This window comes from Panulirus ornatus, chromosome 3, assembly GCF_036320965.1.
Source record: "Panulirus ornatus isolate Po-2019 chromosome 3, ASM3632096v1, whole genome shotgun sequence".
NCBI lineage: Eukaryota > Metazoa > Arthropoda > Malacostraca > Decapoda > Palinuridae > Panulirus > Panulirus ornatus.
The window spans coordinates 4,320,553-4,443,052 of record NC_092226.1 but is presented as its reverse complement, the minus strand read 5'-3'; the positions used below and the strand labels follow the sequence as shown (position 1 = coordinate 4,443,052).

The 122,500-nt window shown below is 47.1% G+C and overlaps 2 long non-coding RNA genes across 2 annotated transcripts in view; both read left to right on the top strand.

Moving 5' to 3' along the window:
• The window catches only part of LOC139759644 (uncharacterized), a 204,354-nt gene extending 196,178 nt beyond the window's left edge, over window positions 1-8,176 (top strand). The window contains exon 3 of the long non-coding RNA XR_011715123.1: window positions 8,101-8,176. This is a non-coding gene — a long non-coding RNA (uncharacterized lncRNA). The remainder of the gene's footprint in view (window positions 1-8,100) is intronic.
• A 30,163-nt stretch (window positions 8,177-38,339) lies between these two features.
• Window positions 38,340-93,364, top strand: LOC139759641 (uncharacterized). The gene is made up of 3 exons (XR_011715122.1): window positions 38,340-38,562; window positions 44,081-44,190; window positions 93,293-93,364. It is a non-coding gene; the product is annotated as an uncharacterized lncRNA (long non-coding RNA).
• Window positions 93,365-122,500: the final 29,136 nt, after the last annotated feature.

Below are 122,500 nucleotides of genomic sequence, written 5' to 3'. Positions count from 1 at the left end.
GAGAAGCCCTCGATGTTGCTATCATCCAGCCGGATATAAGCTGCAGGAATCTGTGTGTGAGGAAGACATGGGAGTCGACATCGTCCCCAACCTGTCGCCAGAGTGCCACCCCAGGAGAACAGTTAAGGAAACCAGCTGTGTGATGACACATATATGAACTGCATTCATGTTCGTGGATCAAGATGTACTCAGAAAGCTGTTCACATCCTGCAGAAGGTTAAAACTACAATATACTTCTCGGGTTTGGTCTCCGCATCTGATAAAGCCCATAGAGATGATAGAGAAGGTCCAGAGGATGGCAACAGAGATGATAGCGGAATTAAGACAGCTTAGTTACAAGATAAGGGCTAGAGGTCTTAATTTTGCCCTCCTCGGAGCAGAAAAGAGTGAGGGGCGACCTGATCACAACCTTAAATTTTTGAATATTTTTAGACAATGAACAGTTCACTAAGAGATGCAGGCATAAAGCAACCAGAGGATTAAACATGAATTAAGCGAGACATGTTAATAAAGATGTGAGGCAGTGTGTTTATAGTATGAGGTCAGTGCGTTTATGATATGAGGTCAGTGCGTTTATAGTATGAGGTCAGTGCGTTTATAGTATGAGGTCAGTGCGTTTATAGTATGAGGTCAGTGGATGTATGGGATAGAATGACTGACGTCATAGGTAATGGAGGCAACGTACATGAAGGTAAGAAGTTGTGTGACAGTTGAGAATATTCAAGAGATGGGGCGCCACGGGTGTAGAACTCCCTCCACACACGGTACAAACAGGTGATTACACACACACACACACACACACACACCCATCCCTCCATACAGACACACAGACAAAGCCCTACACAGCCCCTCCCCCACCGGAGAAGACAGTTGAACGAGTACATAATGGGAACCACCTAACTTTTGGGTCATAGTTCAAAAAAGTTTTAAAAAGTAACATTTGATTGGCAGGAGGGAAGTTTTGACAATGGATCCCCGGCGGCCGTGGCACAAAGGCAGCCTCCGTCTTGTAAATGAAAATGTACCTTGTTGTTTATAAGGGCTAGTCTCCCAGGTTACCACACCCCCCCCTCACCCACCCCCTACTTGTGGGGGCAAACCCCCCCCCCCCTTCCTGAAGGGGGATAACCCCGTGTGGGGGGGAGGAGGGAGGTTGTGGGTACCTCCTCCTATGTGCTCTACCCCTCCTTTGGGCTTTCCCCTCCTCTGTGGGGGATAACCCTGTGTGTGAGGGGAGGAGGGGGGGCGGCTGTCGCTACGCGCAAGGTCTACCCCCTCCGGTGAGGTGTACCGTTTTGTGGGGGGGGGGGGGGTGAGTGTTGTGGCTACCCCTATAAAGTTGGGGGGGGGTATATGAGCTACCCCCTGCTGGTGGGGGGGGGGGGTTAATCCCTGGTGAGGTAAAGGGACTCAGATCTAAGCCCCCCTCCCCCCCCGTGTGGGGGTCCACCCCAGATAAGGGTAGGGGCTCAGAGCTACCCCCCCCTAGTGGGGGAAATCTCCCCCTTCCCCTCCCCCGCACCCCACTGTGGGTGGAGGGGAGGGCCCCGGGTCCTGGTATTGGAAAATGATGGCCAACCCGGAAGTAGTGAGTGTTTACCGTGTCGTGTGTGTGCGTGAGAGAGAGAGAGAGAGAGAGAGAGAGAGAGAGAGAGAGAGAGAGAGAGAGAGAGATCTAAGAAGTCGTGTTCGTGTCTGTTCCAAAGAATTAAGATACTGCTAGAAGGCTAGAAGGCTGAAGATTGACAAGTGGAAATATACACAATAATGACAGCGTTCCTGTAACACGGGGGGGGGGGAGAACCAGAGGGGGGGGGAATGTGACACAGACAGTCTGTACACAGACACTGTTGGTTACTGATCATGTTCACAGGGGTTAGTATGAGGCTGTTATACACGTCTGTATCAGTTCGGATAAGCTGGGTGCTGTTGTAGTGCTGAACCCATACCTCGGGGTTGAGGGACCTCTGGTGGAAGGAGTTGACGGTGGGGAGTTTGAGACAACAGCTTTCTTCTCGAGCTGTCAGATGAGGTCCAGGTGATGGTTGAGGTCCAGGTGATGGTTGAGGTCCAGGTGATGGTGATGGTTGAGGTCCAGGTGATGGTTGGGGAGAGTCTGGAGGACTAGTGTGTTGAGCCTCAGGATGGATGGTGTAGGAGGGACCCAGGAGGATCTGGTGTGGGGAGGAAGGAAGAGCAGGTGGGGGAGGCACACGTGGTGTGGGGAGGAAGGAAGAGCAGGTGGGGGAGGCACACGTGGTGTGGGGAGGAAGGAAGAGCAGGCAGGGGAGGCACACGTGGTGTGGGGAGGAAGGAAGAGCAGGCGGGGGAGGCACACGTGGTGTGAGGAGGAAGGAAGAGCAGGCGGGGGAGGCACACGTGGTGTGGGGAGGAAGGAAGAGCAGGTGGGGGAGGCACACGTGGTGTGGGGAGGAAGGAAGAGCAGGTGGGGGAGGTACACGTGGTGTGGGGAGGAAGGAAGAGCAGGTGGGGGAGGCACACGTGGTGTGGGGAGGAAGGAAGAGCAGGCAGGGGAGGCACACGTGGTGTGGGGAGGAAGGAAGAGCAGGCAGGGGAGGCACACGTGGTGTGGGGAGGGAGGGAGAGCAGGCGGGGGAGGCACACGTGGTGTGGGGAGGATGAGAGCTGGGCAGGAAGGCCAGGTATCTTGAATCTACAAAAATGTGGAGAGGACGACGCGGACGAGGACGACGACGAGGACGAGGACGACGAGGACGACGACGAGGACGACGATAGCTGGAGGATTTGATGATGGTGCTGACGCGTTCCTTCCAGCCTGATTGATCGTCCAGAGTGACACCCAGAAGTTTGGTGGACTGGACAACCTGGAGGGGACTGGGGACTAGTGAGACAGTAAAGGGGTGGGACAGGACTGGAAGCTTGGTGGACTGGACAACCTGGAGGGGACTGGGGTCTAGTGAGACAGTAGGGGATGGGACAGGACTGGAAGTTTGGTGGACTGGACAACCTGGAGGGGACTGGGGTCTATTGAGACAGTAGGGGGTGGGACAGGACTGGAAGCTTGGTGGACTGGACAACCTGGAGGGGACTGGGGACTAGTGAGACAGTATTAGGTGGGAGCAAGTGTGATGTACATAACTATGGTCTTTGCCTGGTTGATAGTGGTAGGGTCGGCGGGGTGGCCCACCTTCAGAGAATGTGAAAGGTGTTTGTGGAGGTTCATATCGTCGGTCGAACTCTTTTCGCTGCTGACACGAATGGTGGAGTCGTGGACGTGTTGCCATCGACCGGGGTTGATCTATCACGATATTGTTGAAGACGACGAGGAGGAAGAACAGGGACATCACCTCTGTCTCCCGTGGGACGCCACAGGTGAGGGAGTGGAAGGGGGGAGATGGTCCCTCAGAAGCGTCCGGCTTGACGACCCGTAGCGTGAGACTCCTCCTCAGTCCAAGGCCGAGGGCCTTACTGATGAATGTGTTATGGGTCACAAGGTAAAAAGCTTGGTTGAAGTTGACGGAAAGTGAGAGGCCAGAGAGGCCAAGCTTGCGTCTCGTAGGAGGCAATAGCTGATCAAGTCCAGAGAGCTAACGAGGCAGTAGGTGGTAGGGTAGGTCTTCGTATCAGGCGCAGGTGGGGAGGGTCTGTGCATCTTGCATGATCTGTGTAAAGCTAATTAGAGATGAGGCTGTCATAGGAGTAAGACAGGGATACGGGGGATGACCAGGTCGTAGTTCAGTGGGGCTTAATTGAAATATAGAGAAATATGAGTAGACAAGGGAGAGAATTTACGAATTTTGAGTGAGACACACAAAGCTTTCCAATCAGCGGAAGTTTTGATTGATGATTGGTGATGGATTGGAGGGTCTGGCTACCTCAAGCAGAACACCTTGTGCCTTACTATTGGTGGGTTGGTGGGTGTAGTGGACCATTTACCATGGGTGGGTTGGTGGGTGTAGTGGACCATTTACCATGGGTGGGTTGGTGGGTGTAGTGGACCATTTACCATGGGTGGGTTGGTGGGTGTAGTGGACCATTTACCATGGGTGGGTTGGTGGGTGTAGTGGACCATTTACCATGGGTGGGTTGGTGGGTGTACTGGACCATTTACCATGGGTGGGTTGGTGGGTGTAGTGGACCATTTACCATGGGTGGGTTGGTGGGTGTACTGGACCATTTACCATGGGTGGGTTGGTGGGTGTAGTGGACCATTTACCATGGGTGGGTTGGTGGGTGTAGTGGACCATTTACCATGGGTGGGTTGGTGGGTGTAGTGGACCATTTACCATGGGTGGGTTGGTGGGTGTAGTGGACCATTTACCATGGGTGGGTTGGTGGGTGTAGTGGACCATTTACCATGGGTGGGTTGGTGGGTGTAGTGGACCATTTACCATGGGTGGGTTGGTGGGTGTAGTGGACCATTTACCATGGGTGGGTTGGTGGGTGTAGTGGACCATTTACCATGGGTGGGTTGGTGGGTGTAGTGGACCATTTACCATGGGTGGGTTGGTGGGTGTAGTGGGCCTCTTACCACGAGGCTGTGGAAGTGTCTGGCGATTACCCTGGGAAGCAGGTGGTGTCCAGCTGGTGCATGGTCCAGAGCACGTCAGCTGGTGCATGGTCCAGAGCACGTCATCTGGTGCATGGTCCAGAGCTCGTCAGCTGGTGCATGGTCCAGAGCACGTCAGCTGGTGCATGGTCCAGAGCACGTCATCTGGTGCATGGTCCAGAGCACGTCAGCTGGTGCATGGTCCAGAGCACGTCATCTGGTGCATGGTCCAGAGCTCGTCAGCTGGTGCATGGTCCAGAGCACGTCAGCTGGTGCATGGTCCAAGGCACGTCAGCTGGGTGGGTTGTATGCCCATACATCGGCCAGCCACGAGGGATGGACGAAAAGAAGACATTGACTGTGGACCGACTGCCGCGCCCAGGATTCTAACCCGGGAGGGCCCATGCGCGAATCATGATCAGCAAGGCTAACCACTCGACCAAGGCGCGTTGTGCCTATGATGCGCTGCGTACATCTCCTCTCTACTTGCGTGTCAGTCAGTCAGAAATGTTACAGGCACACCCACGTGTCTGTCTGTCTGTGCACATCCTCCGGGATAGCAACATCTGGACACTTCTCCTCTCATCAAACATCAGAAAAAAACACGAGGAAGATTCGACCAATAGATTCCCACTTGTGCGGAACAAATCTCCGACAATATTGGTCTTCCCTTTGTTTAGTGACCCATTCATTATTCCCATTTTCTTTATGCGACCCATTCATTATTCCCGTTTTCTTTATGTTCCCCACTCGTAAACAGGACGAATGTCAGACGGCGATTTACGGAGGGATTTATGATGGCGTCCTGTGTCGTCAATCGCCAGCGTCGTCGCCTTCGTCAGCAGTCCTCATGTTCCCTCAGTAGTCCCTGGCCTGGGTCCTTCCCAGGAGCCCTGATATCAACAACGAATGTTTCCAAAAGACAGCACCAGTTATTTCCAAAAGTCAGAGCTAATCATTTGTGAGAGTTGGCACCAGTTATTTCTAAGAGTTGGCACCAATTATTTCTAAGAGTTGGCACCAATTATTTGTAAGTCACACCAATTATTTCCAAGAGCTTGCGCCCAGTTTTTACAAGCGTCAGCACTGAATTTCTTCAGCGTTAGTACCGATTATCGCCAAGAGTCAGCACAAATTATTTCCAAAAGTCTATACTGATTATTTCCAGGAGTCAGTAGTAAATTTTTCAGTCATTGCTTATTATTTCCAGGATTCATTACTTATTTTTTTCCATGAATCATTGCTTGTTATTTCCAAAAGTCATCATTTATTATTTCCAAGTGTCAACACGATTTATTTCCAAGAGTCATCACTGACTATTTCCTTGAGTCATCATCACTGACTGTTTCCTTGAGGCTGAGTGCACCATCCATTTGTATGAAAGAAAAAAGTGGTCTGGTATTTGTAAACACGCCAAGAGATTGTCAAGCGCAGGATGACTAACCCCCATATATCATACATTGTTTTCAATATTTTAACCATTTCCTTGGCAGGATAAAAATTGCTGGCTGCTGGGGTGAATCTGTTTTGGGGGAAAATATGTTAGTGTTGAAGGGGAAGGTTGTGTTAGCATTATGGGTAATACGAAGAGCAAATATGGTGGGAGTGAGTGATCATGCCACTGTACAATGTCATTCCACCATTCACCATCGAAACACAACCAGGATTTACATTATCAGATATCCAACTATGGTCTCTTATCATCGTTTCTGCTGGCTAACATAGAGAGGTGGAGGAAGAATCACTTGAAACTTGTAAATAGTACCCCATATTGGGGCAAAATAAAACCTATATGGATGTGAAACATCTGCTCAGTGGTAAAAGAAATTTCCCCACCTATACAACGCCCTCAGCTTTTGCAAAGCAGACATTGTAATGTGTGATTCATGTTAGTACAGAGTTGAATTGTGGTGTTTTTATATGAGACGAAATCTTTTTCTTGTTATGTTGAAGGTTCCAGTCACGGACAAAAGTCCACATCAAGGTCGGACCTTAACTGAAATATAGAGAGAATTATGAAAGGGAAAAAGAAAAGACAAGGGAAAGTATTTACGAATTTTTGAAAAAGTGAAAAACCTGTCTTTAGTTATTGGTAAAGTAGTTACTGGTAAAGACATGAGAAAGTAGAGAGTTCCAATGCTTCAACGTGTAGGGAAAGAAGCAGTTATCGAAACGGCCCACTCTTGAGTTGCTGATGGCGGCATGATAATCATCATGTGACGCAGCAGTATGCCGACTATTGCGTGGTCTAGTTAATGGTGGGGGCATACAAGAAGCCAGCTCTCGGGAGCAAAAACATGAGTGACATTTAAAAAGAGAAATGGAAATTTCGCCTTAGTATCATTGAATTACACCAGATCACTGGCTCCCCCTTCATAGGCACTGCACAGGTCTGCATCAAGATGTGTTCAGTGCGAGAAAGAGAACATGGTCTGCATCAAGATATGTTCAGTGCGAGAAAGAGAACATGGTCTGCATCAAGATGTGTTCAGTGCGAGAAAGAGAACATCAGAGTCAGAAGGTGAGGGAAGGCGAGCTGAAGTAACCAACGTGCAGTCATTAGCATAGGTGTGGATAGGGTTAGATGTTGAGATCATTTATGGAGAGAAGAGAGGGAGTAGGTGATGGGACGGAACCTTGGGGAACACCGCGAAATATGAGAACAAGGATCGGCGTTGGCTCAGAGGAACACGTGGTGGGAAGAACAGATGTTATCACGTGGCGAGAACATGCCGGAAAGAACAATCATGAGGGACAGACATTCCCTGAGGCAAAACGAATGAAAAAGATAACCCAAAATTAAGAGGACAATTATCATAATGTCTCGTACATCCTTATAGGATTATGCTTATTAGTTGGTCCAAATAGGAAACATTCTTCATAAGTGATTTCATATCTTTAGAGGTACAGGTGAAAGACTCGATCGACTCTCCACGGAGGCTGATGAGGCCTCCCACAACGTTTGTGCCCACGTTTCTCCATCTGACGTTTGCATGACGTCAGACGACAAAAGAATGTCACTGGATTTCCCGGGGTCGTTGTGTATCTTGCACCGTCTTACTACACTTCCCTCAGGAGACGTGCACCGTCAGGCATGGCTTAGCGAACCGTCTCAGACTCTCCTTCAGTATGGCCAGGTCTACAGAGACAGGGGTATGACAGCCTCCCTCTGGCCTCTAGATGTCCCGAGTGTCCTTGTCTCTGTGTGTCCTTGTCTCTGTCTGTCTCCTGTCCACACCCTCCTCGGGACGCGGGAGCCGACACTCCTGTTCTCCAGCTCTGATGATGGTGTTATTAATGTAATTATATACATAGGTTCCAGCTCCTGATGACGAGCCTCGCGTTTATCTTAGACCCTTTCATCCTCCGTGCTAGCAGCAGCACCTGCCTGGAACTCCCCCAACACACCTGCTCTACATCACTTCCAGGCCGTGTGTCCTGGAATATTCCTCAGAAACATTGAGGAAAACCAAATACTTTCGTGTATGTGAATCTCCCTATTTTCCCTTCCCTCCAGCGTCTTCATCAGTCATGTCTTAATTCTTACGTCATTCTTCTTCTTCTCTCAGATCATCTCGCATCCTGACCGTCACGTGTGCAACACGCGACACCTTCAACACTGGAGCTTGCTGGTGTGGAGCAGGGGTACGTATGTGTGAGTTTTGGAAGGGGGGAAGAGGGCCTTAACACTCCCTTTCCACCCCAACACCACTACCCCCACCACCCCCACCCCCACAACCCCCACCCCCACAACCCCCACCCCCACAACCCCCACCCCCACCCCCACAACCCCCACAACCCCCACCATTCTCTTGGAAATCGTTTATGACAGACCATAACAAAAATCAGTAACTGTTCTACAGTAAACTTGAATCGGAAAGTCAATTTGACACCTTCTCTTTGACCCCACTTCACCCCCTTCCCCTCGTCACTTGGCCTCTTGTAAAGTGTGATGTTAACTTACATATTTATAGTCACTTAAAACCCGTAGTACATGTTGTAGTGAGTAATCTATGATAATCATTCTATAGTTATGTACTTCTTTTCTAGTTTTTATATTGTTCATTTATATCTGAATATTTAGTGTTACAATAATTTCAGTATCTCGTGGTACTTTCTTTCCTCATCACTAATTGGTTGTACTACGATCCATTTGTTTTATAGTATCTCAATACCTTCGTGTTTGCTTAGATCACGTATATAATATTATTATTAATATATATTTATTATATATATTCTGTAAATATTTTAGTTATCCTAGATAATTTCAGTATCCTCCGTGGTTATTTTTTTTTTCCTCACACTAGATTACGTTGTACTTACGTTCCGTTTTCTTGTTTTATATGTATCTTAATAGACCTTCGTGAAGTTTCCATAACCACGCCTCGCAACCATATATATATATATATATATATATATATATATATATATATATATATATATATCGTTAGTGAGATGGCCTTGATGAAGAATTACCATACAATTTGACGCCACCGATTTTATGAAGATTGAAAGTCATGTGGGAGGCAAGATAGTGCCACACTTTTGGTACATGTACATATACTGCTGGCAGGCTTCCCCGTGCCGCTAGTGCAAGGAGAGAAGTGCGCCGTTGCCTGGATCTCGTGGTTCAGCTATAGGAGAGGTGGAATGCCAATGTCCCAGGATTGTGCATCAGAAGGGAAGGGAAGTTGCCGAGGTACCGGAGCTTTGCTTGTCAGTGCAACAGATGAGAGGCAGTTCAGGCTCTGTAGGTCATGAAATGTGTGATGATTGCAGGGGTTATGTTTTGCTGCAAAGGGAGAGACGTAACCGAGAATCTGTAAGAACTGCAATAGAAGGCGGGGCTCACGTCTGCAGAGAAAGGAAATTGAGTCACCCGAGTGGCTGCTACTGACGAAGGATAAGCCCACGGGCTCCAATGGGGATGATTAGCGTGGAGTCACACGGCGAAGACGTGTTCAGGAGACACTGCCATGATGCCCAGGTACATACGAGGAGGTAACATGAGGAGGACCACGCCGATAGTGTTGACTGTGTGGGAGTGACCGCCAAATCCATTACCATAGATCCCCTAGTGGATTGTCAGACTCTGGAGGAGCTCACGTTGAGAGGTTAAGTCTCGTCTGCTTGACTGATACTTGACCTGTGACCTAGTGTTAGTTGCTTGATGGGTTAATGACTGTGACTGAGGCGGAGGAGGTCAGCAGCGGGTATACCTACCGTGGTGAAGATTGAGGGTCACATAGTGTTAACGTCACTTGCTTCATGACGTAATGTTGCTGGACCTGACCTGACCTGACCTAGAGTAATTGCACCACGTCAGGTCGTCAGCAGAGGGACATGAAGGACGTGTATGTGATGCCGCTGGAGAATGAGACTACAGCCTGACCACAGTTCGCTGCGGCACAACTACTGTATTTAGCGATAAGCTGAGACCTGAGGAACCAGAGGAATAGGAACACCATAGTAAGAAGGACTAACAAGAAGAGCCTGATGCCAGAATTTATTCAGAAACTTTCGGGATGCTTAAGACAACGAAAAAATATCACCAAAGTTATCGAGAAACAGAGTCAGAAGTTGTGTGAGGCGAGATGGAGAGTCTGCAGCACAGAGCTGGGGCCAGCGCCACACTGGGCCCCTCGCACGCCAGACCATAGCCTTCCAGGGAAATGATTTGTTTCTTTACCCATGTCTCCATGACTGTGGGGATGACTGTGGGGATGACTGTGGGGATGACGGGGTATCTTTACGTCTGTAGTCTGACGGAGGAGGGAGGGATGCTCCTTCCTCCTGGGGATAGGCTGTGCGATGGCAGGTCCGACAAGCTCTCGAAAGCAGCAGGGGTCAGCAGGGTTACCCTCGATCAATCTGTCGAATATTTTTCCCCAGACGTGGAGGAGGAGGAGGACGAGCTGGGGTAGGGGTGGTTGTGGTCGTGTGAGGTGGATCGGGACTGAGTGGTATGAGGACACACACAACAATGCTCCCCACGTAAGATCTATCAAGTTTTACATACAGCACTCTATACACGTGATGCATACAAGGATACTCCGGCATGGTTTATTCCAGGACTGGTTTAGGAGGAGGGAGGAAGAAAACCATGGCTGGCCAAGTGGCGTTCGTCGGGGGATGTCTGAGTGGCCCTGGCCGGGGATGCGCCACACCCAGTTACAGGGGAAGGAAAACACGTTGGTAGAGACGTTCATGACTGTGTTGCCGGAGGATAACATTGCCACAGCGGTGGAGAGGAGGAGTGTGGGGAGGGGGAGGGAGGGAGGGATTCAAGCGTGGGGTACTGATACCCGGGTGGGGGGGGGGGGTATACACGGGACTTGAGGAGACGATATTGTTATACGAGATGATACACATATGACTTGGGTAGTGAGAATGTTGGTGTCCAGTCACGGTACTTGAAGATATTACCAGTATACGATATATATATATATATATATATATATATATATATATATATATATATATATATATATATATATATATATATATATATATATATATCACTACCCAAGAACTTCTGTCTAAAGGGTGCTCTACTTCCAGTGGTAGGGAAATGTAAACTCCTTTGGGACGCAAAGTTTTTTGACGAGAATATACTCCCAGTGGTAGAGGCTCGCTGTGCCACTGTGAATAAGCTGCTGGAGCTGTGTGGAAGGATTCCTTGGGTAGGAAGATAAGGAATATATATATATATATATATATATATATATATATATATATATATATATATATATATATATATATATATTGAATGTTGCATAGCAAAAGACTATATCTCCCGAAGTGCAACGACTTGAGAAGGAAAAGAAAAATCTTCCTTGTTTTTCTGAGGACAGAAATACAACATGAATCTTCCCCCAGGAATCTATGTCCTCTGTATGTCTCGTGTGGGTTGTGTAATCCCACCACACCTCACCACCTGACTGGTATACTCCTCCTCACTCCTACGTAAGGCAGTAGCTACCACACTCAGCCACAGTGATCTGGTGGTTTCCCTGATATAACCTCCCTTCGTCTCGGCTCTTGGTGTCTGCTACCATCATGCAGTCAGACCCCAGCACTGGTGTTGCCCCTCCCCACCCAACCACAACCACCACCACAACCACCACCACAACCACCACCACCACAACCACCACCACCACCACCACCACAACCACCACCACAACCACCACCACAACCACCACAACAACAACAACAACACTAGACACAACAGATCACTCATTTCTCTCGTGTTCAGACACACGGACACTTGGGTAAACAAACGTGTCGTTCTCTCGCAAGATATAGTGTGAGATGAGACACAGTATGGCTCTGGCTGTATCCTGGGGTACAGTATGGCGCTGGTTGTATCCTGGGGATACAGTATGGCTCTGGCTGTATCCTGGGGACACAGTATGGCTCTGGCTGTATCCTGGGGACACAGTATGGCTCTGGCTGTATCCTGGGGACACAGTATGGCTCTGGCTGTATCCTGGGGACACAGTATGGCTCTGGCTGTATCCTGGGACACAGTATGGCTCTGGCTGTATCCTGGGACACAGTATGGCTCTGGCTGTATCCTGGGACACAGTATGGCTCTGGCTGTATCCTGGGGATACAGTATGGCGCTGGCTGTATCCTGGGACACAGTATGGCTCTGGCTGTATCCTGGGACACAGTATGGCTCTGGCTGTATCCTGGGGATACAGTATGGCGCTGGTTGTATCCTGGGGACACAGTATGGCTCTGGCTGTATCCTGGGACACAGTATGGCTCTGGCTGTATCCTGGGACACAGTATGGCTCTGGCTGTATCCTGGGACACAGTATGGCTCTGGCTGTATCCTGGGGATACAGTATGGCGCTGGCTGTATCCTGGGGATACAGTATGGCGCTGGCTGTATCCTGGGGATACAGTATGGCGCTGGCTGTATCCTGGGGATACAGTATGGCGCTGGCTGTATCCTGGGACACAGTATGGCTCTGGCTGTATCCTGGGCACAGTATGGCGCTGGCTGTATCCTGGGACACAGTATGGCTCTGGCTGTATCCTGGGGATACAGTATGGCTCTGGCTGTATCCTGGGACACAGTATGGCTCTGGCTGTATCCTGGGGACACAGTATGGCTCTGGCTGTATCCTGTGGATACATTATGGCGCTGGCTGTATCCTGGGGATACAGTATGGCTCTGGCTGTATCCTGGGACACACTATGGCTCTGGCTGTATCCTGGGACACAGTATGGCTCTGGCTGTATCCTGGGACACAGTATGGCTCTGGCTGTATCCTGGGGATACAATATGGCTCTGGCTGTATCCTGGGGATACAGTATGGCTCTGGCTGTATCTTGGGGATACCCCCCCACCCCTACACGGCTTTTGACTTGCCTCCGTTGTTGATAACTTCCCCTGGTATTTTTATCGTTGTCTTAAACATCCACAAAAGTTTCCAAATAAATTCTGGCCCCGGGATCTTCTTATCAGCCTTGCCTTATTCTGGTTTCCCTATATAACCCCCTCCCCCCCTCCCTCCCTAGCACGGAACACCTCTCTCTCTCTCTCTCTCTCTCTCTCTCTCTCTCTCTCTCTCTCTCTCTCTCTCTCTCTCTCTCTCTCCTTCCCTCTTCTCCTTCCATTCCTATCCATCATCTGTCCATCTATCTCAGCGTATTTGTCCATCTACCCCCATCCATCTCTCTCTCTCTCTCTCTCTCTCTCTCTCTCTCTCTCTCTCTCTCTCTCTCTCTCTCTCTCTCTCTCTCAACAAGCACAGCACATGTCCCGCAGAGACAGACATTAATGGGGTTATAATGGTGTCTGATATAATGGTGTCCGTATCCTATCCTACTTCAAGAGCAGTGTGGTGCGTCAGCTTCCTCAGCCAATGTAGGAGGCGAATTATCCTCAGACTGATGAGACGGGAGGGAGAAACCTCCTCAGACTGATGAAGACGGAGTCTACACACACACACACACACACACACACACACACGAGGGTTGTATCCTCCCTCGTCCACCCCCGTTTTCTTTGCTGTGTCGTCAACCTTCTGCCAGCCACCACGAGGCATGACCACCCAGCAGCCCACATGCTGGTGACGCTGATCCGCACAACAACTTGTCTTGTTTGTAGCTGAGATGTTACGGACAGCTGAGGCCCTAATCAAGGCCATCCAATTAACGCTATATATATATATATATATATATATATATATATATATATATATATATATATATATACACACAAACCTCCAACAGCCAGGATCGAACCTGGGACCCTGTGCAAGAGGCAGGCATGCTAACCGCTAGGTTATGGGACTGTATAATTGGAAACAACTATTCGAAATACTGAGTACTCGAATACCCTTCGTCTCACAATGGTGAGCAACGGGGTCTATACTTGGTTGTTTCCTAACAGACGCACATAGCCAGCTGATAGCGTTTTACCGAACCTAGCTGTACAACGCGGAGGTATATGAATACGAATAAAGTGCATATGAAGGTGCGCGAGAGGTTGTATAGAGAGGGATGGACAGAAAGTGGGTCTTTGGATTTCCCGTCCAAGTTTGAGTGTATAGTGGAAGTTTCGTGAGGAGACAAGACACAGGTCGGGTGCAAGACGATGTGGCATATCTGGAAGAAGTGGAGGAATGCAGTGTTGTGTCATCAGCAGGTGAGTGGATTTGCTTATCTGCTGAAGGAGGGAAATCGTCGACAAAATGGAGGAAAATTGTAGGAGATAAGACAGAGCCTTGAGGAAGGCCGCTGTTGATAAGGGAAAAGAGTGAGAGGTTGATGCATGGAGTGACCAGAGATGGAGGGAAGCCTGGACACGCGACCATGACGCCGTACCTCGGTCAAAATAGGACGCTCCTGTCTGTCCGTACGTCCGACTGTCTGTGTATCTGTGATTCATAATGTGGCACATGATACACAACCTGGCCATCGTGTACCCTCCCCTCAACATACACACACACACACACACACACACACACACACACACACACACACACACACTACTGGCTCCTTGCATAATCCCACAAACTCCCTTACCCTCCTCTGAATTGAGGGTTTGGGTGTTGATCTACATATAGAACACATATTCCACTTAACACACAAACTCACACAACTCTCTCTAACTCCTAATGAAAAAGATACGCCACTCATTACCATATTAATAGAAATCTGTCATTAATGAGAGCTGTTAATTGGCGAGGCGGTATACGAGGCAGATGTGCAGAGTGATCGATGACGTGATGAAGTGGATGTTGGATTGTGTGGTCGTCCAGGATGTGGTGGCTATATGTAACCTGACAACATTATATGTGACAGTCACACGTATGGGCAATATGTGGCTACCCCCAACCCCGGTAGGGGGACCTCATTACCCCCTAGTGTCTGCCAGGGGGCCCACGCCCAGTGCCAACCAGAGGGCATTACATCCCCCTAATGCTAGTAAAAGGGCCCACACACACCCTACTGTGACCCAGAGGAACCCACACCCTCTAGTGCCAGCCGGAGGGGCCCACACCCCCTAGTGCCAGCCGGAGGGGCCCACACCCTCTAGTGCCAGCCAGAGGGGCCCACACCCTCTAGTGCCAGCCAGAGGGCCCCCACACCCCCTAGTGTCAGCCAGAGCACCCCACACCCCCAAGTGTCAGACAGGAGGCCTACGCTTCCTAAAACCAGCCATGGGGGGGAGGGGTGGTGCCTACCAGTGGGCCCATCACTCCCTAGTGCCACCCAGGGGAGGGGGGCCCACCGGGGGGGCCCACCCACACTAGTTAGGACCACCCGGGGGGAGAGGACACCCCCTCCCCTCCCAGGTATACAGCCATGACGAGACGAAGATTACCATAAATTTGAATATCAAGATATTTAATATTTGCATCTTAAATACTGGCCTGTTAAGCCTTAGAGAGCTGCCTTCCGCGGAGGGCTTGTTAATAGGCTCGCTTGTTGACTTTGGCAAATTAGAACTAGGGTTAAGGAAACCCCTTTAGGTTAGGTTAGGGAAGTTAAGGTCTCGTCATGTGTACATACACCGGGATGTGTTTAATTACAACCAGATATACTGCAGCAGACGTGTGTATAACCCTCTCCCTCTCTCTCTCTCTTCTTCCGGGTTATAGATGAGGTTATGATATTCCGGGTTGTAGATGAGGTTATGCTATCACAGGTTATAGATGAGGATATGATATTTCAAGTCATACATGAGGTTATGATATTCCGGGTTGTAGATGAGAATATAATATTCCAAGTTATAGATGAAGATATATTACTTGTTTTGGATAGATTATGAAATTAGAGTTCAGTTGTGTTAGAAGCTTGGTTATTTGTATCAAGTACAAGGGTGTCATATGTGTGCATGTGTGTGTGTGTGTGTGTGTGTGTGTGTGTGTGTGTGTGTGTGTGTGTGTGTGTCTGTGTGTGTTTGTATGTGTGTGTGTGTTCGTGTATGCAGCTACCTATTTTGCACTGTACGTCTCATCTTTTGAACATTCTCTATAACATTACATGATTCTAAACTTCTCTGTGGTGTCCACATTCATAAAGCCATAATTCATCTTATTCAAATCACTCACCACCTGTTTACAATTAAAGCACTTCTCTATATATTTTTTTATCAAGTTTCTTGTTTATGATCAAGTTACGTCTTCTGTTGAGTCTGTCCCATCGTCTTGAGAAGAACTGTTCACCATTTACGTCATCAGTCTGGTTCAAAATCATAAAGGCTGTGATCAGGTCACTCTTCAGTCTTCTCTCTTCCATGACTGATAAATCTAAAGGTCTTGGTCTGTGTTTGAACCTCGACTCTCTTATTTCTGGTGCCATCTTCGTTGCCCTCCTCTGGACCTTCTCTTTAGTTTCTATGTTCTTCTTTAGATGCCGTGACCAAACTTGAGAAGTATATTACAGTCCTGGCTTCATGAACATCCCTGCTGAATATCTTCTTATCCACGACTCTGAGAGTGGTTGTAATATTTGCCAGCAGACACTTGGTCTCCTTAACTCATCCCTGATGTGGGACTCTGGCTACAGGTCAGGGACAATGTCGACTCACAGTTCTCTCTTACATGCAGGTTCCAGCAGCTTGTTTCCTACTAGATGATGATGATCATAGCGAGGCCGTTTTTCACTGTGACTCATCCTCGTGACTTTACATTTATTCAAATAGAATTTCATCAACCAAGTATCAGACCAACTCTGGGGTTTGTCTTGGTCCCTTTGTAAACCGATGCAATCCCTCTCACTTTCCACTTCCCTTATGTCCTCTGCATCGTCCGCAAACGTATTCAGGTAAGAGTTCATACCTTCCGCCATGTTTATCACATAGATCAAGAATAGCAATGGTCCTAGAACAGAACCCTGTGGCACTCCACTGGTGACCTCAGCTCATTTCGAGGAGGCTCCTCTGTCTTGCGTCCTTTGCTTCCACGAAGGTAAACCTCTCTCCATCGAAGTGGTCTTGCTGTTCTTCCTGCCTGGTTATCCAGGTACTTTAAAACTTGTTGTATGGTTCAGTGTTAATTGTTCTGTAGCATTACAGATACAGACACTCTACCCAGCCTTTTCTTTTCTCTGAAATGGAGCTCACTCTCTCGTAGAAATCTATGAGATTTGTTACACACGACCTCATTTCCCTGAAAGCGTGTTGTTTATCACTGAGGTGGTATCATTTCTGCTGGAATTCATCCATTTCCTTCTGATTACATTTTCCAGTCCTTTACAGACCACACTGGTCAGGGAGGCCGGTCTGAAGTCCAGCGTCTCTTCCAGGTAATGGATGGGTGGGACGTCTGCCCTCTTTCGCCTCCATGGCTACTCCCTTTTCTCCAGCGACATCTTGAACATTTCCAGCGTGTTGTCTTGTGTTATCTGCACACATCAGCAGCACATACGGTGAAATTTCAACATTACCATGAGCCTCGTATATGTCATATTTCTAGTAGTCTGTTAATGTCTTTTATAGATATTTCCTTGTTGTTTTCGAAGGTCCATGTGACTGGTGTTATGGCTATGGCGTCTCCCAGTGTTGAAGTTAGAATTCAGTTCTTCGTTTGAGATCATCCACTACAAGTACTCCCTCTGAATCTCTCAGCCATAGTAGCTGTTCTTCACCATAGTAGCTGTTCTTCACCATAGTAGCTGTTCTTCACCATAGCAGCTGTTCTTCACCATAGTAGCTGTTCTTCACCATAGTAGCTGTTCTTCACCAGACAATCTACTCTTGGTGAACGTGTGGAAAGGTTATGGATTATCACCTGCCTTGTCTACGATATTCTTCTCTTAAGTGTCCTCATCCGTCGTCTCTCATCCTCTGATATACTCGTTCCTTCCTGAGGGATCCTGGCTGGTTCCAGCTCAGCCTACATCTATGTCACAGCATCTGTTTAACTGTACCACTCCTCTCTCTCTCTCTCTCTCTCTCTCTCTCTCTCTCTCTCTCTCTCTCTCTCTCTCTCTCTCTCTCTGTTGGAGACAAATGGTAACCCACCTTCCTCCTCCTCCTCCTCCTCCTCCTCCTCCTTCACTATAGATCCCACCCCCACAGCGGCCCGGGCTCCTGGCTGCTCAACTCCATTTCCCAATCTACGTCACCTAAAATATTGTTGAGGTCTGTGTAGCTCCCACGATTGTGCCTCCTCTCTGAATCCTGGCTTCATTCAGGTTCTTCCTCACTTCATTTACTTCAGAATCAAACTTCAGCATTGCACGATCACCTGTTCCAGGTGGTGTGTCGTGTGGTCAGTGTCCACGAGGGTTGTGTGTTGTCAAGATGACAGCCAGAGGTCATGGTGTTTCAGTCCGTCTCATCCTAGTGTGTTTACTGACGTGTTGGTACATGACATGCTCCTCTGTACACTCGGATTGGTGTGTGTGTGTGTGTGTGTGTGTGTGTGTGTGTGTGTGTGTGTGTGTGTGTTCTCCTAATACATATATTACCATTAGTACTATTACTAAAGATACAATGACTACTAATGATTCTTCTCCGACCACTGTTGCTATTACTGCTTCTACTATGACTACTATTGCTACTACTAGTACTACTGCTGCTACTACTACTGTTACTGCTAATACTACTACTACTACTACTACCACCACCACTACTACTACTACTACTACTGCTAATACTACTACTACTACTACTACTACTACCACTACTACTACCTCCGCTGCTGCTGCTGTCACTGGGAGGGTATGTCAGCTCTGGTGTATAAGGTCTACACCATTTTTTATATGGCTAAGCACCTCAAGTAAGTGGACCATAGATAATGTATTGTTTTTAAGCTAATTAGCTGTAATTAACTTAAGAGATTAATTAAGATACCTCTCTCTCTCTCTCTCTCTCTCTCTCTCTCTCTCTCTCTCTCTCTCTCTCTCTCTCTCTCTCTCTCTCTCTCTCTCTCTCTCTCTCTCTCTCTCTCTCTCTCTCTCCTCTTTAAAAGTTATACATCTCTCATCACATCTTGTTCTTCTTTTGTTCTAATGTTATGAACGTGTTTTCTGTTCGTCCTCTCCTTCGTCCGGTAATTCGTCCCCTCTTTCGTCCGATCATTTCCCTCTCCCCACACCCCACTTTTTCGTCCGACTGCTCTCCCCTTTCTTGGTGTCGGCCGTTCGTGAAGCTGCTGCCAGGCAGTTCGTCCTTTTTTCGTCCGGTAGTTCCTCCTTCTCTTCGTCTGTTCGCTCGTCCTGCTGCAACTTGGCAGTTCGTCCTCTTCATCCGAGTGTTCGTCCGATCGTTCGTCCTCCTCTTCGTCCCAGCATCCCTCCCCGCCCTCCGGGGCCATCATGCCTCCTCTTCATTCGTCCTCCCTTCGAACCAGCCGTTCGTCCCACTGCTCTCTGGTAGTTCGTCCCTCCCCTCCCCCCTCCCCCCACCCGCTGGTGTATTCAACAGTTCGTCCGGCCACAGCCCCCCCCCACCCCACCCCACCCCCGCCCCTCCAGGCAGTTAGTCCGACAGATGATCGTCCGGACGCACTGCTGGCAGGCAGTTCGTCCGGCCGTTCTTCACGCAGACCAATCTCGCCCCCCGACACACGCCTTCCGCCCGCCCGACCACCGAATTTATAATGTCCCCCTTCCCCCCCCACCTCCCCCACCCTTCCCCCTCTCCCCCTCCCCCTTCCCTCTCCCCCTCCCCCACCCCCAGCCACAACACCCCCCCCCAACCCAGTGGCCTCTTCCTCCTGCCTGTTCTCCAGCGTTGGTACTGTTGCCTGTTCTCCGGCGTTGGTACTGTTGCCTGTTCTCCAGCGTTGGTACTGTTGCTTGTTCTCCAGCGTTGGTACTGTTGCTTGCTCTCCAGCGTTGGTACCGTTGCCTGTTCTCCAGCGTTGGTACTGTTGCCTGTTCTCCAGCGTTGGTACTGTTGCTTGTTCTCCAGCGTTGGTACTGTTGCTTGTTCTCCAGCGTTGGTACTGTTGCCTGTTCTCCGGCGTTGGTACTGTTGTTCATGCTTGTTTTCCAGCGTATGTTCTGTGTGTGTGTGTGTGTGTGTGTGTGATCAGTCAGTTCTCATACCTACAGAATAGACAATTGGACTCCCAAGTCTCCAGCCAGGGGCATTCTTAGAGTGATGGAGCTGCGTGTTGCTCTATAGACAGGGCTGTCTAGTGTTCTGTGGCCCTCTATATACAGGGCTGTCTAGTGCTCCGTGGCCCTCTATATACAGGGCTATCTAGTGCTCCGTGGCCCTCTATATACAGGGCTATCTAGTGCTCCGTGGCCCTCTATACGCATGGCTGTCTAACCCCTCAACAAAGAGGGCTATCTAAGGGTGATATCAAGACAGCGATCCTGAGGGCAGAACTCACTCTCCCAGGGCCACACATCTCGCCAGCCTCATCTTCGTGGTCGCCTACGTTAGGAAGTGTGTCTCCTAACGTGTTTACCCGCGACGAGGCCCCTCACCCTGTACACACTTGGGATAGGACCCTGGACACACTTGGGATAGGACCCTGGACACACTTGGGATAGGACCCTGGACACATAGGACCCTGGATATACTTGGGATAGGACCCTGGACACATAGGACCCTGCACACACTTGGGATAGGACCCTGGACACACTTGGGATGGACTCGCCCTCCTCCCTGCCGTCCAGAACACACACTTTTCCTCTCCCGGATTCCTTTTCCGCTAAACCCCCTCGAGGATTGCTGATGATACTGGGGGTTGAGGGGGTGGGGGGGGGGGGTTTACTCTCTCAAGGTATGAAGTCTGTCCCGTCGTCCCAGGACAGTCCCAGCACACGCGCCCCAGAGAGCCTTTCATCATCCTACGGAGAGAAACACTATAACTCACAATATCGTCTCGCTACCCTCCCATCTATCACAGTCAGCCACCAGTAACCTCCCCGATCTATATATCATATTATTCACTCGACAAAAATCATAAAGAAACCCATAGCCAACTTTCTACTCGCCATAGACGTACTCTCTTTTCTTTTTTGTCGATTTCTTCATTTTCCTTTTTTTTTCCGGGAGGTGATTTTGAACTGGGGGTGTGTGGGAGGAGGTGGGGAGGAGAACCACCACTTGCTGATTTATCTCATGTCCTCAGTCTTCAGGCAGAGACGAATTGTACCATTACCATCCTTCATGGTTGTTTGCCCCTCCTGTTGGTTCACCTCGGCCGTATATTCATCCCCCTTCATGACAAACAAACACAAGGAGACAAAATATGACACCTGGAAAAGAAAAGGTTTGGGGTATTTTTGTCTTTGTTTTTGTAGGGGGTTGAATCACTTGTTCACCCCCTGCCATACGATGGTGTATGTCTGCCTCACCCCTGCCACACGATGGTTCACCCCTCCTCCTACGATGGCTCACCCCTGCCTTACGATGGCTCACCCCTGCTCCTACGATGGCCCACCCCTGCTCCTTCGATGGCTCACCCTTGCCCTACGATGGCTCACCCCTGCCCTACGATGGCTCACCCCTGCCCTATGATGGCTCACCCCTGCCATACGATGGCTCACCCCTGCCCTGCGATGACTCAACCCTGCCTTACGATGGTGTATGTCTTTCCCTGAAGAAAAGGGAAAGACGAGAAAACGAAGGGAATTTCCACAATCAAGTGTTCGAGGAAAGATGGACGCAGCATAACGGCGTAGCCTCGTGTGGTCAGATCTGTCATAAGCTTCCATGTTATCAATTCCTTTGATTACGCTGAAGACTCCATTATTAGGTGTTACCGGGCTACGCCTGCAGGAGGTTGCGCCGCGGATGGAAAGTCACCTTTGGCGAGGCTGGATCTTTGGGTGTTTAGTCTCGTCAAAGAACTTCTCACTCCAAAGGAGTCTACATTTCCGTGTAGCTGGAAGTAGTGCAGCCTTGGGCTGCAGGAGCCTTTAAGAAAAGGTTATGGACAACCCTTAGACTCCTTGGTAGAAACTGATGCTGGGGTAATTATAGATGAAATGGATAATTTCTTCATCGGAGTCTATACGATGCAAACACTGCTGTAGCCTAACATTATGGTGGTTTATTTCCGGCAGAGGACAACAAGCCAAGCGCTCTGCGCTCTCCAAGCGCAAAGCTTCCTTGCAGCTTTGATTGAGTATATGGTGACTAAAGCTGCGCTACTGAAATGATGCTTAACCGAACGTTTGAATTGAAGAAAGGAAGAGAGAGAGAGAGAGAGAGAGAGAGAGAGAGAGAGAGAGAGAGAGAGAGAGAGAGAGAGAGAGAGTTTTTCTCTAATCTGGTCATAAATAATCTTTTCCACAATGGCCATCTGGCTGTCAACCGCAACTTCTCGGCTGTCAATAAAAAGAAGTTCTTTCTTGTGCTGACATCCTGTCAAGGAATTGGGGAAGGGGGGGAGGGGGCCCCTAGCAGCTGGCCTGAGACGAGTAGCCAATCACTGCTTTACGTAAGCACCTGACGTATCCAAGATGAACTGATTCCTGACTTTCATGAACACATGTGGATAAAGATAGCAACGGGACGTGTGTATATAAAGATACTACTGATCTATAAGTTGTGTCAATAGATAACGTCATTCGTTTACTTCGTCAAGAAAGGTAAAATCAAGTTAGTCCATGATGGGGAGAGTTGGGCAGGAGGCAAGTACTAAAAGCCCTCTCTCAAGTTTACAAAGTTTCTTCAAAGTCGCGGAAAAATACGACAAAATGTGCGACTGTCTCCCCCGTACCGGCTAATTAATTAACACCTTGTGTACTCTCAGGTGGCTCAGTGTGGGAGGAAGGAAAAAAAAGAAAGAAAAAGAAACTGACTTTCTCCCACACTGAAAAGACCCAACACTGCGCTTTCCCACACTGCTCTTCCCACACTGCTCTTTCCCCACACCGCTCTTTCCCTACACTGCGCTTTCCCCACACTGCTCTATCCCCACTCTGCGCTTTCCCCACACTGCTATTTCCCCACACTGCTCTATCCCCACTCTGCTCTATCCCCACTCTGCTCTATCCCCACTCTGCGCTTTCCCCACACTGCTCTATCCCCACTCTGCTCTATCCCCACTCTGCTCTATCCCTACTCTGCGCTTTCCCCACACTGCTCTTTCCCCACTCTGCTCTATCCCCACTCTGCTCTATCCCCACTCTGCTCTATCCCCACTCTGCTCTATCCCTACTCTGCGCTTTCCCCACACTGCTCTATCCCCACTCTGCTCTATCCCCACTCTGCTCTATCCCCACTCTGCTCTATCCCTACTCTGCTCTTTCCCCACTCTGCTCTTTCCCCATCTAAGGTTATTATGATGCACTTCAAAAGGTAGTTCAGACGCAGAATTGATCTGTTAGTTAGCGGAGACAGACCGATATGTTACCTTAAAAACGTCTTGAAATTCGCAAAAAAAAACAAAAGGCGTAGAACTGAGAGAGAGAGAGAGAGAGAGAGAGAGAGAGAGAGAGAGAGAGAGAGAGAGAGAGAGAGAGAGAGAGAGAGAGAGAGAGAGGCCCAGGACAAAGCATGTGTTCCTGGGAACCTTGTTAGGCCTATCGCCTCCCCCCCCCCCCTCCCCACCACCACTACACCCCTCTCTCGTTTTCTCTGTGGCTCGAGAAATCTTGTCGTTTTCTCAAGAAAAGAAGAAGAGAAAAAAAAAGTCATCACGTGTGGTGAAGGGAACCATCGATCCTACGGTGAAGAAAGGATTCATTTTGATGATTTTACATGAAGCGACCCAGATTAACTCCAAGGGAAAGGGGGGGCGGGTGGGTCGTCTAAGGGAAGGGGTTGTGTGGCGTTTGAGGGAAGGGGGGGTGTGTGGCGTCTGAGGGAAGGGGGGGTGTGTGGCGTCTGAGGGAAGGGGGGGTGTGTGGCGTCTGAGGGAAGGGGGGGTGTGTGGCGTCTGAGGGAAGGGGGGGTGTGTGGCGTCTAAGGGAAGGGGTTGTGTGGCGTCTGAGGTGTGTGTGTGTGTGTGTGTGTGTGTGTGTGTATGGGAGGGGGAGGGGGGGGTGGGTGGGGGTGTCGGCTACGGGGGGGGTTAAATTAAGGGGAAGCAAAAGTTAGTCTTACATTGACGGGGGAAAAAATATTTACGGTAATATTTTTTTTTTTCCTAAGGTTATAATCACTGGCGTGATTAATATTTTATGAATATATTAAACGTAGTTAAGGTGAGAAAGTTTCTCAAAACTGTAAACGATATGAAAATATAATTATAAAGGTAAATTGGTTAACAGGAGAGAACATGAGAGTGTGGGGTTGGGTGGGGGGGGCTACCTGAAGGGCGATACAGCAGGTACACCGTCAGTAGGGAACCCCCGCGTCAGTAGGGAACCCCCCCCCCCCCCCCCGGAGGACGTGATCTGCTGGACCTTGAGGGACGTGTGTTCGTTGGTCTGTTCCTCACCACCACAGGTGCGTCATTACTTATTTCTAATGTAATTAGATGATGGAAGTCTTGTAACTCAGCTCTTTTAATTCTGGTATTGTGTTTGTTGTCCTCCTCTGGACCTCCTCCATCAGCTCTTTGTGTGTGTTGTCCTCCTCTGGACCTCCTCCATCAGCTCTTTGTGTGTGTTGTCCTCCTCTGGACCTCCTCCATCAGCTCTTTGTCTTTCTTTACGTCGCGCTGACCAAACTTGACATTGTGGTTCTGGCCTTATGAGAGACGTGAGCAGTTGGCTCCCCTACTTCCTAGACCAAATACGCCAATGTAGTTCTGATATTTGCCAGAAGACATCTTGCCTTGTCCACTATTCTCTCACGCTGGGTCTCTGGTCAGTATGATGTCAACTTTTCATACGTTAAAACAGATTCTTACACTCGTGTTGTTCCTTCTCTTAACCTTGTATTTATATGTACCATGTCTTGACTGCTATGTACACACACACACACACACACACACACACACACAGTTAAGCCGCCTACCCATTTACCGACGAGCCCCGAGGGGAGGATAAACAGCAGGGTGGGCTATGGGCCGACTGCCCGCGACTAGGATTCGAACCCGGGCTGGCTCGTGCGTGAATCATGGTACCTTTAGGGAGTGTACGTCACTGTGGTCCAATAAACATCAAGAGAGATTGGCTTGTTTGACACCAAGTTAATGCCGTCCTGTTTTATGTTGGGGCCGGTGGTGGGCGGGGCTGGTGATGGGCGGGGCTGGTTGTGGGCGGGGCTGATGGTGGGCGGGGCTGGTGATGGGCGGGGCTGATGGTGGGCGGCGCTGGTTGCGGGCGGGGCTGATGGTGGGCGGGGGCTGGTTTCGGGCGGGGCTGATGGTGGGCGGGGCTGGTGATTAGCGGTGCTAGTGGTGGGCGGCGCTGGAAATGGGCGGGACTGGTGATGGGCGCGTGGGCGGGATTGATGGTGGGCGGGTGGGCGGCCAGGTGGGTAACCCAGCATCTTCGTTTATCCGTAATTCACAGACGGGTAACATACACAGCCGGGACCTGTCCTGTACGTGAGGGCCAGGCCATCGCGACCCGTACGATGGGAACCAATTAAACTGCCACACGTAATTACCGACTTAATTAGCAATAGCTCCGAGGTCGTTATGAGGGGGAAGGGGGGAGGGTCGTGCCCACAGTGGGTATGTAAGGGTTGTTTCTTTATGACGGTCTCTCTCTCTCTCTCTCTCTCTCTCTCTCTCTCTCTCTCTCTCTCTCTCTCTCTCTCTCTCTCTCATGAGAGAGAGAGAGAGAGAGAGAGAGAGAGAGAGAGAGAGAGAGAGAGAGAGAGAGAGAGCCTGGGGCCAATTTCACGGCTGCTAAGTTCCGCCGCTTTTGTTATTGTGGCGCTAGCGTCGCAGATCATCCATGACGTCACGGCTCCCTGATGGTTGATGTGGGGTGTGGGTAGCTGGGTAGGAGGTGAGTGGGGAGGGAGGACGGAGGCTAGCACTGTGGCTGGCCCCAGGTCAGGTCGTATACAAGGTAGTTCACCCACTACCACGAGTCGTTTATTTATAACCCCCCATCTCCCTCCCAACACACACACACACACACACACACACACACATATTCCAGTGTTTATATCATCTTATTTCCTTTCCTCCCCCCTTTTTTTACCCACCAGTTAACCTGAGTTTTACATTTTTGTAAATGAAGATTGGTGAATTGTTATATGACCTTCGCGTATAGGAAATTTGTGTCCACCAGTAATGGTTATTATTGCTCTGGGCGGCGTTGTATTGACCAGCTGGCCATTGCCAGCCTGGTCTGTTAGGCCAGCTGTGGTCCTTGTGAGGATGTGTGTGTGTGTGTGTGTGTGTGTGTGTGTGTGTGTGCGCTCAGGGCTGGGATGGGTCATCACAACCACAGACGATGCGTTTGTGGGTCATCACAACCACAGATGATGGGTTGTAGGTCATCACAACCACAGATGATGCGTTGTGGGTCATCACAACCACAGACGATGGGTTTGTGGGTCATCACAACCACAGATGATGCGTTGTGGGTCATCACAACCACAGACGATGGGTTTGTGGGTCATCACAACCACAGACGATGGGTTTGTGGGTCATCACAACCACGGACGATGGGTTGTGGGTCATCACAACCACAGATGATGGGTTGTGGGTCATCACAACCACAGACGATGGGTTTGTGGGTCATCACAACCACGGACGATGGGTTGTGGGTCATCATCATCATCAGTTAGTATGATCTTTACTGAGGCACTGGTGGTGTGAGGCTGGACGATCGTGCAGGATTTGCAGTCTACACTGAACACGACGGTACGACCCTTGTGCACGACGGGACGACCCTTGTGCACGATGGGACGACTCTTGTGCACGACGGTAGCCCTTAAGCAGGTCGGTACGACCCTTGAGCACGACGGTACGACCCTTGTGCGCGATGGGACGACTCTTGTGCAGGGTCAGATGAAATCTCAGGTCATCCTACCTAACGGTTTAAAGTCGTGGTCAAAGGTCGTGTTGTGGTGCTGAATGTGGTGCACCAGGGGAGGGTAGGTACACCATCACATCCCCCCCTCACCCACCCATCACCACCATCACCACACCATCACCACCACCATCACCACCACCATCACCACCACCATCACCACACCTACCACCATCACCACCACCATCACCACCACCATCACCACACCTACCACCATCACCACCACCATCACCACCACCATCACCACACCTACCACCATCACCACCACCATCACCACACCTACCACCATCACCACCACCATCACCACACCTACCACCATCACCACCACCATCACCACCACCATCACCACACCTACCACCATCACCACCACCATCACCACCACCATCACCACACCTACCACCATCACCACCACCATCACCACCACCATCACCACACCATCACCACACCTACCACCATCACCACCACCATCACCACCACCATCACCACACCTACCACCATCACCACCACCATCACCACACCTACCACCATCACCACACCTCACCACCACCATCACCACACCTACCACCATCACCTACCACCATCACCACCACCATCACCACCACCATCACCACACCTACCACCATCACCACACCTACCACCATCACCTCACCATCACCTACCACCATCACCACACCATCACCACACCTACCACCATCACCACCACCATCACCACCACCATCACCACCACCATCACCACACACCTACCACCATCACCACCACCATCACCACACCTACCACCATCACCACCACCATCACCACCACCATCACCACACCTACCACCATCACCACCACCATCACCACACCTACCACCATCACCACCACCATCACCACCACCATCACCACACCTACCACCATCACCACCACCATCACCACACCTACCACCATCACCACCACCATCACCACCACCATCACCACCACCATCACCACACCTACCACCATCACCACCACCATCACCACACCTACCACCATCACCACCACCATCACCACCACCATCACCACACCTACCACCATCACCACCACCATCACCACACCTACCACCATCACCACCACCATCACCACCACCATCACCACCACCATCACCACACCTACCACCATCACCACACCTACCACCATCACCACACCTACCACCATCACCACCACCATCACCACACCTACCACCATCACCACCACCATCACCACCACCATCACCACCACCATCACCACACCTACCACCATCACCACCACCATCACCACACCTACCACCATCACCACCACCATCACCACCACCATCACCACCACCATCACCACACCTACCACCATCACCACCACCATCACCATTACAACCACCACCCTTACCACCACACACCCTTACCACCACAATCACCAGCACCCCTACCACCACACACTCTTACCACCACAATCACCACCACCCCTACCACCACACACTCTTACCACCACAATCACCACCACCCCTACCACCACACACCCCTGCCACCACTACAACCACCACCCTTACCACCACACACCCTTACCACCACAATCACCACCACTCCTACCACCACACACCCCTGCCACCACTACAACCACCACCCTTACCACCACACACCCTTACCACCACAATCACCACCACCCCTACCACCACACACCCCTGCCACCACAATCACCACCACCCCTACCACCACACACCCCTGCCACCACAATCACCACCACCCCTACCACCACACACCCCTGCCACCACAATCACCACCACCCCTACCACCACACACCCCTGCCACCACAATCACCACCACCCCTACCACCACACACCCCTGCCACCCCCACCAGAACCACCATCGCTACCACCACACACTCTTACCACCCCACCACAAACACCACCCTAACCACCCTACCACACCCACCATAACCAACCCTACCACCACCACACACCCTTACCACCCCACCACAAACACCACTCCAACCACCCTACCACACCCACCAAAACCAACCCTACCACCACCACACCCCCACCACAACCACCACTTCTGCCGTGATTTCACAACTTTTTTCCCCATAGATATTTTCCCTCCCCCCCCCCCACCCCCCTCTCTCTCCCCCACGTCAATATTGTTGTGGTATTAATCACGTCTCTAATTATGATCCGTGACGTCGGGTAATTCATCAAAATTACTGTACATGATGAATGGTTCCCGGCCTGCTGTTCATCCACGCGATGCCTGGGTCTACAGTTTAATAAATGAGGAATCACCCGAGCATTGCTCCTCCTCGTAATTACCTACATCAATAAGCTACATCGAAATTTTCGAACAACATTTTTTTACGTTTTTTCCACATTTTTTCCTAGTTATTTTCAGGGATATATTTCGTATAAATGTCTGTCTAATGATAGGTTCGGTCACCTGGAGTGCAATGATTTTGAACGTTGTATTACTCTCTGGTTCACCTTACTATTTCCTGATGACTTGTGAGCTGTGTTATGGTGCTAGGGTGCTGTGTTATGGTGCAGGTGTGCTGTGTTATGGTGCTGGTGTGCTGTGTTATGGTACTAGGGTGCTGTGTTATGGTGCTAGGGTGCTGTGTTTTGGTGATGGTGAGCTCTGTTATGGTACTAGGGTGCTGTGTCATGGTGCTAGGGTGCTGTGTTTTGGTGATGGTGAGCTCTGTTATGGTGCTAGGGTGCTGTATTATGGTGCTAGGGTGCTGTGTTATGGTGCAGGTATGCTGTGTTATGATGCAGGTGTGCTGTGTTATGGTGCTGGTGTGCTGTGTTATGGTGCTGGTGTGCTGTGTTATGGTACTAGGGTGCTGTGTTATGGTGCTGGTGTGCTGTGTTATGGTACTAGGGTGCTGTGTTATGGTGCTAGGGTGCTGTGTTTTGGTGATGGTGAGCTCTGTTATGGTGCTAGGGTGATGTATTATGGTGCTAGTGTGCTGTGTTATGGTGCATGTGCAATGTGTTATGGTGCTGGTGTGCCGTGTTATGGAAAGGTCTGTGGGTCCTGGATGTGGATAGAGAGCTGTAGGTTTCTGTACATTACACATGACAGCTAGTGACGGAGTGTGAACGAATGTGTGGCCTTTCCTCGACTGTTCCTGGCGCTATATCGCTAACGCAGGAAACGGCGGATAAAATGTGTGCGTGTGTGTGTGTGTGTGTGTGTGTGTGTGTGTGTGTGTGTGTATTGCAGTAGGTCACAGTGATGAGCGTGACCCAGTATTTGCTGGTAACCCCGAGGAGAAATGAGACACGATAAGCTCGAGTGCACTTTCGTGTATAATCACATCCTCAAGAAGAGATATCTTCCCTGACGGTGTAATTATACACGAAAATGCACTCGTGCTTATCGTGTCTCATTTCCCCTTTGGGGTACCAGCATATATATATATATATATATATATATATATATATATATATATATATATATATATATATATAATTACGGCACAAAATCTTGCATATTTCAGTTAATTCACTATATTTCAGTTACATTTATTTTTCTATTCTTTATTTTTTACTTTTTACGTTGAAAGTTCCAGTCACGTACAAAAGTCCACATCAAGGCCGGACCTTAACTGAAATATAGAGAGAATTATGAAAGGGAAAAAAGAGAAGACAAGGGAAAGTATTTACGAATTTTTGAGAAAGTGGAAAACTCTGTCTTTTGAAATGTGTCAGGTCATAGTTGCTGGGGAAAGACAGGAGAAAATGAAGGGTTCCAAAGCTTCGATGTGTAGGGAAAGAAACAGTTATCAAAACGGCCTACCCTTCAGTTGCTCTTTTTCTGTCAAGGTTCGGAGATGAATGGAACGGTCGCAAGATCCATACTTGACCTCGAATCTGACTCAGATATACATGTTTCGAATCCTTTCATCATTCTTGGCCATTCATGGTACAGAGTCCTGTAATTAGTGGAAAGATTAACATGCAATGTTTTTATAATTCTCTCAAAAGCACAATGATGACGTCCTGGTAATTAGTATCATTTTTATCTACCCATTCAAATGTTTTCCTCACCAAAATCTATCAGGTTTTTCTCATGCAACTAGTGAACCCTTTCATCTTATCATCGTTTTCTTTCAAAACAGCGTAAAATTTGGTAAATATCAACTCATCGCTTTAGCTTTCTAATTCTCTTTGCCTGTCATAAGCGCGGGGTAAATACAATTTAAAATGAAAATCAAGGAAATAGTGCTCTACACTTGTTTGTCTGATCTCAATAAACCCTTTTTTTTTTACGTTGAAGGTTCCAGTCACAGACAAAAGGCCACATTAAGGCCCGGCCTTGATTGAAATACAGAGAGAATTATGAAACGGAGGAAGAGACACGGGAAAGTATTTAAGAATTTTGAAGGAGGTGGAAAAGCCTGTCTTTTATAATGTGTAAGTGATAGTTATTGGGAAAGACATGAGAAGGTTGAGAGTTCCAAAGATTCGACGTGTAAGGAAGGAAACAGTAGAACGGCCCGCCCGTGAGATGCCGATGGCCACACAATCATCATGTGACGCAACACTTTGCCAAGTATTGCGTGGTCTGGCTAGTGGTGGGGGGCACACAAGCAGCCAGCTCTCGGGAGCAAACACCAAAGTAATACCTATGGAAGAAGCGAAAGTGAACCAACATTACGGCGTAGGGCAAGGGGGTCAAGTTTAGAGGGTAGTAGGGACCTTTTGGGTGGTAGTTGAGAACGCTAACCGCTCGGCTATGATCGCCCCAACTACCACGCAAAAGGTCCTGGTTCGAATCCTTGCTGTTGAAGGGCATTAAGTCTTTTATGAAAAGTGCGCGTTCATATGTACTATTTTTGTGTTCATATACCTCCATGTGTGACGGTAAGTTCTGTAAAATGTTAACTACTGGTAATGTGAGCCTGGTGGGATGTGACCGGTCTGGGCCCCGTTGTTCATGGATGTAAGACGAAGGGTATTTGATTACTAGTAATCGAATAGTCATTTCCCTATAAGGGGCGATCATACCCGAGCGGTTAGCGTTCCCAACTACCACGCAAAAGGTCTTGGTTCGAATTCTTGCTGTTGCAGGGCATTATGTGTTCAGTAAAGAGTGCTCGTTCATATGCACTATATTCGTGTATATATATGTAATACTGACGTTTGAAAAAGAGTCTTTGCAAACTGGCGAGTTGAACACTGAAGTGAGTTACGTCAAACGTGACAATAAAAATCATACATACCTTTAAAATCCGGTTATATACATTTTTCATCAGTTCAGGTACCTAGTGAATAAACATAAGGGAAATGTATGATATTCATGTGTTGCTTTTCCTCATTCCAGACCCTAAGAAAATGTTGTGATGCAGCAAAGGGTAGCACAGTGTAGCAAGATTTTACTGATGGATTGTCTCTCTCGTTCCATCCTACTTAATTTCATGCAGGCTTACGTCTCTAATGCATTGTTTTCTTCCCGTCCTCCATCCTTTTGGAGGGAATGAAGGAGAGTGAGAGGAGAGCCATCCTCCTGCTCTATCCTTACCTCATCCACTTGGAATAAAAGATAGGAATAGATGCAGTTAAGTTGAAAATCAGATAGCTTAGGCATGGGTCAATGGGGCCTTCTGTTGCCTGTCTTTTCCATATGTACTCTCTCTCTCTCTCTCTCTCTCTCTCTCTCTCTCTCTCTCTCTCTCTCTCTCTCTCTCGGTTACATCATCAAGCAACATTCTCGGGGCATCACAGAGTCAGGTCTTCATCTCTCCTGTGATTTAAGATCGCCAGCTGAAGTTGATTAAATTCTTGAGTTTATTGCCCCGTCGCGAGGTCACGACCTGACGTTTATGGTTCCCGTCTCCACCAATCACCGGCCAGGTTTCTCAGAGCTATAGGTGTTCTCCACCAATCACTGAACAGGTTTGTCAGAGTTTCTAATAGTCTCCACCAATAACCGATCGGGTTTCTGAGAGCCTTGGACGGTCTCCACCAATTAGAAAAGAGTTCTGTCTCCAGGTATTTGGCTACATGGTACAGCTGGTAATCACTTAGTTGGCACAGTAGACAATTACCTGGATGGTACAGTTAATTACCTGATGGTACGGTAAATAACTTACTGGATGGTACACTACAGCTGGCGATTATTTGAAAGTGCACATGGTTACCTGGATGAAACAGATGATTACCTTGATAGTGCACATGATTACTTGGATGGTACGCATGATTACCTTGATAGTGCACATGATTACCTGGATGGTACGCATGATTACCTTGATAGTGCACATGATTACCTGGATGGTACACATGATTACCTGGATAGTACAGTAAATTATCATGTGCCTTTATCATTAAGACAAGCAGATTATCCCGTGAGATCTTTGTACTGTGTGTGTGTGTGTTGTGTGTGTGTGTGTGTGTGTGTGTGTGTGTGTGTGTGTGTGTGTGTGGACAACGTGCTTATCAGCTCATAGACGTCAACAAACCCACGACCCACTCGCCAACACCATTACCAACAACTCTATTGTTGGTGATGCACCATGAACCTACATGTCTGGTCTCCGCTCCGGCTCCCCTCCCCTCGCCACCACTCACACCCTCCCCAATACTTCACACCCTCCCCCACTACCTGACAACTCCCCCAATCACCTCACAGTCTCCCCATCACCCCCAGAGTCTCCTAGACTCACACCCCACACCTCCATCCCTTCCTCACATCCTCTCAACATTTTTTCCCCCCTCACTCCCTCACCTCCACACGACTCTCTCCTCCCCTCACAAGCCAGACAGCTGCCCATCAGAGCAGCCATGGGCCGATCATATCCTCCTCCCTCCTGGCATGCCGACGGAAGAGGCTCCCGCCGGCAGTAGAGGGAGGAGGCAGGGAAGTCGGATCCTACAGCTGGAGTGGAAGAGAGGATCGCGGGCCGTCGCTCAGGATTCCCCACCACATCCTGTAGTGGCAGTAGGCTCGTCCGCTAGGCCATGTGTTCATCATCTACACTTCGCACGTGTATTAAGACGACGTGGAATCATAGGTCGATAGATCTACCGAAGCTTTGGAGGTCTTATCCCTTATGTTGAGGTCTGATTTGCATACGAAATATATGCCAACAAAGACCTCAGGTTTTGTGGATAAACAGGCCGGGGAGTCTGCTACTCCGGAGGCCCTTAGCGAAGTACTTTGCATATCTGGCAGGGAGCCCAGGGGCAGGATGAGTGTAGTGGGTTACGGAGGCAGGAGACTTGGGCAAGGATGCGTATGCTGGAGGGCAGGATGTAAGGAGAGGGAAGGATCTGAGGAGGATGGACGAGGGAGAGCGGGACAGTACAAGGCTGGGATGGAGAGGTCTTGATTGTGTCGTCAAATTATAACCCAAGAAATAGATTACAAAACTAATTCGTAATGATACAACCTATAAATGTTTTTTTTACATTGTTACAAACGCAAGGAAATTCATCAGATGTGGACACCAGTGCATCACCATCTGCCTGCACGCTTCATGACTGACACACGTCATTCTACGTATCTTTCATTATAACGTGTAAACATGAGACTACGTTGTGAGCGTTTACGTAAATCGATACAGAAATGTCTTCGTAAATCGATACAGAAATATCTTCGTAAATCGATACGAAAAAGTGGTCGTAAATCGACGCGGAAATGTTTTCGTAAATTGAGTCTTCGTAAACTTCGTAAATCGACAGTGTTCACGAGCACATGTCCAACAACAACATTAACAACAATGTTGTAGTTGACAACAACCCGCCATACAACTATTCCTCCTTCTATATTAACTACGACCTGTCGCTTTAGCTACGACCTGACCTTTGGTCATAACCTGTCTCTTTAATTTCATCCTGTCCCTCTGACGGCGACTTGTCCCTTTAACTTCAACTTAGCCCTTTAACTACGACCTTCCTCTTTAACTATGTTCTACACCATTTAACTACAATGTAACAAATCATCTACAACTTAGCCATTTATCAAAGTCTGTTCCATTTAATTAAGACTTCTCCCTTTAAATTACGACCTTATCTGCGGCTTTTCCCACTTATCTACGACCTCTCTCACTTATCTATTACGTTTTCCACTTATCTACGACCTCTCCCACTTATCCACAACCTTTCCCACTTAACTACGACCTTACCCACTGTAGGATCTACCACCCATGTAAGTACGACCTCTCCCACTTGAACTACGACCTTCCCGCGTAACTACGATTCGATCCTCAGCCACTTCCTCCCACCCGTCTTAGTGATCTGAAAAAAGCATGAGACGCCATACGAGCTGTCCTCAGTACCAAGACCTCGTTTCTCTCTGATGATACATTTCTTTCCTTCCTTCCTTCCTTCCTTCCTTCTTTCCTTCCTTCCTTCCTTCCTTCTTTCCTTCCTTCCTTCCTTCCTTCCTTCCTTCCTTCCTTCCTTCCTTCCTCGTCTCATCTCACGCCTCTGGCCTGGCCAGTACAGAGGCTTCGCCCTCTGTGCATGGAAGGCAGAACTAGATACCTGATCCCTCGCGTGGTAACGACCGAGCAGGTAGTTAAAACTCATCCTCCCCCACACATCTCACAACTCATTATCCTCACCTCACATGTTACACTCATTTCCAAATACCTCAACGCTCATCACTCACACTGTAACGACCACTTTACCTAATGACAGTTGGGTACAGCAAACGGACCCCGGTAGGACAAGAGAATTAATCACCCCCAATTAACCAAAATGACCCTGGGGTGGTTTAGCTGAAGCCGAAAACAAAAAAATTTACCAAACTTCCAAAGTTATGAAAGTGGATTACGATGTTGGAAGTCGTGACCCCCGGGGTCGTCAGGGGTCAGGGTAAGTGCGGGTGACCTCAAGGCCATGAGTCAACCCTCGTTACCATGCAAAGTCAATACTAGTCTCAACAAGGGTCATATTAAGGTCAGGTTCTTCATGATTCTCGACTGTTTGGTCGCGTTTGCTTGGCTGTGTAGCAATCCGCCCGCCTGGCCGTCTGTTTGTCTGTCTGTCTGTGAGTAACATGAGTCTGTGATGGGGTGGGTCACGACCCTTGTACTCATCCTGAGGGGTGAATGACCTTGACCTACATGATCCCTGCGGTGTTTTCGAGGTTAGAAGGTCAAAAGTCAAGGTCACGGGATCAGCTGGTTAATACAGGGAGAGGTCATGACCTTAATTATTCAGGGGAAAGCGAGGGCCGCCGTGCACGGGGGAAGTGGGTGCCGGGTGCACGGGGGAAGTGGGTGCCGGGTGCACGGGGGAAGTGGGTGCCGGATGCACGGGGGAAGTGGGTGCCGGGTGCATGGATAAGTGCCGGGTGCACGGTGAGTGCCGGGTGCAAAATTTCTCTAAGTAACACATAACATTTGACAACACGTAACTCACACGACTCGTTCTTCGGAAATATATATATTTTCCTGCGGTGAGCGTTACGCGCCTTTTGGCAAAATACCTATGTCAGTAAGACTCTCTCTCTCTCTCTCTCTCTCTCTCTCTCTCTCTCTCTCTCTCTCTCTCTCTCTCTCTCAAAGACGCCCCCTGTGTGAGGGATCTAGGGAGTTACTGTCACCTACAACTTCAGGTCCTCCCAGCACTGCAATGAAGAAGCCAAGAAAGCAAATAGGATGTTAAGATTTATCAACAGAAACTGTTCACACAAGAGCAAGGATGTGATATTGCCACTATACCTAAGTCTGGTTAGACCACGTCTTGACTATACTGTGCAGTTCTGGGCGCTCCATTCAAGTAAGGATATTCTGAAAGTGGAAGAAGTTAAGCGAAGAACAACTGAATTGATTCCTTCCTCACGTAACGACCTATAATGAGGACAAACAACGAGAACTGAATTGGTTCTCTCTAAGCAAGAGGCGCCTCCGAGGCAAGATAATAGAATGGTTTGCAATACTTAAAAAATCTAACAATTTTGATATTGGAAATTTCTTTACGGTCGCGCCAGTGCTTCCAACATGAGGAGATAGACTAAAACTTAGAGGTCACCGAGTTGATCTGGACTACACTATCGCATGTTGTTCAGAGTAACAACACTGTTAATATGTTCAGAGTTAGGTTTGATCACTTTTCACTCACTGATAAGAATAATTCTTTTCACCAGTCATCATAACGTAGTGGCACGTCATGCTACCCTCTCAACCCCTGGTCTCGCCATGGCCAGGCTGCGGTAACATGCCAACATTGATTAACCCGCCTCGTCTGCTTCAAGGGGACAAAAAGGAATTATTGTATCATCGTTCCACATGAGGTCACTCACGAGACATAGTGAGTCGCGAGGTTGGAACTCAAAGTTTATCCTTACGTTTGTGTTTATAACAGAAAGTGAAGGGATGCATGTCGTTGGTGATGGGATGCATGGACATATTCACGATCAGTCCACCTTATGACCTTCCTATGAACATTTCCTTCAGGCATTATAATCCTGCAAGGTATTTTTTTCAACCTGCTTCTCGTCCGGTGTGTTGCAGGGGGAGAGAGAGAGAGAGAGAAGAGAGAGAGAGAGAGAGAGAGAGAGAGAGAGAGAGAGAGAGAGAGAGAGAGAACCTTTGCTTTGCTGTCCTTTTCTTCTACTGCTTTTAAGCGGAGCTGCTGCATCATTTCTCGTAGTGTTGAGCCAGACCAGCTCGCTTGGACCTTGGGTGTGTATCCCGATGTAATTCTCCCTCCTTCATACACTTCAGAAAAGATATTATTGATTCCATATAAATTTGAGTAATTACGATCTAGCAAACATTCTCTAGTCATTATCTAGATGTAGCCAGACACTAATGAAAAGGAAAGATAAAGATAACACAACGATAACAAGAAGAACTTATGATCTAGCATGATGATTGGAAGCCGCGTGGAGAAGCAATTGTTTATGTATTGTTTGTAGTTTGCCTTGGACGAGTGAGAGGGGCTACGCCTGAGCGGGCGAGTGTGTTCAGCTGGGTGCACGAGAGGGCTTATCTTGGGCCGGGGAGAGGGTCTTACCCTGGGGAGGTGAGAGGGCTTAGCATGAATATTACTCGGTGTTGAAGTGGTCATAGAATGCAGCATATGATCGTCAGTAAGCCGGTACCTAAACGACCAAAGGCTTCATAAAAGGTGGGATTCGAGGCCTCATTCTCTTCGAACACCAAACGACACATCGAAACATTCTTATACTTTTAGTATGAAATTATAGAATATTATCGACGTTTTAGGACGGAATCGATAATTTTGTACATATTTTAGACGATATTGTTGTTTGCAGAGATAAGCATGATTTGTGAGTCGAGTAAAACTGGTAAATGATCATCGGCGGGAGCAAACTGCTGGTTCACTTGTGTTTCCGAAACACAACAGTCAGTCTGGTCACTTGTTGTTGACAGCGCGAAGGAGGGACATCCCTCGCCACGTGCTCAGTGCTTCCGAAGGGCCTCCCTCGCCGCGTGCTCAGTGCTTCCGAAGGGCCTCCCTCGCCACGTGCTCAGTGCTTCCGAAGGGCCTCCCTCGCCACGTGCTCAGTGCTTCCGAAGGGCCTCCCTCGCCGCGTGCTCAGTGCTTCCGAAGGGCCTCCCTCGCCGCGTGCTCAGTGCTTCCGAAGGGCCTCCCTCGCCGCGTGCTCAGTGCATCCGAAGGGCCTCCCTCGCCACGTGCTCAGTGCTTCCGAAGGGCCTCCCTCGCCACGTGCTCAGTGCTTCCGAAGGGCCTCCCTCGCCACTTGCGCTTCCGAAGGGCCTCTCCCAGCATATACCCACCACTGAAATACGTAAGTACGACCCTTAGACACGATTGTACTACCCTCGATCACGTAGATACGACCCATGACCACGACAATGCTACGTTTGGGTATGATAGCTTGGCCTCTGACCTGACCTCTCAAGGATCCTGCTTCACAACTTCTATCTCAAAGCAATATACTATCATCTCAAATTATGATTCCCTTAATAACCATATCTAGTTTCGATGTCGTCGCTACGCACGTATAACTTACCACAGAGACACAGGGTCCTCACCACTGTAGCCTATAGGGCGGGGTTACAACCCCAGAGAGATACTGTAGCACATGGCAGCTGTAGTGTTAGATGCTATGTTACATAGGTTTAAGAAAACCATCATGGATAACCGGATTGGTCCCAGGCAGTGTGAGGTTAGTGGTGCCAGAATATCGTTACTTCAAACGCCCAGTTTATAAAGACGTGTGGCCACAGTTGCCACGTTTTGCATTTTGAAACACAAGACGAAGAGTTTTGGTGTATTCCCGTGTGTGTTTGTCTTCACGTTAGTGGTATGTCTGCTCACCTTATCTGCGCATGACGCTACCGAGAGAGGTAGGTTATCCTGTACAAGTGCATGAGCGAGGGAACTGGCCTTAAAGTTACCAGATACTTCCATATATTTCTCGTTTCTTATCTGTTTCTTGTTTTTACAGGTAATGAATACCTAAATAATGACTCATTTTGTTAAGAAATAATATTACAATGAACTATAGGACTATGGAAGAATATTCGGAAGATCTGACATACTCCTAGTAACACATTCACAAACAAAAACATAAATATGTTCTGAATTGCATTTAAGTTCCGTTTTATGTCAATTTTCGTTATCACTTCTGCATTCCATTTTCTATAAATGCTCGTTGACGAATGAAATGGCCGCACTGCCATATACGACCTCGAGTCTGATTCAGTTATTTGGTCAATTATTTTTCCACTATTCATGGTCGTTTATGGTCAGAAGTTACAGTAATTCAAGGAAAATCAGTATGTATTGGTTGGATAATTCCTTAACAAGCAAAATAATGATGCAATGATCATTAGTCATTTTTGTTTACCGTTAGACCTTTCAATTTCTTTCCGTTTTCTTCCACAATATTTTTCGTTTATGGCTTTTTGACTCGTCGTCCAGTTGGTTTTTCCTAACGTTACTCGTCTTGTATAAGTGTGGTGGAAATACTTATGATAAATATCACAACTTGTTTTCCCTTACTTCAGTAGACAATTCATTTTGAATGTCATTGCAAAGATTGAAGACAGTATATAGCATGAGGCTGGGACTACATGATGGAAGAAATGTAAAATGTAATCATAAGTTCACAACTGTATCAACTAGCTAGACCAGTGGAGAAATATTGTTCATCCCCGAACCTTGTCGTACCTCAAGGTAGCGAGCCAGCGAGACTCGTGCTGTTGGCTTGATACAAGATGCTCTTGAAGACATACTAAACTGTACCGGATATGGTTGCTCAGTCGTAAGTTACAGCCGCTGTATCATGTCACTAGAAATCTCTCGTGTAACCATCTACTGTATCTTATGATTATGTACCTCGTATCTAGTTATGGGCCCCCGTGGTGTAGCGGGTGGTGGTCGTGACTGTAACGCATTCACGGGCCGGAGAGGAGTAGAGCGCACACGGTCTAATTTTGGTTTCTGTAGCCTGTCCACAGTCAACCCAGCCGTTCATCTTCCCATCGGATTTGTTGATAAAGTGGGTATCTAGCTTCATATAGGAATATAAACGTATATATATATATATATATATATATATATATATATATATATATATATATATATATATATATATATATATATATAATGAATATTTACAGTGTTAATGAGATGGTCTTAATTAGAGCATTCAGTTTACGTACCGCGTCAGCTAATATAAACATAAATCAATGCAAGATGACTTCCTATTTATCACGACCAGTGTCAGCTGGTTGTTTGTGTTTATCACGACCCGTGTCAGCTGGTTGTTTGTTGTCTGCCCCACGTCTGCTGTATTGTTATCACCGTCAGTATATTTCCTAACATGACGAGGGTCCCTAAGGCCCCTGGGTCCCACTCGGGCCCGCCTGTCACCCTCCTCTGTCAGAGTCCTGCCAGCCAGTGTACACTCTTTCCGTGACTCGACCTACCCTTAGCCATGCCAACTTCCACTCCACTCAATGTTTTCTATTTGTATACGTTTTCTATTTGTATACGGAGACTAACCAATCTCAAAATGTTTAGATAAAACTAAGAATTGACAAACTAACTAAACCTAACAATCTGATCCACTTTAATCAAACACCCTAAGCTAATAAAGTTCATTCTGACCAGCTAACATAACCTCAGCACTCAGGTTACGACAGCTAACACTAACCAGCTAACGCTTATACACCTAAATCTAACCAGCTAACTTAACCTCAGCACCTCAGACAACTAGATTTAACCAGCTACAGTTAATACAACTAAATCTAACCAGCTACAGTTAATACAGCTAAATCTAACCATTCTAAACTCCTCCACCTTTGCGGATGGGTTGCAGCTGCGTCGCAAACTGTTTAGAAACTTTGGTAAAATATTTGTGAGATACGGACGAAAAATGGTGAGGATTCCTTTCTAAGTTCGTACTGAATTTGAGTTTTGTGCTACAAATATCCGTTTTTTAAACAAATTCCTTCACGTTTACATACGATGTACAGGAAGTGAGAATATTAAAACTGTAGGACTCTGCAGATGTAGAGGGGAAAGTGAAGAACTGTGCTGGACGTCAAAGCGGAAAGATAAACAAATCCCATTTTTACTGGAGCAGCCTGGGGTGTGGAGCTGGGGTACACAGCAGCCTGGGGTGTGGAGCTGGGGTACACAGCAGCCTGGGGTGTGGAGCTGGGGTACACAGCAGCCTGGGGTGTGGAGCTGGGGTACACAGCAGCCTGGGGTGTGGAGCTGGGGTACACAGCAGCCTGGGGTGTGGAGCTGGGGTACACAGCAGCCTGGGGTGTGGAGCTGGGGTACACAGCAGCCTGGGGTGTGGAGCTGGGGTACACAGCAGCCTGGGGTGTGGAGCTGGGGTACACAGCAGCCTGGGGTGTGGAGCTGGGGTACACAGCAGCCTGGGGTGTGGAGCTGGGGTACACAGCAGCCTGGGGTGTGAAGCTGGGGTACACAGCAGCCTGGGGTGTGGAGCTGGGGTACACAGCAGCCTGGGATGTGAAGCTGGGGTACACAGCAGCCTGGGGTGTGGAGCTGGGGTACATAGCAGGCTGGGGTGTGGAGCTGGGGTACACAGCAGCCTGGGGTGTGGAGCTGGGGTACACAGCAGCCTGGGGTGTGGAGCTGGGGTACACAGCAGCCTGGGGTGTAGTAGCTGGGGGTACACAGCAGGATAGACCCGTAAAGAGGAGAAAACAGCGAAAAATAGAGAAATTTGTGGGACGTGGGGAAATGGGTCGAAGACTGACTTAAGAATGTCTGGAAGTGGAACAGAATGGAAGAGGATGAGATCTGGTAATATGAACATAGTCTGACCGAGAGAGCTGATCAGGGTGTATTGAAACAGTTTGAACAAACGGAGAGGATGAGCGAAGAGAGACTTGCTAAGAGGATGTGCCCTAATGTCAGAAGTTGAAGGAGCAAAGGTACAGGTGCGAAGGTGACAGAAGGATGGAGTGGAAGAGAATTTGAACATTTACGAGGATGAGAAGCGTGCATGGGATGGAAATAATTGGAGCGAAGTGGTATACGAGGGTCGATGCGCTTGTCGGTGGGCTAAACCAAGATATGTGAAGTGATTCGGGAAAGTCACGGAAAGGCTTGTGGTGCGTGGCAGAGCACCGTGGGCTCTGGCATCTGTGCATTATACATGGCAGCTAGGGAGCGACTGTGAGCAAATTAGGCCATTGTTCGTCTATTCCTGGCGTTGCCTCCTAAAGGTGGAAAACGGCGGACGAGTATGAAAAAGTGATAGAACTCGATCTGTTATCATTTTCATCATTATGAGTTTATGAATACCAGCGCATCCTGAAACTACAGTTTGACATGTACGACCTGTTACACCCTCGTGTTGTACGAGGAAAATACAAGGAGAAAAGTGAGGTGAGGTGAGGTGGGTGGTGGTCCGCCAGCAGCCATCACTAGTGCGAATATAACATGAGTGTGTGGCGGTGGGAGATCCAGCGGACGACGCTTGATATGGATTTTCCACGGTCGGATGAGGCGCCGAGGGAGCAGGTAGAGTGTGGAATAAGGAAATAGAAATGAGATAAGGTATTGTCAAGGAACAGTCGGGAGAATGAGACACGGACGGAGCCTGTGTGTGAGGAGTGGGTGGGTGGAGACGGAGGGAGTGTCCGTCTGTCTGTTGGATAGTAGGTTGGGAGTGATGAAACTCTCCCGGTTTAGGAGATAAATTAGTTATTTCAGTTAGGTTAGGCTGGGTTAGGATAGGTGAGGTGAGGTTAGATTAGGTCAAGCTAGGTTAGGTTAGGTCAAGCTGGGTTAGGTTATTTGATCTGATTCTTCTAACTCCACATTTTCCTCAACATGAAAGGCCTTCCCACTTCTGTCTTCTTATTTTTCTATTCTGTCATATGACAATGATGATCACTTGTTGTCCTGTCTATTTCTGGGGTAACTGACTCTACCTCACAGAAGGGAGGAATACGTTGCTGTGATCAGTGACTTTCCCTGAGATCTTTCGCCACGTGATCAGGAAGGGATGAGTTATTGCCGAACTGGAAAGACTCCCACTGAAACGACTCCCACTGTAACAACTCTCGGAGCATATGGTCAAAATTTTACTGCATATCGAAATTCATTTTTCGAACTTTAATATAAAATCCTTTAGGAATATCAACTTTTCCTTCTCAGGTTCAGTCAGTCAACCAAAAATAAAGGGGCGCAAAGAAACTCATATATATATATATATATATATATATATATATATATATATATATATATATATATATATATATATATATATATATATATATTAAAGGGAGAGTATGGATTCGAGTGAATAGGCTATTCCTTCGTTTGCTCTTGGCCCCTACCCCAGCAACGTGAGAAACGGCGAACAAGAATGAAGGATAGATAGAAGTTAGAAGTGCTAATGTGCGAGTAGGAAGGGATGAAGACGCGTGGTTCTCGGTGAAGTGTAGGTCTTCGTCAAATACGTATAAGTGATGCCACCATGGTTGTTTAATCTGTTTATGGACGGGGTGGTGAGGGGGTAAATTCGAGGGTCTAAGAGCGACAGACAAGTCTGTGGTGTGCTGTTTGCAGATGAGACGGCTCTGGTGGAAAGCTCCAGAGAGAAAAACTAAAAGCTGGTAAGAGATATTGAGAGGGTTTGTGAAAGAGAAAATGATGAGAAAACGAATAAGGAATCCTTCATTATATTTCTTATAGTTTTTACACTACCTAGTGAGTCAGGCGGGGAGGATGAGTGGGTGGGTGGGTGTGTGACCTTATATCTCAGCCTGACATTCTAACGCTTTCTTATCTATTTTTTTCCACCTTAGGACAGCGGTTGCCCACTGCGACCCTCCCCCCTTAGCTGGTCAGGGTGAGGGAATCCTCTTCAGGCATCGTTCCAGCCGAGTTTCGAACCCAGGTCCTCAGTGTTCATGAGGTAAGTGCCACACCAGACTGTTTAAACTAGAGGTTTGATATAGGATTATTTTGATGTGTTTTCCCGGAGTTGAATATTTCGTTTTCTCATCGATGCAATTTCCCGGTTCTCTCGCGTCCTCCCCGAGTGTGTAGAATAAGAAGTGTTCCTGCAGAAGAAGAAGAAGTAAGACAGAAAAAGAAAATATACGAAGATTTTCCCATTCGTCAAATAGTGAAGTAATTGTGATCATTCCTGGGGAGGTTATCCTCCCCGAAATTGATGACGTTCGACCCCTTAGAATTGCAGGGGGAGGCCTAACGAGAGAGAGAGAGAGAGAGAGAGAGAGAGAGAGAGAGAGAGAGAGAGAGAGAGAGAGAGAGGAGCCAAGTGTAATGGATGGCGGTCAAGCTTCAGCTTAAGCTGTCGGGAATTAAAGAAATGTCGCGTGATTGTAATTGTTGTGCGGAGGAGAACAAAGGAAATATCTCCATGGCTACAGCGGGGAGGAGGAGAACGAGGGAGATGAAGAGAGATGATTATAACGAGGTTGAGTAGACAACATCACAGGTCGAGATGATTATAACGAGGTTAAGTGGCCAACATCACAGGTCGAGGAAATTGGTGCCTTTTCTGGCACAGGCCTCCTAATAGTCTTGGTGGGCCCTCCTGTTAGTGTTGGTGGGCCCTCCCGTTAGTGTTGGTGGGCCCCTCTGTTAGTGTTGGTGGGCCCTCCCGTTAGTGTTGGTGGGCCCTCCCGTTAGTGTTGGTGGGCCCCTCTGTTAGTGTTGGTGGGCCCTCCTGTTAGTGTTGGTGGGCCCTTCTAGTGGTTTTGATGTTCCCACCTGCTAGTGTCGATGGGCCCCTGATGTTGATGGGCCCTCCTAGCCACACCTTCTGACCCAGCCTCACACACCCACCCACCCCTTCCTTGGCCCCGTCCCCTCACCACAGCCCGTGGGCCACCATCACAAGGGCCACACACTCAGGCTGGCCCACCTACACCAAAACCAATTACATTATTCACCAGCGGCGACACATACTGCCTCGCCCGACCCCGCCCGTGTCATGTGTCGCCTGTGTCTCCCTCAGGACACATACCATATCTCCCCCAAGTGCGGAAGATCCCTCCCACGTATAGACTATCCCATGCCATATATATATATATATATATATATATATATATATATATATATATATATATATATATATATATATATGTATATATATATACTTGATACAGATCAGATCCCGTGATCAGATCCTGTATTCCACGTGAGACAGAGGATCATAACTTGTATTCCACGTGAGGCAGGATCAGATCCTGTATCCTACGTAAGACAGAGGATCAGATCCTGTATCCCACGTACAACATAGGATCAGATCTTATATCCCACGACAAAGAGGATCAGATTCTGTATCCCACGACAAAGAGGGTCAGATCCTGCATCTTACGTGAGACAGAGGATCAGATCCTGTATCTCACGTGAGACAGAGGATCAGATCCTGTATCCCACGTAAGACAGAGGATCAGATCCTGTATCATACGTAAGACAGAGGATCAGATCCTGTGTCCCATGTAAGACAGAGGATCAGATCCTGTATCGCATGTAAGACAAAGGATCAGATCCTGTATCCGAAGTAAGACAGAGGATCAGATCCTGTATTCCACGACAAACAGAGTATCATATTCTGTATCTCACGTAAGACAGAATCAGATCCTGTATCTCATGTAAGATAGCGGATGAGAACCTGTATTCCAAGTAAGACAGGGGATCAGATCCTGTATCCCACAACAAACAGGGTCAAACCCTGTATCCTACGTAAGACAGAGGATCAAGTCCTGTATTCCACATAAGATGTATTAAATCATGTATCCCACGTTGGATCGAGGATCAGATCCTTATTCCACGTAAGACAGAGGATCAGATCCTGTATCCCAAGACAAAGAGGATCAGATCCTGTATCCCCCGTAAAACAGAGGATCAGATCCTGTATCCCACATGAGACAGGATTAGATTCTGTATCTCCCGTAAAACAGAGGATCAGACCCTGTACCCCCCGTAATACAGAGGATCAGATCTTGTATCCCCCGTAAGACAGAGGATCAGATCCTGTATCCCACATGAGACAGAGGATCAGACCCTGTATCCCCTGTAAGACAGAGGATCAGATCCTGTATCCCACGCAAGACAGAATCAGATCCTGTATTCCACGTGGGACAGGAGATTCAAGCAGCACGTGCATTCCGCCCCGGCTGACACACGGGGATTCCCGAACACTGCATCGACGCGTCACGCGGAATGCACGCGGGGAGGATGGGGGAGATGGGGGAGGTTGAAGCGGGGGAGGGGAGGTTGGAAGCCATGCAGACCCATGGGAATGGAGGGACGATGGGGGAGGGAAGTGGTGTAACGGGTGATAGTTATGGGGAGAAAATGGGCATGGGGTAAGGAATGTAGTGGACTGAAGGTGGAAACAATGTAACGTAAAGATCTGAGAGGCTGTCATGTTCCTGAGTACATCTTATGAAGTGCACTCAGGTTTCCCAGAGCACATTTGAAATGTACTTAGGCTTCCCAGAACACATATAGAATGTACTCAGGTTTCCCAGAGGACATATAAAACGTACTCAGGTTTCCCAGAGGACATACAAAACGTACTCAGGTTACAAGATGTAAATATTTCAATCTGTGAGATGCACTCGGGTTTCTCTAGAGTGTATCACACGTCGTGATCTTCACTCGAGTTCCCCGGAGTGCCTGATAAGCAATCAGGTGTCCTCGAGTACTCGGACGTGTAGACGCCTCCACCTCCACACGGGAGTGTCAGCCTCGCCAGCCAGCCCCTCTCTCTCCCGCGAGGTGTGAACCCAGAAGGCGTCGACTCGCTACTTCGAAACCTTCAGTTCGAGCTACCTCCGAGCTTTTTCATCGTCCGGAGATCTGCTTATCATATCGAGTTCGTTACTATATACTATACTCACTGTCGTGCTGTATGTGGTGTTAATTTCGGTATTGATAAACTAACCACAAGTTATTCCGATGCCGCACCTTCCTCTCCCTGGCATGTGAACCTCGGAGCATCGACTCGCGAGTTCGAAGCCCAAAACGTGGGTAAACAGAGGTGTGTTCTCCGAGCTCAAGCCGTGAGACACGCCATTCGTCCTTTGACGCTATTTTAATACACAAGTAATATGGTTCAACTGCTGGAGGTGGTGGAGTCGTGATGGGCGGGGTTGGTGGCGAGAGATGAGGGTACTGGGAAAGAAAACGTTGCGTGAGGGTACAGGAAAGTGAGATATGTTGTGTCAGGGTTGCCTCTGATGATCCTGCCATGAAGCAGTGGAATAAAGACGTTCACAACAAAAGCTGTATCGAGATAACAACAGTTGTGAGGTTACATAGTGACCCTCGTGCAGGATGTTATGTTCTTACAACACGTCACTAGTTTTCTTCTATGCGCTCCCCTGCATATCACCTCAGTGGTCTGCTCTGTGGCTTTATTACTCAACTGCTAGTGCTGTTGAAGACTCGCCATGACATGTAATTATCGTATTTATGAAAGGATATTTACTTGATATATAATCCATGATAATTTCCTGTTAGTGATCCACCAGTATGTATGACTGCACCTTATATGGATGAGTGTTCATACATTTGTTATACGTTTCTCATCGATGTCATATTCATTACGTAAACTTCATTGGTTTCCATGTTGAACATGTAATGGGTTCAGTGAGTAAGAAGTATTGCTAGATATAAGACTCCAGGGAAAACTAGGCCAATATTTAGCTTTTTTCTCGAGTGTGGTGGGAGTGTGGCGTTAGTGTGGTGGGAGTGTGGCGTGAGTGTGGTGGGAGTGTGGCGTTAGTGTGGTGGGAGTGTGGCGTGAGTGTGGTGGGAGTGTGGCGTTAGTGTGGTGGGAGTGTGGCGTGAGTGTGGTGGGAGTGTGGCGTGAGTATGGTGGGAGTGTGGCGTGAGTGTGGTGGGAGTGTGGTGTGAGTATGGTGGGAGTGTGGCGTGAGTGTGGTGGGAGTGTGGCGTGAGTGTGGTGGGAGTGTGGTGTGAGTATGGTGGGAGTGTGGCGTGAGTGTGGTGGGAGTGTGGCGTGAGTGTAGTGGGAGTGTGGCGTGAGTGTGGTGGGAGTGTGGTGGGAATGAGGTTCTGTGGTGGTGGTGGTGGTGGTGGTGTGGGCGGGAAGGGTCACACATGAGGTGGGAGTCGTCATGAGAGATGGATACACACACCCAGCTCGGCGTTGATCAATAGGATACAAGGAACTCTCTGTCATTACTTCACCTTGAGATGAACTTGGAAATAACTGACCGAATATTCCCAACGCCGTCATATTCAACTTAATAACAATATGAATAATGAATGAGGAAAGGACACAATATTGGTCCATTATCTACCCAGCCAATACTTTCTTATTCATACCCACATTACCAGATTATCAAATTTGCTTGACACGATTTCTACTTTATAATCTCTTATTTAACCTTCATACCATCATCATCATCATCATCATCATTAGATGAACTCGTGTATATAATTCACATTTGTTAACACAGCGGCAAACATTCGCACACTCTAGGTGTTGCTCACAGTTAATAATGACCACAGGTTATATGTCTACAACACACAGCGGAGGACAGGATGCTATGACTTGTTATTACTTTATCCAGACCAAACCACAACACAGTGTCTACATTACCATAATAAAGATGGCCACAACATATGGGTGCATCTGTGTGGTGCTGACCCCACCCCTTCTCTTGACATTATCACAACATCTCACTATGCACACCGCCATACTACACACAACACCATACTTGTGCGACAGGTTGTAAACTGTGGGACATTACATGGAACGATTGATGATGTGCTACTAAATGATATTCCTTTATCGTAATCATTATACTTACATATGTCTAACAGCTTCCTGCGTCATTACACTGAAAAGTAAATAGTTACGTAACTATTCAAAAGCATCGTTTGCCTGCTACGTCGGTCGTAGGTAAAGAATATATACGACAAGCCCAGCAAGTGTAAAAGTCACCCTTGAGTTGATGTTTGCTTGTGGGGATGGAGGGAAGGACATGGCGTGTGTGTGTGTGTGTGTGTGTGTGTGCTAATTATAGGAGGTTGGGGTGAGGGAGTTGCATTGTTATTGAATACTGCAGACGTCCTAATTTGCTATCAACATTACTATCTGTATTTTTTCTTGTCTTCCTTGTTTCTGTGTTTGCCTCGCAGAATACTGCGTTCTGCGTAGGTCTCAACTATGACCAGAAGCTTCTATCATTCTCCCTCCCCCCACACCCACCCCACCCACCCTTCCTTACCATGTCACCCCCCCCCCCCACACGCCGGGCCTCAGTCGTCCCCCCCCCCCCCCCCCCGTCTCCCCCACCCCAGGTCACTAATGAAAGCTTCGAAGCAGCGAGTCGATACTCCCGGGGTTCATACGTCACGGAAAGAGATGATTCACAACGCTGACTTGTCCCACTTGGAGGCAGAGGCGTCTGTACGTCGTACTTGATGAAGGGAACTCAAGTTTCTGGGAATAAATCTTAAAGTTGTGGAGGAAACTCAAGTTCCCAGGAAGCGTATCTTGTGTTGCGAAGTGCGCTAAAGTTTGTGAAGGTGATCTTGCCTCGTTGCACAAGATCTAATTCAGGACAATATCGAACCTGAAGACATAAGTATCATAGAATATTTCTAATGATCACTCGACTTTCTAATTATTATCATAATGATAACCTCTTTACTTAGATGAATCTTGGTATACTGGCAGTGTAGCATTCCATGTTGACAGGATTGGATAAGATCATATTTCCTGTATGTAGGATCAGCCATATGTATGACAGACATACATATGGCTGTGTGCCTTGATGTGGACCATCTCTCTCTCTCTCTCTCTCTCTCTCTCTCTCTCTCTCTCTCTCTCTCTCTCTCTCTCTCTCTCTCGAGTCCTGAGCATCGTATATCATGCCGACCTCATCATCCCAGCCTCCGTCAGTAGGACTCTCGGCGACACAGAGTCCTGAGAGCGACCATCTCTGACCATCAACAGAGGGCAGGAGGAGGAGGAGGAGGAGGAGGAGGAGGTAGTGGCCATCTTGTGTTTGTTCTCGTAACACTACAGCTGGGTCGGCTTTGAGCCGCCGGCCTGCTTGCCTGCCTCATCTGGGACTCGAACCCAGGACTCGGTAGGTCCCGAAGTCAGCCGGGAATCTCTCCACACCAGGATCTCCTTCCCTTCCACACGCAACACACTACACGTCAGACATGTCTTAACTACCGTTGACTGCGGTATTACATCGTTGCAGTCACGAACCAGTCTTGGCCAGCGATGGTAGGATTGTCATTGGTGCCTCCAGTGTTGGCCAGCCTCAGCAGACCCCTGGCCAGGTTCTCCAGGCTTGGCCAACCTATGAAGGCCCCTGGCCAGGACCTCCAGCCTTATCCAAGCCCAAGCAGGACCCTTGGCCAGGGGTCTCCAGCATTTCCAGACATCCATGTCTTCCAGTAGTTGCAGGACGACCCGGTTTGCATATGACTTTCACGTTGGGTCGACGTGTCCGTCTGGTGGATGAGTTCGTACATGGGTCAGTCCTCCAGGTCACGTGTCATACATCAGAAGGGAGGAGTGGGTGGTGGAATGTATGTGGAGGATGATGTATGAATTGTGGCAAATGTATCAGGATCACAGGATGATAACTGGTGTCTGGCTGTGGTGAGTGTGGTCACACGTCACCCTCTACCCGTCACTCCCCTCCCGTTACCATCCACCCGTCACCCTCCACCCGTAACCCTTCACCCGTCACCCTCCTCCCTTGACTCCCCACCCTTCACTCACCACCCTTCACTCCCCACCCTTCACACTCCACCCTTCACTCCTCACCCGTCACTTCCTTCCTCCTTCCCCTACCAGAAAATGATAACATAAAAACCCAGCCATCCCTCACAAATTAAGAGTTTACCCCATGTTTGACTTTTTTCCCGATTTCTTTGAAAGAAAAAACGTGGTGTTTGAGTGTAAACTTCTCTAATACGTGTTTTTGGCCCCCGAAGGCTTCCCCCCCCCCTTCCCCACCCCCATCCTTTCCCCTCACCTCTCCATAAAATCTTTTCTCGCGAAGCACAGCTGTGTTGCGTTTTGAAGAAAAAAAATCTATAACTTTATTCCAAAATTTGCAAATATAGCCTCACCCATTATATGTTCACTGATACGGAGAGAAATTTAGGGATGTTTTAAATCTTGAATTTTTCCTTCTTTTTTTTTTCCTTAATTCCCTCTCTCGTGTAGATGGCACGCCAGAACTTATGTTGGCAGTATGTGGGTCAGTCTGTCGTATTTCACTGTAAATGTGAACCGTATGTAGATACAGCGTGGATGTATTCGTAGATAAGCTTCTCGTAACATCCCCCATATAGGAAGAGCTTGGACGTTGGTTATCTATAACTGTACAAATGATAAAGAACTTTTGTTATGAGGAATAACTCCCAGCCTAACTCGGGGTTACATTCTGGTGAACACCAACTTAACAAAACACAATAACCCACCCACGCCTCAAGCTGGACGACTCGTGCCTAAGATTAAACTCCCACAATGGGCAGAATTTTCAAATAAATTACCATAAAACAGAGAGGAGAATGGATAGCCCCCCCATCAGAAGGGCCTGCGAGGATAAATTACCCCACTGAGAAAAATTAAGACGGAATAAACTAGCCCAGCGAGGCTCCGTGACAGGGAAAACATTAAGGAAAATTTGCCTCCCTTAAAACTTGTCCTCTCAGCCGACCACCAGTGGGACATTTGCTGTGTATAGTTTACAGAGGCTGGGGAGTGGGGCGACGGGGGGAGAAACCTCCTCCCTCCCTCCCTCTTTCTCCCTTTCTCTCTCTCCCTCTCTCTCTCTCTCTCTCCCCAAGTCCCCCTTTCTTTCTTTTTTTTTCCTTTTTTTTCTCTATTTTTAAAGTTGAACCTTTGAACTAATATTTCCTTTAAACTTCTCTAATTAATTGTTTTTCTGGCGGAAGTTGTGACTAATTAATAGAGTTGTACAGATTGACACCTTCTCTCCCTCTCTCAGTACTCTCTCTCCCTCTCTCTCTCTCTCTCTCTCTCTCTCTCTCTCTCTCTCTCTCTCTCTCTCTCTCTCTCTCTCCCTCCCTCCCTCCCAGGGACGGGAGGGTGGGAGTGGACGGAGGGAATATGACGGGAGGTTTTCCGCAAGCTGAACATCTGAAAACAAAGTGTTCAAAAAATGGTTCCTTATCCCCGCTGCTGCCGCTGCTGCCGCTGCTGTTCTCGCCTGGCTGGGGCAACCAGCTGTTGTCAGCTGCCATGGGGGGGAGGAGTGGGGGGGAAATGGGGTGGGGAGCATAGGTGAAGGGGGAGAGTTTAAGAGACAGGATGACTTCCATAGATAGACAGGGACAAAATGAAAATGTTTGTTGGTCTGTGGGACAACGAGTTGCTGTCTGCGGGATGTGATAGGATCCATGAGAGGAGTTGGGAGGTCTGTGGGGGGTAGGTAGGAGGTCTGTGGGGGAGGTAGGAGGTCTGTGGGAGGAGGTGGTGTCGGTGGAACGAGGTAGATGTCTTTGGGAGAAACGAAGATAGAAGTAGACAGGTGAGGAGTGAAGGTGGACCAGGGAGGGAGTGGAGGTAGACCAGGGAGGGAGTGGAGGTGGACCAGGGAGGGAGTGGAGGTGGACCAGGGAGGGAGTCTAGGTGGACCGGGGTGGGAAGCAGTGGAAGGAGTAGGTGGACCAGAAAATCAGAGGCAAGATCATGGGAGGTGAGGTATATACATGAGGCAGACCCTCCTGATGTAAACCATCTGTGACACATCCCCACACTCACATCCAGCTCCCTCCCTCTACCTCCCTCACTCCTCCTCCCTACTCCTCCTTCACCCATATCTACCTTCTCTTCCCTCTACTTACTAAAGTAATAATTAGGCCTTGTTTGCCAAAGATGGCTCGTATTGCTCTTAGGTGACATTCTAGATGGAAAGATGAGGCCGGTATTAAACACGACTAAGACAGGAACAGGTCATAACAATCAGGAAAGTTAGCTGTCAGTTACGTCAGATGAGGTCAAGCGAAGAGGCACTGGCTTGTAGCCATATCTGACCTTGGCTGACCTCACTAATGAGGCCTAACCCCCCCCCCCCCCCCCCACATACTTGTAATATGAAGTTAATGAAATCAAACTTGCCAGTTTGAGGGAAGTCAAGTTTTTACATCAACTCCAAAAATCTTTCAGCATTAAATTCTTTATCTTAAAATCCTCATCCAGCAGTGAGAGACGCCTGAATTAATACTACATAATAATCACGTATTATTGGAATTAGCGATAACTGAATAGTGTTTTTTATTTCAATAAATATCTATTACATGAGCCAAGTTGAGGTGATATGCTCTGTGTAAAAGAGAACACTTGAGCATAACCAGGGTACGTAAAATTGGTCTCGAATGTACATTGTACATGGCATTAACTAATACGACGTCTAAAATAAGTTTTAGAGTTGCAAATAGAATTCATGAATGAATAGAAAAACTCAAATCTCTTATTGAAACCAAAAAGCAATGATTGTAAGGATGAACAACCCCATCATTATAACTGGGATTTTCTACCATGTGACCACGAGGGAAACGAGCGTTATCGACGTAATTAAATGGAATGATCAGAGACCCAACGAGACGTAATTACTTATTAGATCCAGTGACTGCCAATAAGTGATCCAGTTAGCTTCTTTGAGGTCACGGAGAAGCTATGTAAGATTGATAACAGTGTTATTTATTGAGTGTAAACTTCAGTTTCGATTTCAAGGATAAGAAGACAATGGCACCAGATTATAGACAGGCAAACATCGATAAGATAAGGCATGAGACAAGTAATGTAAACTGGATAAGGATGTTTGACGTTGACACACACAAAAATGTTGGGGTAACATCAAGAGACATGATATCTCTCCTTGATGATCAAAGGAATTGATTAATTAAAGGAATTCATGATCTAGTCATGCACCCTAAGAAATAATGCATGAGGGAATTCTACATTTAAAGTTAAGGTCATCTATAACACAAACGTTTATGAGACAACACAGAAATTGTAAGAAAATCAGAATCACCTAAAAAGAATAATTTTAGAAAGGGAATACTTCATCGTGAAAACCAAAATAATTATCTGAAGAAATTGTCATATATCATCAAGTATAGTAAACATTTCTATCAAATCCCATCGTATGTGTTCTATTAATGTAATTCATTTTAGTTCAACGTCTTTCCTTTAAAAGCTCATTTCTGAGTGACACATTTAGTTTTACTGGCTTTGTCTGTATTTGTTCTAATTCCTCTTTTATCAAGTTTGGAGGCCAGAATTAAACTGAAGAACTCGAATAAGGTCTGATCAGGGCATCGTAGAGGGAGTATTGCCTCATTTGCTATTCAGTTTCTGGCCATCAAATCTAACATGCTCTTTATTCTCTGCTGTGCAACAAGGTATTGCCCGTCATGTAATTTCAGGTCATCACTAATCATCACTCCCCAGTTCTTCCTCTTCCTTCGTGTACTTCTCGTACTGGTTGGATGAACATTGTATTTCTCATGATTGATATTTCTGTCGCCGAAATGTGTGGTTACATCTCCCTACACTGAGGTCCACTTGCCATGTCGCTAAATACACCGTCTGCTCGTCTGAATCACTTTGAATCATTTGACAGTCTTCCTTTGATTGGGAATTTATTTCTATATTTCGTGTCGGTACTTCATTTTGAGGTTCTGCTGGTGGTGAGTCGTGTCACCAGGTTCTGCTGGTGGTGAGTCGTGTCACCAGGTTCTGGTGGTGGTGAGTCGTGTCACCAGGTTCTGGTGGTGGTGAGTCGTGTCACCAGGTTCTGCTGGTGGTGAGTCGTGTCACCAGGTTCTGGTGGTGGTGAGTCGTGTCACCAGGTCATTGATATAGATAATGACAAGTGTGGGTCCCAGGACTGAGCCTTGTGGCACCCCTCTACCCTCGCTGACTAGATCGTTACGTTCCTCGTCCAGTTCTGTAATTAAAGCTTCGAGATAATTACACATAAAACATATTTTCGTGATTACAATCTGTTATCGCTGGAAAGAAATATAGAAATTTTTAGGGTATTATTTAAGATAGACTTTTCCACTATGGTGCATTTAAATCTTCAGACACAAAAAAAATAAAAGATCTTTTGACATGAGAAATACCGCTGGCACTTCTTGCCTTTTCTTAAGATAACTTTGCTTCCATTCTTTATCATAGGTCAAATTCGTCATGGTCTACAGTATCATGGGGTCTAAATGTTAGTTTGGGAGCATTATACTATGTAATTAAGCTTTGAGGTGATTAAAAGCCTAATACATTTAATAATTATTTGCCATTTGTCGACCCTAGGAAACATCATGAAATATCATACGGTATTATTTAAGGTCAACAAGTCTTTCGTTATTATATATACATAATTTTAAAGCGAAACTTGTTATTTGGTCTAAAAAAATGTCCTAAGCCTGCGTTATCTGCCATCTTGGCGTTCCTGACCGTGACGCATTCATGGGCCGGCCAAGGTCGAGCACATAGGTTGGAATCCTGGTTATGGCGGTCGGTCCACAGTCAACCCAGCTGTTCATCCACCCGTGGGGGTTAGTCGATTAAATGACTCAGACTAGGGTGTGTTGTGTGCGAAGGTTTTGGGAGCCTTGAAGAATGTGTGGAAGGCGAGAACGTTATCTCGGAGAGCAAAAGTGGGTATGTTTAAAGGAATAGTGGTTCCAACAATGTTATATGATTGTGAGGCGTGGGCGGAGGAGGGTGGATGTGTTGGTAATGAGGTGTTTGAGGACAATATGTGGTGTGAGGTGGTTTGATTGAGTAAGTAATGAAAGGGTAAGAGAGATGTATGGTAATAAAAAGAGTGTGGTTGAGAGAGCAAAAGGTGTATTGAAATGGTTTGGTCACATGGAGAGAATGAGTGAGGAAAAATTGACAAAGAGGATATATGTGTCAGAGGTGGAGGGAACGAGGAGAAGTGGGAGACCAAATTGGAGGTGGAAGGATGGAGTGAAAAAGATTTTGAGCGATCGGGGCCTGAACATACAGGAGAGTGAAAGGCGTGCAAGGAATAGAGTGAATTGGAACGATGTGGTATACCGGGGTCGACGTACTGTCAGTGGATTGAACCAGGGCATGTGAAGCGTCTGGGGTAAACCATGGAAAGCTTTGTGGGTCCTGGATGTGTATAGGGAGCTGTGGTTTCGACGCATTACACATGACTGCTCATGTATGGATGTGAGCGGATGTGGCCTTTCTTCGTTTGTTTCCTGGCGCTACCTCGCTGACGCAAAGAGTGGCGATGCTGTTTCCTGTGGGGCTGGGTGGCGCCAGGAATGGATGAAGGCAAGCCTAAATAAGATTGTAGTGTACATGTTCCTCTGGGAGCATCAGTATCAATACCTGTGGTCTGCAGTATGGTGGTCCGTTGTCCGCGCGCAGACCCCATCTCGTCTCGTCCTTGACTTTTAGTTTTACCCAACAATCATTCATGTGGCACCTGGTCCAAAACCTTTAGGAAGCCTGTTATATCTTAAGGTGTTGTCTAAATACTTAAAATGTCTGAATGTTATGTATGTCTCGTTTCTCATTTTCTGTCCCTGGCGTAACGTTTTCTGTTGAGGTATCCACGACTGTGAACGAGTCGAAATTTGTATATTAATGAAGCAATTTGTTTATCATGGTTGATTGTGTTTGTCTTGCCCTTAACGTATTCGGAAAAATATTTCGAGTTTAACTTCACGTTGCGGAGAATTCCCTTTCCAAAATATCATTCAGTAATATCTTTCCAACGTCCTGTTTTTAAACCTTAATTCTTATCCACATTTCTTGATTATCTGGGTTGTCATTTGGTTTAGACTCTCATCAATATCTTTCGTCGTCCATCACGGCGTATCTTTCTCATCATTATTTTGAGGAGTATTGTCTCCCTCTGTGTTTGTAATCTTCCTCTGCATTTTTTCCATCTGTGTCTCTGTCTAGAAACTTAATATGATGAAGATAGCAATTATCTTGCAGCATTTTACTCGAGTTAGTTGATCTAACATTATTTATTGTCAAGTTGATTTTTTCTAAATAGAATCAAGATTGAAAGTCACAATGAATCTGATGATATTATTGTCACTGCTGCCTAGCTTTTCACTGACTTCACAAAAGCTATTTATATATTGATGTTTAGCGCCATGTTTATAACCACTTCACTTGGCATAAGGTCTATGACCATTTGTTCCACATAGCAAGACTACGTCTGAAGCGATCACTCTGCCTCCCGAGTGGACGGACACAAGGTAAGATAACTCACTTAATGTTGTCTTGCTGGAACTAGAGAAATATGGCTCCCTCATCCTTGGGTGATCATGTGATCTTAGGTGTGTGTGTGTGTTGTGTGTGTGTGTTGTGTGTGTGTGTGGGGGGGGGGGGGTTGAAGAGGCTCAATATCATCAAGAAATTTACCCTTCTGCTTCCGGTCTCTGCCTCCACCTTCCACATTGTCTGTGCCACACTCCAGGACCTGCACCGCACTGCACCTACACCACACTACACGACAGTACACCACACCCTCTTCACATAACCACACTACTCACACCAACCCTTACCAACCAACAAACACTACAGCCCCCCCACCCACACCCACACACCCCCCACACACCACACACACAAACTCACACACATAAACTGCACACACCAAACAACATACAGACCCCGCCACACCAAACCACAAACTACCATACACTCGTACACCACACACCACACCCGCACACACCTAACACATACCACTCTAGCCCACACCACAACACACACACACACTACACCAACACCAAACACTCGTGCACCACACCACAGCCACACCACCACCACACCACACCTTACACCATTACACTCGTACACTACGCCACCCACACCACGCAACCCCCCACACCACACCACACCACATCACAATCACACCACCTACACCACCACCAACACCACAACACCAACACCACACCACACCACACCAACCACACCACACCACACCACACCACACCACACCCACACCACAACACATCACACCCACCCTACACCACACCCACACCACACCTACACCATACCACACCACACCCACACCACACCTACACCATACCACACCACACCACACCACACCACCTCCACACCACATCACACCGCCATACTGTTCGTTGGTCTCTCCTCCCACCACCCACCCTACCCTTAGCTGCCTATCCCCCCTCCCCTCCCCCACACTGGTACTCTCTATATATACCTTTAATTCCTGTAAGTGAGAGGTGTAATCAGGAAGAGTGAGAGGTGGGAGAGTGAGAGTGAGGCCCAGGAGGGAAGCAGACCTTCCCACACACACACTCACCTCACACACATATTCATCCCTCACCCTCTCACAAATATCAGACTCACCTTTCATACCCTCACTCCACAACTCACACTCGCCCTATCACTTATACTTTACACACACACACACACACACACACACACACACACACACACACACATTCACGCTCATCTTTAACATACCCACTTCTCACACACTCACCTCTCACAAACTCTCACCCTCTCTCACTCACTCATCTCTCATTCACATCCAATTCTTCTTTTTCGGACGTTAGGAAGGTGGTGGTGGTGGGGGGGGGGGTTCAGGTCAGGTCAATCTCCGTGACCCGTACCCATCTCAGGTTGATACCACGGGCGATGGTTCGTATATATCTACTGGATTGTCTGTGTCTATCTACCTTCCTACCGCTCTATCTATCTTCCTACCGCTCTATCTATCTTCCTACCGCTCTATCTATCTATCTATCTGACTGTCCATCTTCCAATCGCAGTATTTATCTATCTATCTTCCTACCGTAGTATCTATGTATCTATCTATTTTCCTACCACAGTATCTGCGTATCTATCTATCTAGGTTTCCTGGAACCATCTGCTGACGTCCTCCTCCCCGATCATCTGCTGACATACTCCTTCCCTGACCATCTGCTGACATCCTCCTCCCTGACCATCTGCTGACATCCTCCTCCCTGACCATCTGCTGACGTCCTCCTCCCTGACCATCTGCTGACATCCTCCTCCCCAACCATCTGCTGACGCTTTCCTCCCCGATCATCTGCTGACATCCTCCTCCCTGACCATCTGCTGACGTCCTCTTCCCTGACCATCTGCTGACGTCCTCCTCCCTGACCATCTGCTGACGTCCTCCTCCCTGACCATCTGCTGACGTCCTCCTCCCTGACCATCTGCTGACGTCCTCCTCCCCAACCATCTGCTGACGTCCTCCTCCCTGACCATCTAATGATATCCTCCTCCCAACCATCTGCTGACGCCCTCTTCCCCGACCATCTGCTGACGTCCTCCTCCCTCACCATCTGCTGACATCCCGTGTCACCCTAGACACTGACAGCTGACAAGTTATCACGAGGCAACCCAGGAGCTGACAGACTCTTTGCACGGCCAATTCCCCAAACAGTCGACACACCTGACGCCTGCTGACGGTCCCCCAGGCTGACACTGCCTGACATCATGCTGACACCGGCTTGTACCATGCAGCATGACCAGCAGCCAGCCAGCCAGCCAACGCTTCCAATCAGTCATATACTGTTCAAAAATAAATGTTAAATTGTCTAAATCCATTATACTCGTCTATCATCCTCCGAGAATTTTATGCAAAATACTGGATAAAATACCACAAATTTCAGATTATCTGACCTTAATAGTTTTAGAAATTATATTATACAAAAAACTGCAGAATTTGATATAAAAAGAAAAAGAGTTGGCTCAGGTCAAGGCCATGTAATTAACTTAATCTCTGAACATAGATACATTTAATAACAGAAAACGGGAACCTCGATACGCGTTTTCTTTGTTCAAAAGGTTTGATGTAAGTTAGTTTGTTCCCCAAGTAAATTGCGCCAAAAAGAAGAAAACGGGAAGTTTGTTTATTCTACGCGTCGTGTGATGTCAGAATTATTGGAATCCTATAATTTATTATAAATTAATCAGAGAATAAAGCTCGTATGGCCTTTTGTGTTAATATGATCAGAGAGAATAAACCAGAATTATTCTCTTTGATGGTGCGAGATTAGATACGTGAGCAGAGATCAATACAGTGATAAACCACACTCCTGAGAAAGACGTTGCCAGAAGGCTGAATGCTTCATTACATTTGTGAAAGAAATCGTCTTTGATATACTCCTCGCTCCCTCCCTCCCTTGGAGGATGCAACACATGTGGTAAAGATTTGTGGTGTTTGTGTTTCATGACGTGAGTGTTGCTGGTCCAGCGCAACACATTATGTAATCCGCACTTATATCTAGTGAGAGTCATGCGCTCATTTTTGACCTGACCTGACCTGACCTTCAGGGTCCCTGCTGGCGGCCGGGGTCAAGGGCGCTATCTACACCCCCCCTCCTCCCCCAGTTCCCCCCCGGGGAGAGCTGGACTGTAATTGATGCATCAAACATGTACCAGCTGAGCCAGGTGGGGGTAGTGGGGGTCATTACTGATCGGGGGCGGGGTGATGGTGGGCAGATAGCTGGTTCACTGTGGTGGGGAGACAGCCAGCCCACCATGGTGGGGAGACAGCCGGCCCACCATGGAGGGGAGACAGCCAGCCCACCTATGGTGTGGAGACAGCCGGCCCACCATGGTGGGGAGACAGCCGGCCCACCATGGTGGGGAGACAGCCAGCCCATCATGGTGGGAAGACAGCCGGCCCACCATGGTGGGGAGACACCCAGCCCACCATGGTGGGGAGGCAGCCGGCCCACCATGGTCTAATGGCAGTGTCGTTCTTTCAACTTTCGCCACAACTGCTGGTCCAAGTTGTGGGTTGTGGTGGCCGCCCAGTTCTTAATGCTGCTGTCTTATATCTTGTTGGCCTGGGTGGCGCGGGGGGGCGGGCTGGCACACTGACGGCCACCGTCCTGGGGAAAAAAAAGTAATTGGTTATGCGTGGTGGATTCCCATACTGGGAAGATTATTTATGAGGGAGTGAGGGCGAGCGAGGAGAGCTGAGAGATGGGACGAGGGTGAGGAAAGACAAAGGGAGAGGAGGAGGAGGAGGAGGAGGAGGAGGGAGAAGAGAGGGAGTGTGTGAGGTGCGGCAAGATGTCCTGCGGGGGACTGCGGACCTCCTGAGTCCTGCAGTGGTACTGACGCATCCTGAAGGATAATTATATCCTACCAATCGGGTCTTGACCCACTACCCTGGTGTTAGTAGCTCCCCCAGGGGCGGGACGCTGACCCTCACCACCCTTACCCCTGCAGGAGATGCTCAGTGTATAGGAAGGCCCCAGGGTGTGGGGAGCCTGGCCATGCCAAGAGCTGGCCACAGGGGTGTGGGGAACCTGGCCATGTTCAGAGCTGGCCACAGGGGTGTGGGGAACCTGGCCATGTTCAGAGCTGGCTACAGGGTGTGAGGAACCTGGCCATTCCCAGAGCTGGCCACAGGGTGTGGGGAGCTTGGCCATACACAGAGCTGGCCACAGGGTGTGGGGAGCTTGGCCATGCACAGAGCTGGCCACAGGGTGTGGGGAACTTGGCCATGCACAGAGCTGGCCACAGGGTGTGGGGAACTTGGCCATGCACAGAGCCTGGCCACGTAAAAATGACAATGAATTTCATTTTCTTTCTTTTCTCATACGAAAGTTTATGATGTGTAAGTTTGGGAGAGTGTGTGAGAGGAGGACGGTGAGAGTTATTGGCAATAAAAGTAAGTTTTTGAATGGGAGAGAGCCAGGTTGGTCTGAGTGAGAGTGAATGGGGAGAACCCAGAGGGAGTGGAGGGCTGTGGATACCTGGGAGTAGTCAAGGTGGCGGATAGAACTGTGGGAAGCGACAAGAACCCTCGGGTGAGGGAGGGGGCACAGGTCCTGGGTGTACTGAGGAGCATGAGGGAAAAGATGGGTATGTTAGATGGTATAGCACTCCCGACGGTGTTGTGTGGATGCGAGGCTCGGGCCCTTTATGCAGTAGGACAGAGGAAGGTGGACGGGTTGGAGTTGCAATACCTGTGGGGAATATGTAGTTTTAGGAGAGCTGATCGCGTAAGGAATGACAGTGTAAGAAAGATGTAAGGTAGGAGATTGAAATTGTTTGGACGTATGGAGAGGATAAGCGAAGACTGATAAAGTGAGGAAACACGTCAGACGCGCAAGGAGCAAGGGGAAGGAAGGAGACCGAAAAGGAGGTAAAATTATGGAGTGAAAGAGGCTCTGAGGTGTAAAGGCCTGAACTTACAGGAGAGTGTGAGGGGTGCGTGAATTGAGTCAGTGTGGTATACAGGGAGCGACGTTTTGCTATTGCGCTGAAACAGGGCATATGAGGTGGTCAGGAGACGCTACGGAAAGATCTGTGGGGCTTGGCTGTGGGGAGAGAGATATAATTTCACTGCATTATATACATATGACATGACAACTAGAGAGTGTCTGTGTGCAAGTGATGCCGTAGCTCGTCTGTTCCAACGCTACCCACGCAACGCGGGAAACGACAAACAAGTATGAAAAAGAAACGTTACTAATATCATCATTATTATTATCATTATAATTACTCTTCAACACGTTCCAAGGTGTAAGTGTCCCAGTAACAAGTAGTTGCTGACGGTCACCACCGGAAGTGTGTGAGTAGGTAAGTAGGATTCCTGGTCAGTAGAGCAGTAGGTAAGTAAGAGGACTTCCTCCACCAGTAGCCAGGGGGTGTGTGTGAGAGAGAGAGAGAGAGAGAGAGAGAGAGAGAGAGAGAGAGAGAGAGAGAGAGAGAGAGAGAATTATGACGACACATGACACTCAGTGGCCTGAAGTCTTCAGGGTTTTTCATTTTTGAAGACCATTTGTGGTCCTAAGACTTTATACGTGGTCCTGTGGCTTCAGTAGTCCCAAGACTGTCCCAGAGTAGTCCCGAAGCTCAAGATTATCATAAGTGGTTCCAGCACGTGTATTGACTAAGGGTCTTTTGTGGTCTTTACCCTACAAGTGGGTCCCATGATCGTGAATTGGTGCTAGATGCACTGAATGGTCTTTCACTGCAAATATGTCTTTTCTGTAAGTGATTTATCCCGTACAGTCGAGAAGAACATCCAAGACCTGAAAATCCCATGTGATTCCAAAGACCACGTAGCTCTAAGACCTCAAGTGGCCAGAAGACATACATAACAGTCTTAAAGGAAAATTCATATGACCATATGATCTTCCTTTAAGTGGTGGGGGTCCCCCTGGCACTGATGGTGGCCTGATACCAGATGGTCCGAAGACCATAGCTCTCCCAAATACCACAGCTCTCCCGAAGACCACAGCTCTCCTGAAGACCACAGCTCTCCTGAAGACCACAGCTTTCTCGAAGACCACAGAATGTCCCAAGAATGAGCAGTGGCAGCCACCTGCTGCTCATCATGGTCAGAGACACCCATGATGGTCCTGGTGAGTCTCAGGGCCACTGATTGCTCCTAGTGGTCCGAAAACCCTTCCCTGAGGAAATCCCAGGTGGACTCCAGGCATCAGATGCCCCCACCCCCACCCCCCACCCCCGTCACAAGGTAGTCCTAAAATTCCAGGTCGGTCGTAAAATTCTGAATGGTCCCAAGATACCAGCTGGTCTTACAAGCTGATGGTCCCTGGAGACACTCTCTGTAGGGGACCGAAGTCCCTTTACGATGGTTTCAAGTGGCGCCGCTGCGTAAACTGTGTATAAGCTTCGTGCAGGAGGTGGGGGGGGGGACACATGGACTTGCCGAAGGGAAGCTCAGGAGTTGGGAAATTTTCTACACCAACTAATGGTTGTTATGTTTTTCTTCCCTTTTTCTTTCATTTTTCTGCTTCGTTTTCATCTTTCATTCTTCATTCTTTGTATTCTTTTCTATCTTTTGTGTCTTCCTTGATGCTGATATCCTTTCCCTCCCTCATTTTTCTAGTCCATGCTCTTCTTGTTTTCTTTAGATTCGTCGTGTTCCCTCTCATCTATTCACTTTTCTTCTCCCCTTCCCGTTTTTTTTCTTTTTCTTTTCTTCCGCTCTGCTATGAGGAGCCACGGTCCTCTCATTCACAGAAAAGACGATGAAAAACATTACTTTTATCCTCAAGATCCATTAGGATTACCGACCCCACCAAGAATTTAGTCTCCCTTCAAGAGTAGGTACCCCGTTTTCTTTCCTTCCCGCGCAAAACACCACAAGAAAAACAACTTAATTTTGTGACAATATTGTGAGGAGTTCTCATAATCCTTCCTGGCCCACAAGTTTGGTCCGGCCGCACCAGGCTGATTGGGAATCGATGATTCCCAATCGGGAATTAGGATTCCAAGTTTGGGAACAGGGATGAGAGACTGCAGGGACAGTTTTTTTTTCTTTTTTGTTGTGTGTGTGTGTGTGTCTGTGTGTGTGTGAGTGTATGTGTGTTTGCCTCGTTGGTGAGACTGTGTGTGTGTGTGTATGTGTGTGTGTGTGTGTGTGTGTGTGTGTGTGTGTGTGTGTGTGCTGTGCTACGTTGCACTACAGGCTCTCTGTACACAAATGACTGACCTGCCTCGGGGAACTTGAGATGTTATATCATTATCATACTTGATCGCCGTCTCCCGCGTCAGCAATGGAGCGTCAAGAACAGATGACTGAGCCTTAGAGGGAAAAATCCTCACGTGGCCCCCTTCTCTGTTCCCTCTTTTGGAAAAGTAAAACAGGAGGGGAGGACTTCCAGCTCTCTCTCTCTCTCTCTCTCTCTCTCTCTCTCTCTATATATATATATATATATATATATATATATATATATATATATATATATATAAAAGCTTTGGTGACAGTCCTCTTCGAAAGCTAAGCCTTAAATGAAACATAAGATAAAGCCAAAGAAATATAGCCAGGACAGAAGATCTTTACAAATGATGTATCGTTTCCCTGGGATGGTCCTGCATGTAACTTCTTTATTTGTTTGTGGTGGAGGTGGGATGAGAGACGGGGAGGGGGGGGGGCGGGGGCTCAGAAAACTCGAGTGAAAATAGTGCTTTACTCAGAAGAACAGGAGGTATTGTAGCTCGCTGGGCACGGTTAGGTAAGCAGATGACTCGAGGTACGTAAGCGTAGCGAGGCAGGTGTTCCGTGGCGCTGGTGCAGATGCGATGAGGCAGGAGTCCCGTGGCGCGGGTGCAGGAGAGGCGAGACAGTAGTCTTATAGGAGAGGCGAGTCTTTGCATGGTCTCGTGGAGCTTCTACAGAAGTGAGATGGCGAATCCGACGTCGTGAGACTGTGCAGTAGGAGTAAGAAAGCGTTACCGAAGTCCCCATCGCTGCGCTGCCAATGCGACAGGAAAAGGCGTCGCTGATATTCCACAGTCTGGAAAGAGTTTGGGCAGTTTCCGTGGTCGAGTTGTGCTGCAGAAAGGAGATGGTAAGTCTGGGTTGTCACCGGTGCAAGAGACGGGCGACGGCAAAGTCCCATGGGGCCTTTTTATCAACATGGGAAGACGTCAGAGTCGCGTAGAGAAGTGCAGCTGACGATGGTAAAATTCCACAGGTCTCCTGTAGGGGACGGAGAGTACGTGTTCAGTTAGTAGCCGCCTGACGGAGATGGACCCAGGTGCTCTTGTGGTCTGAGACAAGTCGACTGTTTGACTCCCTCTCTGTCGAGGGCAGGTGATACACCAGGTGACCCGACACTCAGTGGGCACAGTGGTGTAGGTGTAGCACGTGAGTCGTTACAGTCGGACCCTGACGACTCGTAGAGGACCGTCCTGTTGACAAGAGTCCAGACGAAGGTCAGGGTCATGTACCTGCTGGGGTGAGTGGTGTGTTGAGAGGGTTCCCGTGTACCTGCCGGTGGTCAGCTGGGTACGGGGTCAGCCACAGGTCGCTCTGACGCACATCATTATGTGGGATATTTGCGTCATATCACTGGGAAGTGACGCTAATCGTCTGCCTATTTCTTCATGCATGTGTATTCGTAAGACAGTGTCAGCGAACGACAAATCTATCACGGTGTCAACCCCTCTCCCACCTCATGATTCTCACCCACCTCATCATTCTCACCCATTTCACAACTCGCCTCATAATTCCCGCCCAGCTCATAACTCCCGTCCATAACTCACCCACTTACACAGCGATGGGAATTATGTCAGTTGGTTCTTGCAGGTGCCTTCATCATGCTTTCTGAAGGTATTATCAAGAAGCGTTTACAGTGTTTACATATGTTTACAGTCTCTGTAAATAAGTTTACAATGTATGGAAGTAGATACGAGAGGGAACAGCCCTCATGTCAACTGGGAAGAGCACTTACAATGAAGGCTTTGAAGTGTTTCTGTCTTCATGTTACAGGCTCCGGTCACGGACAAAAGCTCTCATACAGGGTCCAGTCACGGACGTAAGTCCTCGGACAGATCTTAGTCACTGACACCAGTTCACATGCAAGGCCCACTCACAGACCCAAGGTCCCCCCGACGGTCCCTGTTGATTAAGGATGACTGAGAGACAGTTTGAATCTTAGAATGATGAAGACGTCATGATCATGACGACCAGACACACAGACCGAAAAGACGAGACGAAATAGACCATAAACGAAGATGATAATCCAAGTAAGAAGAAAAATACATTTTTGAAACGTGAAAAAGATTCATTAAGTTAATAAACCTCTGGGTAGAAAAAGTTGAAAACAGTAACATTAATGTGATGGCGTCTTACCACATCAATTTGCTCCCATCTCTCGTGGCAGAAAGTTGTAAATGCAAACACCATCGATAACTACGTAATAAACCTCACTAACAACCTGCTTAGCTAACAGCCCGAGCAAACTGGCCCCCTGGGGGGACACGGGCAACGAGCACCCCCCTACACTAGGGCGATCAGCCCTCATAGTAGATAAGTATTTTCGCCCGTACGGCCGCCATATAATGATGTTGCCCCGAGTAGGCTCTCACCCTCTTAGCCTGATCAAGCGAGTGTGGGCGCCTGATGGCGAGAATCCAGATATCTATGGCGAAAAATGCGCCAGTTTATGGCGCGAATCTCCATAGCTACGGCGCGGATCTCCATAGACCGGGGGTGGTGGGGTGTGGGGGTCTGGGTGAGAGGGAGGTGGGGGAGGCACACACGTCGATTGATACTGTGTGGAAAAGATCTTTTTATCGCCACATATCTTGTAGATTTTCAGGCCACCTCCAGTGGCCGCGTCTCGTGTCTTAAGGAAGGCTGGCGCTGCTGGCGGGAGACACTGGCCGGGAGGCCGCGGGAGCCGAGCAGACGCAGCTCAGGCACATGCAGGGGTGGACGGCGGGAGGGAGTGTGTCTGGGGGAGGACTGGTCGGCGACAGTGTCAGGCGGAGGGAAGGATGTGGGAAGGACAGATAACAGAAGACCTCATGGTCCATATAGAAGTTATCTGTTAAAGTATTACTGGGTCCCCAAAGATGATCGAATTGACATCAAGGATATTAAACCCCACAAAGTACTTTACCATCCAGACAAACTCAATCCGATCAGACCATCTGGTCGAGACGATACCTCCCCAAGTGTTCTGAAAGACCCCAGCTGGTAGCTAGCTTTTCAGACCATCCAAATATTCAACGCATCATTCAATGGTTGGGAAAGTTTCTGACCACAGGTAACGCCACATCTGTTTGCACCAACGGTGCCAGGAACTTTGCTCTGAACAACCACCCCGCTGGTCCAGCTTCGGGTCTGGGTAAAGTATTAGATGATAGTCAAAGATAAAATCGTTAAATTCTTCAAGGAGAATAGATTAACTACCGACCTTCAATTTAATGTCCGGATCGAGAGATCATTTTCGACGAATCTGATTGAATTTCTGGGACTCTGAAATATCCTCTGGCTTTATGTATTGGGACTTTTCGTCAAGCCTTCGGCAGAATACCAAATGAAAGATTGAGAGATATGATAAAGCTTACGACACAGGAGATCAAATCTGATCATGGATAGCGGATTAGCAGAGAGTGGTATTAAATGGAGAAACAGCTTACTGCCTTCACGTGCTGTCTGGTGGAGTTCCACAAGGCTCAGCCCTGGGACCCAGACTGTTCATCATCTACAACAGCGACTCAGACACCAACAGAATCTCAAACTTTGCCCACGAAAATAGGAAACACTCAGAAGACTGCCTGAAGATTCAGGGGGATTTGGATGAACTGGTAAAGCGGAATTAGACATGGCAGATGGAATTCAACTTAGACACATCCAAATTTATGTACTTTGAACGAAAATTGAGTACCAAATTCTTGGTAAACTTCTACAAGAAGTCAGAGCAAAAGAATTGACTTGAAATGATTATCAGTAATGATCTTACATATGACAAACATTGCCTCCCTGCCTACAACAATACCAACATGATGTTACGTCTCATATTATGGAACGTAAACTATAAAACAGAGGATACGACGCGCGCACTATACAATCCCCTTCCGACGCCTCAGAATACGTCGTTCAGTTCTGATCACCAGACCTGGTCAAAGATAAAGAGAAACTCGAATGAATTCAAAGAAGAGCCACCAAACCAATCCCTTCACTCACGAATAAGCTTCGTGAGGAAAGACTGGCAGTGCAGACGCCGAGGAGACCTGACAGAAATGTTTGGGGTCATAGATTATTTCCATGGCTAATGAAAATTTCTTCGCCTTAGACAGACAAGTGGACCATACGAAAATGAGACTATGGAAAATGTGATGGCAATGTGGGCAAAAGTGTTTCCACATATAGAAAGGTGGAGCACTGGGGCGAGCTGCCTTCTGAAGCAGTAAATGCAAAGACAATAAAACACCTTCAAATCGACGCTAGATAAATATTTTACTAACATCTCTTATCAGTAAGAAAGCCAGATTACCATTTTTTTTAAAGTCATCTGCAGAAAAGATGTCGTCAGACCGGAAGGGAGCATTTTCAGTCCACACTTTACTGTAAAATTTCAATATTTGGTATCATTTATTTTCTCTTTTTTTTTTTTCCTGCTGACTGTTGAGCCAGAGGGCGAAGTGGGGCGGGTGAGGTGCTTTCTGCTTTACCATCCTGTTTCTACCAGTATCGTTATCCAACGGTGGGTTTACACGGGGGTGGGTGAGGGGGGTCACTTACCCATTCCTTAAGGGGTGAGTACAAACACGGGAGGAGCTCCCTTGTTACTCACACGTGAGTGCAGGGAATTGTGAGTAAGCGGCAGCGGATCACTTGACCTGAATGTATAGTGAGTGTGTCATATAAAGTGAGTGTGTAGCGAGTGGATCACGTGAGTGTGTAGCGAGTGTCTGGTGAGTGCATCACGTGAGTGTGTCTGGCTACGACGGGGATCCGATCAAGTGTTTCAATATCACACCCATGGGTCGTGCCGTCGTGCTCAAGGGTCGTGCCGTCGTGCTCAAGGGTCGTGCCGTCGTGCTCAAGGGTCGTACCGTCGTGCTCAAGGGTCGTGCCGTCGTGCTCAAGAGTCGTACCGTCGTGCTCAAGGGTCGTACCGTCGTGCTCAAGGGTCGTACCGTCGTGCTCAAGGGTCGTACCGTCGTGCTCAAGGGTCGCACTGTCGTGCTCAAGGGTCGTACCGTAGTGCTCGAGGGTCGCACCGTCGTGCTAAAGGTCGTACCGTCGTGCTCAAGGGTCGTACCGTCGTGCTCAAGGGTCGTACCGTCGTGCTCACGGGTCGTACCGCCGTGTTCAAGAGGGTTCAATAAACCCAGCGTAGGACGCTACAGCTCCTCTCCAACCCGTACAAAAATATTACTCAATATACAACCTGTCTCTCCGTCCGGGACAGAAAATACATTAAAACAAAAGACTAAAGTATCGGTCCTGATGGCAATAATTGGACGCTTGAAACAAAAGACTAAATCGAATCTCACTCGACCGTTATTGAAATGCTTTTAACCCAGCAGCCGAAGAGAGAGAAAGGGTGTGGATCCTATAAATATGGATGTCCGGGCTTAGCCAGATAGGTTTACCTCTTCCTACTGTCCCCTCAGCCTCCCTCTAAGCCTCGAAATGCCCGATCGTGAATTATAGTTCTCATCAATTCTTGCCGAGCCAATAAAATAAGCGATGTTTATACGGGCACTAAAGTTAGCGGTAAAAGCTTTATTGTCGAACTATTGGGTAGGACTTCATATGGTCCTCGGAATAAAAGAAGACTTCGGTAAAATTCCCATGGGGCTTAATATAGCTGGCTACAGTTAGCGACAGTGGGGACCCTTCCCAATATTTTTGAATGGTTCTTAATTTGGCTGGTGCTCCACGATGTTGAACACGGCTGACCAACACACTTAGGCTCGGGTTGTACGTAGAGTTGAAAACCTTTATTATGATTGTTATTGTTCTGTTGTGTACACGTATGTTCTTCCATCTTAGGAGGAAATATGTCGCTTTTATGTACTAGAATATTCCTAACACTTTATATGACTTGTCTAACTAAAGAACAAAATAATTTAAGTAAACAGATAAATGATCATTGTTATTGACGGATGTCCATGTTTATATGATGTAGTCGTACTGACCCATCTCTCCTGGCGGGGTTCCTCCACCACCGAGGCTGCATTACGATCAGTAGCAGGGAAAGGAAAAGCGGGCGAGATGTTAACTCCGATGATACACCTTCAGCACAACGCTCGCGGCGTAACCACAGACAAGCGAAGTCCGGTAGTGCCAGAGAGAGAGAGAGAGAGAGAGAGAGAGAGAGAGAGAGAGAGAGAGAGAGAGAGAGAGAATTCTGTGGAGTTCGTAAAGGACCAGAACGTAATGTTTATTCAGCACTTACTAACACGATCAAGAGATCTGAAGACTTTTACATTATTTACGTTGAATTATGTATTTTCTCTTAAAAAGATAACTAATAACTTCATAAAGAAACGATCATCAGTCTAGTTACATTAACATTATTGTCTACAAAAAAAACTTTCCCAATTTTTTTCTTCCTTCCATCGTTATAATATAATTCATATTTGACTTTCCACATTGCTCGTGATGCTTATGAACATAAAAATCGTAAAATAAAACAATTATACGAGAGTTTAGACTCGCAAATTTCTGTGATTTTTTCCTATTGCTTTCGAGGAGCGAATCTGGAATGGTATGAGCGGTGAAGACGACGTGGACGTTGTCTGGAAACGTTTCAGTGTAGGAGAGGCAACATAAGGGTGACCAGCATAAGAGGAGGTTGCTTTCCAGACCTGAGCTACACTGGTGGTGGCAGTTAAATAAAGAAGTGTCTGTCGTCTGAGAAATAATAACCAGCAAGATGGAGTGAGTTATGTCAATTTGCATAGAAAAAAACTAATGGATTCATACGTCAAAGTAAACCTCATTAAGAAGTGGAATTTGCTGAGAATAGACCAAGAAATCCTAAGGAGTTTTGGGATTGTCAGCAGCAATAAAGTCGCTGCATGTTTGATTATTGTGTTAATTATGAAAGACATCGACTTGGTTCAGGAATGATTAGACCATTCTTATTTTGTATATCTATCTATACGACTGACAACAGAAGTCATGTCCCAGTTTTAGGTCCATAACATGGAAAGAAAACATTCTTCAGCATAATGACAGTATAAACTATGGTATCAGTACTAAATGGAGGAAAAGTAAATAAAATGGCAGGTCCAGATAGGTTCTACCCAAGGAGAGCAAAGGAAGCGAAAAATGAGATAGTTAAAACCCTCGGCTGCTCTCAATGCGTCATTTGCTTCGTGGAAAGTTTGAGAGGGTTGGAAGTCTGCCAGGCAACAATGATATTCCAAAAAGGTAATAAGTCGTCTGGAAATTATTGGCCGATTAACTTAACGTCTAAAGTTGGTACACTTTTGGAGACAAATACTTGCAACAAGAATGTAAGTCTTTTACAAAATCGCTACCCATTAAACGATTCTGTGTATGCTTTAGGACGAAATCGTTTATGTCTGACAAATTTACTCGATTTTCTTCGTGTGAATTCACGATGCATGATGGAGATAAAACCGCTGGTACATTCTATTTAAGTGTTCAGAAAGAATTCAATGAAGTCCATTTTCAAAGATTACCAGCAAAAGTTAAGTCACGTGATGATGATGATGAAAGTGTACTAACGTGGTTAGAAAATTAGTTGAATAGTCGTAAACAAAGAATGGTGATCACCTGTCAGAGCTCAGAATGGTTAGACGTGACAAGTGGTGTGCCACAAGGATCAGTCTTGAAACAGGCTCTCTTCAGCACATTGCTGCAGCCGCATAGATATTTGCCTTCTAGTTATCCCCAGCAACCAAGATTTACCACGACCTTGCCTTGTAAAGAGCACACCGTGGCTGGTGCTAACTTAAATTATGTCAAGCAAATGTTGTTTATTGTGACTGCTGTGCGTGTGTGAGGTATAATTGCTACTATTGTATTCTGATGATGAACTAGTGCCACCCAGTGATAACTTTAGCATAGACTTGTATCTCTACACTTGTATCTCTACATGAGCGCAACACCCACCCATCTACCCACTGAACGAAGAGTTTGAACGCCGGATCGGGAGACGTCTAGACCGCGCACTCTGTAGGACGCCGATCTCAGCCGAGATAAGATGTGATGAGCAAAACGACCGTCGACAGACGCCAACTTGAATCGACAACCTCAGGTGATTGGACGACAGACAGTTCGTAAGTGCCAACTGACAGTGAGGAAAAGGTGAACGACCGTATTGGGCTACCGAAGTGCTCCAGAGAGTAGGGTCGAGTTTGCACCGCTGGCCGAGGTAAACGTCTCAAGGTATTGACGACACTGCTGGCATCTGGACCCGTCCGTCGGTGATCAGACGTCGGACGATGCCCACAGACCTGTTACTTCGAGCCCCAGTCACCGATCATCTCAAGTCGTATGGCCGAGGTGAGGCTCCAGTCAAGCCGTAACACTTCCAACACCGTTGGACCTGCGACCTTCACGGCATTTAACGGTCGCCAGGGATCAAGTTACCAACAGCGACCTGACCTACGCCACGGGCACCACTGCTGCGGACGTGGCAAACCCCGCGAGGACGTGGACGTGGCAACCCGGCGAAGACAACACCATCTATAGGCCATGCCTCGCAACCATACGATATTGTTGGGACCACTGTAACTTTAAACGTTACCACTCTTGCCTTTCCACTTAACGATCTTTCAACACATTCTTCAGCGCTCCCAGAACTTCGCTTCCGCTTTCATGGTTTCATTCTTTGCCATGTCCACTCCCAGATATTCAAAACACTTCACTTTCTCCAATTTTCTCCATTCAAACTCACACCTCAACTCTCCTAAACTTAATAACCTTGCTTTTTATCAACATTTTCTCTGAGCTTCCTCCTTTCACACACCCCTCCAAATGTATTCACCAACATCTTCAGTTTCACACTCGAATCTGCCATCAGTGCTGTATCATCAGCAAACAACAATTGACTCTTCCCAGGCCCTCTCATCCACTACAGACTGCATACTTGACCCTGCTTCCAAGACTCTTGCATTTACATCCCTCAGCATCCTATCCATAAACCAATCAAACAAGCATGGAGACATCACACACCGCTGCCGCAGACCAATCATCACTTAAAAACCATTTACTTTCCTCTCTTCCTACTCGTACACATGCCTTACACCCTAGATTAAAACTTTTCACTATTTCTGGTAGCTTTCCTCCCACACTCCATATATTCTTAACACCTTCCACAAAGCATCTCTATCCACCGTATCATATGCCTTCTCCAGATCCATAAATGCTACATACAAATCAATTTGTTTAATAAGTATTTCTCACATACATTCTTCGAAGCAAACACCTGATTCACACATCTTTTACCACTTCTAAAACCATACTGCTCTTCCCCATTCTGATGCTCTGTACATGCCTTCACGCTCTCACTCAGTACCCTCCCATACAACTTACCAGGTACAGTCAACAAACTTATGACTTTGTATTTTGAACACTCACCTTTATCGTCTTTGCCTTTATGTAATGGCACTATACATGCATTACGCCAATCCTCAGGCACCTCACTATGCTCCATACAAACACTGAAAATCCTGACTAATCAGTCAAGAGCACCGTCGCCTCCTTTCCTTACAAATTCAACGGTAAACCATCTATACCAGCCGCCTTGCCATGTTTCATCGTACGTAAGGTTTTCACTACCTCTTCTCTCTTCACCAAACCAATCTCCTTGAATCTCTGGCCTCTCATACCACTCCGACCTGAACACCCTACATCTGCCAGTCTATCATCAAACACATTCATCACTCTTTCAAAATACTTGCTCCACCTCCTCACTTTATCACTACCTGTTGATTATATCGCTGTATCATTAATTATTATTCCCTTACATTGCGTTCACGAGTCCTTCATGAGGGAGACGTCCTCTGGCATATAAACTTTCCCTCAGTTCATTACTTGAGAACATTTCCCTCACGCCTCAGAGGCTGAGCAAACTTAGCCCAGACGACCTCATCCTCAGCGCTTGACAAAACCTAATCGCTGAGGACGACAACAAACTGAGAGAATACACTGAATTAGGAAGCTTTTGTTCGCGCACACTCCTCCCCCGCCGCTCCGCTAGTGTATCAAAGGCCTCGAGCCCCGGCAGTCTCGACTGCATCATTAACGACCAGATTATACCACATAATTTGAATCTCCCGCTAAAAGAAAAAAAAAGATACTATCCATCTCAATTTACTGCTTGTTAAACGGTCGAAAAATAGCGTTATTTTAAGGATTTTGGACATTCATTCTGCTGAACGAGTATGATTTTGAGAAGTATATAAACAAAATCATCTTTGAAAGTTGTGGTCTGAAGTCGTAGTGACGAGGAAGAGTGGGTAAATAGGGTGGTGTTTGGAGTGAACATATGGTGCAAGGATCGGGGCGAGTTAAGGGGCTGTGGGGCGCGCTTCTTCACACGTCCCCCCCCTCCCCCCAACCCCGCCTCTGACGTCACCTGCCATTGTTCTAACCCAACGAATAGGCTTTAGCTCCTCTCTCTTCTTATGTCGGGAGGTGGAGATTGTTTATGGTAATCATCTTAACTGTGCTGATTCCTTTGAATACTTATTGTAATTCTATTTGGCGATGCTTTAACAAAACGTAGGGAGCGGGGTTGGCGCCCACCCGGGCGGAAGGCGGGAAGAAAAGCCCGCGCAAAGAGGATAGGCTTACCCGGCCGCCATGGTTGGTTCAGAGGGATATTTTTTTTTTCTCTCTCTCTCTCTTCTTTTTGTCTGTTTTACCGTCACGCTCAGCCAGTAATGCATGGAGATGAATGCGTAACCCGAACTACAGCTCCCCTATCCTCTCCCTCCCCTCACCACGTCTCGCACCCTCCCTTCACGCCTACGAAGTCAGCCTGGCTAAAGGGGCCTGGTCGCCCCAGCTGCTGTGCGCGACGCAGCCATCATACCAGCGGGTGGGCAGCTGGGCCTAACCTGCTCCGGCACACGTGACACCCCCGGAAAATCCCGTGAAGCTGATGGTGGTCATGTCGTATGCAAGATTTGGTTTATTTTTTCACAAACCACTTCTCCTTTGTGCGATCATTAGGTCTTACGCTCAGTAAGGTCGCTCTGGAAGTGAAGCGTTCGATTGAACGCCTTGAACGCAACGATTTGACCGTTTACGCATGAAGGCGTGACCTTTGACGTAACCCTTTGAAGGATCAGGTCAAAGGTCAGGCAACCGTCAAATCAAAGGGTTGTTTCGTGGGGTTTAATATGGTAGATGTTTACCTGTTGAGGTTGTATTTACTGGAGTGGTATGATTGAGGTCGGGGCACAGTAACACGTTAGACAACAAAGATTTATGGAAAATGATAAACCAGGTGAGGTGACAGAGGGCAGTGAGCTACTGAAGGTGCAGGAGGAGAGAAGGAGGGCAGTGAGCTACTGAAGGTGCAGGAGGAGAGATAGAGGTCAGTTGTAGCAGGTTGAGAAATAAGAGGCAAGCTTGGCAGGGTTCCTGTGACGCTGATGATGGTAAGAGGCGTCAGATGAAGCAGGAACACGTGCCAGGCTGCCCAGTCTACGTGGAGCTCCTGTAGGAGGAGGTGGGTGTGGCCCGTATCGCGGCTCCTGGAGTGTGCGGCTACAGGAGACTCCTGAAGAGATGCTACGGTTGCAGGAGTGGCACAGGGCGTGGCCGTAGGTCCCTCGTTGTTACACCTGCTCCTCCTCGTGGCGGGCGGAGGCCACCGATGTCCCACGTGAGTCACGCCGAAGGTGGACGTCGGAGACGAGGCACCACAATGAAACCTGCCAGGAAGATGAAACGTCAGGAGTCACTTTGGGATACCTACTGACGGAGGAGACGCCCTTAGGGCGGCTTGAGTCTGGCGTCACATCGTCATGACTTCAGGTACCGGAGTAGGTACACTTGCCTAGTGGTAAGTCAACTGCCTGACTGGTTTGGTGTGGTGATACCCGGGAATTTAAGAGGTGGTGAGGCCAGGTGTGTGAGGGGGGTAGCTCTTACCAAAGGGAATTAGAGACATCGAAGCTGAGTGTCGCCAGCTTCTGACCTTCTCAATGCTGGCGGACTTGAGGTTAAGTCCGCCAGAGCGGCGCTTCTGATGGGAAGGGTCAGGTCATCTAGAATGACAGAGGCAGCTTCTGATCCGCCCACACCAAGTGTGGGTGTGAGGGATTGATACGGCAGACGTGCAGGATGGGTCACTCAACACATTCTTCCAACGAGTGTTAGGTCAGGTGAGGTCACAGGCTGTCACCCAGTCGATAGCGACGTCATTACGATGACCTTGGGTCACTACAGATGAAATATTTTCCCGTTTGCAACACTGGTCCACACTGGCTGAACGGCGACGGTTCGTGCCGGTGGCACAGGGGACCGGGAATCGAACCCTGAACACGAGAGTAATGAAGCTGAAGTGAAGATGGTGTACACTGTGTGAGGACATGAAGATGGTGTACACTGTGTGAGGACATGAGACTTCGCTCCTCAGGCCCGCTGACGCTTGGCACTCTGTATCGTACTATTATAAATCGGTTGAAATAAATATAGAACTTTTAGAGCCATCTACACGATAGAATGTCCACTGATGCATTCTGTATCCTGCGTGTTACTTGTACCACAAGGAACAGTAACTGTTCTCACAGACGAGCAGGACAACACGACGACTACAGGAGCAATGCAGGATGTGTGTGACATTTGACTGACTCAATGTTTGATTTCCTTGTTTTCGACACATTCACTTGGCTGAAAAAAAAGAAAATAATCAGGAACACAGGTGATGAGTCAGGTGGAACATGGGAAACTCAACAACTGACTTAGAGACAATAAAACCAGAGACAACGAGCAGATGTTTCCTCCATTTTTCGATTGTATTTATTTTTTCCATATGCTTTCTGTCCAGGGTGGGTTGCCAGTTGTTCTCAAACTCACAATTTCATAATTATGTTAATGGAACGAAGCAATAGTAATTAGCTCCATTGCTCTTTATTCACTTTTTTTTCTCCGTCGTTCTGTATTAATGTGTTGTGTAATTGTGAGGCAATACTTAAGCTTATGCTTGTGATCATAACACTTTCTGTGTAGAATATTATACCTGTTATTGAGCTAGGTTGCCAACAGCTTCATTTTCTCGTTATTCAAATCAACGATAATTTTGGACAGTTTTACCTGAATATCTCTGAAGTACTTGAAAAAAATCGAGTAACTGAAATTTTTGGCATTCCTTTCACTCTAATTTCAAATACATTTATATCCAGATTCATAAAATGTTTAATATTAGAGCCATATTTCTGAGCGCGGCAGTGTCTCTGTCGCCGTCCAGGACATATTTTCCAACAGACCGTCGTTTGAATTAAAGCGGAACCTTGGTTGCGTTTCTATCTCTACCAAGAACTTACATCATATGTAAGCTTAGCTTGAGCTGGGTTTTTTTCCTTCTTCTTCTAATTCCATGTGATATACGGAGTCATTATTGTAAAATGAATAACCGTCCAACAAATTATACGTGACTTCATACCACCAAGTGTTTGGTGTACGCCTGTTCGTGGGGTCGATTCTCCGAAATCGTTCCTTGCAGTGAAATCAAAGACACAGAGGGACTATACACGTAGCGAAGACGTGCATGCTTATATCATGAACATCTTCACGAACGCAGTGAGCAATTCTCGTGCCACCAGCCAACCAACCAGCGGATCTGACTTACCGGATCACCACTGTGCTTGTTAAAGATGAGTATCCTGGGTCAACGATAGTTTAGTCAGTAGTTTGCCCCAGTGAGAGCTGCATATATGATAAAGCTCCATATGACACAGTGACCCTTATTGAAGTGTGACTGACCACAAACCACCTCACGTCTCCGACATGTGATATAGACTCGAGTGGCCACACTGAATTTCAGACACAGTTACTAAAGTGACCGAGATGCCACAGGCGAAGGTGTGCAGCAGCGGAGTAGCAGACATTAACAGATAAGTGAAACACAGTTTACACAGTTAGGTGTTCTGCTGACGACACGAGAGTAAACATGATGATAGGATCAGAAATTGATCGAAAAAAAGAGATACAGAAAGATGATGGCTGTCCAGAAATGGCCAGTAGCGAACCTGATGGAATTTGTTTGAAAGTTAAAGCAAATAAGTCATAGAAAGATCAACAATACATTGATGACACCATATATACGACCACCTGTGAATGTAACGTAAAAATGAAATAAATGAGAAACATGTACGAGTCATCATGAATGAGAAACTACAAATGTAGAATATTTTGATGAAATAACACTGTCGGGCCCATGTTATGAGTAGTATGATAATGAGAACCTTCACGACATGAGATAGAAAACTGCCAAATAAAATGTTTAACATAAAGCCAAAATTGAACTTGCTGTGTCGTATGAACACTGGACGTAGCAAACGAAAATCAACTTAGGATTTACTAGTTCTTCACCAGGAAAATCTATGGCATGGAACATGGGATTCGCAAACGCTTCACCAGGAAAATTTATGGCATGGAACATCTGAGCTTCGATGAGTGAGTGGTTGAGGAAACTGGAAGTTTACATCCTGGAAATATAACAATATATATGACAGTATGCATATGGCAACACATTCGGGGGTCGAAGGCAGTTATTATGAAATGTAAAGTCTCTCAACAGGACAAAATAGAGATATTAAAGATGCAATATTTTGAAATGGTATCAGAGAAAAAAGAATACGAGAGCCGAGTAAGAATGATAAGAAGACGATCCATCCAACGACCTGAAGAAATATGAAACATGTTTGGAACTACTTAAGAAATGCATGAAAGAATACGACATTCAAAGAAACACAAAGAACTTCAAACAGCAACAGACCAATGGGTCATTTCGAGGCTGTTTGTGATAGTGGAAGATATCATCAGAAACTCACAGATTAGTGTCGTAAAATTTGGAAGATATACATATGATTCTCAGAGAATGAACTGCAAACTATCACTGTGACTAAGGAGGTGCAAATAATGTACGACTGTGATGATGGACAGCAACCTGGGCGCAGACAACGTCCTGTCCCCTGACATCCTCCTGGTAGTCAGAGACTTCAAACTTCTTGATGTCACAAATAGACGACAGTTTAAACTGGAAGAGTCACGTCAGCACTATCATCCAATCTTCCTCATACCGTCTGTACCTTCTCCGTTCACTGAAATCACTAGGCGTCCCACCAGTTGAGTTCAAGAACGTCAATACCATATTCATTCTACCTAAGCTTACGTATGCTTCCCCGGCCTGGTACTCATTACCAGCTACACAGAGGAATGAACTAGAACGCAGAAAAGAGCATGTATAATCATCCTGGACCCATCTTACACCACCAGTCAAGAGGTCCTCATCTCGCTGAACCTGTCCACCGTCACCGACCAACACCGGCAGCTCACGCGGCAGTGTGGCAATAAACTGCTGACACACCCTCGTTACAGAGACCTTCTGCCCCCGAGTCCTCTCCAACACGCACCACCGCCTTTCGTCATCACAGTCAACTTGTTCCAATCAGAACTCGTACCGACGGATATAAGAATAGTTCTATACCTGCCATTGTGAACTTCGTAAACAACACATGAACAAGTGCACAGCTCTGCAAGTGAACAGCTCAGTGCCCTGTTAGTAAGGTGATGTGGTTTGTTACCTGCTATGTTATTGTATCTATTCACCACTGGATGTTCAATCAAGCTTATAATATATGAAGCATAACATTGTCTCTTTACACATGACTGTATATCTGCCACCCTGGCCATCTAAACGTACCTCAACCGTGTGCTTATCCAAAGTGTGGAAATATCCAACTCATCCTAATCTTAAGCTCTGGCATCATTAGTTAACTAATAACTGTCAAAGCTTTCCAGTTCTGTAATATCTGTAATACCTCAACTGCCGCCTACATCCAGTTAATATTGATCTAGTTATTCATATATCTATTTACACAATGATGGTCGACCCTTGTGATGTAATAATTAGAATAAAACAAACATCAAGAACAACCACAAGCCATAACAAGAAAACAAGCAAGAAACTTGTTAGAAACTATGTAAAGAAATACTTTTATAGTACAAGAGATGTGGAGTTGTGAATGTGGACAGAATACAGAAGTCTGAATAGCTATATGACGGTAGAGAAGGTTCAAGAGATGGGCCCCGCGAGTGTAGACTCCCTCCCACTACAGTAAGTAACTACACACACACGCAAGCTTAAGACCCGTACCCACACATTTCACCCTTGCATAAATCACCCTTGAAGCCCCATCCGCATATATCCTCCCGTCTCATCCCTTACACCCACTGCACCCAGCTCCTTCCCCCTACACCTAACACACATACACCCCTCCCCCACTGCACACCATCACCGTTACCATCATATTACCTGCCTGACAAAACCATTTGAGAGACTGTCTGGCAATTTACTCCCCATAATGAGTGACTTTGTCCAGGCCTCCGTGCATACCCCCTGGCGGGTGGCGTGTCTAGGGGGGAGCAAGGAGGGTGCCCTAGCCTGGAGGGACCTTCTGATGGGTGGGCCTCTTGGTTTGGGGTCCTTTGATGGCCCGTTCATTACAGTTTCCTTGGCTTGATAGCGCTCCAGAAACGGCCTGGTTGGATGTTTACCATTTACAGATTACGGTGAGGGAGGCTGGGCTCCATATCTACTCCAGTGGAGTTGGAGAGTCACATCTGCCTCTTGTTAAGAATGGCTCAGCCACGGCGGCCGAAATGCTGGCGTGTTTTGCACATTCAGCGGGAGAGCATAGCAACCGTGCACGGAGGCAGCATCAGGGATCCCAGCACAACGGAGAAACGCAGTATGGCATCTCCTCCCCTCAGGACCGAAGTCAATAAGCCCACAACGTCTCGGTGAATTACGATCCATTGTCATCACCCGGATCGCCACCTTACCCCAGCTGGAAGTCTCGAGTTCAGCTGGTTTCACAGACACTGCAAGTTCCATAGACCCTCATTAGTTAGGTGAAGACCTCCTCTACCGCCCACTAGCTCATCAGCTTCCTGGAGACACAAGACCCCTGTGGTCCTCACCTTCGATAACTTCATCAAAGCTCTGGACCTTGTCAACCATAACATGATCATCAGTGAGGCCATTACCCTTGGCCTGCGGTGAAGTCTCATTCCACGCCTTACACACTTCCTCGGCGAGCGTCGTCTGGCTGTACGCTTCCCTGGGGTCTGTCTCGACTTATGGCGTATCCAGGCCATCCTCGATTATGATGCCTTGATGATGCACCTGCTATACAGAAATATGTCAGCGTTGACATCAGATCTGCTGACTGTACCACTCTACGAAATCGTCAACAGCCTCCAGGTCTGGACCACAGCCGACCACGTCACCATCAACCAATGACCGAAGTCGTACACATTCAGTCCTGTTCCACCCTCTACTGCCTCACTAGGACCAAGTTCCCTGCTAAGCTGCTAAGTCCATCAAGCTTTTCGGTGTCATTCCGTACGATAAGCTGAGCTGGGAGGAACACGTCACCACCATCGTCAAATCCTCCAACCATCGTCGTACATTTTCCGTAGACAGAAGGCACTTGGACTCCCTCTCTACACCTGAACTCAAGAACGTCTACACAACTTCCAGACTTGCCTACCTCGCCTCTGCCTCCTCCGCCTGATCTTCCTCCTCATCTACCACACAACAAGGATAACTAGAGACGGCCATGCATGATCATTCTCGGTCCCACCTACACCACCTAACAAGGGGCGCTCAACACACTGGTCTTCCCTGGACCTCAACCGACAGTTCAAAAGGAAACTACCGCACCTTACTCGCCACCGTCACCTCCTGCCATCTGAGATCCCTCGTCCCCGAGTTACAGTTCGGCACCACAGCTGCATCGAGCCCATCCACGCTGGTACAGACCACAACAAAAAATATCGCCAAAAATGTGTAGAATGTTTATGTGGAACTCAACCCAAGATTTGAATTGGATCGTAACCTAATGACCTCTCCTAGTCATCCTCTACTGACCCTTCTGAGGTTCCCCCCCCCCCCCAGAATCACGACCTCGAACTCATGGGGTTGTGACCCCCGATCCCACCCCCATGCTTGCGACCTCTGACTCCCCCAACCCCAGAGGATCGTAACCTCCGACTCCCCAGGGTTGCGACTTTCGACTCCCTAGAATGGCGACCTCTGACCCCTCAGGGTTGAGGCAGCCCTCCGTCCGCCAGGATCGTGACCTCCGACCTCACAGGATTACAACCTCGCCCCAGCCCCCTCCCCCTTCCTGCGGGTCGCGAGCTCCAAGGGTCACAACCTCTGACCCCTCAGGGTATACAGAGGAATAAAGGACTTCAAAACTTTAAACAGCAACAGACCAGTGGGTCCTAACGTGGCTGTTTGTGGTAGTGGAAGAAACCCGGAACACGTGGATCAGTATGATGTGGTGAGGGGAGAAACACACACAAACACACACACACACACATACACACAGATGCTTCAAAGACAAAAATCTCTAAACTTCTCATATAACAAAGGAAGCGCAAGAATTTCAGTCGTGGATTTGCAGGGAAATGTTCTTCAAGTTCATGTTAGAACGTATCTGTGGTTCTTGAATACTCTTAACTGGTAAATCATTGAGTATGTTGAAGAACAAGTACTTCGCCTCATTCGAGGTAAAACGCTTGTCCACGAGTTTGTATCCATCACTACGAGCGAAAGTTAGATGAGTTCTATCTTTAAGTAGCTGCATAGGTCAAGATTACCGAACCCTTTAGTGATAATTTTGAACATTTGTAATAGATCGTCTCACAACCCTCTTTATCATAAGCTCAATAAATTTGAGTCGTTTTGTCAACTCTCGCAGGATCTGTTCCTCAGACAGGAATTCATCTTGGTAGCTTGCCTCTGTACTCACTCCAGTCTGTCTTTGTCTCTTTTGAAGTAGGGTGACCAAATCTGAACACAGTGTTCAAGATGGGGACACACCAGTGTATAGTGAAGATTGAGGATAATTTCCCCTAGACTTAAGTTCGAAATCCCTGCCTATGAATCCAAGAATTTTATTCGCCTTATTCACTGCTTCTCTGCACTGCCTCTTTGGCTTTAGGTCACCAGAGATTATTACACCCAGTGTAAGTCTGTGTCTTCCTCTACTTATATCGCACAACAGAATTCATAATGTAGCTCGCCTTCTCATATTGTATTACCAGTATGTAAAACTTTGCTGTGTTCGTTGTTAATGTTCATTTGCGACCTGTGAGGAGCCCGGCCCATCTGTTTGTTTATGACAGTTTGAAGCTGTAGACGTCCAATTTCAGTTGCTGAATTACTTCCCAATTTTGTATTGAAGTGACCTCTGACCCCCTCCCAACCTAGGTCATGACCCATCGTTACAATACCTGGGACCTTCAGTACCTATTTTCTCAACAGCTGTATTCTTCATCATTCTCATTTATATATTTCATTAAAAAATGTGTCAAAAGTATTTTCAAAGGATATATTTCAGACCTTTGTTCATATTTATGACAGAGACACACGCACATGTTCCCCTGACATGTTTCCTCTGTCCCCTTCCACCAAGGTAATCTCTGTGTGTAATTACCTATTTGTACTGTACGGGGAGGGAGTTGTACACTCGTGGGGACCCATCTCTTGTACTATACGGGGAGGGAGTTTTACTGTCGGGGGGGGCCCCATCTCCTGAACATTCTATACCATCATACAACTTTTTACGTATGTTTATTCTGTACGTATGAAACACATCTTCATTCAACTCATTCCATTCACTCACCACTATAAAAGTACTTCACATGTATTCAACAACCGTCTCGCTAAAGTTCATGTTATGTTCTCTGGTTGTTCTATCCCTACATCTCTGGAGAGACTGTTCACCGTCCACGTCATTGACCTCATAAAAATCTAAAGTTTGTGATCAGGTCACCCCTCATTCTTCTCTCTTCCAAGGAGATCATAGTTGATACCTCCAGCCTCTACCTATAATTAATCTCTTTGGAATCTGGCATTAACTTTGTTGCCCTCCTCTGGACCTTCTCTAACACAGCTCTTTGTGTTTAATTAAGTGCGGTGGTGACCAAACTTGAGAAGCGCATTCTAGTTTTGGCCTTACGTAGGATGTGAACAGCTGGCTGGGTATTTCCATGGTCGAGTTCATGCATAAGGAAATACTGAGCCAGCTGTGCACATCTTAAGGGAAGGCCAGAACCAGAATATGCTTCTCAAGTTTGGTCACCGCATCTGAAGAACCACAAAGAGCTGTTAGAGAAGGTCCAGAGGAGGACAACATATATGACACAAGAATTAAGAGAGATGAGACTTAGGGAAAGAGGCTTGAGGCCTTGACTTAGACCACAATGGAAGAGAGAAGAGTGAGGAGTGACCTGATCGCAGCCTTGAAGTTTTTAGACCAGCTTGTTGACGAAGACAGCGAATAATTCTTCGAAATATGTAGAAAGAGAACGACCAGAGGCATTAAACATGAAATGTATATATATATATATATATATATATATATATATATATATATATATATATATATATATATCAAATACTTTTGAAGTATGAGTGGGGGAAGACTGGAATAAAGTGAGTTACACTAAATATGGACGACTTTTAGGCGACGAAACATTTGTTTGTTGGTAGAAACAGTTTAAGATATGTGGCCCAACTACCGTAGGACTTCCTCCCCCACTACAGTGCAGGCAGTATATACATACACACACACACACACACACACACACACACACACACACACATACATACATACATACACAGACACATATACATACACACATACATACACACATACACATACACACATACACATACACACACATATATACACACATACACGCACATACACACACATACACATACATACATTCATACATACATACATACATACATACATACATACATACATACATACATACACACACATACATACATACACATAAACACACACACACACACCCACACACATATATATATATGAATATATGGTAAAGTGTGTGGAAGAAGAAAGTTGAGAGTAAATGTGAATAAGAGCAAGGTTATTAGGTACAGTAGGGGTGAGGGTCAAGTCAATTGGGAGGTGAGTTTGAATGGGGAAAAACTGGAGGAAGTGAAGTGTTTTAGATATCTGGGAGTGGATCTGTCAGCGGATGGAACCATGGAAGCGGAAGTGGATCATAGGGTGGGGGAGGGGGCGAAAATTTTGGGAGCCTTGAAAAATGTGTGGAAGTCGAGAACATTATCTCGGAAAGCAAAAATGGGTATGTTTGAGGGAATAGTGGTTCCAACAATGTTGTATGGTTGCGAGGCGTGGGCTATGGATAGAGATGTGCGCAGGAGGATGGATGTGCTGGAAATGAGATGTTTGAGGACAATGTGTGGTGTGAGGTGGTTTGATCGAGTAAGTAACGTAAGGGTAAGAGAGATGTGTGGAAATAAAAAGAGCGTGGTTGAGAGAGCAGAAGAGGGTGTTTTGAAATGGTTTGGGCACATGGAGAGAATGAGTGAGGAGAGATTGACCAAGAGGATATATGTGTCGGAGGTGGAGGGAACGAGGAGAAGAGGGAGACCAAATTGGAGGTGGAAAGATGGAGTGAAAAAGATTTTGTGTGATCGGGGCCTGAACATGCAGGAGGGTGAAAGGAGGGCAAGGAATAGAGTGAATTGGAGTCATGTGGTATACAGGGGTTGACGTGCTGTCAGTGGATTGAATCAAGGCATGTGAAGCGTCTGGGGTAAACCATGGAAAGCTGTGTAGGTATGTATATTTGCGTGTGTGGACGTGTGTATGTACATGTGTATGGGGGGGGGGGGTTGGGCCATTTCTTTCGTCTGTTTCCTTGCGCTACCTCGCAAACGCGGGAGACAGCGACAAAGTATAAAAAAAAAAAAAAAAAAAAAAAAATATATATATATATATATATATATATATATATATATATATATATATATATATATATATACATATATGTAGATATTATGTAGAGGGAGGGAGGTGGGTGGCAGCGGACGAGATAACACCACTTCCGGGTGTGAGAATTGTGTCGGCCGCTGGTCGGGTGTCTGGCTATTTCCGCGGAAGAGGGGGGGAGGGGGGAGAGAGAGGGAGAGAGGGGGAAAGAGTTTGGAGAAGGGGATAGGCAGGGTGAGGGGAAGAGAGAGTGAGAATGGGGGAGAGGGAGAGAGGCAGGGAGAGGAGTTGGACAAAGACAAGGAAAAATACAGAGTGATACAGAAAGATACAGACGGGGAAACCTTAACACACTGACAGATACATACAGTGATATTCAAAGACCTTGTGGAGGAAGATTATAGTAAGGAAGGACTGAAGCACAGAGACAACGATTGGTTTAACAGTGAGACACAGAAAGTACTATTGGACTGTGAGGCACAGAGACAACGATTGGTTTAACAGTGAGACACAGAAAGTACTATTGGACTGTGAGGCACAGAGACAACGATTGGTTTAACAGTGAGACACAGAAAGTACTATTGGACTGTGAGGCACAGAGACAACGATTGGTTTGCCAGTGAGACAGAGACAACTGCTAGACCGCTAGTGAGACACAGCAAAAAGGAGTTGCATAGAAAGTGGGGGAGAGAGAACCAAGGATAAGACAGAGTCTTTGTAACAAAGTTAGGGAGCGTGAGACACAGTCAGCGAGGAACAGACAACACGTTCTGGGGCGACGTAGACATACAGACAAGGTGTGGGAACAGAAACACACGCAGAGAGAGAGAGAGAGAGAGAGAGAGAGAGAGAGAGAGAGAGAGAGAGAGAGAGAGGGAGAGAGAGAGAGACTCTCTCTACCCACCTACGAGTCATTACCTACACCGGAGTGTTGCTAGTCTGGCAGAGGAAACGCGTAGTGCTCACCGCATGACCGATGTTGTCCACCACTCGTTTTTTATGATGTGCATAAGATCTTGTCGAAGCCACTGCGGTAGATCCCCCTCACACACACACACACACACACACACACACACACACACACATTCAGACACACACACACACACACACACACACACTCAGACACACACACACACACACACACACACACACAGTTCTCTGGCGGCTCATCTGGGAATGTCTTTACCCACTTGTCTGGGATTCTTTTACAGGTTCGCACCTCACTCCGTTTCTGAGGTCGCTGGCGAGCAAAAAAAAAAAAAAAAATAGAAAAAAGAAAAGAAAACGGGAGGTTTTGAATACTTGTCTTTCGTATCATTGTTATATATGTGCCACGGGCCACGGGCTCTTTCCTGGTTTAACTAATGTGTTTATTCTGATGTGTGAAGCTGTTTGTGCCAGGAACCTCTCGCGCCTCCTTCAGGTCCTCCTGAAGCAGTGGAGGTGTAAGTGGCAGTGATATATCATGACATGCAGAAAATCTTCCTGTACCTCACTGTTGCCTAGGAATGGTTCCCCAGTTCCCTCCAGTGGTGGGTGAGGGGTTTTTGATAGTGGTGGTGACACTGGAGAGGCTAGCGGTGGTGGTGATGGTGGTGGTTGTGGGGATAGTGGAAAGGGTAGTATTGGTGATGGTGGTGGTGGAGAGGAGTAGTGTTGGTGATGGCAGTGGTGGAGAGGGTAGTGTTTGTGATGGTGGAGAGGGCAGTATAGGTGATGGTGGTAGTGGTGGAGAGGGTAGTGTTTGTGATGGTGGAGAGGGTTGTGTAGGTGATGGTGGTGGTGGTGGAGAGGGTAGCGTTTGTGATGGTGGAGAGGGCAGTATAGGTGGTGGTGGTGGAGAGGGTAGCGTTTGTGATGGTAGAAAGGGTAGTGTAGGTGATGGTGGTGATGGTGGAGAGGGTAGTGTAGGTGGTGATGGTGGTGGTGGTGGTGAGCGTCAACACAGTACCGTCCCATCACCAGTAGTAGGAAGGGTAAAGAGGTAGGGGGAGGGGTGAGGGAGGGAAGGGGGGGGACATGTTTATGTTTATCACTTCCCTGAAGGGTTGGCAGGCCTCGCTCTCCTTCCTGGAACTAGACCAACCACCCTCCTCTGCGCCTGGCTGGCCCCCCTGTGTGTGTGTGTGTGTGTGTGTGTGTGTGTGTGTGTGTGTGTGTATAATTACCTATTTGTACAGTACTGGGAGGGGGGAGTGTGCCACACGCGTGGGGGCCCCATCTCCCTCACATTCTCTACTGTCACGCATTCTTTTTTTCCATTTAAATTTTGTATGTTGTCATCATTCTCAGTGTGACCTTATCTCATTCATCCATCATTCTTGTACTGTGGAGTTACTTCTCAACCACATTTGCCACTCTTTCGGTCATACATTGTCTTGCTGTAGCCACTGGCTGTTCTGTCTTTACGTCATTCGATGAACTGTTCACTGGTAATATCACAAAACTGGCTTATCACCTTAAAGTTTGTATTCAAGTCACCTCTTACTCTTCTCTCTTCCATCGTCGACATATTAATGACCTCTAACCTTTTATTGTAATTCATCTCCTTTGATTCTGGGACAGACTTTGTTGTCCTCCTCTGGACCTTCTCTGTTAGTCCTTAATGTTTCTTTCATTAATTTCGTTGACTAAGCTTTTACCTAATACAGGACATGAACAACTTGCTGAATGTATCCTAATCTCTTTACTTTAACTTAATCTTGATATATACCGACGGACAAATATCTGGCGACATATTAGGTACATTGTCGATTCCTAAGTCCCTCTTGCATAAATTCCTGCAGCTCGCTTTCTGATAGATAATACTCATATCGGGACCTTCTTTTACTGTGTCCCATCCTCATTACATTTACGTGGGTTAGAAATCATGAAACACGTATCATATCAACTTTGGAGTTTGTCCAGGTCCCATTGTAAGTTGATGCAATCCTGATCATTCCTTTCTTCCCCCGCGACCTTAGTATGATCCTCAAACATATTTAATTGCGAGTCTAATCCACCTCGCGAGTCGCTTGCACTGATCAAGAACAGCAGTGGTCCCATGACCGAGTTCTACGGCACGCCATTTGTGTCCCCAACCCATTTCGAGAAGATTCCTCTGACAAGCGTCCTTTATTTCCTTTCACGAGAGCAAATTTGTATCCATCGAAGGAGTTGCTTCCCTTTTTTTTCCTCCCTGAAGATCCAGCTTCTTCACTGTGTGCAGTGTAAAACGTTTCGGCAGTTGAGGAACACACAGTTCACCTATCCTTCTCTTTTTGTCTAAGACAGAGCTCACTCTCTCTTAGAAATCTGAGCTCTGTAACAAATGATCCTCGCGAATCTGTACTGTCATTTTCCTTCGCAGGTGGTCATCTATCCGCTTTCTGATTATCATCCGCTTTCTGATTATCATCCGCTTTCTGATTATCATCCGCTTTCTGATTATCATCTTCTTCAGCAGTTTACAGACCAAACTCGACAGAGAGATTGGTATGATGCAGTTCAGCGCACACTTCCAGTATCCTGTTTCTTAAAGATGGATATAACATCTGCCCAAGTCCACTATCTTGGTACTTCTTCTTCCTCCAGTAACATCTTGAACATTTCAGGGCGGGATCTATCCAGTGTACCTGCACGAACCTTCAGCACACAGGGAGAAGATCAGTCAGGGCTTATGTGGGTCAAGTCCTTTTCTAGCAATATCAGTGGGTTTCAAGACCCCTTTTATTCCATCTCTGTATTGTGAGATGGAACCACTTGAACTCGTTACTCAGGTCTTCACAAATCTCTATAGCCTCTACAACTCTTCCCTCTGAATCCTTTAATCTGATTATCTGCTCTTAACCGACAATTTGTTCCTGATGAGTTTATGGAAAAGTTTTCTCATATCTCCGGCCTTGGCCACAATAATATTTTCAAAGTTTCTCTCTTTTTCATTCTTTATCTTGTACTTATTCCATGTTATCTTGTACTTTGCCAATGTTGTCTGGCTCTAGTGACATCTACATATGTCTCCTCAGGTAGAGCATCTCTAAGCTCTTTTACCTTGTAACATCTTTTATTTAACGAACATCTCTATTTTCTAAACTTCTCTCACTTTTCCCCATATCCTTTACTCCTTCATTGTAGAGTTCACAATTCCTTCTTCCATAGGATGACACGATCTTCGAATTGATTCCACAAGTTTTGTGTTATGATTTCATTCGCCTGTTGTAACTTCTGATCTTGTTGCTTTGTTAACTACAACCGTAACCACCACACGGTGATTCTGTCTGGTTTTTCCATTGATTCTTAGAGACTGTTGGAACAGTGCCCTCCACCCAGTTACCTCCGCCTAACAGACCTGGGTACAGCCGTGTATAATGCTGTACTACGCCACACTCCACTTTCGATTCAAGATCTTATCCTAGCTTGGCTCTGGGTTTAAACTGGATATGTTCTTAATTATGAATTCATAAAAGTTACAAAAAAATAATGACAGATATTTCAGGTTGACCTTCTTGATTTACTAGGGCGTTTGAAATGATCATAGCAAAGCTCAGATCCCAAGAAAAACTATTTTGGTATATATATATTGTTGGCAGCTTATATAGTTTATATAGTTGCCTATAGTTTATATAGTTGCCTATTGGTGACCGTGAATTATTTCTTTTAATCATACAGCTCTTTTAATGTTTCAGTTTTATATAAACATTTTCATTTACTTTATTTTAGTTGTGTTTTATCATTTTCTCAATCAGTGATGATCCTTTAAGACAGAATCATATTGTACTCGACACCTCTCGTCTGTATGTCAGTAGGAATCGTTCCTTTACCTTACCGTGTTCTCCGTACATAACACTTTGCCACACTGGAGTAATTCCTTTAGGAAATACTGCATTCAGGAGCTTGTCTGGCATCTCTTCCTTACCCTTGCCTGGACCATAGGTATGCTGAGCCTCTTGTCTGGCTGGATCTTTCCTGAGATATGAGAACTTGTATTGGCTGCTGGGAATTCTTTTTGAGAAAACTATGTAATTACCTACTTGTAATTACCTAGTTGTAATTACCTACTTGTACTGAGCAAGGGGGGGGGGGGGACTTCTACACTCGGGACACCTCATCTCCTGAATGTTGCCTGCCATCATACAACATTCTGAGCTTCCGTATGTTGTCCACCTTCACAGTTCAGTCTCCCAGGTGGTTCCGTTCATCCACTACTCTTATATTACAACACTTGTATGTACAACTTTCCTTCTTGCTTGATTCCAAGTTATGGCTGGCTTCTGGGTTTTCTGTCTTTGCAATCGTTCGAAGAACTGTTCACTGGCTAAGCTCTCAAGTTTGTTTTAAGAACTTAAAGTTATGATTAAGTTGCCTTTTACTCATCTCTCTTCTGGGAAGAGCAAATTTGCTATTCAGCCATTCACTGTGAATCCGTTTTCTTAAGTCTGATACCAACTTTTTTTTTACCCTCCTCTGGACTTTATTAGTTCTTTATCCTTCTTTCAGTGTGATAACCAAACCTGAGATACACATTTTAGTTTTGTTCTAAAATAAGACATTAATAACTTGCTATTTATATCCTTATCCATGTGTATGAATGTAATACTAATACTGCCAGCAGACACTTTGTCTTCCTGCAGCTTATTTCTTGCTAGATGATATTTGTATTGTGGCTTTCTCTCACTGTGTCCCATCTTTATCATTTTGCATGTAATAAGGTGAAGTTTCCTCAATCATGTACCAGAGCAACTTTAGACTTTGTCTTGGTCCCCTTGTAAGTTGATGCAATCCCCTAGCACTCAGTACCTCCCTGGTGACCCTGGTATCATCCACAAACACGTTCGGAGATGAGTCCAAACCTTCTAGTAAGTTAGTTACATAGTTGAAGAAGAGCAGTTATCCCGGGACTGAGCCAAGTGGCACACCACTGTTGACCCCAATCTATTTCAGAAGACTTGTCTGAAACGTGTCACTTGTTTCTCTCCACTGTGATGACTGGTCCATCAATGTAGTCTTCCCATTATTTCTGCCTGAAGATCCATCTTCTTTACCACCCTCTTCTGCGGTACAGTTTCAAATGCTTTCTAGCAGTCCCGTGACACACAATCCACGCAGCTGTATACCTTCTGTCTATACATGAGACTCTCCTCTGAAAGACGTCGTACGCATGACACTCTCTGAATCCGTTTTGTTTCCTACTTAGGCGGTTTATTCTTTCGAAGTGTTCATTCCTTTGTTTTCCCAGTATCTTTTCCAGTAGTTTACGAGCCACACTCGTGAGAGTGATCGGTCTGTAATTCAGGGTAACTTCCAACTCGCCTTTCATAAAGATAGATACGACATTTGTCCTCTTCCACTCCTCTGGTACTTCGTGCCTTTATATCCAGCAACATCCTAAACACCGTTGTAGGTGGACTGTCAAGTGTACCCACACATCTTCAGCTCACACGAGGAACCTCATTCCCGCTCATGAACCTTGTATTTGCCATGACGCTTCAGTGTTCTACGTCTTTTCTAGATACCTCACCGCTTTTCGAAAACCTCCTCCATATTCCATCTGACTGGCGTCGGGGCTACGGTGTCTCCCACTGTCAAAACATCAGTTGAACTTGTCATTCGTCTCCTCACACACCTGTGCTTCATCCTCTACAGCTCTGCCTTCAAAATACCTTATCCTGATTAGCCTCCTGAAGTATCTTTGATAGGTAATCTGAGTTCGATTTTACCCCCCCAGGTCAGGCGCAGTCTTGGCGGTTCCCAGCCACGACGCTCCCTGGATCCTCTCTGGTCACGCTACTTGGAAGGTAAGTGAGTGAGGGAGTGAGTGTGTGTTGCTAGGCCTCACAGCGTTTGTGTGGACGGGTGTGTTGGAGGGTTTTCAACCCCCGAGTCTACCTGCCCTGTAGAGTGTGTCTGTTTTATGTTAGTTTTCCTCTGATGAAGGTTTGCCATCACATGGGTTGTGGGTCATCACTCCAGCGTAACGTTAGCTTTAATACTAGTTTCTTTTTTTTTCCAAATTAACAGTCGTATATTATCTTTTATTCATGCAATATTTTTTTTTAGCTTACATTATCTTATTAGAAATAATTCAGACTTACGATGAACAATGAATAAGAATTTCATTTTCAAATCGTGATTATAATTTATCTATTCATATCATTTCATTTTTTATCTTTTTATTTTTTTTGGGGTGTGGGTGTGGGGGGGAAAGTGGGTGATGGTTCCATGACTATTCATAAGTTTCATTTTGTTGTGATTGGATAATGATTTTAAATGTTTGTGTGGTCGTTTCTGCTCAGGTTCCCTGAGTGTTGCAGTGTTTATGCTGGTCAGAAGTACCTTCTCCTGGTTGCATTGTTAGTGTCGTAAATAGAGAGGTGATGGTAAGACCAATTTAATCCATCAGGACGTCAATACTTGTAGATCAGTTTGGGTCTGTTTGAGTGGATTGGGTCATGGGTCATGTTGTTTTTCATGATCAGTTTGATGGTCTTGCTGTTCTCATGATAACTGATCACTTACTCTCTCCTCACCATCGACAGATGACTGACCAAATACATGTTCATCAGCTCTGTACGGCGGGAGACATATGGTGGTGGGAATATAGTTTAGTTATCGTACATCATGAGTGTTGGTTATCGTACATCATGAGTGTTGGTTATCGTACATCATGAGTGTTGGTTATCGTACATCATGGGTATTGGTTATCGTACATCATGAGTGTTGGTTATCGTACATCATGAGTGTTGGGTCTACAGTTGCTGTGGCTGCCTCGGCCCTTCTCTATCCCAGCCTCTTCCTCGTTGTTGGTGTATCGGTTGTTGACCAGTAGGTCTGCTGGTGGAGGCTGCTACACCCAGCTGGCTGGAGTCGTTCTTCAAGGTTCCTGTGATGAAGGATCTTGTAAGACTTACTTTGTAGTTCTCAAGGTCTTCCCTGGCCGCATTCAGGCACCGGCCAACATCAGGAAGCTTCACGTACGCTTCAGTGGTACAGATGTCGCCTTCATCACTCGCGAATATCGAGGAAGGCGATTCTGTTCTTAGGGTAACGCCCGACGTGTCATCTTATCGTTGCCTCGAGCGGCTGAGCTGCTATCAACGGGCACCCTTAGAATTATGGCATTGTGGTAAATCCTACGCGCTAACGTACACCTAGAGATCAACGGAAGTCGTACTAGGTAACGGGTTCTCGCTAACGAGGCGTTCTAACAGCAGTCTCAGCCGTTGGGAACCTCAGAATTTCGCTTTCTATTCCTTTCATCAAATACTTTACCTCATTGGCTGGAAGACCTTTGACGTGGCCATTAATGGTCAAAGGTCATGTCATCTGAAGGGAGAAGGGTCGTTCCGTCGTGTCCAAAGGTCGCGTCATAATACCCAGAAGTGGTCTGGTATGTTCAACAGGTTAAAGGTTCCATACGCGTGCGTTACGCTTTGGCGTATCAATAGTCCGGCTCATTAAGACCGTCTGCTGCGACAAGTTATCATCACCAATCGAAAGTCTTGAACACCCTCCTCCAGCTGTTCACAGACTATCTCTGTGAGTTGATTGGTCATTTGGGCTTTAAGCCTCTCAACTGTTGGGGGTCATCCAGACCGTCAGAGTCAAGTCGTAACCACCAGTCAAAAAAAAAAAAAGGAACTTAAAAAGTTGTTCATTATGATCTTCACTGCGCATTAATACACGATGTCACTGCGCATGTGGTCCTTAATGAGTGTTTACCCCAAGTCATTATATCATTCCCGATATTGAACTATTCATAAATGTTTCGCATCCTCAGTTTACTAAATCAGTCTTGCTAAAATTAATTATGTAACGATTAATATGTAATTTTGTCTTATCCCTCCACTTCGAGTTTAATTGATTTAAGTATGGAGAAACATCTGTATATTTTATGAGCTTCAAGAAAAAATGGAATGCTGAAAATTTAACGAAGTCCTGCTCCTGCCCTGCACGGGGCCTCTTACCCTAAGCCTGCATATATATACTAAGTCGACCCACGCGCATGTGGGTGGTGCCTGTATGCTAAGTCATTGGCCCTTAACAAAGAAAATGTGCTGGTATAAGGCTAACGAAAATGTAGACTCATCTACACCTTGCTCACACTTTCTATACATTCCCTCAGTATCCATACCTTCCCTCACAGTATCCATACCTTCCCTCACAGTATCCATGCCTTCCCTCACAGTACTCATACCTTCCCTCACAGTATCCATACCTTCCCTCACAGTTTCCTTGCAACTGAGAGTTCAGGGCCACGTGACGTCACAAGGTGGCCTGCGCGGCCGGGTCCGTTTTATGGAGTAGGAGGGGTTGACTTGGAACATATATATATATATATATATATATATATATATATATATATATATATATATATATATATATATATGCTTAGCTCTTACATCTCTGTTTTGTTCCAGTAATGTGTCCTGGACGATGCGTGTAACTCCGAATGTCTGCTTTTAAAAAATCTTAAAGGCATTATATATGTATAACTTTATTCTAGATTTATTCAATTGGCTATGTAATTCATTGATATTTACATTACGCTTTAGGTGATCTGTTTGTACTCAAACAATTTGTAAAATTACATCATACATAATGGAATAAAAGTTCCTCGGGGTTGGATAAGGTGTATGAAACCAGGTGGCTCATCTCTGTGGTGGAAAATGTCGTCGCTTTATCATTTTGACTTACCGCTCATCGTCGGCTTTAAATATTATTCCTAGGAATTATTACGTTAAGTTGTTGAGGTCAGTTAGGTCGGTTAGCTTAGATTAGATGTAGTAAACTAGGTTAGCTTAGGCTAGGTTAGATTAGATGCAGTAGGCTAGGTTAGGGTAAGTAGTACTGGGTTAGGTTAAGTACTACTAGGTTAGGTTAAGTGTTACTATCTTCAGTTAAGTTTTGTAATATATTTCTCTGGAGATCATTGTATTCAACATCACGTTTTCCTTATTTTCATTCTGTTGATTTAGGTCAGCAGCCTGGGAGAGAAGTGCAATAACAGAACGGCATATCAGTGACATTCTCTTGTAACATGTTTTTCGTTTCTGGTATAGAAAACATCTTTAATTTTCATTTCATGAGAAACAACTATGAAGTCGACGAAACTATAGTAAGACATCTATCGTTTATACATTGGTGCAGTAGACCCCACTGGTTTATGTTGACAAACAGCCTTACACGATGCAAGACATTCAGTTGCTAAATGTCAAGGAACAGATTAATAAACTCGCCTTCATCTTACAAGTTGTTTAGAAATTAATGTGTTTCATTGGAAGACATATAAGCTTCCAAAAAAAATAGATTTACCTATAGGGAAAAGGTATTTTGGTTGTATTTTGAGACTTACGAATAAGATATGACTTATATTTATTAACTGGCAACATTGTGGCATGGGAATGCGCATGCGTGGTAATCATTTGATCCCACTAGCGCCAAATTCAAATGCTGGAAACCCGCGTCATACTTAAGCTCGTGTTATTTGCGTCCCCTCAGTCTCCCCCTAACCAAAACTTTATAACAGAATTTCCCTCAGACGAATATTGAACTAATTGAATCTCGGTCCAGAGGAAGGAAGGAGCACAGAACCTGAAGTTAACGTTGTCAACACACCTCAGCTTTTCCGAGTTCACATGTCTCTTTATACACACACCTCAGTGTTTGAGTAATTTGTTTGTGTATATGTACGGTAATTCGACAGTTAACAAGGTGATATCTGTACATGTATGACATATTTCAAACCTGTCTTGCGTTAAACAAGATAATGTTACCTATGTTGGTGTCAGCATGACTAGCTATCCTGTAACTATAGATCATGTATTGATGTATCCTAGACCTCCCTCCCTACCCCCCCCCAGGACGAGGGGAACCCTGATGGGTCCCTGGACCCCACTTGGGCCCACTTTTCACCCTCCTATGTCCATATACAATGTCCAATGTACTGTACTGTACACGCTGTACTGTGTTGTACCCACTGTACTATGCTGTACACACTGTACTGTACTGTACCCACTGTACTGTACTGTACCCACTGTGCTATACTATACACACTGTACTGTACTTACACACTGTACTGTACCCACTGTACTGTACTGTATCCACTGTACTGTACTGTACACACTGTACTATACTATACACACTGTACTGTACTTACAAACTGTACCCACTGTACTGTACTGTATCCACCGTACTGTACTGTACAGACTGTACTATACTGTACACACTGCACTCTACTGTACCCACTGTACTATACTGTACCCACTATACTGTACTTACACACTTAATTGTACCCACTGTACACTATACTGACCTTCACCTACCCCTAGATATGTGCCCTTCACCCATACCCTCACTGAAAATATTTGTTTATGTATATCTCGATCATGAATATTTTTGGAACTGAAATTAGAGAACTGGTTGATAGTGACCACAGAAGAAGGTAACCTTCCAGAGGGAGTCTTCAAGTACATCAAGAACAGCTTAAGCGAATACTTGAGTTAGAAAATATAAAAGCTTTACATACGCTAGAAGCAGCTTCATACAGCTACCCAGCTTTAACTGAAGAAGATTAAGTTGATCTATCTATCATGATAGACTATATGATCTATCCTTTAGGGTCGTGATTGATGGATTAAGTTTCCCTCCTCAGAGGCGTAGCGTCGTGTTGCCAACTCGCAAAAAGTTGACCATAACACCAGCCGCCACCTCCCCTACCCTCACACTATTAAACCCTTAATTGCTTACACGCTCAAGCCTTTAAATCCATTAAACCCTTTCTCCCTTAAACCATGAAGGCCTTAAACACTTGTTCCCTTACATCCTTGAGTCTATTACTCTCTTAAACCTTTAAGCCATTAAACCATTAATTGTTTACACCCTTAAGCCTTTAAATCCGTTAAACTCTTACTCCCTTAAACCCTAAAACCCTTAAGCACTTGTTCCCTTACACCCCTGAGCCTTGAAATTCCTAGTTTCTTAAACCCTTAAACCATGAGGCCTTTAAACATTTATTCCCTAACACCCTCAAGCTTTTATACTCGTCCCTTAAACCACTAAACACTTACTTAAACCCTTGAGCTTCTAAACCCTTTCTCCCTGTCACTGTTAAGCCCTTAAATCCTCTACTCCCTTAAAACCTTAAGGCTGTTAAGCACTTCCCCCTTAGACATTAAGCCTTTATGCACACTATTCCCTTAAGCTTTTAAGCCTTTAAACATTTACCTCCTTAAACCCTTAAGCCTCTACACCTTATACCCTTTAACCCTTAATACTGTAAACCTTAACTCATTTACACCCTTTTCTGATTTTCCCTTAAACTCTTACATCCTATAGAACTTAATCCCTTAAACCTTTGCCTCGTTAAACCCTTATTCCTTAGAATTCTGAATCCTTAAAACCCTCACTCGATTTAAACCTTTACTGACTTGAACTTTATTCCTTAAATCTTCACCCTCTGCACCTTAAACTCCTCACCCAAATAGTTTCTTATTCCTTTAAACCTTAACCCCTTTAAGCCCTCGCAGATCTTAAAACCTTAATCCTTTAAAATCCCTCCCTAAGGCGTAGTGTGGGGCCCCACCTCTCCCCCCCCCCACTAAGTATTACTATGTAAATTTTTTCCTAGATGACGAAAATGTTCTAAAAGAAAGTTTTTATGTTTTTCTGTCCCTTAGTAACTTCTTGCGAGGGAGGCGGGGGAGGGGGAGGGAGGAGGGGGGGGGACTTGACGACTACAAATAATCCTTTAATCATTGGTGGGAATATTCATCAGCAGGCAGACACCAAGTTAGGACGAGATAATCCCGGAATTATCAAAATGAATTATCGAGTTATCTTCCAGTAGTTTATGGTGGGGGTGTGGGGAGGGGAGGGGGGGTGTGGGGGGTTGGGGGGGGGGTTAGATGGAGGTCATTGTCCCTAGAAGGTGACGTAGATGATCGACTCGTTATGTGTTTGTAATTGACCACAACACCGTTAATGATCGCTGATCACCAACGGGTTATCAACTACACTCCCTGGCTCACTGCAGAGAGTCGTCATCACAACAGCGCTTTAAAGGAATTATACTGGTCAAGATAATCGTGGTACTGCCACATACCTAGAGCATAATTACCACAGGATTATCATGGAAATTATCACAGCAGCGTAGGAAGTGCTATAGATATAGAAGAATTTAAGCCTTGAGCACGACGGTACGACCCTTGAGCACGACGGTATGTTTGAAGAAATAGTGGTTCCAGCAATGTTATGTGGTTGTGATGCATGGGCGATAGATAGGGTTGTGCAGAGGAGGATGGATGTGTTGGAAATGAGATGTTTGAGGACAATATGTAGAGTGAGGTGGTTTGATCGAGTAAGTAATGAAAGGGTAAGAGAGATGTGTGGTAATAAAAAGAGTGTGGTTGAGAGAACAGAAGAGGGTGCATTGAAATGGTTTCGTTACATGGAAAGAATGAGTGAGGAAAGATTGACAAAGAGGATATATGTGTCGGAGGTGGAGGGAACGAGAAGTGGGAGACCAAATTGGAGGTGGGAGGATGGAGTGAAAAAGATTTTAAGCGATCGAGGCCTGAACATGCAGGAGGGTGAAATGCGTGCAAGGAATAGAGTGAATTGGAACGATGTGGTATACCGGGGCCGACGTGCTATCAATGGATTGAAACAGGGCATGTGAAGCGTCTGGGGTAAACCATGGAAAGTTTTGTGGGACCTGGATGTGGAAAGGGAGCTGTGGTTTCGGTGCATTACACATGACAGCTAGAGACTGAGTGTGAACGAATGTGGCCTTTGTTGTCTTTTCCTAAAGCTACCTCGCGCGCCTGCGGGGGAAAGGGGGTGCCATTTCATGCGTGGCGGGGTGGCGACGAGAATGGATGAAGGTAGCAAGTGTGGATGTGTACAAAAGTATATATGTATATGTCTGTGTATGTATACGTATGTATACGTTGAAATGTATAGGTACGTATATGTGCGTGTGTGGGCGTTTATGTATGTACATGTGTATGTGGGTGGGTCTGTTTCTTTGCGCTATCTTGCTAAAGCGGGAGACAGCGACTAAGTATAATAGAAATAGATAAATAGAGGTGAATATATATATATATATATATATATATATATATATATATATATATATATATATATATATATATATATATATATATATATATATATATATACTTATATATATATATTATATACTTCTGGTCTCATTACAGGCACATGAAACACACACACATACACATACACACACTCTCACACACCCACAGACACACACGCACACATACACATACATACTCCCACACACATACACACACACACACACACACACACACACACACACACACACAAACACACACGTCTGGACAGCCTTAATCCTACAGCGAGTCATGTGAAATGAAATTCTGGATCCTTTACGCCAGACATTACCCTGGCCAGGCTGGGCCAGGCCTCCAGACAGCCCGTCCAGAGGCGGGCCCGCCCAGCCCTCTCTCTCTCTCTCTCTCTCTCTCTCTCTCTCTCTCTCTCTCTCTCTCTCTCTTTCTCTCTCTCTCTCTCTCTCTCTCTCTCTCTCTCTCTCTCTCTCTCTCTCTCTCTCTCTCTCTCTCCATCCTGATCCTTAGCAATTCCCAGGAGGCCCCAGCCGTCCGTCCGGGATCCCCCTTCCCCCTCCTTCCCCTTCCGAAGTCCTCCACACACAGCCAGACCAAGCTCCCCTTCCCTTCTCTCCGGTGACGTAGGATACAGTCAAGCCTTCCTACACCCCCCCCCCTCCTTGGGGCTTCCTGTATTAGGCTTCCACACAGTTCCTTACTCGCCACCGTCCACCACTTGAGAGAGAGAGAGAGAGAGAGAGAGAGAGAGAGAGAGAGAGAGAGAGAGAGACCCCCCTGGACACCCCGGAGTCCTTGGTAATGTAGATCCTACTATCCTATCGTGGGTCTTATCGGTCTGGGATGCAGGATCTTCCCCAGTCGTCGGGTGTAGGATCACTCCGCTCCTGGGGTGTAGGATCGCTCCCGTCCTGGGGTGTAGGATCCTACCAGTTCTGGGGTGTAGGATCCTACCAGTTCTGGGGTGTAGGATCCTACCAGTCCTGGGGTGTAGGATCCTACCAGTTCTGGGGTGTAGGATCCTACAGTCCTGCGGTGCCACGGCAGTGTCACAACACCCAGCCATCCCAGGAAGAGGCCTTGCTACCCTGAAACGCCAGTGGAGACACAACAACATTTGATATCTCGAGCAGATACGGCAGGAGGCGTCGCTATCATGGTCACAACTAACTACACAAACAATATAAACATCTTATCTATTGAGACGACATATGAGAAGCGCAAGAGCGACCCTGACAAGCAATCAGAGACCTTCAAATGGAGAGCGAGATACATTCTGAAGAGGTCTGGCTGGCATGGGCCACAAGCTGGTGCACCTTCTGGAAGAACACGCTCGCTCACCAACCATGAGGAGGGGATCTACCAGAGGTGTATAACCTTGGGATACTTATGAGACCCATAAGATCTGGAATAGGTTACGCCCTCATAAACTTGCCAGAAGGCTTGCCAAACCTTGATCTCAAGCCATGGGAACAAACAACCGGGTTTCATCTGAAGAACTCACAAGACCTGGTCGGGAGTCTGCTGAATGATAAGTTCGAGAAACAAAGATAATGGCTAGTTCGTCGTGAGTTCGCTGTTCAACGCTGTAGGCCACAGAGGGCGCCGTCTACGCAGCGGAAAGCATGGTCAACAGAATGAGGTATGAGGAGTTCCCTCTCCAGGGTAAGGACTTATGTCGAACTCACAACCTTGTGTCAAGTCTGACCCACTTGAGTCCATAGGAAACCAGTACCAGCAACACAGCAGGATCGCTGATCCACAGCCATCGAAGATCACTTCGTATGAGACGCATTAATGACACAGTGTCCTGAGGAAGACGACCGTCGAAACGTTAAGAATCGAATCCTGATTAGCCGCTCCTCTCTCATAGGTAAGGCCAGACCAAACATACTCGAATCCCAAGGGTGGGAGTCGCTCGAATCCTAGGGGAACTTTGACCTTTATTTGCTGACTTAAGACCACGGAGGATATACCACACACTCGTAACCTAACCCGACCTAAACATATACAGCGACGCAGCTGCAGGAACACAGGAAAAATGGCCTCATTTGTTCACCTCCACACTCTACCTGCCATGTATAATGCACCGAAACCAGACAGTTGATGGTCAGGATGGCAGGTCTGGGTCACCTACAGTGGCAGCGTCACCGGCAGCCCTCCTCCTCTCCTTCTCTCCCTATGGCTAATATCGCCAGACGCCTCGCCATCCTGGCTAGGCCCGGCGTGATCTGTGTCCACCACCGGAATAATACCTTGTCATCCCACGTGAATAATACAAAACATTATCTACTGAATCGCGTATTGACTGATAGATTTTCCACGGATCGTGGGCTGGTAAGGGATCACCCTGGCTACTGTGTGCTGTGTCGTTAGGCCAACACCATTACAACCAGAACAGCCCCCATGAGCAATGGTAAATGAGGAACTCTGCTAATGACAAAATACAACTTGACACTAGGATTTAGACGATAATCTCTTACAAAACAAGAAATATAATTATTCTGCAGGTGAAGGGGCGAGTCTTGCGTCTCACAGAGTGTAGGGCCGAGTCTACGGTGGTGTCATAGTGAAGTGGCAGGTCCGGCCGCTTCGTGGTGAAGGTGCGGGTCTATAGTGACCACTCAGAGTGAAGGGCGTGTCTATAGTGACCTCGCAGAGTGAAGGGCGTGTCTATAGTGACCTCGCAGAGTGAAGGGCGTGTCTATAGTGACCTCCCAGAGTGAAGGGTGGGTCTATAGTGACCTCTCAGGGTGAAGGGTGGGTCTATAGTGAGCACCCAGAGTGAAGGGTGGGTCTATAGTGACCTCTCAGAGTGAAGGGTGGGTCTATAGTGACCTCTCAGAGTGAAGGGTGGGTCTATAGTGACCTCAGAGTGAAGGGCGTGTCTATAGTGACCTCCCAGACAGAAGGGTGGGTCTATAGTGACCTCGCAGGGTGAAGTGCGGGTGTAGGGGATCTCAAGGGAATAGATACATATCCGCTACAAGATGACACAAATCTAATAGAATATCGGAGCATGTAGCTACATCCCCGATCCTGATGAACGCTGCGACCTCCGGGGATCACTGGTGGGCCGTTCACATGGAGGGCTGACCCACCTCCGGGGGACCAGTGGTGGGCCGTTCATATGTAGGGCTGACCCACCTCCGGGGGACCAGTGGTGGGCCGGTCACGTGAAGGGTTGACCCACCTCCAGGAGATCAGTGGTGGGCTGTTGACATGTAGGTCTGGCCCACCACTGGATGAACGGGAATTGTAGACTCGTCCTGAAAAAAACAGGAATAGACCAGTTAACAGAAAATGTAATGTCGTGACTTTCTCCCCAGCAAATTCTTGCAAGATTCACTGTATTTCTGAGAGATCTTGCTAGTGCAGGAGAACAGAGCAACACTGTAACCAACAAAGTGAAACAGACATCCGGTTTTCTATACCTCCTTCCTCAACGGAGATAGTTTCAAATTCAAATCGAATTGATAAGCGTCTGACTCCATCCACACACGACGCATCGTCTGGCCAGGATGGGCGAGGCTACGACCATGGCCAGGAATTACGGGTAATGTCTGTAATCTCTGGTTGTGGTAGTCGCTAATCAGGGGTTGACGATCAGGGGAACCAATCAGGTCGTAATTTTATCCGCTGATCCCATACAACGTCTTAAGTTCCAGTCTCCAGGCCAGGATTGGAAAGATGGAACATCTTATTCTGGGTTTGTTTCGATCTATACCAATCAAAACCTCTGTATTATAGTTCGTGAGTTCTAGAAGGGCGAGTCTTGCAGTGATATTGAGTTACGAAAGAGGCAAGTCTGAGGCGTTAATAACGAGGACTTCAGGTATCTATGGGGACTTAGTTGCATGGAAACAGACAGACAGACACACACAGAATTATCACCTGGGTCTACTAGTGTAGCTAATGATATCCCGCGAGTTTAAGAGCTAATTTGTATCTATCTTAAAATGCAAAAGAGCCACGGGGTAGTTTTGCAATTCACATCAGTTATACTCAGTAATATTTGCCTGAGTGTGCTTAGCTAAACAAGAGATAAGCGAGTGGTTGGTTGGTCAGGGATACTGATCGAAGCCTTCGGTATCAGCGCCCGGCCTCTTACGGCAATCGATGTACGATAACCATCGCAGATGTACGATACTTCTATCCGTCGCACATCTCGATTCACTAAAAAGCATATAAACGTGAGAGATGATCATTAGGAATGTATTTAAGATTACATGAAAAAAACAGCGAAGCAATGAAAATCTGATGAGAAATATACATCCTTAATGCTTCGTTGCAAGTGGAATTATGGTGATATATGGTAACCTAGAACGTATCATTTTGAAACCCCTTTATTGTGACTACCAATTTGTTTTAGTAGGCTTAAGTTTTAAATACCGAGTTACTGTAGCCTCTGGCGGTGATGGGGTGAAAGTTTACTGTGTTGTCTCTACACTGACGGTCACAGGTGGCGTGATGTATGGAATAACAAAACTTGTAGTTTCTATAAAGATGTGTTCGATTAATTCGTAGTTGCCTGCAACACTGGCCTGATTGTAACCTTCACTTAGAATTATTAATGATACAGGATTACAGCAGACTTGGTTCAACAATTTCAACAATTAGTAATTAACAATATGAAGAGACTGGTGCAGCAGTAATACTAATTACTTAACAGAAATAACCTGTTTAGAAAATTTACAGAATATCTGTGTAGTGTATCTGTCAGATTCTGTTGCGTATTGCAAGGATCACAGCCAGGAATACTTACGTACACATTATTATAACAATGACGGGTTGTGAATACAAGTCACTGGATCTCATTCTTCATCTCCATCTCCGACGACTAACATTCCATCACCACATCTTCCTCTTGCTGATCTTGCTATGATCTTTTGTTCGACCCACCAGCCACATCACTCTTTAGGCACAAGTAAGAGCGTGTGGACCAAATGGTATCCCTCTTCACATGTTTCCATGCTTACGCCTGTGCTTGCTCGTCTATTTTGGGAAATATGCATAAGTACGGCCCATCCGGGGAGGGGCGACCAACCTTATAACTATGGTCATGTTGCTCTAACTTCTGCTGTTTCTAGAGCCTTCGAACCTCTCTCTTCAATTCCTGTTTTTTTTTTTTTTTTTGGCTCAGTCTTTTCTCTGATCACCAGTGTGGTTTTCGAAAGGAAAGATCCACTGGTGACATCCTCTACTGTCTTTCCTCTCTGGTTATCCTTTCCCAGACACTTTGATGAATGGTATGGTAGTGGCCTCGACATCTCGAAAGCTACTGAGGAGTAGCATCGGGGTCTGGTCTCCAAGCTTCCTTCCACTGACTCTCCTCCCTCACTATGTTGTGTCTTATCTAGCATCCTCTCTAGCCAGTCTATCTCTAAATTCTTAATGGAGTAACCTCTCTCTCTCTCTCTCTCTCTCTCTCTCTCTCTCTCTCTCTCTCTCTCTCTCTCTCTCTCTCTCTCTCTCTTTCTCACGCAAGAACAGTGTCCCTCATGGCTTTGTCCCATCTCTACATCCTTCCTCCTTTTTTATCTGAGATCTCATTTTTCTCTTGATAGATTACCAAATGCCCTCATACGTTGACTACTCAAACCTGCTTCCTTCCACTTCCTTGGTCTCCACTCCATCTTTTCTTGCTCCGTCTGTAACTCGTTTCGTCACATCTGCCTTCACAAGCTCAGAGATGAACAGAATTTCTCACTGGGTCAGATACACCCCGAGTATGTTTGTCTCGGAGACCCAATTTTGGCCCAACTTCTTGCCTGACACCTCTCATAACTAATATATTTCTTCTGTAATTCCACCACTTAACTCAATAAACACACTTAGCATCACGCTAACATCTCATCTTTCCTAGGATCTCACCATCACAAAACAATCAAGTCTGCCTATCTGAAGCTTGGAACTTTGTTCAGACAACAAAGATTTTCTTTTGAACATTTGCCCCGATTATGCAAAGGACTGAGTCGTTCTTGTGTAGAGTACTTCTGCCACATCTGTGGCAAGTTCTAACCATACTTACTTGACAGAGTAACAGAATCCAGAACAATCTGACATATCGTCTTTCTCAATCTGACCTCAAAACTGCGCCAAGATATCGGATCTCTTTCCTTGTTCTATAGATATTGCTCCAGTTTTTGCTCTTGAAATCTGGCTGACCGTGCGTCCCGGTCATTATTAGCTCGACCATGCAATTCCAGGCAAGATTTTGTATAACATGGTCAATTTGCGGCCGTTGGCAACTCATAGTTGGTTCGTTGAGAAGTCTCTTTCTTTCCCTACACCTCCAAACTTAGAATTCTACCTTTTCATGTCTTTCCTAACACCTAAGTCCTGCCCTTTTTGAAGGCAAGGTTTTCCCCCTTCCTTCAAGATATTTCTTCTCTCCTCGCCATTCTATTATCTCATTATTCTTATGTTTTTTGTAATGTTTTGCCTCGATAAGAGCTTTCGTCTATTACTGGAGCCTCTGACATTAAAGAAAGATATATTTCGTCAGTATCACTTGGTCATAGGTGTGCGTATGTCAACGTGGTCGTCACTCGTTGGAGGCATAGCATGAGTGTGAGTCTTGTTATCTCAAGTGGTCCTGGACAGTGTCCCAGTTCCGAGTGCTTCAAACTCCTCGAAGCAGTCTCGAACCTCTGTCTTAGTACTAAGTGGTTCAAACTTCTCGAAGCAATCTCGAACCTCTGTCTTAGTACTAAGTGGTTCAAACTTCTCGAAGCACTCTCAGGCCTCCCCCCCCCCCCCCCCCTTTCTCCCTCTCTCTCTCTCTCTCTCGGGCAGCCAAGTGGTTCATTCTCCTCGAAGCAGGCTCGAACTCGCGTTTACAACTTTGACGACCATCCTGAGTCAGTTCCGTTTCCAGGTTGAATATGGGATGACTCCTGGTTGACGCTGGACCCGCACACTGTGACGCTATACGACTGAAACCTTACGCACGATGGAACGACCCTTGTGCACGATGGTACGACCCTTGTGCACGATGGTACGACCCTTGTGCACGATGGTACGACCCTTGAACACGATGGTACGACCCTTGTGCACGATAGCACGACCCTTGTGCACGATGGTACGACCCTTGTGCACGATGGTACGACCCTTGAACACGATGGTACGACCCTTGTCCACGAAGGCACTTCCCTTGAGTACATCAGTAATACTTTTAAGAAGGTGATCGTACGACCCTTGGATATGTCGGTCGGGTCAAAGGCCGAGCCAATACACCTTAAGGTTGTTGCGTCGTGCTCAAGGGTCGCACCGTCGTGTTCATGGACCCTACCGTCGTGCTCAAGGGTCGTACCGTCGTGTTCATGGACCCTACCGTCGTGCTCAAGGGTCGCACCGTCGTGTTCATGGACCCTACCGTCGAGCTCAAGGGTCGTACCGTCGTGTTCATGGACCCTACCGTCGTGCTTAAGGGTCGCACCGTCGTGTTCATGGACCTTACCGTCGTGCTCAAGGGTCGTACCGTCGTGTTCATGGACCCTACCGTCGTGCTCAAGGGTCGTACCGTCGTGTTCATGGACCCTACCGTCGTGCTTAAGGGTCGTACCGTCGTGTTCATGGACCCTACCGTCGAGCTCAAGGGTCGTACCGTCGTGTTCATGGACCCTACCGTCGTGCTCAAGGGTCGTACCGTTGTGTTCATGGACCCTACCGTCGTGCTCAAGGGTCGTACCGTCGTGTTCATGGACCCTACCGTCGTGCTCAAGGGTCGTACCGTCGTGTTCATGGACCCTACCGTCGTGCTCAAGGGTCGTACCGTTGTGCTCAAGGATCAAGAATATCGGCCATGTATGTGACTGTCAAATGCATGACGGACATCTTAAACCAGTTTGCATTTTTTACCGTCTGACATGAGAGACGTTCATGACGCAATCCCGTCCCTCAGTGCTAAACCTCATGCCGCCGTGAGGTCCTCCTCCCCTCCACCAACCCCTCCGTGAGGTCCCCCCCCCCCCCCCCCCCCCCCCCCGGTCCAGCGTCCGTCGGCCTTCATCCTCAGGGTATCAGTAAGCCTGCCAGGCTCTGACGTCACGATGTACCTCCGGGTGATGGTGTGTCGCTGTTTCTGTTTCCTGGGAAGCAGATGTTTCTCCCAGCCGCTTCCCTCCCACCCACTCCTCCCGTTAGTGTTATGGAGGTGAGGATGTCCCCAGTGATGCCATTTGTCTTGCCCAACGCAGATGAATCTCCGGGTCTTGGTGTCCTTGGGTGCACGGGTCCCCCGTGTTCTCGTGTACCCGTGTGCACGTGTCCCCGGAGCACGTGTCCCCCATGTTCTCGTGTCCCCGGGTGCACGTGTCCCCGGCTGGCGTGTGTGGGGCCTCGTACACCAGCCATAATACATGTACGTGGGTGGGCTGGCCAGCCACCCTGACACCTCCCACACACCTGTCGCCAGCTCTACCCTCTCTCTCTCTCTCTCTCTCTCTCTCTCTCTCTGTCTCTCTCTCTCTCTCATGACGCATGGACCAGAACCCCCCCTCTCCCCCCGAAAAAAAATTACTGTTCACCTGCTCCTTTGCTCCTGAACAAAGAAAAGAACAAAAAAAGTCATAGAGTGAACCACTCAGGGAAGGAGGCGATTATGTTAATGATGCCAGAATCATATGTCAAGTGTTGTTCATGAACCAGCGGAAACCAGTGTTCAGCACAAGAGAGTGTCAGGAAGTCGATATGAAATGTCATATGTTAATCACCCAACGTAAGTCAGTATTTACCACAAGACACAGCGAAGAAATTGGAGTAAAATGTTTAATGATCATGGTGAACGTGCACTCGCTGATATAAACGTATCAGGAATTAGAGAAATGCAAAGCGATTGATCAAGTTAAAGAAAACTCAACTCCAGGACCAGATGGGAGTCCAGCAGTCTTTGCCAAGCAGAGGAGAGACACCATAAGCCACGCCTCTCTCACACACTGGCGGTAAAACAAACCACAGACCAAACCAGCAAAGCAGATGTACACACATGATGACGTATGTAACACCAGTACACAAAGGATGATCCTCATGACTACGGAAACAATTAACGACCAGTTAGCCTAACGTCGTGCATGATGAAAGGGTTTGAGAGAGTAATTCAAGACGTATTGGATCGTCTTATCTGATTGAAGAACATTGTTTTTAAACCTCCGGTTATGAAGCCAAGAGCGGGAGAGAATCAAGAGCAATTCCTGGAAACATAAACATAGATGAATGGCCAGCCTGGAAGCTGGATGAATGGCCAGCCTGGAAGCTGGACTAATGGCCAGCCTGGAAGCTGGATGAATGGCCAGCCTGGAAGCTGGACTAATGGCCAGCCTGGAAGCTGGACTAATGGCCAGCCTGGAAGCTGGACTAATGACCAGCCTGGAAGCTGGACTAATGGCCAGCCTGGAAGCTGGATGAATGGCCAGCCTGGAAGCTGGACTAATGGCCAGCCTGGAAGCTGGACTAATGACCAGCCTGGAAGCTGGACTAATGGCCAGCCTGGAAGCTGGACTAATGGCCAGCCTGGAAGCTGGATGAATGGCCAGCCTGGAAGCTGGACGAATGGCCAGCCTGGAAGCTGGACTAATGGCCAGCCTGGAAGCTGGACTAATGGCCAGCCTGGAAGCTGGATGAATGGCCAGCCTGGAAGCTGGACGAATGGCCAGCCTGGAAGCTGGACTAATGGCCAGCCTGGAAGCTGGACTAATGGCCAGCCTGGAAGCTGGATGAATGGCCAGCCTGGAAGCTGGACTAATGGCCAGCCTGGAAGCTGGACTAATGGCCAGCCTGGAAGCTGGACTAATGGCCAGCCTGGAAGCTGGACTAATGACCAGCCTGGAAGCTGGACTAATGGCCAGCCTGGAAGCTGGATGAATGGCCAGCCTGGAAGCTGGACGAATGGCCAGCCTGGAAGCTGGACTAATGGCCAGCCTGGAAGCTGGACTAATGGCCAGCCTGGAAGCTGGATGAATGGCCAGCCTGGAAGCTGGACGAATGGCCAGCCTGGAAGCTGGACTAATGGCCAGCCTGGAAGCTGGACTAATGGCCAGCCTGGAAGCTGGACTAATGGCCAGCATGGAAGCTGGATGAATGGCCAGCCTGGAAGCTGGACTAATGGCCAGCCTGGAAGCTGGACTAATGGCCAGCCTGGAAGCTGGACGAATGGCCAGCCTGGAAGCTGGACGAATGGCCAGCCTGGAAGCTGGATGAATGGCCAGCCTGGAAGCTGGATGAATAGCCAGCCTGGAAGCTGGACGAATGGCCAGCCTGGAAGCTGGACGAATGGCCAGCCTGGAAGCTGGAACCAAGAACGAGTATTTTTATATCAAGATGACTGATGATCTGAGATAATGACCGGGAGTGGCTACAGACATATCTCACAGAAGATTAGACTCGTGGTTGAAGATAATACCAGATGAACCCAGAACTGATCATTGTGCCCGTGAAGTGTAGCAGCTGATGACGGAAATTGCATCATACAGCAAGCAAGACGAGACGAGGCGAGGCGGCCTAGAGAAACGTTGCTCTTTTACCACACCAGCCAAAGTGATGAGCACTACGCGTTAGCCCTGCCACTATGGCAAAAAATAATTTCGTAAGTAATCGTAGGTGCTCTCTCTCTCTCTCTCTCTCTCTCTCTCTCTCTCTCTCTCTCTCTCTCGGTATACTATGCGACAATCTGCTGGCTTCTGTTCTCTCCGTTCTGACACTTCTTGATTCACGCCACAAGAGAACTTTAAATGTAAATATCACCCGCGCGTTTGGTGAGGCGGATCAAGACTTATGATCCACAGAACCAGACGTGTATTTGGTGAATGAAGGAAAGAGAAGGAAACGTCCAGAATTCAGTGGATAAATCCTGTGACGTGAATGTCATTTTCTTTCTTGTTAGTGTTGGTATGATATCAGTTATCACCTGTGGTGCCCATTGTTTACTGGGTCTGAACACAGGCCGGGTCTCCGTACCCGAGGGTCATGCTGTCGTGCTCAAGGGTCGTGCCGTCGTGCTCAGGGATCGTATCGACGTGCTCTAGAGCAGAGTCGTCGTGCTCAAGGGTCGTACCGTCGTACCCAATGATCGTATCGTGGTGTTTAAGGGTAACGCCGTTGTGTTCACGTGTCGTATTGTCGTGTTCAAGGCTTATACCGTCTTAATTACGGGTCGTACCATCGTGCTCGAGGGTCGTATAGTCATACCCAAGGGTTACACCGTTGTACTTATGGCTCACACCATCATGCTAAAGGGTTGTACCATCGTATTCAAGGGTGGTAACGTCATATTTAAGGGTCGTTCTGTAGTGCTCAAGGATCGTGCCGTCGTGCTCAAGGATCGTGCCGTCGTGCTCAAAGAGCGTACTGTCGCGCTCTAGGATCGTACCGTCGTATTCACCGGGATACAAGATGATAAACTGAAGCGAAGCTGTCAAGTGCTATAAGCGCCTGTTTCACCATCTATCACAATCCCTTGGTTTCCAACCCCCATCCTTCCAGTTAACCTCGCGTGACCTTCTGTGACCTTGACTAACCACTGACAACGGGAAGTCCTCCTTCATCTAGACTCCCGTCAGTCGACGACCGTCTATAATCCTCCAGGGGCTACCTATAATAACGTCCTTCTCACACGAACACCTCTTAATACCCACCGGTGTGGGTCACCAGATCATCTCTCAACCAGGTTTGTAGCAACCAGCCTGAAGCAGTGAGGGAGTCAAGCAGTCAACTTGTCTCAGACCACAACAGCGCTGTCCGGGTACCTGAATATCCCTCGGCCCGTGACTTGAGGCTCATCTTCCTCGATGGGGTTTCTACTCCTCCTCCGTCATCAGCGGTCCGCTGGGTGACTTACTTTCCCCTGCTGACGTAGGCCCAGTGGGACTTTACAATCCCCCTGCTACCTGAAGCAGCCACGGTTGCCCTGGCCGCGCCATCTCTTTCCTGCAGAAGAACTCAGTCGCGGGAACCGCCTACCGCTTTCTGGGCTGTGACACCTCGGTGACTCCTCCTGCAGCACCGGCAGCAGAAGTGGAGGATCTCGGCCAGACTTCCTCACTCCTGTTGCACAACGGGACCTCGGCTGCTCCACCTTCCTCTCTCTGCAAAATCTCTGAGAGACCAGTCAGTGACTCGCCTCTCCTATAGGACCCCTCCTTCACCTCCCCCTGACCTCCTCACCTAATCCTGAACCACTGGGACAGCTCGTTCTGAGCTACAGCACTTACTTACATGATCAGTGTGAAGCATTATGTTGTTATCCTTGTTTCTCGGTCCTTTTCTCGATCCATCACTGCTACATGAAAGGTAGACTATAAGAACACTTGCTAAAACCCACGTACCGTCGTGGTAGGACACCACTAACTTTCCCCTCCCACCTAACCACCCATGGGAGTAGCGCCACCATCTACCCCTCCCACTTTAAGTAACAGCTTCCTCCCAGCCACTAACCTTACGTGGGAGCAAGGCATCTCCCACGCCACTAGAGGGGGGCCTGCGTAGCTTCACCATCACTGATGATCTAGTTATAAATGAATCAATCAGCTGAAAGCTTTTGTTAGGGTGGGGATAGCCGGAGCTGATGTGGGCTGGGGCAGCGTGGGTGAGGGTGGCTGGAGTTGACGGGGGAATTTGCAGGGGTAAGGAGGAGGGGGTGTTGTTGGCAGAGAGATGCTGGAGGAGTGGAGACGGATAACAGATGACATGTTGGTCGGTGACGAGATGGTGTCTGATGTAGATGGAGACAGGATAGTAAAGCAGAAGGCTCCTCCCCACCCACCACTATAGATGGAGACAGGATAGTAAAGTAGAAGGCTCCTCCCCTCCCACCACTATAGATGGAGACAGGATAGTAAAGTAGAAGGCTCCTCCCCACCCACCACTATAGATGGAGACAGGATAGTAAAGTAGAAGGCTCCTCCCCACCCACCACTATAGATGGAGACAGGATAGTAAAGTAGAAGGCTCCTCCCCACCCACCACTATAGATGGAGACAGGATAGTACAGCAGAAGGCTCCACTCCCCCTCACCCAGCACAGCAGTCGACATGTTATAACTAGAAAGCAACATCGTGTACTACACAGAGAGTATATACTGCCGTGGAAGTTTTATAGGAAAGATGAGTGGAAAACATGATGATGACCAGGCTTATTACGGCCTCAGTATACTGTCCTCTCTGACCAGGCTTATTACGGCCTCAGTATACTGTCCTCTCTGACCAGGCTTATTACGGCCTCAGTATACTGTCCTCCCTGACCAGGCTTATTACTGCCTCAGTATACTGTCCTCTCTGACCAGGCTTATTACGGCCTCAGTATACTGTCCTCTCTGACCAGGCTTATTACGGCCTCAGTATACTGTCCTCTCTGACCAGGCTTATTACAGCCTCAGTATACTGTCCTCCCTGACCAGGCTTATTACAGCCTCAGTATACTGTCCTCTCTGACCAGGCTTATTACGGCCTCAGTATACTGTCCTCCCTGACCAGGCTTATTACGGCCTCAGTATACTGTCCTCCCTGACCAAGCTTATTACGGCCTCAGTATACTGTCCTCCCTGACCAGGCTTATTACGGCCTCAGTATACTGTCCTCCCTGACCAGGCTTATTACGGCCTCAGTATACTGTCCTCTCTGACCAGGCTTATTACGGCCTCAGTATACTGTCCTCCCTGACCAGGATTATTACGGCCTCAGTATACTGTCCTCCCTGACCAGGCTTATTACGGCCTCAGTATACTGTCCTCTCTGACCAGGCTTATTACGGCCTCAGTATACTGTCCTCCCTGACCAGGATTATTACGGCCTCAGTATACTGTCCTCCCTGACCAGGCTTATTACGGCCTCAGTATACTGTCCTCTCTGACCAGGCTTATAACGGCCTCAGTATACTGTCCTCCCTGACCAGGCTTATTACGGCCTCAGTATACTGTCCACCCTGACCAGGATTATTACGGCCTCAGTATACTGTCCTCCCTGACCAGGCTTATTACGGCCTCAGTATACTGTCCTCCCTGACCAGGATTATTACGGCCTCAGTATACTGTCCTCCCTGACCAAGCTTATTACGGCCTCAGTATACTGTCCTCCCTGACCAGGCTTATTACGGCCTCAGTATACTGTCCTCCCTGACCAAGCTTATTACGGCCTCAGTATACTGTCCTCCCTGACCAGGCTTATTACGGCCTCAGTATACTGTCCTCCCTGACCAAGCTTATTACGGCCTCAGTATACTGTCCTCCCTGACCAGGATGATTTACTGATGAACAATTTTGTTAAAGTATTTATCTGGCTTTTTCCTAAATGTATTGACAGTGTCCAAGTGAACAATATCTGTTGGTGGTTGATTCCAGTGGTGTGAGCCTCCACTGCTGACGAAACTTTGGCCTGTGTTATTATTTTATGGTTGTGACCCTCGTAATGTTATATCTTGTCACTGTAGTTTGGTCTGACGCGGAGAAATATCGTAGATTTTATCATCGAAATTATGTAGTGTTTTATGAACACCATACAGCATTAGGGAGGAGGGAGTGGGAGAAGGGAGAAGGATCAAGAAGGAAGAGGGATCAGGAGTGTGGGAGGGAGGAAAGAGGATCAAGAGGGAGTAGTTGAGATTATGAGGAAGGGAGATATTAGGAGGTAGGAAGAAAAAGAATGGAGAATCTAGGAGGAGGGAGGGAGGGAGGGGGGTTAAGAAGGAGGGAGAGAAAGCATGGGAGACGGAAAGGTGTCAGGAGGAAGGGAGGATATCTCATGAGGGAGGGACGGAGATCAGAAGGAACCTAGAGGAAGGGAAGAAGGGGGATCATTAGGTAGGAGAATCAAAATGGATGGAGGGAAATCAAGGGTGAGAGAGGGAAGGGGGATTGAGGGAAGTGATCAGAACGGATGGAGAATGATCAAGAGGGATCAAGAGGGATTAAAAGGGAAAGAATGGGATTAGGAGGGAGGAAGAAAGGTCAGGAGGGAGGAAAAGGAAAAGAGGAGGATGAAGAGGGAAATCTAGAGGGAGGAGAAGGGTTCAAGAGGAGCAAAAGGAAGGGTGAGGGATGAGGAGGGAGAGGGAGGGATCAGAAGGGAGGTAGAGAGATCAAGATAGAGGGAGAGGGATCAGGAGGGAGGGAGGGAGGGAGGGAGGACTAAGTACATCAGTCAGCCTTGTGTCTCCTGCAATAATTAGAAGCTAAAAGCCCAGGCAGGCGTACGGACGGGGACCGGCCGGGGTGACGGACGGACGGGGACCGGCCGGGGTGACGGTCGGACGGGGACCGGCCGGGGTGACGGACGGACGGGGACGCAACGCCCGGGGTGACGGACGGACGGGGATCGCCCGGGGTGACGAACGGACGGGGACCGGCCGGGGTGACGGACGGACGGGGACCGGCCGGGATGACGGACGGACGGGGACCGGCCGGGGTGACGAACGGACGGGGACCGGCCGGGGTGACGGACGGACGGGGACCGGCCGGGGTGACGGACGGACGGGGACCGGCCGGGATGACGGACGGACGGGGACCGGCCGGGATGACGGACGGACGGGGACCGGCCGGGGTGACGGACGGACGGGGACGCAACGCCCGGGGTGACGGACGGACGGGGATCGCCCGGGGTGACGAACGGACGGGGACCGGCCGGAGTGACGGACGGACGGGGACCGGCCGGGGTGACGGACGAACGGGGACCGGCCGGGATGACGGACGGACGAGGACCGCCCGGGGTGACGTACGGACGGGGACCGGCCGGGGTGACGTACGGACGGGGACCGGCCGGGGTGACGGACGGACGGGGACCGGCCGGGATGACGGACGGACGGGGACCGGTCGGGGTGACGGACGGACGGGGACCGGCCGGGGTGACGGACGGACGGGGACCGGCCGGGGTGGCGGACGGACGGGGACGCAACGCCCGGGGTGACGTACGGACGGGGACCGCCCAGGGTGACGGACGGACGGGGACCGCCCAGGGAGACGGACGGACGGGGACCGCCCAGGGTGACGGACGAGACGTTATTCAAAACTGTCACTGGAAAATGTAGTCCTGATAGGCCTAGTTTGACGCACATTTCCCACTAAATAACGTCCTGTTTTTTTTATGTTTTAGGTAAAGGCAATTTTTTCTCTAAGATTTATACTGAGACGATGTGTTTAGATTTGTTCTTTGTTTTTCGTGTGAGAAATACGTGTTGTGTGTGTGTGTGTGTGTGTGTGTTGCTGTATGTTCTAGGTCGTTGTAGGGAAACGTGTGGTTATCCTGCTACTGTCTCACTGTTCGAGGAAAGTTATGTGAAATGATTTGGGAATTGCCTTATATTATCGCTCTACGTCATTGTTTTACGCTCGGGAGATTTTATAACGTTATTAACCCTTTAGGTCGAGTGTACGACCCTCGAACACGACGGTACGACTCGGGCACGACGTTACGACCCTTGAGCACGACGGTACGACCCTTGAGCACGACGAAACGACCCTTGAACATGACGGTACGACCCTTGAGCACGACGGTGCGACCCTTCAGCACGACGGTACGACCCTTGAGCACGACGATACGACTCGAGAATGACAATACGACTTCTAGGTCGTTGTTCAAGGGTCGTACTGTCATGTTCAAAGGTCGTACCGTCTTACGCGGAGGATCGTACGGTCGTGCTCAAGGGTCGTCGCCTCGACCTGACCTGACCTGACCCCGCGACCTTTGCTACCTCCTCCTCCTCCCCCCCCCCCCCCTTCCCCTCCACACACACACACACACACACACACTGATGGATGTACTGGGGCAAATTTCTCCGGCCCCGGGTGATATATGGTCGCGTCTGCCCGACGTGTCACGTGTTCAATATTTACACAGCCCGTGTGCGTCAGATTTGAAACGCGAGAAAGATGGAGTGTTGGGCAGGGGAAGACATAATGACTTTAATGGTTGTTCGTTGATATCAGGGTTGTAGGCTAAAGATTATTATCAGGGTTGTAGGCTAAAGATTATTATCAGGGTTGTAGACTGAAGATTATTATCAGGGTTGTAGGCTAAAGATTATTATCAGGGTTGTAGGCTAAAGATTATTATCAGGGTTGTAGACTGAAGATTATTATCAGGGTTGTAAGCTAAAGATTATTATCAGGGTTGTAGACTGAAGATTATTATCAGGGTTGTAGGCTAAAGATTATTATCAGGGTTGTAGGCTAAAGATTATTATCAGGGTTGTAGGCTAAAGATTATTATCAGGGTTGTAGACTGAAGATTATTATCAGGGTTGTAGGCTAAAGATTATTATCAGGGTTGTAGGCTAAAGATTATTATCAGGGTTGTAGGCTGAAGATTATTATCAGGGTTGTAAGCTAAAGATTATTATCAGGGTTGTAGGCTAAAGATTATCATCAGGGTTGTAGGCTAAAGATTATTATCAGGGTTGTAGGCTAAAGATTATTATCAGGGTTGTAGGCTAAAGATTATTATCAGGGTTGTAGGCTGAAGATTATTATCAGGGTTGTAGGCTAAAGATTATCATCAGGGTTGTAGGCTAAAGATTATTATCAGGGTTTTAGGCTAAAGATTATTATCAGGGTTGTAGGCTAAAGATTATTATCAGGGTTGTAGGCTAAAGATTATCATCAGGGTTGTAAGCTAAAGCTTATTATCAGGGTTGTAGGCTAAAGATTATTATCAGGGTTGTAGGCTAAAGATTATTATCAGGGTTGTAGGCTAAAGATTATCATCAGGGTTGTAAGCTAAAGCTTATTATCAGGGTTGTAGGCTAAAGATTATTATCAGGGTTGTAGGCTAAAGATTATTATCAGGGTTGTAGGCTGAAGATTATTATCAGGGTTGTAGGCTAAAGATTATTATCAGGGTTGTAAGCTAAAGATTATTATCAGGGTTGTAGGCTAAAGATTATTATCAGGGTTGTAGGCTGAAGATTATTATCAGGGTTGTAGGCTAAAGATTATTATCAGGGTTGTAAGCTAAAGATTATTATCAGGGTTGTAGGCTAAAGATTATTATCAGGGTTGTAAGCTAAAGATTATTATCAGGGTTGTAGGCTAAAGATTATTATCAGGGTTGTAGGCTAAAGATTATTATCAGGGTTGTAGGCTAAAGATTATTATCAGGGTTGTAGGCTAAAGATTATTATCAGGGTTGTAGGCTAAAGATTATTATCAGGGTTGTAGGCTAAAGATTATTGAGGAATTTGCCTAGATTTTATTCTAAGGTTGCATCATAACGGTTGTCAACAACCTGGTTGTTAGTTTCACCAACAAGATGGAATTATCGGCAGAAATCTACGCTTTTGCGAATTTTCTGAAGGATATCTTGGCTTGTGGGGTCCAAGGTTATGCCATCATACCTGAGCTTTCCATGTAGCTGAAGGGTCGTACCGTCATACTCAAGTACCGTACCGTCGTGCTCAAGGATCGTAGGTCGTGCTGAAGTACCGTACCGTCGTGCTCAAGGGTCGTACCCTCGTGCTCAAGGGTCGTACCCTCGTGCTCAAGGGCAGTACCATCGTGCTCAAGTACCGTACCGTCGTGCTCAAGGATCGTAGGTCGTGCTGAAGTACCGTACCGTCGTGCTCAAGGGTCGTACTGTCGTGTTCAGTGGGTTAGCGCCCTTGCCTTAATTCAACCCAATGTTATGTTATTGTTCGACATATGTTGCACTTCGGTGGGCTGTTCCCGCCACCCTCCTCCACCTGGTCATGACCCATGTCCATAAGACTTCCTGATACACACGTCTGGCCCACTCCACCCGAACCTCCTCACTACTGCATTCTCGTCTTTGATTTTGAAATTCTTGTGATAACGTCAGAAAATAATATTTTTCGTATTCCTTTAGCTATGTGTGTGTGTGTGTGTGTGTGTGTGTGTGTGTGTGTGTAAAATCACAACCGAAAACGTGTTGTCGGCTCATTCTTTTTCCACTCCCATTAACCTACCCACATTCCAGGTTTCCTATACATATACATTATGCAGGGCTTCCACTTCCTGCTCTTTAGGACTTAATTTGTGGTTCTCTGGGGGGGCCAGTGACACCCCCCCCCAACGGGGAAGTTGGGGTTGGTGGGGGGGGGGGGGGGGGGGCTCTGAACGCCAACGTCAATGTTTACATTTCGCACCGTCCATCCGGCGCCATTTCCAAGAGCCGTAATCTTTCTCTCTCGTTTGTTTTCGTACTTTTATATTCATTACGTCAGTCCTGAGATCACTCGTCTTCCTTGTGTTTCCAGGTTCCTTCTGTTTAACCTTCACTTTCTTCCTTTATTCTTCGCATATTTTTGTGTTCCTGATTTCCTGGTATTGCCGACTTGGATAAATGAACAGAATTTTCTCGTACTCCGGTGCTCGCCTCGTGTGTGTGTGTGTGTGTGTGTGTGTGTGTGTGTGTGTGTATATATATATATATATATATATATATATATATATATATATATATATATATATATATATATATGGCTCAAGGTGAGTTCCCTTTGGATTGGTGGAATGCCAGTGTAGTGCCATTGTATAAAGACAAGTTGAAGGGGAACAAAAGTGGATGTTCGAATTACAGATTGAGTGTACCTGGCAAGGTGTACGGGAGAGTGGTGATTGAGAGGGTGAAGGCATGTACAGAGCATTAGACAGGGGAAGAAGCAGTATGGTTTCAGGTGTGGTAGAGGATGTGTGGAGTAGGTGTTTGCTCAGAAGAATGTGTGGTGAAATACTTAAAGAAAAGGGAGGATTTGCATGTGGCATTCATGCACATGGAGAAGACATATGATAGGGTTGATAGAAATGCTTTGTGGAGGGTGTTACGAATACATATTGAGAGGAAAGCCTTCAGAAGCGGTGAGGAATTCTTATTGAGAGAGTAATGCGAATATGGGGGTATGAAGAAAGGCGAGTGAGTGGTTCCAGGTGAAGGTCGGTCTCCGGTAGTGGTGTGTGATGTCACCATGGCTCTTTAATCTGTTTATGGATGGGGTGTTGAGGGAGGTAAATGTGAGGGCACTGGGGAGAGGAGTAGGTTTGCAGTCTGTCGCGATTGGGGAGGAGACTGGTAGGTGAGTCAGTTAGTGTTTGCTGATGACACAGAACTTACTAGTAGCAGATATGAGTGAGAAAATGCAGAAGCTGGTGTCTAAGTCTGGTGAAGTGTGAAGAAGGGAGAAAATGAGCCTAAATGATGAATATAAGCAGGGTTATTAGGCTTAGCTGTAAAGAGAGAGGTTATTTGGAGTGTAAGTTTTTGAATGGAGAGAACTTTAAGGAAGTGGAGTGTGTTAGATGCCTGGGAGTGGATATGGCAGTGAATGGAACCATGAAAGCTGAGGTGAGCCATGGTAGTGAGGGACGAAGATCCTGGATGCAATGAAGAATGTGTGGAGAGAGAGAGAGAGAGAGAGAGAGAGAGAGAGAGAGAGAGAGAGAGAGAGAGAGAGAGAGAGGGGGGGGGATAAGTTTGTGAGAGCAAAGATAGGTCTGTTTGATGGTACAGTAGTGGCGTCAATGTTGTATGAGTTTTGTAAGGATGCGAGGCACGGGCTTTTCATGAATTTGTAGAGAAAAAGGTGGTTGAGTTGAAGTTAGATGTTTGAGGACGTTTTGTGGTATGAGGAGGCGTGATCTAATATGATATGACAGGGTAAGAGAGAGGTGTGGTAGTAAGAGGTGTATATATGAGAGAGCTGAAGAGGATGTATCGATATGGTTTGGACATAAGGAGAGGATGAGTGAGGAGAGGTTGAGTGACAGCTCCTGAGTCTCTTATCACTGGAATAATCCTGACCTCATCCCTGTATAGACAACGAAGGTTAGGTAGGAATAATATCACATAGAATGAGGAAGTCAGATGTTTAATAAAAAAAAGAAAAGAAAATACCTCCACAATGTAGAGCGTGATTCACGTGATTGAAAACTCATCATATCTTGCCCTGTAATTTTTGTATTTGCGTCATACAAGGATTAACATTATAAAACATGTCGTATAGTGTTTACGTCCTCTACTGATATGACGTCATCAAGGGACCTTGTTGATAAGACGCTGAACTTAATTGGAAGTCCAACTAAAATGCTTCGTACGCTGAATAAGCCGTCGACTAATAATAACTGACATTCCAGGTTGAGGTTTAAACTGGAATGACGAAGGTTGTGTCAATAACTAGGTAAAAAAAAATGGTTCACTTGAAGCGGAAACCACGCACTTGGTACTGGTCCGGACGAGTTGCCGTGTAGGCTTAACCAGGATTTTGTTTCATATATATATATATATATATATATATATATATATATATATATGTAGGTTTGCGGCAGGGGTGTGTGATGTCTCCATGGTTGTTTAATTTGTTTATGGATGGGGTTGTTAGGGAGGTAAATGCAAGAGTTTTGGAAAGAGGGGCAAGTATGAAGTCTGTTGGGGATGAGAGAGCTTGGGAAGTGAGTCAGTTGTTGTTCGCTGATGATACAGCGCTGGTGGCTGATTCATGTGAGAAACTGCAGAAGCTGGTGACTGAGTTTGGTAAAGTGTGTGGAAGAAGAAAGTTAAGAGTAAATGTGAATAAGAGCAAGGTTATTAGGTACAGTAGGGTTGAGGGTCAAGTCAATTGGGAGGTGAGTTTGAATGGAGAAAAACTGGAGGAAGTGAAGTGTTTTAGATATCTGGGAGTGGATCTGGCAGCGGATGGAACCATGGAAGCGGAAGTGGATCTTAGGGTGGGGGAGGGGGCGAAAATTCTGGGAGCCTTGAAGAATGTGTGGAAGTCGAGAACATTATCTCGGAAAGCAAAAATGGGTATGTTTGAAGGAATAGTGGTTCCAACAATGTTGTATGGTTGCGAGGCGTGGGCTATGGATAGAGTTGTGCGCAGGAGGA